Below are 144,179 nucleotides of genomic sequence, written 5' to 3' on the forward strand. Positions count from 1 at the left end.
TACAGACATAAATACATTATTACATACAATAGATACAGACATAAATACATTATTACATAGGTACAGACATTAAGATATTGTTCAATCATCAGCTAGCTTTGAGATTCTTTTTAAATGGAGTTACGGTCGGTATGGCTTTAAGTTGTTGTGGTAGTTTGTTCCGCTCCACAGCTCCATATATAAAAAGGTATTCTTACGTATAGACTCTTACATTTTAAACAATCAATATCAGAGGCTCTGGGTTAAGAACAATTCTTACATGCTTGTTTTGGCTGGTCTGTAGCTTATTCTTTAGATGTTTATGGATGCTGGTGAACCATTATGTGCATGCATAATTAAGGTGACACTGTACATGCCAGAATCACTATAAAGTCCTTTTTAGGTCTGGGCTAGGAATGTACTTTTTGGTTTATCTTTGTTAAAGCTTTCAGTGACATAGTATCACCAGTCAGGTACCTATCCAATTCACACCCATGGTAGCAGACCACGAGTAGCCCCCTTTGACACTTAAACCAGGGAACCTTGAAATCTTTACTCCGATGGATTCTGTTATTCCAAGATGCAGAGAAAGTCTGTTATTTTACAAATGCCTAAATTCTTTAAGAGCTAAACAAGTGCCTAGGGGTAGGGGTGAGTGGTTGTTTCTGGACAGACCACCACAGAAACTATTCTTTCGAGATGCATGCACCAATAAACTATATGAATATCCAGCTACCACTGGAGGGAGGCATGCACCTTAACAATATTCACAAGATGGGAGAACCGCAGCAGAATGCTGGTAAACTGTACCAGAGGTTTACAGGAATAATGCATATCCTGGTATAATAACTGATTTGATAAATCATGTTCAGTCATTTCATTCCATTATTTATGAACATGAAATGCTTTGAAGACTTAAGTTACTGTTTTTGTAACATGAAAAACACGACAGTATTGCATCAGCTAGTGTTTTGTTAAAACCAGTTTGTTTTAGCAGGCCATAGAATGTGACGTGCACTCTCCATTTTAACTGTTTGTGTTCGAGTCAGAAGCCATATGACCATACAGTATGAACAATGTTAATCATTACAACACGTTTATTTTTCCTAAATGGATCTCTTACATGCTGGCAACATACAGTAAGCAGTGACCCTTTCAATAGATTTGGCAATCATACAATCAAATGTTTTATATTTCATGGTACAAGAGCAAATATTTGTTAAAAGGATTATTCTGTTTGTTTATGGTTCGTATGTAACAGCTTGTACTTATTTGTATACAAACTGCTTGTATACCAAAGAGTGATATATTCTGCCACTGGAGTGTGAAGTGATAATGTGCTACTGATGTTTATGACTCATGCCACCATGACAACCTGAAACCGAGCATTAGCAGGAAATCCAGGGTCCCGCGAGGCTCTGAGCAGCGTGGTTTCCATACCACTGCTCCTTGGGAGAAGCTGCTCTAATGCCTCTCCTCCATTTCCTCTGGCCGGGGCCACAGCCAAATGGACTCATTAATAACACTCTCCATGAGGGCGTCAGAGGGAGATAATGCTGCCCAGAGTGCTGATTAGGGCAAGGGGAATCCCAGGGGGCGAGAAGCAGAGGATAGGCATAATGAAAACTTCCTCTCCTTGGTCAAACTTCAACTCAGAGTGAATAAAGGGAACACACATTGTATACACACATACAAGAACTAACACAAGCACACATGTAATTGTTACTTGTTTGAGTTTGACTGAATCAATATTCTGAATGTTTGTATACCGTCTGTTGCGCAATATTCTGTACTTACAATAGATGCTACCATACTGAACAAAAATATAAACGCAACATGTACCTTCCATGTTTCATGAGCTGAAATAAAAGATCCCAGAAATGTTCCATGCGCACAAAAAGCTTTTTTCGCTCAAAGTTTGTGCACACATTTGTTTATATCCCTATTAGTGAGCATTCCTCCTTTGCCAAGATAATCCATCCACCTGACAGGTGTGAAGCTGATTAAACAGCATGATCAGTAGGCCAAAGATGTATCAAGTTTTGAGGGAGCGTGCAATTGGCATGCTGACTGCAAGAATGTCCACCAGAGCTATTCCCAGATAATTTAATGTTCAATTCTCTACCATAAGCCGCCTACAAAGTAGTTTTTGAGAATTTGGCAGAACGTCCAACCGGCCTCACAACCACATGTAACCACTCCAGCCCAGGACCTCCATATCCGGCTTCTCCACCTGTGGGATTGTCTGAGACCAGTCACCCAGACAGTTGATGAAACTGAGGAGTATTTCTGTCTGTAATAAAACTCTTTCTGATTGGCTTGGCTTGGCTCCCCAGTGGGTGGGCCTATGCCCTCCCAGGCCCACCCATGACTGCACCCCTGCCCAGTCATATGAAATTCATAGATTAGGGCCTAATTTATTTATTTCAATTGACTGATTTCCTTATATGAACTGTGACTCAGTAAAATCGTTGAAATGTTCCATGTTGTGTTTATATTTTTGTTCAGTATAATTTTGAGGTAATAAGTTTGACTATAACACTATTTTGTGTTCTCTGTCATGTCACATAAATATAATTTTATGTCACTAAAAACAGTGCACACTAGGGTTGATATGTCAGTCAAACGATTCTGTAGTCTCCCTGCTTTATTCAGCTAGACTTGTCTCTGTCGCCTTCCTTTTAGAAATCCTTAGTCAATGCTGGAGAATGATGTTTACTCTTTTTGTTTGTCTCTTGGTTGGGTGCGTCTACTGTCACATCCTAAAGCAGATCCTACATTGCTAGTTAGACTAGTTTCAGGCAGCCTCACTACTAATACACTCCAGTATGTATTTATTTAGACAGTGAAGCTAAAACTATTCATTTGATTCTATACTCCAACATTTTGGATTAGAGATCAAATGTTTTATATGAGGCGACAGAAAATGTCACCTTTTATCTTATTGTATCTTCATTCATATCTGTTTTACCGATTAGAAATGAAAACACTTTATGTGTCTAGTCCCCTCATTAGGAGTTGTCATTAGTACTTGGACAAATTAATGTATAGCAGGGGTCGGCCAAAACTGGCCCACAAGTGATTTATTTTGCCCCCCCAAAGTTTTTTGTTAAAAAAAAAACGTGTTTAAAGTAGGAAATCTGTTTCCAATTATTCCCTCAAATAAAAAGAGAGACATATGTGATCGTGTCTCAATATAACCAAGGTATGAAATGACTGTATTTGAAAATACAATCTCTTTTTGGTGTTCCTTGTTATCAATTTGAATTTGACAAATTATTATATTTATGTTTGGCCCCCCCCCCCTGACCGACAAAAATTGTCCCACGGCTGAATCTAGTTGTCTACCCCTGACTTATAGTGTTTTACATTTCGAAAAAACTTTAGTATTTGGTCCCATATTTCTAGCACACAATGACTACATTAAGCTTGTGACTCTGCGAACTTGTTGGATGCAAATGCAGGTTGTTTTGGATGTGTTTCAGATAATGTTGTGCCAAATAGAAATTAATGGTAAGTAATGTAATGTATTGTGTCATTTTGGAGTCACTTTTATTGTAAATAAGAATATAATATGTTGTTTAAACAATTTTACATTAATGTGGATTTGTCCAAATAGTTATGAAACCTTCAAATGGGGTAACTAGATACATAAAGTTCCTTCATTTACTAAATGGTCAAACAGATATGCATGAAAATATCCTCAAATAAAAGATGACATCCTATACTGTCTCCTCATATAAAACATTTGATCCAAAAAACTGTAGTATAAAGCCAAACTAAAAGTATTAACTTCAATGAATAAATGTGTAGGAGAGTGTACATTTAGCACTCATTTTCTTCAAATAAATCAAATAAAAATCAAATCAAATGTTATTTGTCACATACACATGGTTAGCAGATGTTAATATGAGTGGAGCGAAATGCTTGTGCTTCTAGTTCCGACAGTGCAGTAATATCTAACAAGTAATCTAACAATTCCCCAACAACTACCTAATACACACAAATCTAAAGGGGTGAATGAGAATATGTACATGTAAGTATATGGATGAGCGATGGCCGAGCGGCATAGGCAAGTAGCAGTAGATGGAATAAAATACAGTATATACATGTGATATGAGTAATGTAAGATATGTAAACATTATTAAAGTGGCATTATGTAGAGTGCATTGTATAAAGTGACTAGTGATCCATTTATTAAAGTGGCCAGTGAGTGAGTCTCAATGTAGGCAGCAGCCTCTCTGAGTTAATGATTGCTGTTTAGCAGTCTGACGGCCTTGAGATAGAAGCTGTTTTTCAGTCTCTCGGTCCCAGCTTTGATGTCCTTGTATTGACCTCGCCTTCTGGATGGTAGTGGTGTGAACAGGCAAGTGGCTCGGGTGGTGGATGTCCTTGATGATCTTTTTGGCCTTCCTGTGACATTGGGTGCTGTAGGTGTCATGGAGGGCAGGTAGTTTACCCCCAGTGATGCATTGTGCAGACCACACCACACTCTGGAGAGCCTTGCGGTTGATGGCAGTGCAGTTGCCGTACCAGGCTGTGATACAGCCCGACAAGATGCTCTCGATTGTTTATCTGTAAAGGTTTGTCAGGTTTTTGGTGTCAAGCCAAATTTCTTCAGCCTCCTGAGGTTGAAGAAGCACTGTTGCGCCTTCTTCACCACACTGTCTGTGAGTGGACCATTTCAGTTTGTCTGTGATGTGTATGCTGAGGAACTTAAAACATTCCACCTTCTCCGCTGCTGTCCCTTCGATGTGGATAGGGGGGTGCTCCCTCTGCTGTTTCCTGAAGTCTACGATCATCTCCTTTGTTTTGTTGACGTTGAGTGAGAGGTTGTTTTCCTGACACCACACTCCGAGTGCCCTCACCTCCTCCCTGTAGGCTGTCTCATCATTGTTGGTAATCAAGCCCACTACTGTTGTGTCATCTGCAAACTTGATGATTGAGTTGGAGGCGTGCATGGCCACGCAGTCGTAGGTGAACAGGAAGTACAGGAGGGGTCTGAGCACGCACCCTTGTGGGACCCCAGTGTTGAGGGTCAGCGAAGTGGAAATGTTGTTTCCTACCTTCACCACCTGGGGGCGGCCGTCAGAAAGTCCAGGACCCAATTGCACAGGGCTGGGTTGAGACCCAGGGCCTCCAGCTTGATGATAAGCTTGGAGGGTACTATGGTGTTGAATGCTAAGCTGTAGTTGAACAGCATTCTTACATAGGTATTCCTCTTGTCCAGATGGGATAGGGCAGTGTGCAGTGTGATGACGATTGCGTCGTCTGTGGACATGTTGGGGCGGTATGCAAACTGAAGTGGGTCTAGGGTGGCCGGTAAGGTGGAGGTGATATGATCCTTGACTAGTCTCTCGAAGCACTTCATGAGTCAATGAGTCATTCAAAATGTTGAGTCGGTCAGATTTTGAAGCTTCTCTTTATGATAATATGTTTGAGGATAAAACATAACAAAATAAACATTTATTTTAACAAATATTATTTTTTTTTTACACATACTATAAAAGGAGTTAAATATATGTGCTGATGCAGTCTTTAAGGATGAACCCAAGTGCTTTAGAGTTCATGTCCCACTTCAACCCAGCACAGATGAAATTCTGGTTGTCTGTACATGACATCTTGTCATTCTACATCATAGGGGTAGAATAAGGAATATGCCATTCTTCACTTCCAACTGGAGTTGTTCCAGGGTCCAACAGGTTCCTGGACAGAGGAAAGTATATCTATTTTTTGAAACAACAGCCATGTCTTCATCATTATTCATCATCATCAGAAACAAACACAGAACGCTTGAACTAAAGCTCAAACCTTCTTTAAAGAAAACCAGGTCCTCCGGTTCACAGTCCAATGAGAAACATGGTCAAACACCCAGAATCCAGAATTCTGTCAACTCCTTAAAGTTGTGAGGGTCAAGCTGTCAGTCCAGGGGACCAGCCATTGGTCAGGTGGGTAACCTTTGACCATGTTTGGGTGTCACTTTGGCAAGATGAGCTCTTCGTAAGGCACTGTGAGACTCCCCAGGTACCAGAATATCCAGAAGACCAGGCTGAGGAAGATGAGCAGGGGCCCCGACAGCACAAAGAAGTCCCAGAAACTCAAAGGAGCAAAGATCCCCAGGAAAAATAGGATCAGACCGACAACGTCAAAGACCAAAGCCAGGATGAGAAAGAAAACACAGCGACCCATAGAAGAGGTATCCATAGCAGGGACATGGACGCAGTCTGGGTTCCTGCCGGCTGAGGACTTTACAAGAATGAGGAGAGGCCTTTCCAGCCACAACCTTTTTAAAACGCAAGTCGCATTCTTCTGATTTTCAGCACGCCTTCAAATTCTTCCATTGTAGGAAACAGCAGCAAAACTGGTATCTAACCACATCAACAGGTTGTACTACTCTGAATGATCCATTAAAACTTAAAGGCCAAATGGTCCAACCTCATTCCTAAGCAATCCCTGACTTGCAGCAATGTAATTACAGTGCTTGAAATGGATCATCTCATTAGATAACTATTTTTATTTTGGATGCTTATCAAGATCATTGGATGTATATTTAAAATAAATCAAATCTAATGCACCATGCCTCTGTGTATAAAATAATAATGCATTTGATATGAAAAATATGGCATCAGCAAATATGTATAACATCTAACATTATGAACAGTGTGGGAAAAGATACTGTATGTTGGGAAGATATATTTCAGTGACTATCAGCAGTTTATATTTAGCCTTCAGTAGGCCTACTGGACGCATTCCACAATTATTTACTATTTCATGCTTCCTACATCATGACAGAAAGGGGAACTGCAGTGAAAAACCTCTCGCTTTAAGTACCTGGTTCGACCAGTCAGACAGTCGCGGGAGTTTGGTTTACCTCTGTGCAACACCTATTCAACCAAGGACCGCAAAGCAGAGTCAACAGGCCAGGATTAGGTAATAGTTAGCATACAGACAGGCAACGCCCTGAGTACAATGACTTGATATGCACACGCTCATTATCAGTCATGTTAGACAAAAAAGCTATATGTTGGTAAGGCAACTGAAATCTAAAGAATATTAAGAAATAAAATATCAAATAAATCACAACATTAAAAAAAATGCAGTCTGGTGGAATATACATTTTAGAAGTTTGCGCACATGATTAAAACTAAATCAGCCTACTCAGTTAAAATAGTATAGCCCAAATGTCCATGTAATGCCAACATGCAGGTGAAACCAAGCTCAGTGCCCCAGGCCACACAACGTTTTGTTGAGGGTTTACAGCCTGCTTTGGCAATGCAATTGTTGTGGCACAGGCAAACCTGCCTGACTACTGTTTTTATGTAGTGTCAACAATTGTAAATGCAGGTGATTGCATTTCTGGGTCTGGCTTGAAGAGAGTCTGTGTTCAATAACCTGCCGTTCAGACAGGGGCCTCTAGGATTTCCGTCTGAGACTAGAGACGGAAACTATTCTAGAAAATGGCTATGATGGACCTTAACATGTCGACATGTTTATATGACAAAACATAGCCTTTCCACATAATATTGATCCTTGAACATAAGAAGTTCACATATCACATAGCGATTATATTAATAATTGATATATAAATAAAAAACTAAAACAATATAATATGCATTCAGAGCAATATCTACAGTAGGTCTATTTCCCTAGGACTATAGATAATTTCACCCCATAAGGATGAAATGGTCTTTGTTGTCAAGAACTGATGTCTAGACCAGTACTGATTAATGTCCTGAATTGTCTGTAGTCCCATTCCGTGAAGCGTACAGTGTTGAAGGTAGTCTGGGGATCAGAAAGTGCTACGGAGAACCTTGAAATTCAAATGAGAAAATAACAAATCAATAGACTGAAAACGTTTCTTCCTGAATACAGATTTATACATTTTCCAGATGATAATTTTACTTTACATTTTACAATTAGGCAATACAGTCCCCTAATTCAGTCGTCGTCGTCGTCGTCCCCCCCCCCCCCCCCCCCCCCCCCCCCCCCTATGGGTGAAGCTAATATTGGTTACCTAGGCCTACTGGTTTTATAATGTTCTTAGAGCAAGATAACTGAATGTGTTTATCAGAGAGGACTTCTTTTTCATTAGTGAAAATTAAATATATTTTTTTCCCCTGAAATTATACACAATTTATTAGAAGCCTACATCTTATCCCAAAACTTACAATCAGAACAGCCTTTCAACATTACCCCTAGCGAGGGTCTGCACATCCAAGTTCTGTATATCTGGTGTCTGTTTTTCCTTCTCCATCGAAAATGAGTCCAAGCTGGAGTCATAGCCGCCATTCTGATAACCGAAAGATTTCCCCCAGGTTATTCGAGAGGCGACGTGAACAGGTGAAGGCGTCACAGCTTTAACCTTGTTTTCCTCGGCATACTTTGTGGTTACATGTTCAGGTTTACATTTTTTGGAAAGCCTCTCTGACAACTTTCTGGCCAACTGTACAAAACTCAGTTTCTTTTTCATTAAGCTTGTTCCAAAGCTGTCTTCTGAGACCTGTATATTTCCCACGTACCACATAATCCACCAAGCCAAACTTATGAAAATTATAATTGAACCACTGTAAATCAAGAAATCGCCATAAAACCTGCCATCGATACGCAAATTGGCAAAAATTCCAATGAACAGGATAATGAAACCAATAACATCAAAACCAATAGCCAGAAAAAATAACGGCATACACCCGCCTATGCATCTAAGGTCCATCATTGTGTCGATACAGCCCTGAAAATAACGGAAGGTGCGTCTATTCTGTTCCTTCTATTCTTCTCGCACCCAGAGAGCTCACCTGCTGTGAGTGCCGCCCCAACGTGACGTGTTCAGAGCGGAAGGTAGGCAGAACACCATTTATTTTCTTCTTCTTTAAAAAAAAGTCCTTTGTCACGACAACAGACTATAATTTAATTGATCAGCAAACACATAAAATAGACAAACAAAAATATCTATACTTTCTTATGGCGCACGTATTTTACAGTAGCCTATTCACCAGAAGTGGTTGTCTTGCATATGGTGTTGTTGCTTGATGCAAATGATGCAGCTTGTGTGCAGGCCAACACAGTTCTTTCGACGTAATGTAATTTGCCAGTCAAATGAGTATTCACCTACAAGTGAAAATACATAAGGGAATGTCGTGGTAATAATAGTCTGCCTACCCTATCAACAAAATCGATCACGTTGATATAATTTGCAACATTTAGACAAACCTAGTCAGTCACATACAGCATTCTGAACAGAAACAGAAACATCATTATTCTAAGAGTATTTGATAGTCACTCTAAAATTGAGGTTGTGTAAAATCAAAGTTTCATTCCAGTCAAGAGAATGACATTCAAATGCTATGAAAAGTGTGATGTATCTTCACTTCCCCTTGGCACTAAACACTTTCCATTTGTTGGGCCAGTCAAGTGTCACACTGCCATCACAGAGATGACATCTAACACACACACATCACTGGAAGTCTGTAATGGTTGTGAATGTGATGAGTATAGCCTGCAGCTGAAAAGAAAATGCATCCATCACCAAATGTTATTTATTTGACCTTTATTTAACTAGGCAAGTCAGTTAAGAACAAATTCTTATTTTCAGTGATGGCCTACCACAAAGGCATGCTGTCGATACTCAATCCTGCTCTCATCAATGTACATGCACACATCTTTCTTCTCAATATGGGTTAACTGCCTTGTTCAGGGGCAGAACAACAGATGTCTACCTTGTCAGCTCATGGATTTGATCTTACAACATTTCGGTTAGTAGTCCAACACTCTAACCACTAGACCACCCCAAATAAGCACTTATGTTGTTTATTGAATTATTCATGAATCAGCCTACCACAAAGGCATGCTGTCAATACTCAATCCCGCTCTCATCAATGTACATGCACACAACTTTCTTCTCAATATGCTTGTCACTCATTCTAATAATTATGCATAAAAGCAGTGGACTACATTTATAATTGTGTTTTTTGGCAGCACGGTCATTTTCTAGTACTTTCAAATGCTTAAGAACAAATACCAAAGAACCACCTGTAACTTGGTTATAATGTATACTTTGTCATGCAGATATTAAAATACTGTATACATACGTAGTGGTGGAAGAAAATAGAACGGTTCATGTCCCCCTACAAATGAATTGTCTTTAGAGCAAACATTCATCATGTGAACGTGTAGCCATGCTCAGCAGGGAAGTATCAAATCCTCCATTGTGCTTTTGGGAAACTTTGAGCATGAGAACTCTCCAGGATCACAGCATACAAGACAGGGATACCCCGCCCGGCCCACCTCATAATTTAAAGACTGGTTGCCTGTAGTAACTGAAGGGCTTCTTCATGGTGGGCTGCTTCCTGTTCTCTTTGGTGATGGGGATCAGCACCACGCCCACCACCAGCACCATCAGGCCTATGGATACCAGGGCCGGGCCCAGGATGTTGGTGGCCTTCCTGCAGTAGCCAGCAAAATACAGGCCACTCAGGATGAAGCCGCAGGCAAAGATGCTGCCCCCGGTGGACATGAGGTGGAATGGGAACCAGTAGATCTCACATGTGCTGCGGGCCGACTCGTTGGTCCAGAGGGACTCGCTGCGGGACAGGCTGAACACGGTGCTTTCTGTCTGGGGAGTGAGCTGCTCCTGGGACTGGGAGTGTAGGGTGCACTCCCCAAGGGGGATGTTCTCTGGTAGTCCAGGCATAGCCTTTAGCCTTACCCTTCCTCACCTGGGAGTCAGTGGAAGAAGGTGAAGGTTCAACAATGACCCATACATCCCTATCTCTTTCTGTCTATTTTCACCTGATGCTGGAATTTAGAGTGGAAATAATTATTACCTAAAGGATAAGGGATCCAGGTTGGAATAGCTTCTACTCTTAACAATAAAATGTATACTGGTGTCATATTTTCGAAGTCTGCATTTCACGTTAAATTCCTTGTTGTTTCAAATAAAAGGAATGTAAAAATAAAAAAAATAAAAATGTGAACGGCACCAGTGCATTAGAATACATCCATTAAGAGGAAATTGCATCTTGTGCTTCTTGGACGCACCCTTATTTTATCTTGAATCTCTCCTCTGTGAGTTCAACATGAAGCCGATATCGTATCACCTCAGTGATACACATCAGTGTATCATATCACTTTCACTTAATACTTCAATGTCATGATAAAGGGGTGATATAATACGATACAACAGATTACAAATTCAAGTTTGCGTCTTACTTTCCAAGCTATAAATCGAGCACAGAGCATATTACCAACTTTTAGAATGTATTTGCTCTTGGCAAGTCTTGAGAAAATACAACTCAAGGCCAAAATCTAAAGAGATCAGATAAAGACCTACCTTTGAGATGCTGAGGAACTTGCAGCTTTGATGTTATACCTGTGGTGGTAACAGTAGCTCAGTGATCTTAGAGACCATTCCAAAAAAGAGAAAAAAAATGAATAAAAAGCTTTGGGTGTGGATGTTTGTGGACCGCAAGCCCAGTGTGGCCAGCTGAATGCACTGCAGATAACCTCCAGAAAACAGCCCCCCCTCCCCTTATGGTCTCTCCACCTCCTCAACAGACCCTTCTGACTCCTATTCATGCTAGCCCTCACAGCATCTGCCATGGCTGGTATTAAATTAGTAGTGATGATGCTTCCTGCCTGGGCTAGGGGCTTGCCTTGCTGTCCCTAGAGAGATTTCATCCAGTCTCCCAAGTATTGAGTTGAACCTTCAGAATTCATGTGAAGATGCATGTCGTGGTTAGAGAAACCTCTTCCCCAGATCCACAGGGTAGTGTTTGTTGATCTGAATGTCTGAAAGCCTTTATAACTGACCCGAAGAGAGAGAGAGAGAGAGAGAAGAAATCAATGTACAGGAAGACTATAAGAGATGAGAGGGGAAAGCAGGGCAGGGCACTGGAAATGGCTGACATCACCCACCACTGTGACTTCTCAATGCTTCTTTATGGAAACAGCTAGTATTTCTTATTTAATTATATTTAACCAGGAAAATACCCTTGAGGTTAGAAACCTCTTTGGCAGGGGGGACCTGGCAAGAGGTCACTAGGAAGTAGTCAGCGTGTACACTCAACACAAGAGCACAATACCAGCGGTAAACTGTGGCTATTGGGCCTTCAGTGGGGAAAAAAATCTTCCAAAACATTTCACCAAACAAAAAAATAAAGAAAAACACATAGACAGCACCCACACTAATGTTACCAGCCACAACTACCACACTGCTTACACAACCTATGGTAGCCTAACGCCATCACTATGACACTATCACCAAAAACGACCACAGTGACACATAAAGGATATGAGTTTGACAGGCTTGTGATGCTGAAAGGACAGCGACTGTGATACCGGCGCACTCCATGTAGAAGAGCTCACTTTTTGTAAAACACATAGGCCAATAGAAAGACAGCAGTCACACACAGCATTATGTTAAAGAATATGCCAGTAAGTCCCAATCGTGAGAATACAAAAACACAAACATTAGGCTAAGCAATTCCAAATCTAAGTGTACAACCATTGCTTCCCATTGCAAACATCGTTATCATGTTCAGCACACAAAGTTACCAGTGATCTAAAGTTTAAATGCAAAAATGTTTCTTTATCAGACCTTTAAACTCAGCAAGAAATACCCTCTTCTGCAATTGTATGGTATTTTGCAGCTCGTTCCAAGGCCAGGGAGCATTGTAGGAAAATGAACATTTTCCACTTTCAGTCCTTGCCTTAGATACTGTGAAAGATAGTATCAGCTGAGAACAGGTTGGACACTATAAATTAGTTGGGAGCACAGATACTGTAAGTAGGCAATAGTCCAAGCATGGCTTTTTACGCAAAGATGCACCAGTGATTCAGACTTTTCATAGGAAGGGAGGGCCACTTCACCATGTCGTATAGTTCACAGTGATGGGTGAGGGGTCATGCATTTGTTATAAATCTAAGCGCCCCGTGATACACAGTGTCCAGTATCTTAAGGGTGCTGGATGAGGCTTACATGTAAACAATATCCATATATTGGAGGATGTAAATACTTTTCAGGGAAAAACGGATCAATTAAATATATTATCAGACTGGAGAAAGTGCCCTAAGACTCAGCAGATGCATCAAAAGGTGCGACAATATCTGCTATCTGTACTAATTTCTGTGTTGTTTTAATTAAAGGTACACTGTAAAGTGGTTTCCATGAATTTGACAGTAACTTACAGGAAGTTCGTGGCAAGTAAAATTCTGTATTTCATATTACCTGCTGTAATATAAATACGGTATCGAAGCAAGTACTGTGTAATGACACTGTACAATACTGTAAAGTGACTCTATTATAATGTAGAAAAGTCAATGCTGGCGTAATCAGAATGAATGAATGGATAACTGGAATTCCTTGAGGGGAAGGGTTTGTATTTCACACATTAACAGCATATCAATTAATATTTGGTGTTTTATATAACTTGCACTTCTAGAGGCCTTATTAAGAAAGGCTTCCAAACTGGTTACTGACTACAGTGCCAAACAGATCAAAATGATATGGCATTTAAGGTTTAAAACTCCAATCTGTCCCCTAAAGATTTTAAGTTCATAGGGCATTATAACCACATTGGTACAGCATTCTCAGTCGTGGGTGCAACAAATATTGCCTCTTACAAGACCCGCCTCATAATATGTTAATGAGCCAGAAACAACAATACCATGCACCCACTAGTGGTCAGAAGTTTTTTTTGCCTCTCTTAAGTACTCTATATTCTGTTGGGTGGAATTACAGTACCTTTCGAAATACAGCAACATTCCCACAATGCACCATCATTTACAGTATGATGCAGTCAAATGTTTCAGTTTTTTTTACTGTCAATAATAACAAAAATTACAGTATAAATTACAGTTTTCTGTTACAGTGTAGGTAATGTTATTTTCAATACTTGATCATTGTCTAAACTCCAACTCTTTGTAATGCACCCATATATAGCTAATAATTGACTTTAGTCAGGTTGTTGAGTCAATATACATTATTTCCTTATTGGTGTTCCATTGAAGTGCCTGTTACAATCTCATGGTTTACAGTTAGTTTAGCTTGACACATTGTATTTTGACTTGGGGAAAAAACTTGGTGACAGTTGGTGACGATTGATCTTTGCCACATAATCCCTTTGTTTAATTCAATCAGGATTCAAGGAGAGCTCTTTGGCAGGGAAAATGGCTCATTCGAATTGGCTAGAATTTGCTATAGAAAAACTAAATTTGCACAAGTGCTCTCTATTGAATTATTCTCATGTTTCTCTGTCATGAGTCGTGACTGCACCATGTGAATGACCCGTGCTCCCTGACTGGGTGTGTTCCTACAATGTTAAGCAAAAATTCCATATTGTGTCGTCAGAAATTGTATTGTGGTGCAGTAGCCAATATTTCCCACTAGAGGGCAATGCTGGTCTTTACTAGGTTTAGCTATGTAGGCTCTGCATTAGAGATTGTGCACTAGGATTCATACTTGCGTCCTCTACCTAACAGAATTACTACTCAGAATGTAACAGTTTTGTGTACCACTATATGTGAGACATGTATTAGCGGTTGTCTCTAATGTGCCAGCTTCTGCTTATGATGTGTTAAATCTATCTTAAATGGTCCATTTACTTTGGTCGTAGACACCTAGAGTAGTCACACACTGATATTAATTTATTATTACCTCATATTCTCTCAATAAACTTAGTTAAAAGAATGAAGAGAAAAAAGACATGACTGCTGACTGGTCAATTGTAGTGTGTATACTATTTGCAGACATGCGCATCAAAGATACATGGTAAGACTCCGTGTTTTTTGCGGAGGGAGGATGAAAGAGAAAAATACATTTGGACGAATAAAGTCACACTGACTCTTGATCCTAAACAGCTCATCATTAAATATCGATGAACCCTCCAGAGTCAGCTACATCCACTCAGCCTCAGACATAAATAGCATTCAGAAGAATCCAATGATCTGTCTCACTATCACTGCAGACACAGGTGACCTTGAGACTAATTATTCTCTATGGCAAGTTTGCATCATTTGCTAGAAAGGCCCACAGGAGGAGCCATGCTCCCTGGTTGATGGCAAACAACAGCCGCATTTTTAATTCAACTTGTCCACTCGACTGCTGAGAGAGGCTGCATGGGATGAGACCCTTCAGGTTTTGAAGATTCATTTGTCTCTTATTCACCAAGTACACCTATACTTGTTTGATCCAAACTTGGCGTTTCCCCTCTGTCTCACCTTCTCCTCAAAGGAAATAGATCATATTACATTTATTTGGTAGGCTGGATTTACTTATACTCTATTGCTCTTCCATATCCTTTGACAAGGCCTCCGTATGTATTTATCGCTACTGAAGAGAAACACGTAGCACACCACTCAACAGTCTTGTTTTATTGTGTATGTAAATCTGGGACACTCCATTTAGTATGATAGGTTACGTTTGGTATGGCTACACAAGACAGATGGTTACTTAAGGCACAAACTTAAGGTGGGTGGTTTGTCAGGGTGGATGGGTAAGTGTATAACACAAACATCTAGCAACCCAAAGGTTGCATGTTGAAATCTCATCATGGACAACTTTAGCATATGGGCTAATTAGCAACTTTTCAACTACTTACTACTTTTTTGCTACTTTGCAACTATTTAGCATGTTAGTTAACCCTTCCCCTAACCTTAACCCTTTTAGCTAATCCTTCCCCTAACCCTAACCCTTCCACCTAACTTCGAAACTTAACCTTAGCCCTAACCCCTAACCCTAGCTAACGTTATCGACCTAGCTAGAATTCATAACATCATAAGTTTAGCAAATTCGTAACATATAATAGAAATTGTAATTTCTAACTTGTCATTGGAAATGGGTGATGGACATCCACAAATTAATAGATACCATACGAAATGTAACATATCATACTAAATGGATTATCACAGGTTTACTTAAGGAATAATGCTAAATGCTCTGAGACCAGGTTGCACTCAAAGGAGAGGCATATGTAGTCTCCTGATGCTTCTTGTTCCTGGCTCCCATGCTATTGTGAAGGTAATGTCTTGCACTGTGCCACCCCAGCTAAGGTGTGTCAGTGAGATAGATAGACAAAGAGAGAGAAAGAAAGAGAGACAGAGGGAGTAACAGAGAGAGAAACAGAGAGGGAGAGAGAGCACTAATGCATGCAGTTGGGAAGGTGTGAATTGTATAAACAGATCAATAGCTCAGGCAGGTCTTATTTCTGACAGATTTGTTTTCCCAGTCTGGTAATTGGCAGGGATGGAGCCCGCCACACTCCCTGGTTGATCTCAAGGTGCTCTGTTTGCCTTCTTTGCTGATGTCTGCCTTGGGTTTTTCATTGAAGGTTGTTGATGGCTTCCGATTGAACTGAGACTGGCCACATGGTTTGGCTCTATATTAAAGTATGGGGGCTCACTGAGGATTAAATTTAAGAAAGCTGTCTTTCATTATATCCTCTTTGAATCTTTAAATCTCTTACGAGCCTGGCCTTATCTATTAGTAATGGTGAAGGATCAGACCCATCTCTACATCTTTGTCAGTGCATTTTTCTCTCTCTCTAGCTGAGTGGTTACTATCATGGGTAAAACCAAACCCTTCAGGTTATGTCTCTTGGATTACATTTTCTGAATGGATCTTCGACAGAGAAGATAAGAATCATTATGCAAATCAAATCTAAATCAAATCAAATGTATTTATATAGCCCTTCGTACATCAGCTGATATCTCAAAGTGCTGTACAGCAACCCAGCCTAAAACCCCAAACAGCAAGCAATGCAGGTGTAGAAGCACGGTGGCTAGGAAAAACTGCCTAGAAAGGCCAAAACCTAGGAAGAAACCTAGAGAGGAACCAGGCTATGTGGGGTGGCCAGTCCTCTTCTGGCTGTGCCGGGTGGAGATTATAACAGAACATGGCCAAGATGTTCAAATGTTCATAAATGACCAGCATGGTCAAATAATAATAAGGCAGAACAGTTGAAACTGGAGCAGCAGCATGGCCAGGTGGACTGGGGACAGCAAGGAGTCATCAGTCCTGGGGCATGGTCCTAGGGCTCAGTTCCTCCGAGAGAGAGAAAGAAAGAGAGAAAGAGAGAATTAGAGAAAGCACACTTAAATCCACACAGGACACCGAATAGGACAGGAGAAGTACTCCAGATATAACAAACTGACCCTAGCCCCCTGACACATAAACTACTGCAGCATAAATACTGGAGGCTGAGACGGGAGGGGTCAGGAGACACTGTGGCCCCATCCGAGGACACCCCCGGACAGGGCCAAACAGGAAGGATATAACCCCACCCACTTTGCCAAAGCACAGCCCCCACACCACTAGAGGGATATCTTCAACCACCAACTTACCATCCTGAGACAAGGCTGAGTATAGCCCACAAAGATCTCCGCCATGGCACAACCCAAGGGGGGGCGCCAACCCAGACAGGATGACCACATCAGTGAATCAACCCACTCAGGTGACGCACCCCTTCCAGGGACGGCATGAGAGAGCCCCAGTAAGCCAGTGACTCAGCCCCTGTAATAGGGTTAGAGGCAGAGAATCCCAGTGGAAAGAGGGGACCGGCCAGGCAGAGACAGCAAGGGCGGTTCGTTGCTCCAGAGCCTTTCCGTTCACCTTCCCACTCCTGGGCCAGACTACACTCAATCATATGACCCACTGAAGAGATGAGTCTTCAGTAAAGACTTAAAGGTTGAGACTGAGTTTGCGTCTCTGACATGGGTAGGCAGACCGTTCCATAAAAATGGAGCTCTATAGGAGAAAGCCCTGCCTCCAGCTGTTTGCTTAGAAATTCTAGGGACAATTAGGAGGCCTGCGTCTTGTGACCGTAGCGTACGTGTAGGTATGTACAACAGGACCATATCAGAGAGATAGGTAGGAGCAAGCCCATATAATGCTTTGTAGGTTAGCAGTAAAACCTTGAAATATGCAAACAGAGTTATGAAAAAGGTTTGATTCCAGGTCATAGTCAGTTTTGAGTTCCAGGGATTCTAAATAGCCTTTTTGAAAGTGAGTTTCTTAGGTAACTTTTTGGGACGTGCCCTGTAGGTGTCATCTCAGTTTAAACTCTGTCACTGCTGTTCTGCATGAGTGCAGTTCTTTCAATGAGAAATACAACCCTTCAGGCAGAACAGAAGACTTTCTTTATGGTAGAGGCTATGCCCGTATGGCACCATCAGAGTCCATGAACTCACTCCGGAAGATTCTAAAGTTGGAAGATTCAAAATATTTTCATTTAATTAGTCGGTGGTGACTCGACATCTTCCATAGTGGTTGAGATGGGCCATGGATATACTCCACTGTCAGTTGGAACACTTGGCCCCAGTGTTGGTGGATATGTGGCGCAAGAGGCTGAGAAGCTCTAGTCATCCCAACCTACACTACTGTCAGCATCCCCTAGATGTCATTTGAGATCAAGACGCTTTCAAGAGTGCCGATGCCGATGTTCTCTGCAGCCTTACGCTTGAAAATGAAAATGAATTTAGCAAAGACAATACGATCTTAGAGGACTGCCGTACACCCAACTCCCGTTCACACAGCCCTCAGTCCACTCTGAGTCCCAAACAAAAATAATGAATGGCCTTTGGCGGTTAACAAACTTTTATTGTCTGCCATACTTTCTGCTCTATATAATCCCCTTAAAAGCAATAAAACCGGTATGGTGTCAGCACCAAAGTGGGGTTGAGAGAGTTTCATTCGGAGGTTGCAAGCTGTCCACGTCGGGTAAAGCAATATACTGCAAGTTATGATTGTGCTTCATGAGAATCTGACCTCTAATTCCAGGTATTAAGAGAAAGGCTAACAGTATCAAAGGGTCAGACCATCCTGAGCCATGGGAAATAAGAGCAATCGATAAGGGGTCAAAGAGATAAACAAGGTGCAGGCAACCCAGAAGTACGCATCTCTGCCTGTAAATATCTCTGTTCTCTGAGCAACAACACTTTATCATGCCAGTGCAGTAGATTTATACTCTTGAAGGATGCCCATGAAGTGAGGAAAGGTCTGCCAGTGACACTAGAGGTCAAAGGGTACAGTATATTACCAACCGTGTGGGGAGGAGGGTTTGTTTGTCTCGACACTGCCAAACTATGGCAGTGTCGAGACAAACAAACCCTCCTCCCCTCTACCATCCCTCCTCATTCTTACAGACCTCGATGACTTGTTTGTACCAAAAGGGGCACGGAGTGCTCAGAGTTTAGTCAGGGCTAACCTTCAATGACAGCTTGATGGCTAAGGTGGTGCAGATGTTGAAGCCTAATAAAGACAAAGGAGGCCTATTTTGCCTCATGCTTAAAATCCAATATGGCAGCTAGACTGTTACCTGTTAGTATTCTCTATGGGATATGTAGCCTTGTAGACGTTAAATTAACAGGGAACTGTTAGAAGAATACCTATGTTAGTATGTAGAAAGTAAGTATAAAGTTTTCACTCTGCTTTTAAAGGGAATTTGCAACATTTTGGTATATATTGAACACTTGGCCTCTGTCACAATGGCTTCTCTAAAATAGATTTGTAAGTGGATGTATTTTTTATCTTCAAATGCTTTTGAATGTCAGTCTGAGGAGAAGGTTCATCCTTGTGTCCAAGTGCAACCTCCTCCATTTTGAAGTGAGAGGCAACATGGCAGTTGGATATTACACTGCCCAGACAGAAACCCTGGAGACTAGCTTTCAATAACAATAAGAGGTGGCTAGGTGATGTGGCTCTCTGTCCCCTCAAACCGATGTGTGTCCTCATGAGGTGAATTCACTACATTGTTTCACATCTTGTTAGATTATGCTGGTCTTCCCATTCAGCAAAGTCTAACTATTGCTGTCAGCATCTATTCATCCTTGAAATGTGTAGGTGGCTGACATTCACAGTTTTTCGCAGATTGTTTTCACAACCATTTACAAAGTGTTTAGATCGCACCAATAGCCTCAATGATTAAAAACCCTGCAAATAGCAACACATGGTTCTAAGACAACAAGTGAATGTTGATCATGTCAAAACAGGTAACTATCAACCTCTTCCAAGATATACTGTATAGCCTAATGGCGGATGTTGTCAGGCAAGTCGGTTATTGGACAACACCATGAAATGTATACACTGAGAATACAAAACATTAAGAACACCTGCTCTTTCCATGAGACTGACAAGGTGAATCAAGGGGAAAGCTATGATCCCTTATTGATGTCACTTGTTAAATCCACTTCAATCAGTGTAGATGAAGGGGAGGAGTCAGGCTAAAGAAGGATTTAAGCCCTGAGACAGTTGAGACATGCGTTGTGTATACAGTATGTTCCATTAGAGGGTAAATGGGAAAGACAAAAGATTTAAGTGCCTTTGAACGGGGTGTCAAGAACTACAACGCTGTGTTTTTTTTTCACGCTCGACAGTGTCCCTTGTGTATCAAGAATGGTCCAATGTTTGATCCACTCATTGAACCTTTTGGGTAATATTTCACATTGATCAATTCCTTTGGCTGTGGAAGACTCATATTTTAGTTTAAAGACTTTGTTGTTCTGTTCAGGCTCCAATTCTGATCTGTCCAGACAAAGGAACACTCATGCCCCAGGATTATGTCGATAATATAGATTTTGTCTCTTATCTTCATCCTTTTTTTGAGAGAAAATAGATTTATTTATTTCCTCACCAAAAAGGGAATGAAAATGTCATCACAGTGACCCCTCAAGTCAAATCTCCTCATGTTATTACATAATATATCTGTCTTAATCTGAATATAACTGATGTATATCATGCAATCAATCTAAGTATCATACTGTAACACATTTCATATTGGGTTAAAATATGATAGTCACAGCTTTTTGATTTATAGCCTTGTCAAAGTACTCTAGGGATTTGTTTTATGAGAAACAGTTTTTGGTGGTACATAATAACATGCTGAACATTGTCAGTATTAACATATTCTAGGAAGCCTTAATTTTTCTGCTCTCACAGTTCATTATAAAGTGGTGTTTACTGAGGGACTAAGATACTGAATAATTCATGAGAGCCTTTTTCTTCTTTGTATCAGTTTTTTGCCTTCTACAAACTGTCTTCCTGTATTTTAATCATTGTTAAGCCTCTTCAGACTTCAGGGACAGCTCAGCCATAATAATAAAAAATAATTTGACCTTAACGCTGTTATCTTTTCATAATGGGAAACGCACATTCATTACTTCTGTGTGGTGTTTATCAAATAACATATTAGTCATAGCTTCAAACCTATTTTAAAGGTCAGTATACCATTTATTCTCAGAAGATCTTAAGTTTTACCCTCTCCTTTTCCCTCCAGAGTTGACGGAGCAGCTTCAGTGTACTTTGACTCAATACTAAAGGGATTCTTCACATTCAATAATTAAGATAAGATGAAAGGTGTGTTCTCCAGTGTGGACTCATAATGGTGAAAGAGTGAGTCTTTTAGAGGTGGTGTTTAGGCTTTTTAATCATCCGCACTCCATGGATTTCACTCCTGCAGAAATCAAGGTCACGGAGTGTCTTCAGAATCTAGGACGCCTCGCCCTGTGAGACCTGCCGTTCATCTCACACCTATTATCATGGTGTGGTGGCAGAACGGTGGGTCCAACACGTGTAGACTGTGTGTACCACAATACTGCTATGTCAGTTGCAATTGGGGAGATAACAGGATGTTCATTGTCTGTGTTAGTCGGATATTAGTCTGATATTTGTTGCACAGGGAATAGTGAAATGGGACATGGGGACTTTGATAGGAGTTTTGGTAGATTGAAGTGGAATTTTGTGCATATATGCCAATCATTCTGGCTGAATTTCATAAACCTGTGTGTGCATTTGTGTGTGCGTGTGTGTGTGTTAAATATAGCTAGTGCTTGGTGAATGGGTCTTAGGCCTCATGTTGCACTCTCCACTCCAGCATTGTTGATCACTGGATTGGATTTGTGAACTTTTGAACTACCGATCTGCTGGAGGCCTTTCAGCGTTGTTTGCTTTAGAGAAACTTAAAAGGGAACAATAGTATTTTTCCTTTTGTGTGCTCCCGCAGTGAATTCCTCTGAGGGATCTCAGCCTAGTTCCCTAGATTAAATTGTTCCGCCGTAGAGGGGAGCTGTTAAACAAGCAGAGAGCTCTTGCAAAAGTAAATTGCCCCCTTTGCAAATATTAAAAAATATGGAGTGAACACACTTCTTAAGACCTTCATGGCCCTTGATGAGAATGTGTTTGTTGCATGCTGTGCACACAAGTGGAACCACAAGAAGTTATGTAATACAGTGAGTCATGAGAGGATTTCTCTCTCTTTCTCTCTTCACGCACACACACCTCTGTTGGTGGTTAGTCCCGCATCTTGTTGACAGAGGAAGGTGCTGTGGACGCTCCATTTACAGCATATTAAACTACATGGAGGCCAACACCTGGACTTTAGTTGTCTCTTTAGACAGAGGAAACAGGTCCCAGCTCCCCTGCTCCTTTGTTACCATCAACAGAGGTGTGTGTAGTTGTAGTTGATTTAAACAATCCTGCTCAGTTAAGGAGAGATGGAAATTTACACAGCAGTTACCCAGAGGAAGATGGGGGAGGGTCATGCTTTTTAAATTTCAGTCAGGTTTAGTATTTTTTTTAAAATTTAGTCCAGGGGAGGATCATATAATTTGTAACTGATTAAACATTTTAAATTTAACTAGGCCAGTCAGTGAAGATCAAATTCTTATTTACAATGACAGCCTACCCCAGACGACACTGTGCCAATTGTGCGCTGCCCTAAGGGACTCGCAATCATGGCCAGATGTGATGCAGCCTGGATTTGAACCACTGCAGTGACATCTCTTGACACTGAGATGCAGTGCCTTAGACCACTGCCCCACTCAGGAACCCACAAAATTGCTCAGGGTTTGAGAATTAGTTGGTTATTGCCCGATGATGCCCCTCATCCCTGATTCTCGACTGGGCGTGCAATATCAACTGAGCGCAGTGTGGTCTCAATCAAATGATCCATAGCTTATTCTATAGGCTATAGGCCTAGGTTATACGAAGAGCATGCTCGGAGAAGCACAGGGCAAAGATATATTTCCTTAGAAATTGTACTTCCTTCTCGAGTTTTTGAGCTGCTAGGATCGTGTATATAAAATAGGCTACACTACGTTACACACTGCAATTCCCAATCATGAGCCTCGGCCTGCCCTTCTCTTGCTTTGTGCTTCCAATCCAATGATTGTGCTGTGTATGGTGGCACTTCAGGAGGCAAGGCAATTTGCACAACAAAAAAGAGACAATATCTGTGCACGCTGACTAGGCCGACTGATGTCCTGTTCAGTTTGAGAGGGAGAGTGTGAAGATGAGAAGGAGGACCGAAGGTAAGCATGCTACAGCTATAATTAATTTAAATAAAAACAATATGTTTCATTGCCCACAATGAAGCTATTTATCAGAGTTATTGACCTCACAATAAGCCATATTCTAGTATTTTACAGAACTTACATTACTATGAAGCGGCAGTCGCTGAGATGACAGCACATGGGTGCTGAAAGCAGGCTAATTCGAGGAGGCCTAATTCATTTCAACAGTCTTCATTTTAATTTGACTAGGCTACCAACAACATGAGGGCTTTGTGAAGGAGTCTGTTTCTTCCTATTCAAGAAAATATTTCACAGACAAAGTTATAGTCTATTATCCATGGATTTTGTCAGCCAACTCCTTCAGTCACCATTAGAGCTTAATATTTTCCTGGTATTTTACAAATGTTCCATCCCGAAAATAAATCACTTTTCTCCCGGTATTTCCCGACAAAACCAGAAGTGTCATTCAAACGCATATAACTACTGTATATTTGGATTTGATTAGAGCTTCGATTGGCATGAAAATTCCAGCCTGCTGCTACCTGAGTCTGATAAAGGGAACCTTGTTGTGCTTGAAAGTGAGATTCCTGTACAAGAAGGGCTAGCTTTGCACTGGTAGCTAAGCTAAAAGAAAGGGAGAGCAGCCATCTTTCCTTTGTTCACACTGAAATCCCCCACCATGTGGAAATCCCTTTGATTTCAGCTTTCAGGGATAAGTGACCACTGGCGGTGAAGGTTCACCAGTCATTTTTGAAAGAAAACATTTCATGTGAGGTCACGCCTTCTCTCCTCTGTTACAACGAGTTACACTGTATGATATCCAACCAATCTCAACTGACTGGATATGTTGTCTCATTCAATTTAACAAGGAAGATAAATTGCCAAACTAACCTTCTTTCAGGTTGATAGTTTGGATAAGGACCAAATTAGTTTGTTCCAACCAATGAGACAATTTAAACGTTCCCACATTAACCTAGATACAGCGACGCTTTCAGGTTAATGAAAGTTGAATTCCCAAATGGCCTATACAGGTATGATTAATCAATAACATTGATTAATCAATTAAAATTGCTTTTGCAAGTTCATTAATAGCCCAACTGCCACATTACTGATCCAGCATTGATGATTCATTGACGTCTATAAACTGATAAAAATGGTTTGTGCAGCTTCCAACAACCCAAACTTTACATACATTTAAATAGCTAATACTCATAATAATGAGCAAGCTGTCAGATGTGTTGCCACCCATTCCCTCACTAATAAGTGAACCCTCACCCACTGAAAGATCGATCGCTGACCTCAGCAGCGATGCAAATCCTAACTATGCCCAAAGGCTGAGAATGTTAGATCAATCAATCAATCAAATGTATTTATAAAGCTCTTCTTACATCAGCTGATGTCACAAAGTTCTGTCCAGAAATCCAGCCCAAAACCACAAACAGCAAGCAATGTACTTGTAGAAGCACGGGGGCTTGTAAAAACTCTCTAGAAAGGCCCGGAACCCTGGAAGAAACATAGAGGGGAACCAGGCTATGAGGGGTGGCCAGTCCTCTTCTGGCTGTGCCGGGTGGAGATTATAACAGAACATGGCCAAGATGTTCAAATGTTCATAGATGACCTGCAGGGTCAGCAGGGTCAGAACACTTGAAACTGGAGCAGCAGCACGGCCAGGTGGACTGGGGACATCAAGGAGTCATCAGGCCAGGTAGTCCTGAGGCATGGTCCTAGGGCTCAGGTCCTCCGAGAGAAAGAGAGAGAGAGACGTTCGAAGCTTAATATGCATAACCCATCATTTATTAGCTAAGTATAATGATAATACTGCATAGAATGTATTACCTGAAATAGGTCATCTAGGACATATATATATATAAATCTTGAAGTGGATTATCTATTTTGGATGCAATTTGAATGGAACTGATGGAGAGAGAAAGACTAAAATCAAATAAAATGTTATTGGTCACAGACACATATTTAGCGGATGTTATTGTGGGTGTAGCGAAATGCTTGTGTTCCTAGCTCCAACAGTGCAGTAGTATCTAACAGTTCACAACAATACACACTAATCTAAAAGTAAAATAATGGAATTAAGAAATATATAAATATTAGATCGATCAATGTTGGAGTGGATTTGACTAAAATACAGTAGAATAGAATGCAGTATATACATATGAGATGAGTAAAACAGTATGTAAACATTATTTAAACATTATTAAAGTGACTAGTGTTCAATTATTAAAGTGTCCAGTGATTCCATGTCTATGTATATAGGGCAGTAGCCTCTAAGGTGCAGGTTTACGTAACCGGGTGGAAGCGACGTGTGATAGGCTGTTTTAAAACTCTGCAGCTGCAATCAAAAAATGTATGCTTACAATAACAAAATAAGGTGACCCTCGAAAGTCAGATGGAGATGTGTAAATTAGACGCACACTCAGTCCTTATATTACTGTAGCATAGGCTAAGCTGCAGCAAATGCAGGCCTACCAGTCACAAGAAAAAAAAAGTTACCATGATGAGATGATAGGTCGAAATGCATTGTGAACTGCGTTCCAGACTGAGATGTGCTTTCTGTGCCCACCCTGGGCGTTGATGAATGATCATGCAGATAGCAGAGAGAAGGCCATAGAGAAGCCAGATTTAGACATTGCATATGATTTAACAGTTCCATTTTACATCATGCTGTTCATATAAATGATGTATTATAATTTACCAGTTTCTCACAGTTATTTATTCCTGGAAAAGGGGGTGGGTTTGGGTGGTAAATCTCAGTAACCCAGTTCCTGCTATTCAACCCTAGTCTCCATGCATTCCTTTAATATCCCAGTGTCAGTGAAGAGCTTGGTGTGTTAAGTTAAAACCAGGGCTGAATTGAGGGTGTATGTGAGGAAATGGCTGATTATATAACGCGATCTGGAACAACACTTTAGTCCGCAATGCTTTAAGTAAGAAACAAGCTGTAAAATGTGTCGAAAGACGTGACAGATGCATATAAGATATCTTTGATTTGTCTCTATGATATTCAGAGGCTGCGGGGGGCACCTTTGATAGGAGATAAAAAATGTACTTTGCTTGGGAAGTGATGTGTGATTCTGTCACTATCAATTGATGTTTGACATTTCAACAGGCTATATAACAACATACGGACTCTAAATCAGTCAGGAGCAAGCCAGGTAGCCTAAGAAGGAACGGAAATAACTAATTATGTTTCTAATATTATTATTTCAAGGCTATAGCCTGCCATTTAAGAAATCAATTGTGAAGCGTTTGTGACGCGCTACAGGCTGGCAGGAGAACTCAGCATTTCAACAACACATCAACAACAGCACTTCAACAACACATCAACAACAGCACTTCAACAACATGCCTATAAATAATTACTCAGAGTTAAGTAATAATGAAACGAGAAATGACTTACTAGGCTATACCCTCAGATTAAAGCTGACTTCACTTTAACCTCATAGTCATTATATCATTACAAATCCAAAGTGCCACCAAAGTGCTATCCAAAGAGTACAGAGACAAAACAACAAAAAATGTGTCACCTGCCCAATAGTTTTGGAGCTCACTTTATAGTATACAAAATGGGTTTTATGTATTTACCTGCCTGGGATTACATAAGAAACTGTAAAAAATACCTACCAGGGAATGACACCTATCAGTTTGTTGTTAACAAAATAGCATGCTAGTGGTTGAACACATTCCTGGTGATGTTCCTGCATCATAAGGTGAGTGGGGCCTTCTCAGTGAATGATTTTTGCTGGCATTTGATCAAATGGAAATATCTGCCAATCACACACCAATGACTTGAGGGATTGCCTCATCTCCAGTCTGAGGTGCATTGATCCGTTTCTTGACCCTGGCCATGTGAAGTCTGGATGGGAGGTGAAGCTCCTGACTTGAAGTTTAGCACGGAAATTCAAAGTGACTTTGCTGTGGTAAAAAAAAAAGATGAAAGGAAAGAAAGAAGTGAGAAGAGAGAAAAATAGAGAGAGCGAGAGAGAGAGGGAGAGGAGGAGGACCAGAAGGAGAGTGAATTGTGGACTGTGTATGTATGTGTGGTGATTAATGGAAGCGGTTGTCAATAAGACAAAGCAGACAGCGTATTCATTAAGGTGGCAGAAACCACTGACAATAATTAAAAACATTTCCTGAGTAGATGGGAAGTCGAGAGTGGAGAAATGTAAGCAGTTGCGAGACTTTTGACTTCAGCAGTACATGCATAATTAATCCATATGACTGCAGTTGTTTTGTCAGGTTCTGAGTCACAACATTACAGAATTCATGACTGACTTTGTTAAACATGAGTTAACCCTTAAGGGGGGGCATTCCGACCTGAGTTAAGTGCATGTAAATGGAACGTAATTCCCTTTTTATGCACTTTTCCAGTAGTCATTTTAGCATGTAAATCTTGGTGGGGCAAACCATTTTTTGGGGGGGGTGGTGCATGCCAGCAAAGCTACTACACAACACAACACTAAACAATACATTAATTGTACTATAACAGTGACAAACTGTGCCCACAAACTGTTAGGGCCTACATAAAACTGTCCCAACAGCAGTCCCTTACCACTGCTAACACCTGGCTATCAGCTGAATCTTGTCTGGCAGCGAAACAGTTCATTCAGCCTCATTAACTGCCTTTAAAAAACATTGCTGATATGGCTGACTTGCTTAAACAAATGTGGTTTCTACGGACAATTGAGATATACAAACTATGGCATAAGGAGACGATAAGCGGATAAGAGGCCATCTGTAATTTCGATTAAGACATTAAATGAGTGATCTAGGACAGACATAGTCAATATAACTATTTGTTCAGCACTTTTGAAATGTACAGCAACAGAGTTCAGAACATGAGCCATTCTTACAGAAAATGTACACCCTGTACACCAAGTCAGAACCGTAGGATAAATAAAGGGGACAATAAATGCTCTTACAATATTCATTTATTTTTTATTTTTATCTAAAACAGGTTATAGGCTACATGTGCACTAACAAGTCAGAACAGCAGGTGAAATTAAGAGGGGAAAAATACCAAATGATTGGGGTGAGTGAGGTATATGGGCTACTAACAGGTTACTACACAACATACACTTAGTATTACTTTCTTAGCTATAGTATACATATCTCCCTGGCATATTACATCATTTATGCAGCAGCATACAATACATTTTTGGACTTTCTGTGCTTACTTGAACAGGAAGATGGTGCGACGGTCCTTTGTGGGTAAATTTGCCATCAAAGCCTGCCATTCTCTGGATTTATGGGGCTTTCAAAACTACTGGGAATTTTGAAAAAAAAACAAGGTAGAATAATCATGATGACGCCAGTGATCTTCAGGTCGTAGCTCTAGAAAGAAGCCCAAGTTCCCGACGTACAATTCCTCTGAGTTGGATGACTGTTCAAAACTTGTTTTGCCAGTCAGAGCTCCCAGAGCTCCCAGAGTTCCCAGTTGTCTTGAACTCACTGAAGTCAGATTTCCCAGTTCCGAGTTAACAGTTGTTTTGAGCACGGCTGAAGTCATGCTGGATTGACAGCATGGTCAATGTTGGATGTTTATCATTTTGGAAAATTATATTTTGGAAAAGAGACCCTAAAACCAGACTTAGGACCACACACCACTCCACTGAATAGCAGGTTAGATTTTTGTGCAATTCTTGCAGCCACTGATCCCATCCAAACCACTCATTGTTGAATTTGCGATTTCAAACTTGTTTTGTAATGTTTATGTACAATGGCCAATGACCACCGATATGTTTTTTCTATAATTTCTCTTCATTATTTCTCTTCATATGACAAGAATTAAAAAGGATTTGCCAGTAGATTGTCGACTTGATTCATGATGATGACTGCTTGCTAAGATTTTGAAAGTACGATGTTGACATGATCAGTCCAATAAAAGCTACTGTTGATATAACATGATTTTACATATTTTTTTCTGTGGACAATGGCCTTCTTGGATGGGCACTTCTAATGTAACTCTATGGCAGCACCCAAAGGGCTTGGATTTTCGACGCAACTAGAGAACATTACCAACCCCTATGCTCCATATTTTCCGCTGGCTGCCCCACCATCACATAAAGCACTGAGCTTAGGCTGAAACACCTGCATTTTACTAAAGAAAGCATAAAATAGACTTATTGTTAATAGTCTTATTAATAGTCTTATTAACTCAATTATTTTTTATATGTATATTTTTTTACATTGTTTGCAAACTGATATGTGACAAAACAGGTAACCCAAAAATGTGGTGCTCAAAACCTGCCCCGAATGACGGCTTTGCCTCACCTGTCCCGAATGACGGCTCTGCCCCACCTGTCCCGAATGACGGCTCTGCCCCACCTGTCCCGAATGACGGCTCTGCCCCACCTGCCCCGAATGACGGCTCTGCCCCACCTGCCCCGAATGACGGCTTTGCCCCACCTGCCCCGAATGACGGCTCTGCCCCACCTTCCCCGAATGACGACTCTGCCCCACCTGCCCCGAATGACGGCTCTGCCCCACCTGCCCCGAATGACGGCTCTGCCCCACCTGCCCTGAATGACGGCTCTGCCCCACCTGCCCTGAATGACGGCTCTGCCCCACCTGCCCAGAATGACGGCTCTGCCCCACCTGCCCCGAATGACGGCTCTGCCCCACCTGCCCAGAATGACGGCTCTGCCCCACCTGCCCCGAATGACGGCTCTGCCCCACCTGCCCCGAATGACGGCTCTGTCCCACCTGCCCCGAATGACGGGTCGCCACTGCACTTTTCTCTCTATGCCTATTCTGACATTGAATTGAAGCATAAGAATAGCATGCTATTCACACACTATTTGGTCAGGGTGGAAATCTAAGAAATGAAGGTGTGGTGGAGGTGTGTCTACAGATACGTCGTATTCTGACCTTGACTTAATTCCCTCATAATTCCACCAACTTTGTGGAAAAAGCTGTGGAAAAAGCATCTACTTTATTTTTTCTGATAGAAATAAAGGACTGTAATTTATAAAATGATAAGAGCTATTGATAAGAGCTAGGTAAATAAGTTATCTGTTTGGAGAAGGGGCTTGTAAATACACATAGCAATTGTTTAGATGATTTTTCCCTAGAGACGAATGTGAAACCAGTCATATGGAAGCTAACTGAAAATCATATTAACCTGACATGTGTGGCGGCCCCATTTCCAAAGTGAAGTAGGCTATAAATAGCTGTGCCATTATTCAGAATTTGTATTGTATGCCCTCATAATTTGCGTGGATGAAATTTGTAGACCCAAGCTAGAGGCTTCTGTAGGGCTGAACCTGCCGAGTTGATGAATGCACTTTAGAGTGTTTAAATTATATGCCCAGACTTTAATTCATTTTACATTGTATATCATATTAAATATTAGCCACTATCAGGAGCCACCGTCAGTAATACCTACAGACATTTGTGACTTTAGTGTTAGTTTTCTTAAATTTGTAGCTTACATTTTGCATCATTCCATTCCATTGACCTTTCTTTCCTCTGTCAACCTGTGTAAATTGTTCCTGAGGATTGCTAGCAATACTGGATCATAATAGGCTAATGTTGTGCAATAATTGGGAACACATTGCTTATTTGAATCATTATGGAACTCTGAACACATGTAGCAGTTTAAACCTGGAGCCTGGTGCACAGTTCACTACTGGACCGTTGACGTCACAATTCCATGATTAGTGAGGATTAAGGTAGATTTATAAAACTATTGTTCAACCTTATTGTACACTTTTTTCCAACTTCCAAATGGATTGAACTTGAATATAACAACTTTCAGCACTGTCAACACTGTATTTCTGATTAATCAGTATATTTTGTGTATAAAGGCTCTCCAAACCTGTTTTTTTTACGATTCATAGATACTTTCCTCACCCCAAAATGTGCCTCAATAATCTACAAAATCAGAGTATTTTAAATCTACCAGTTGGTGCTGAAACAGAGACGAACATGCATATATTTAGATGCATTTCATTTTTTTTCTTTTGGGGGTGGGGGGTTGATTTCAAAACATACAATCTACCTGCAGTGAAGCCACTCAACATTTACATTACATTCAATCATCTAGCAGACACTCTAGCAGCAACCAGGTTCAAGCGCCGTGCCCAAGGGCACATTGACGAAAACCTCCCCCTCCACTGTATTTGATATAGTCATTGTGTCAGAAAGGTGTCAGAAAGGTGCTAATATAACGTAACACCATATGATGTAATATGAGAATATTTAAAAAGGTAAAGCAGACATCCACCTCAAACCGGGCATGAGTGTTCTGACCTAAATGCACGAGGTCCATAGGCTTACTTGCGAACATAAGCAAACATTTATGTACATTTAAACAGGTTCTCTTGCACAAAATGCACAGCAGACTTGATTTACTTGCATGTGACAGAACGCAAAATTGTAGCTGGTCCCATCAGATAACATGACATATGTTAACCCTATACAAATTCTTCATCAGCCTATCAAAGATCTGAGGTTTTATATCGACCAACCAATGGAATTTCTTAAAATAGGCCAACCCTGGCCACTAGAGGAACATTTTAAATATACAAATTCAAGGTTTACTTTTGTTCAATTGGTCTGTAACAAAATGTTGTGGGCCAACATTGCATTGATGCATCTTTGACTTGGCTACTTGCTACTAATAGGAAGTGTTTTCCTACATTAAGACTGTCGATTCAAGTCCTATGGATTTGCGATAAACTTCTTTAAAATAACTGCAATACTGCCATCTGTAGGACGATAATTAGAGTGCAACTATCCTACTTTTCGTACACTTTGAAATGCTCATCCTCCTCGTGCCAAATAAAGCATATGTGACAAAGCAGATGATTCTAAAAATGCAGACAAAACGTTGTAGGCCTACATTTAGGTGTACACGTCTATGTAATATAGCCTATTTAATATGATAACTAGGCAATAGCAGTCTGTTGTGTGCAACGCCAAAGAAATAGGTAGGGGAGAGTGGGGTAGACTAACCATTTTTTACATTCAGCATTACTCCGTCAAGGGAAATATTGTATTCTTTCTAAAATCGATATCTATATATATTGCAGGATGTTGTGTATCGCTGGAAATAATCAGATTTCATGGAAACATTACAGTTTTGAAAACATAGTATATCACCTAAAAGTGATCTATTGGCACAACTTACTCTGGGTACGAGGTAAATTGAGCCTAGGACAGGGTGAGTTGAGTCGCCCTACAAATTTCTGTACTGAATTAAATTTTAAATGAACCTTTTTAAAACCATGTCTATCTTTATTTCCCAAACACAATTCAACATGACCACAATCACTTTTTGGCCTTTTAATAATTTTAAGCATCTTTTAACACAGGATTAACACCTAACAAAGACATTGTACTTTTTAAAAACACTTTTAACATAGGCCAGGCCCAGTTGTTACCTCATATCCCAGCGATAATGCCTTACATTACCCCTGGGAAGAAAACACTTCAATTTGCTCAACTTGCCATTGGCTCAAACATTGGCTCACCTTACACCCTATGGCCATTGGCTCAAACATTGGCTCACCTTACACCCTATGGCCATTGGCTCAACTTACCCCAAGGTAAACATTTTAATATATTAACCAACATAGCTACAAGGATGAAACCCACGTCTGTAATGTTTATGTGATGATGCTTTATTTATTATTATGGTCTATGTAATGTGGTTTCTCCTAAACCCCTCTCTCTTACTGCAGTGCTCCATTGAACAGCTATTCTCATGAGCTGTACAGTAGAAAGGTTTTCCATAATTACTCCCCTGATTGTTGTAATTAGCGTTATTACAGTAATCATCATCATCATTTGCTGGGCAGATGCCCTTTCCCACTTAGTCCTCTCTCACAGTAGGCTCTTAACCTCACACTGTGGCTGAAAGCAGCCAAGGTGATGAGGTCCCAGATCAACGATGTGAGAGAACATGGTTGGCCGCCCGTGGTCTGGTGGCGCTTCGTCAAGCCTCATTATGAAATGACCCTAATAGTATATCCATTATGTATCATTACCTGCATACAGCCACTTCTCATGATCGTCCATTAATTTACCACTCGATGAGGGGAAGTTCTGGCTGGCTAAGCAGCTGAGTGGCCGTTGACTTGAGTTGACTGAAGGTTCATTATTGGTTTAACTGAAAGTCGAACATCATCATAGACGCCTACAGGCTTTTACAACACCAAACCTTACCAACTGTAGTTACACTTGTTCTACCCTCTCCCCTCTCCTTCCTCCACCCAACCACACCATTCCCAAGAGAGAATACCTTGGCCGCCTACGAGCCTGCACGGTATCCAATTGACTGCTCTCATTTAAGTGGTGGCGAGGCAGTGTTGGGGGCGATCAATACTTTCAGGGCTGTGTGGGGCTGTGTGGGGCTGTGTGGGGCTGTGTGGGGCTGTGTGTGGCTGTGTGTGGCTATGTGGGGCTGTGTGGGGCTGTGTGAGGCTGTGTGGGGCTGTGTGGGGCTGTGTGGGGCTGTGTGGGGCTATGTGTGGGGCTGTGTGGGGCTGTGTGGGGCTATGTGGGAGCTTTGGGGATTTAGTGCTGGGAGCAGTCCCGGGCCCCGTTTGGTGCACTCATCATCTGACACACATGGTGGGCTGGTCAGTGCTGAATGTCATGCTGTTAACACTCCTCACACACAGGTCTCCCTTAGCACCGACACTTACTCTCTGCATTTACATGTTGCCCACATTCTTAGCCTAAATTGCACCCATGAGCCCTGGAGCTGCAGTGGTGGCCCATACATTACACACATGCAATCAATGTTGTCCAATCTTTGCTATGTTTCTGAATAGGTTATTAAAGTGTAATTGCTGTGGAGGAAATGGATACTATAACACCTGTCATTTGAGTTTTTACTGTAAGTGACAGGGCAGTGTCTCCATTCCTCATAATATTCCTTCCCTGTACTGTGCTATTCTCCATGGTGTTGTGGATTCTGATCTGATCAGGTACGTAGGTGCTGAGACAGAAGGTCAACCCCAGTTCTCTGAATTCCTTCACCTCACAAGTCAGCTTAACCAACGGGTCCAACTGTAATACAGAGGAATGAAATACAGCGAGAAGTCTGTCATACTCTTAAGTTGTCATGTTGCTCAAATTCTTCCCAGAAGGATAGAAAGGTCACTCCATAAAAAACCTGGCCTCAAAGCAGTAGTCTGGCGAAATGTGCAGTGAATGACAAGTGCCATGGCAGAAACAACATGGTCGTTTTCCTGTTGGCAGTGGCATTTCCTTTGAACTGTTTACCCTGAGGTAAAGGTACAACTTCTCTGATATCAGAGAACTCCCTTGAGTTGTATGGCTTAGAATATACAGATGTTTGACCTATATTGTCAGAGCAAAATAATCTTGCAGCAACAGGAGTTGAACGTTTATTCTATAATGTTGCTTGATTGGTGGTTAGGCTATTAGCTGGTCAAAAGTAGACTACATGAAAATGCAATACTGTTAGTGTGGGTTTTCAGTGAATATATGTCAATCATAAAGCGGCGCAGGACAATTCTCAGCCACAAAAGATTGATCAAATTGATCCTACATATCCTACATAAGTTCATTTTTGTCAGGACTATTCTTTTCATTTTAAAAACTATTAGTGGAAAACAAGTTCTGTTGGTTAATGTACTCTGCCATGGACCAATTTGCGCAGATTCATTTTCCTTTCTGTCTGTTAATGTGTTTGACCACTGCTGTTTCCTTCTTACCTCACAGGTTCCAATAGCCATGACCTTTTCCCATCTAAATGCAAATGGGAGGGTCCTACACAAAGTGAAAAACATAGCTGTTTCCCATTTATCTGTACACAATTGTAACCACAAGGCTTTTGTTTTCATGTTGCGAGGAAATGTTTTCTTCTGACTCTATGAATTTAAAGAGGCTTTGAAATTGCACTGGCTGTTCTGGAAACAGTGGGTATTAATATGTGTGTCATCAGAATAATGACAGTCATAATGTATTCTGTTGTTACTGTGAGTGCCGTTAGGTCAATGACCTCTGTCGATAGTACAATACAGTAGATTCAAACTCTCAGGGGAAGAGGAGGGGGAAAAAAGAGTTGATAATGCTCCCTTATTGATTTTAATCATTAATGTGTAGTTAACTTTACCTACTAATAGAATTATACAAACTGCAGCAGTGGAAGAGCACTGGAAGCTTTATTGAATGACAAAGGACAAAGGGATATACTATATAGCATGTCTTGTCATCAGTCCCCTTAGTGGATAAAAATGTTGTTTCTTTATCTTGTTTCATGTGTATTCCAAATGTGTGGTGTGTAAGACCTTGTGGGTGAGGTTAAAATGTGGGCAACTTCTTGCAAATATCGCAGAGTAGCATTTAGTCTAGTTAAATATAGGTGACAGGATAACAACGATTTGTAACTTAACCTGGGGGTCCATAGTATTATATCTATGGCGTATATGCTAATTTGATGTTGAAATGTTTAGGTTTATACATTTATTAGACTGTCAAACAAGTTGTATAATTCCATATATACAGTAGATGTGGGTTCTTTACAAACAGTTAATATGTTTATAACTCAGCCATAACAAAAACATAATACCAATATTACCAATTCACTCTAATTCATGAATATTGTTTAAATGAACATGTGAAAAAATTCCCCCAGACTCCATATTTACTAAACTGATTATTGTTTTGTACAATACACATGGGATGTGCTTTAATAATTCATTTGTAAACAAAAACATTTGCACAGGAACAGGAACTGCTTGCTTTGAAGCTTTTTAAATGAGTCCTCCATTGTTTGTGCAACAAAGACACAAAGGAATTTTCATTCATACCACATTGACACATAAAAATACAAGCTTATTAAATGGCAAGGAATATTTGCAACAAAAGTAAACAGTGCTTTTACAGCAGATAGATCATGGGACGCAACAACTTAGCAGCACGTTAGTCTCAGAACCTACGGCAAAAACTGAGCTCTAGCCTCATGTGTGTGGGAAAAGCTTCTTGTGGACACTATCATTGACTGACTGGAAAGTAAAACCGGAGCTCTGCGATGGGGTGGATGTATTTGAGCCAGATAGATGGTTGCTTAGAGACGTGTCTGTAAGATTTCGGTGGTGCAACATCAGTACAACACAGTGTTGCAGCTCCACCATGTCAGAGTCAGGGCCATCAAATGTCATTTTTTCATTGCTAAATTTTTGTTGTTGCTCTGACATAGCTACAACAATAAATGACTATAAAACTATCATTGGAGCTTGACAAGGACTATGAAACTCCATATTGACCTATCACGTTTTCTTTTGGTACTCTGGCCTTAACTTGAACCTCAAAATAAATAACATTTTAGTTGCCATCCTCTCAATATCTTAGCTGATACTGGGGCTTGAAACTAGTGTAATAATTGCTCTTAATATTTCAAGTGCATCAATTTCTACTGTGTCTACATTGCATGTGAACATACAGTATAGTATAGCTAGTCATATAATGATATAAGCATATCATTTACCAAGAAAAATGTTAGCCTCTGTTAGCCTCTGTTGTAATGTTAGCCTCTGTTGTAATGTTAGCCTCTGTTGTAATGACAAATGGCAAAATTAAGTCTTAAATATGGACACACTGCACACGTTGTAACAATATTATACAAGCTCCTAACATTTAAGGTAGTACACCAGTGACAATTTTTGAAATTGTCAATGACCAGCAAATGTATATAACAACATCTCTACAGTAAATGTCTATATACCCATTTCCATGACCCAGGATTTTACGATAATATTTGGACTTTCTTGTTAACTGAAGATATAGTTGAAAAGTAAAAACAACGACAAATCATGTACTTGATGGGTCTGTTACTCTATAAGTATAAGAGGACACAGTGGGAGTCCACAAGGAAGTCTGGATGAATTTGAAAATGTGGAAGACATTTTTCTTTCTCATGTGAAATATTTTGTTCAATTCTAGTTTCTTATGTTTTTTGCTTAAAATAATAATTTCCTTTGCTTCTTTTCAAAGAACATTTTGTTAACTTAAGAATTTCATCCTTGTAAAATGTGGGCCCTACAGATTCTGAGGTATAACACCGAAACTGATTCTGTCCTTCTATAGTGCTGGTAAATCATCAATGATAAAAAAAATGACATAAAAAGCTGGTTACGCATCAACATGTTAGACACAAGACATAAAAACACAAGCGTGATTGTACAATTAAGAACATGAGTATGGGCTTCCACACAATAAGGCATTGCTTTAATGAAAACATCTGGACATAAAAATCACAGTTTTAATCCTTGCTTAGCTAGTGATTATATTGATGTCCTCTTTGTCGATTGTGTCAGGTACGTCAACACACCTGCAACAATGTAACAATTGTAAACACATAACAACAACTATTATTCTTCAACTCTGATGAATGGAGTCAAATATACAATATCAGAATGAAAGCAGCTTTTCCGAACTGAAAACAAAATGGATGTCATCCACTTGGATTATATAGCGAGGGAATGAGTGCAGCAAATGAAGCCATTTGAAAGAAGCATTAGTTAACATGGTCACCTGTGGAGTAGTGTGCCTACAGTCTAAAGCTGCCAATTAACAGTGGCATGAGGTTGATTCAACCCTAGCCATACCCAATCATCCTACAAGCACAGTTACAAAAATATGCACACATACGCACACACATTATTGTACATGTTTGTTAGTATCAAGTATTTGTTGAGGGTTTGGACTAATCTGAAATTGTGGTCTTTAATTGTGAAAAGACTGTAGACTCTTGGATAGAAACTCAACAATTCCACTTGTCCAGCTCTTCTCATTTAGTGTATAATTCTGCTAATATAGCCTATTTACAATCATTTATGCAACGGAAATTGCCACTATATCCACTAATAAGCTGATATGTGCTGGCCGTTACCAAAAAACAAGAATAAACCAACAGAGAAAAACCCCCATTAATTGTGCTTTTTAACCCACAAATCCACTTCATCATTGAAATGGGAACAATTTCGAGAGGCACCTCTTGAAGTTCTAACACCAGATAAGTTCAATAAGAATCTCTAAAGCTATAACAAGGACTGAAAATACAAATAGTAAATATATGTATATATTTATAAAGTTGATCCAGTTCCTTTCCAATTCCCCTTTTTAAAAAATATTGTCTTCTTACGGATAACCTCACATAAAGCATTCCTTATGTGTCAACGTGCAAAGCCCTTATGTTGCCTTATAGATAAAGTACAGATGTCTTTGTGGTTGATTCTAGTTGTGATAATCCAAATCTGAATGAAACTGAGAGCTTGAGCTGAAAGCAAGAAGGGTTAGTTGTTGGCTACTTTGAAAAGAAGACCTATGGTGAGGTTGCACACCTCTGGAAGTATCTGCTGTTTTCATCTGTTGACAGTCTGTTGACACAGGAATCCTTGGCCAGCCACCCTCTCGTTAAACAGTTACCTCGTTCTTACTGGCCGTGCGGTACTGGTTGTTGTGCTGGTGGCCTGGGATGTACTGTAGATGGTCCACCGTGTGTGTCCGTCGCGAGGCAAACTGCTGCCTCTTGTTGGTGGTCGGGTGGTTGACGGTGAGCGTGTTGTATGAGTCGTTGATGGTAGTGGGATGGGAGTGCATCTTTTGCATCTTAGCGTAGCGCTCACTGCGGTCCATGACAGGTGTGGTGGGCACAAAGTTGATGTCTACGTGGGACATGGCCCGCGACATGGCCTTCTCCCGGAAGTTGGAGCGCCGCAGCGACAGCATCTTGTCCGGCGAGAGCAGGGGGTCCTGGGACTGGAGGCGGTCTGCGGAGAGCAGCTGCTCCTCTGAGAGAATGCGGCTGCCGTAGGAAGAGACGCCCATGTTGTAGGCTGAGAGGCCGTAGCCATGGCGTGGGGTCCTCTCTGGGGACAGCACATGGTCCTGGGACATGGCCCTCTGGACACGGTGAGGCCGCTGACGGTGCTGCTGGTGGGGCTCTGTGTTCAGCTTCACCATGTGGGGCGGCTGTAGAATCTGCCGACCTGCCAAGTCTTGGTGTCGCTTCCGCATGTAGTACTCATCTATGTCCTTATCACCTGAGTGGGAAAGGAGGGAGGGGGAGGAGAGAGGGAGAAGGACAGGAGAAACATTACACTCTATATAAACAATGATTCTATACCTCCTCCTGGGTGGATCAGCTCAGCAGTTCTACTGTGACAACTCCTACCATTCCCCTTTGATTATGATTGCATTTTCTGTCGTTCTGCTTTCATGGGAGAAGGCAGGGGCTCTCTCGCATCACAATAATTCCACTCCTGTTCTGGCGTGGAAAGGACTACACGCCTGCCGCAAGGCAAAACAATCAAACTGTCAGTGGTGCGAGTGTTGCACTGCAGGGTAGCCAGTGGTTTGACTCTGCCAAAAGCAGAGGGGCTCTACAGCGAGTGCCAACACTCTCCTGATGTTAAAGTCATTACATCTGCATGAGGAAAGCGGCGGGCTCCTCTCAAATGACTTTTAAACAGGCTTTTAGACCGGCTTGGCCTGGCAACATCAGATTGATGGCACCCTGAAACTACTGTGACTAACTGTCATCTCTGGGGGTTAGATACCTCAGCGGAAGCTAATTTCCCAAGGCCTCAGGAACACACAGAGGTGGTCTAAAAATGTCGGGACAAGACCGTGCTTGACTAAGATTTGAATGATAAGGATTTTGTTTTGGTATGGATATGTAAACCCTCCTCCTTAGATAGATGCTACGCCTGGATAGAGAAGATCACCTTTCTTTCTCTCCATAAGGGATTTATTTTCCCCAGCATGCATCACTAATGAAGAAGACCTGGGTTAGGCTTCTGGCAATTGCGTTTTGTCTTTTTCTCAAGGGGTCCTTTTAGGTGTGACATTATGGTAAGAAATGTCAACAACACTGACCCAGAGGCTATAGCTTGCCCACAATAGACAGGACATGTCCCTTAGCTTCATTTAAGTTCCTCTTCGTTGCCAAGAGTTATAAGGATTAGGGTTCAGTTTATCCTAAGCCTATAGATCACAGATTTAGAATTGACATCATTGCATTGAAAATACTATGCCATGTTGAAATAGGGGTTGATTTCATGTTGTACTCAGAGACATTTCCACCAACTCTCCTCGGATGCTTTAGTTTTGACATTTCAAGTTTGGAATCAATTTAAATTTGACATTTTAACTGCTGTTAAAAATGTTAGGCCTTTCGTAAATAATTCACATAGGTCATTAGGCAACATTATTAGTATGAAAGATGCAACTTTGCAACCTCGTGTGTTTTGTGTCCATGCTCATGATGTTACAAAGAACAAATGTATGTCCTTCCTTTTTACTTTTATGTTCAAGAAATAGATGCTGGATTAATTTCCCTGCTGCTTTGAATAAGACGTTGCACTTTAACATGCATTCGATTTTGAGAGGGCACGGGGTCTCGAAGGTGAGGTGAAACCACAAACCTGCTAGCTGTGGCTAACTGACTAGGTATCCCCTTTCCCTTTCCTTACCCTTAATTAAACTGAAGTCTCCCCTCTCCCAGATTAAATTCAATATGGTGAGTATATTCATCTGTGGCAGCTATTGATCCCAATACGCCATCATCCGGCCCAGACGGAGCAGTAATCACATAATGCACATACACTTGTAGAAAAACTTGTGAAACATCAATTATAAAGGGATCTTTAGAGGGGATTAAGACAAGACGTGGTAAGAGAAAGGAGCCCACAATAATATCATTTAGCTTTTTGCTTGGCATGAGGATAAAAGGGACTGTTGTTCTGACGAGTGTTCTAATGCCTTTTAAGTTGATTACAGAAAGAAGGAGAAGACCGAGCCAAATAAGATTGCTGCTGCCTCCTCCCTTCCCCTCCACCCACTAGCTCCTTGGAGGGTCTGAGCAGGTTATTTTAGAGTAGTGTCCTCCATCTCCATCCCCGGCTCCCTCCAGTCCTGTCTAACGGATAGGGGAGAACGAAGGAGGAGGAGGAGGAAGAGGAGGAATCACACACAGACTACAGCATGTGCATTTAGAATCACAAATGAACCATATTAATTAGATTTTCATCATCATCTCTCGAAATGGTTTCATTAAAAAGCATTATATACGTTTTTGGCATTTTTCCAAAGCCTCTCTCCTTGCACAAAGCCACAGCATCTATCAGAGGTATGAGGGACCTCTCCTCTCAGAAGAGCTGTCGCTGTACTGTAGGTAGGTAGAGAACTGAAATATTCACTTCTCTGACAAATACTTTAGGGTTTATGGGTCCCAGCTCAAACTGTTTTTCATTTAATTGGATTCCTCCCTGTGATTTCAGTGTGTTTACAACGCCCTATGATATTAAGTGAAGACCCCTTGGTTTGATAAGGGAGAGACACAATCTACGATCTAAAGGCATGTAAACATACTATGAAGGGAGTTTAAATTGGTGCATAACATTGTCATGGCTGTCCTGACCAGGTCAGGTTACAGGAGACCCCAACCCTACAGATTATCTCTCAAACCCAACAGAGGAGGAGAGATCTAGGGGTCTGAAGATGTGGGGGGTTTTATGACCCCTCACGCCCCTGGTAAATCTCAGGCCACAGACAAATTCCTTTGTCCTGTTACTATGGAGAACCAGCCTCAGAACATTAAACATGAAATAAAGGGACTTTGGAACAATGGTTTCCATCAGCCACAATGGTGATCATGACGATAGATGGAATATGAAAATGTATGTCATTTTTGTTTTGTTATTAAAGGTTCATAGATGACGTTATTACGAAAACGTTGTAATGTGAAGAGTTTTCCTAGTATAAGTTTGATGTTTATACATTGTATGTTGAATGGAAAATATCCAAATCAAAGGGAATGTTTTGGTAAAGATGAAATGTTAAGTTAGTTGTCTAAAATTGGATTTGAATAAAATCTAGACCTTGCCTCATTAACGCCCAGAGAATTGCCTTAAACGCGGTTACGCTCACTTCTGACTAAAGGGTATCAAACCTGTGAGTATAGAACTTACAGGAAGACTACATGATCCAAGCTGCAGCAAGGTCTAAAAAGTAAACGAACCCAGAACGCAACGCAAGTTTGAAGACAAAGAAATCCTTTTCTACCCAAGCTACGGATGAGTAGCTGTGTCTAAGCGGGTGAATTCAAGTCGAACCACCTAGCCTCCATCTCCCATCGAATCGTGGTATCTAAAGGGTTTCATTCCTATGCTGTGAGCTCTGAGCTACAGAGCTGTCTGTCCTCAGAAGACCCCTTCCAGAGCAAAGGGTGCGGGAACAGACTCCTAAGCCAAAAGGACACTGACATCGGGAGGACGATCAGGGAGGTGCGCCGGAGTAGTGCGTCATCGAACATGTGTTTTGTCTATGTGTATCTTTTATCATAATTTTATCTTTTTAGTAAGTAAATATTCAACTAAGATTGGTGTGGTACGAACTCATTGGTGAGACCAGAGTCCGTGCAGATTCACAGGCTAATCGACATTCAGAACGAGATTGGTAGAGGCAACTGGTTAATTAGCGGCTGTTGTAAAATCGATATTCTGATATTCTTTATAATTTGGGAAATAGAAACTCAATAAAAACTAGTTTTTCCATGGTGCCCCAGGTTAATGAGTTAATCATTGCTTGATTCAGTTAATCACGCAATTAGAAACTTTAATCATTCGATGAACAACAGTCGTCACATTAACTAATACAACATGTATGAGATTTTTCATTTTTTCATCAAGGTTATGAAATCCTTGGATTATTTTACGGTCTTATATCTACCCACTGGGCACAGACATCAATTCAATGTCTATTCCCCGTTGGTTCAATGTAATTACATTGAATTGAGGAGGAATCAATGTTGATTCAGCCAGTGTGTGCCTAGTGAGTAATGTTTCTATTGAGCAGTACTAGATGAAGAAGCATCTACTCTACTCAGCATTGCTGAGTATAGACAATTCAGATGTTATCAATGTTGTCCACATCAAAGGTTTCGTCACATTGATTCTCTGTGTCGACACTGAGCACAAGCCTGCACTAGAATACCACACCCTACTTATTTTAATACAGCACTATTGAACATTCGAGCAGGAAGGAACTAATGCTTTTGCATGACACATGACACATGCAACGCAACCAACCATAGGATACTAGAGGAGGAGCATGCTGTAGAGCATGCAGCTGTCATAGGGGATATGGAGAATGGTGAAAGTCAAGACATCATGCAGAGGAAGTATAATGATAATAATCGGGCTGACCCAGATCTCATCTCAGAGATATTAGTCCCATCTTGTTGGCGTCTATACTCATGTGGGTATGGAGAAATGGCTGTTAATATGTCATTACCAGACATTAGCTACATGACACGGGGCACAGATGGAGCCAAATTACACGACAATTAGATGTCAGTCAATGGGTCGGTAGATGGGGACAATGGGGCTGAATCCAGTGACTTTAACATGTGCTTGTGCACTTCAAGAAACCCATCTCCCACACAGAGATGTCTTCCTCTGGATTCAGCTCATAACCCCAATGACTTTGTGCTCATGACTTATGTTTGCATCCCTGTAATAGGCATCCATACAGGGTTACTATTGCATCACAGTACTTGAATGCAATGTGGTCTTCAACACAATGTGTTAAGATCAACCTTTTCTCCCCCCTGTGGACTGGCGGGGTCCAGGCAGGAGATCAAACAAACATGATGGTGTATGTAATGAAAGACCACCTACTTAATTTGTGGAGAGAGGAGTATTTACTTAAGTCAGCTTTGCTCATTGCCGCCAGTTCGTAGTTGGGAGGCAGGTGGGTGAGGTTCTGGAAGGAGCGTGAGAAGGACATGTCCAGGTCGTATGGCTCTGTCTGCGAGGTTAGAATGTTGTTCATGCGCTGGGGCTTCTCTGCAGGGGAGACAGGAGAGATTGACGCAGTGCAATCAGGCTACAATCAGACAGCCGACAGTCTGGAGGATGCCACAGAGAGGGGCGCGTACACAGGGGGTCTTCACTGGAGGAGACAGGGGGATACAGAGTGTGGGTGTGAGGACGGTGTGTGGGTGCGGTAGGGGTATGTGGGTGAGGATAGATGAAGTGGGGACTGTTATGTTCGACTCTTCTAACCGGGATTTAACATGATTTGTTGTGGGGGTTTTTAAATGTTATTTCAGAGTGCAATTCTGGTGTGCTAGGATTAGTTGCGACTGCAAGTGCACTCGCCACGCTAGCTGTCACTAGTATGCGTGGCACCATTGCGGGTGGCTATGCTGCCTGCCTGCTGTGGCCATGGTTATGTGGGACAAGTGGTCGTGGCGCAGGCAGCTGGAGCGTTAGCAGCTTTAGGGTGGGGTGGGTCGTTGCCAGTCCTCTGAGGTGCTGGTCAGCGGTGGCAGGTTTAAAAATAGGGCTGGGTGATTACTGTGATAGAGAGGACAGGGACACACAACACCAAGGACCATGTGGAACAGAAGTGAGGCATTCTGTGAGAGACAGAGACAGAGTGAAAGAGAGTGTGAGTGTGAGCAAGAAAAGATGGAAGGGAGTAGAATGTGTATTTTGTGTAACAAAGGTCCGGTTCTGAAGCGTTACCACAGATCTTAATGATTTTCTACCATTGCAAACACTATGTGGCAGCTAACCCAACAAAGAGAGATACTGGAGAGAGAGAGAAAGAGAGCAGAGCAGAGTGAGAAGGTAAGTGAGAGTTTGGTGTCAACTTTGGTTCATTCAGTCTGAACAAAAAGGAAGAGTGAACCTCCGCCTTGACCCCAGCGATATACAAGACGTCACTGTCACCAACTGTCACAACAAGAGGTCGACTTATACAGTACGTAAAAGAGAAAGGGAATACACATGTACAGCAGGTGTATATGCGTATTACTTACCATGTCTCATTTGTCTGTGGGCTACATAACAAATCCAAGTAAGAGAAAATGGATCAGTACAATAACAAACATTATTCATAGTATGTATTAATAACCAAACCAATGTGTCTGACATTTTCTGTTTCAAATTAGTTGTTGAAAGTCTATGTTATTTATAATAATCGTACTAGTCAAATAAAGTAAATAATAAATCAGATTCCTATGTATTGTGACCATTCTCAAAAGTAGTTATTCATAATCAGCTCTGGTTTGATCCACCTTGAAAGCTATCCTTTGGTGTCTGTGTTGGAGAGATCTATCTACTTATGGGTACTTTCAAAAGTCCCTTTGCCTTTGAAAATGTTGGCCTCAAAACATGCAATTGGAAAACTATCCTGCCATGAGGTTGGAGTCCACAGCTCCACTGATGTTGAAACAGACAGTGTAGCATGGTGTAGCGTTTCAGTGCATTGTGCAATGATGCACAAATATCTTTTCTTTCTGAACTCATGGTGTTTCTCTGCAGTGTTAGAGCTGTGACCACTCAATAATTTCATGCTAAAAAGCATCTCTCTCTTCATAGAAAATCTCATTTAGGAAACTAGATAAGGCACAATATAAGTAATTGAAGTTTTTCAATAACTTGAGTAAGCCGTACAGATGCCATTATAATTCATTTTCCACAAGACCCCGTTTCATTTGCTATCCAAGCTATTCATTTCCCGTGAAAAAAAAAATGTTTTGTCCTCGCTTGAATTCTAAAAAAGCATATTTTGACTTATTTCGAATTTAGTCAAAGTTCATGTGTCGTACTGGAGCTGATAAAACCATGCATTCAGGAAATCAATATGACTTAATCCTCCCTCAACTTTATTGGGGTAAATGAAGACATATTTGTAGCATACCCAAGAGCCACTGTGCGTTGTGTGGCAGTATAATCTCACACTTAAAAGGGCATGGTTAGTATCCATAATGTACTTTCCATCTACCATATATCTCGACAGACGGTTAGTTACTATCTAAATTTTTCTATTACTCATTGGAAAGAGTGAAATGTTACCAACCAACCACAGTCATGTTATATATACTGTACTTATGTGAACATGCAAACCTTAAATATCCTTACCAATTTTAGGTGTGTGGGCCTGGGTAAGATCCAGGTGACTATGTTGATAATCATGTTGGTGGCTGCCTATTGGGAAAACAATGAAAAGGTTAGGTTTGGAAATCAAATTAAACATTACCATAGATTCACATTATGTGCATTTCATGTCAAATAAATGGCTGTTAATACATGACAATATGATCAACTTTTCCCTAATTTTTGTGATCATTGACTCTTGTAATGCAGGCTGACTGGACACCACTGTGAATGATCACATAAACCTATGTCCCATTGACAGACATGTTAGTAAAATGTCTTTGCGTTACTAAATTCAAAGTGGGAGATCTGTCCAGAGATAGCAGTGGTGTGCTTTGATATCTGACTGATGATTAAAGTGGATTTTGTGCATCTTTACTCTACTACACAGTCACATTTTAAGGCAGGCATTTTGTGCTATTCCCTTTTGAGCAACGAAGAATGAGGTAAGACAGATTTCATCAGAATCGTCAACTTCCTGACATCTGTGGGACTGAATGTCATGTGACAGAGTGAATATGTTCCCTTTATTCAATGAGGTCTATTTGGTCAATGTAGAGCACAGTTTCTCCTCTACTACAGCAGCAGATGCAGGACACTGTACCTTATTTGCATTTCAACAAATTCATTGATCATCCCATTAGAACCCTAAACACAAAAGAAACTCAAATAAAATGTGAACTCTTTTGAATGTTTAACGTGAAGTGACAGGAGAGCATCTCCGTGGCGTTAGAAAAACAGGTGCTTTCTTTCCGTCACTGTGACTTGCTAATGGAGAGTTGTGACAGTTACAAAAAAGATGTGTGGCAACACAAGCCTTCATTTCGTCTGCTGGTTTCGGATAAGTAGCTGGAACTGCGCATAACATACATTTTGCAGGGAAAATTGCCTCCTGTTGGAGAGATTTATGTCAAAGCAATCAGCACAGTAGGGTCAAGTACCTTGTTAAACTGGATTTTACCACAGTTCTGAAGGAATAGCTTTTTAGAAACAATACAACGGAGTAGAACAACAACCAATAGACAACATCATCCAATTAAATGGCAATGTACCGGTATTCCAAATCCCAATATCCTTTACGAACATACAACAAGATTTGTGCCCAATCTCCCTTCACACTATAGCTGTATTGCCCTGTTCAATCACCCTGTTTGATCAAGGGACCAATTACACGATCTTCAGATGGCTGAGCTAAACTAACCTGCTTTGAGCTTGCCAGGGAAAACGTTTTACACTGAAAAGAAGAGATTCCCTGCTATCTACAAACTGTCTAACAATCAGGCCGTCCCAAAAAAAAACGTGTTGGAATACTTCAGGTTTCTAAACGTTGTTCAAAAACTGATGGAGTGACTGCCCCTATATCTGCCTTCCTGTTGTATTGGCTTTCTTTTGGCTTTTCATAAACGTTGGTAACATTCCGCTTTTCTCATACAGTATGTGCATCCATTTTGTATTGAATCACCATTGATTATCTTCTCAGAGTGGACCTCCTACAGTTGCACGCCTTAAAAGGTTAAGCAAATGTGAACAACCGCAGATGATGTTGTTTGCTGAAGAACACCCACATCCTGTCTGTTGTGTGTAAGGAGGTGGGAAGATGTCATGCCCCAGGACTCCCATATCCACCCACCACTATGTAAATGCATCAACTCATGAATCAGATGTACAGTAGAAAAGTCACACGACTCTCAGAAATTCAGAGGTGTCCAGTCATTTCATTCCAGTCTGTAACATGTCCAGAAACAGGTACAGGAATGTTTGGATGAACAGCTGTACTGCCTGCAGGGCTCTGGATCATAAAAATAACAATGAATAGAACAGGCTTGGAACCTCTAAATCTGGTATGTTTACTGGTAAACTCCTGGGTACACTCGCAAAGACCTCCATGCCCAACCCATATTGCCGTTGTTGGCTTGAATGGGAAACCCATTCTAGTCATTCTTATTTCTATGCTCTGGAGCCTGTCAGTGGAGGGGCTTTGTGAGAATTTGAAATAATGAATGCCATATAACAGTATTGTTGGAGTTATACACATCTGCACTTCAGGTGTAGTTTATCTACTCTAAAAGAGCTAATTTGGAATGGTTTTGGTGTGAAAGTCTTCATTCAGACGTGACAGATCAATGCTTTACTTGATACCAATAATTATTCGCATTTTACCCATTATGAGTCCACATTGTACTTTGTCAATACCCTCAAACCGATATCTCTGGTTATTATAATGAATACACTTTGTTATTACATAGGAACTACATACATACTACATATCTAATGGTTTAACATCACCTCAACATGTCAAACATGCTTGGTTGAACATAATGCAGGCATTTTGGGCACCACTGAGTGAAACCCGTCTAGGTTCCAGCAGCTGGACAAGACAGGGGGGATCCCACTGTTACCCAGATCCATTCTGAAAGCCTCACTCTGCCTCTGTCAGTGAAACCTGATGGACTGCCTGTAACGATGAGAGCCCACGCTGTGTCATTACCCTGGCCGTGTGTAAAGTGCCATGTGGGCCCTGCAGGGTGTCTGGCTGGGGCTGAGGCTCACCTCAAGTCATCTCTCCTCCTTACACCCTGCGGTGGTAGAGGGAGGGACAGGAGCCTGCTGGGGCAGATGCACTGCAAGAACCTACCATCAACGCAGACAGGTTCTGCATGAATATGGGCTTTGTATCGATATGCGCTGAGACCAGAGGTTCTATTGTGCACAATGCAGGATGTTTTTGGGGTGTGATTATGGTTTGCAGGCGCTGCTTTGTTTCAGTGTACAGCAGTGTAGTTGTTGCTAAAGTTCATAATACGTGAATATACCAGCTCTTCACACATTCAGAAGAAATCCGGGACTTCTAATTGTTAAGTTCAAGATGACTAACTGAATCCCTGTGCTTCAAAGAAAGAATATTAGTCACTCTACAGACAAAACAACAATAAAGCTCGGAAGAGAAGACAAAACAATACTGTGAGAGTAAACCTCACGTCATGTGGCACACGTCACGAGGCACAATGAAAGATGACACTTTGAACAGGTTCCAAGGCATGTCTGGATACATCACTGTTGCTTTAAGAAACACTGAGCCACACGAGCTTGAACTAATGCTGGTCTATAACTGTATCTGCCCTACATTGACAAATCTTTAGGGTGTCGGGACATTTTTCATCAAGCTCATCTGCCAATGCCATCACAACATCTGTTAGTTTTCTGCGTCACATACTGCAAAGAGATCCCAGTGATACAACAATTGCATAGTATAAAAAAGTAACAACCATATTGGGAGAGACATAAAAACCAACAGTTGCATGACATAAACCAAAAACATGTTGCAACTTTACCAAACCTCCTCCGGTGGCCTGAAGTTTGTTGATCTCGTGACTTGCCAACAAGGATAAGCACAGATTTATCTGATGTCTCCTTCAATTCGAAAGAAGTAACATCATTCAAAGCTGCCTTTATCCCTGCCTTAGCATCTTATCATCTTCTTGAAGGATCCACGTTGAATGGAACAGCGACACCTGGAATCATGTAGGAGTCATAGGAGAGAAGCATACAGTATCCACTTGCAAAAACAGCACTCCATAGATTGGATATGTAACTAAAAAAAATATTTTTAAAAACATTTAAAAACTACAATTATAATGGCTATACAGAGTCATATGATATTAATTGATGGGATTGGATCAGTTCTAATGGAAAGGCTATTTTCAAACTCTGAAAAGAAATGCATGAAGCTCAAAGACACAGAATTTGCTATTGAGCTCTACGTATTAAGTGGTAATCCAGAACCGACCAATTGTTTTGCATACAGGAACATTTCTCCCATAACCTTCCCCAGATAAGATTTGAGGATCAGACTAATATCAGCCTTTTGCACACACTCTCTATGGCTGTTTCTATTACTAACAGATGTCTATACTAAAGAGCTGTAAGGGGTGCGAACTGGCGGCAGAGAAGTCAGACGCAGGAGAGAAATAACTGTGTTTCCAACGGTGCAGTTTATTAACAAAACCCACCGGAAAACAGAATAATAAAATAAATGGGTACATAACCCAACGCACACCAGGACAGACGTGCACAATAAACAACCACCGACAAGGACATGAGGGGGAACAGAGGTGTTACACTCGTCGTTTGAATGAGGAGACCAAGGTGCAGCGTGGTAGGCGAACATCTTACTTTTATTAAAATGAACACCGAAAAAACAACAAAATACAAAACGCACGTAAAGTGCTCCAGGCTACACAGCATCTATACAAAATCAAGATCCCACAAACTAAGGTGGGAAAAAGGCTGCCTAAGTATGATCCTCAATCAGAGACAACGATAGACAGCTGCCTCTGATTGGGAACCATACCAGGCCAAACAAAGAAATAGGAAAACTAGATTGCCCACCCTAGTCACACCCTGGCCTAACCAAAATAGAGAATTAAAAGGATCTCTAAGGTCAGGGCGTGACAAGAGGGTTAAATACACAACGTGTAATTGATGGGATTGGAACCAGGTGTGATGGAAGACAGGACAAAACCAAAGGAAAATGAAAAGAGTATCAGCGATGGCTAGAAGGTTGGTGACTTCGAACGCCGCCCGAACAAGGAGAGGGACCAACTTCGGCGGAAGTCGTGACAAGGGCTCTCATATTCATTGAATAAGCCATATTCATGAATGCTCAACAACCGAATTAATTTAATTTTCAGTGACGCTAATTAAAAATAAAAGGAGTCCGTTTTTCATGGAAGAGATGCAAAAATCCTACCGAATGCAAATGATCAATTCATTTCCATTTTAATTTCCCTTTCTTTTTTTTTTTTTTTTAATAATTACTTTCTATGTTTTCCCGCAATTATATTTGTATTTTCAGCATAAGGCAATTGTGACAAGCCGAATTTAGCTCGGATAATTTGTTTTCACCCACATTTTGAAGATACAAAGTCCATTGTGTAGCTAAGGTAGGCCGGTCAACAAACTTGAGCGTGAGTATTGAGATCTCTGAGCACCTCTACTGCAGCTTTGTGCTGTGAGGTCCATCTATTACAATGACAGATCAGTGTGTGGCTCTGAATCTCTCTGTCAATCCTCCCTTCCCTCAGAGAGGCCAATGACAGCGGGTTGAGAGTGCTGGTCTAGCGTTCCACATGACGTCGTCCCATTATGGGCCCCCGGGAATGAGGCTCTTTGATCCATTTCCATCGATTCTGTATCGCCTTCCCTATCACCTCCTGACTGTCTTAGGCTGAGGTGAATCATGCTCTGGTGGCATACTGCTTCCAGTCAACTGGAGGCTAAAGCCTTCCTCTCCCCTTCAGCCTGACCTTGTGATTCATGTACAGGAAATCCCATCTAACACTGAGCCCTGGACTGGAGGGAATCACATCTAACACCGAGCCCTGGACTGGAAGGAATCACATCTAACACTGAGCCCTGGACTGGAGGGAATCACATCTAACACTGAGCCCTGGACTCGAGGGAATCACATCTAACACTGAACCCTGGACTGGAGGGAATCACATCTAACACTGAGCCCTGGACTGGAGGGAATCACATCTAACACCGAACCCTGGACTGGAGGGAATCACATCTAACACCGAGCCCTGGACTGGAGGGAATCACATCTAACACCGAGCCCTGGACTGGAGGGAATCACATCTAACACCGTGCCCTGGACTGGAGGGAATCACATCTAACACCGAGCCCTGGACTGGAGGGAATCACATCTAACACTGAGCCCTGGACTGGAGAGAATCACATCTAACACTGAGCCCTGGACTGGAAGGAATCACATCTAACACCGAGCCCTGGACTGGAGGGAATCACATCTAACACCGAGCCCTGGACTGGAGGGAATCACATCTAACATCGAACCCTGGACTGGAGGGAATCACATCTAACACCGAGCCCTGGACTGGAAGGAATCACATCTAACACTGAGCCCTGGACTGGAGGGAATCACATCTAACACTGAGCCCTGGACTGGAGGAAATCACATCTAACACTGAACCCTGGACTGGAGGGTATCACATCCTTCACTGAGCCCTGGACTGGAGGGAATCACATCTAACACCGAGCCCTGGACTGGAGGGAATCACATCTAACACCAAGCCCTGGACTGGAGGGAATCACATCTAACACCGAGCCCTGGACTGGAAGGAATCACATCTAACACCGAACCCTGGACTGGAGGGAATCACATCTAACGCTGATCACTGGACTGGAGGGAATCACATCTAACACTGAGCCCTGGACTGGAGGGAATCACATCTAACGCTGATCATTGGACTGGAGGGAATCACATCTGACACTGAGCCCTGGACAGATTAGCTTTTAAACTGCACTTTCAGAGCAATGTGGAGGTTTTAGCCCCCTTAGTAAAAATAGTCTTCACTCACCTTGACACGCCACAATAAAGGATGGTGATATGCCATCAATGCCCAACCGTTTGACAATTACTTATAGAAACTCTTAGCAGGAAGCTTTGTGTTATTGTACTACTTTTTCAGGGAGTGAAAGATGACTTGGCTCAGTATCCCTTTGTTTATCAGTCGCTTCATCTCGCTTTTTTTTTTATCCCAGCCTTCCAGATGATGGCTGGCCTCTTTTCCTACCCAACCCAATTTCTTACCCAGCCCTCCTGCGAGTAACCAATCCTGCAACAATCAATCCACAAGATGAGTACACGAGGTGATTGTATCTATTTACATAATGACTGTTGATAGATACTAGTCCTACAGAGTTCAGCTTGTTTATCGTGGCCAAGTATCTGCATGAATTGTTTGCTGTTCATCTTGTTATCCCATCTTCAAAATATTTACCTCGTATCTCCCATCTAAAGTTTGCTAATGAAATAATCGCTCACAGCCCGCAAACATTTGGGGACGCTGATGACGCTAATTAATAGTCGTTGGACACAGTGAGGCGCTATGTGTGACGTGTTGCACTGGATGACATTCGTCTCCTAGCATTTATTAAGACACTTGTGATTAATGGTGTGCTGTCCTCTGATAGAGTGAGAGCCAGAGCTGCAGCCCCAGACTTCGAGTGATGGAGAGAAGGCCACACTTGAGCGCCGCTCGAGAATATATGGACCACATTGATTAGTCGCCTTTCCATGTGCCTTCGCCCATAATGATGAGCGCACTTCTACGTATCTCAGAATACCGGTGTCTGCAATCTGCACTCCAGCGCAGTTCTGCCCATATTAATTACAGATCCTGCACACTGGCAGGATTGGAGAGGCATCTTTGGAAAGTGTTGGGTCTCCCATTAATTAGCATACTAGGGAAATAATTGACGCCATATGCCTGTCCCCCATGCTACCGTAGCGGGTGGTGGCACAATGCGCTGCAGCTCGTCTGGCATTCCACATCCCATGGTGAGGGTTGTGTCACCCTTCTATCCCCATGCTTTCTAAATGTACAACCACAGAAATTTGGCATCAATAAGCACTTATTAGTGTGCACACATCAAGGTGATAACTATCGGCTACTGTCGGCTCGTAGAGGCGGCTCATTAATTGACTTGTTTGGTGGAGGAGTGTTTGTTTGGGTGTTCAGTGTTCTACCCAGTAACCCCTTCTCTGATTCTGTGTTGAGGAGTGACAACTAATTAAATAACAGCGGAGTAGCTCTGAGAAACACAGGCCTGGTAACTGTTCAAATATCTAACCACTCCTCTCCTCATAACAGTTATTTTAATCACCTTTTCCCCTTACCACTGGGGAGGCAGAGAGACAGAAAGGGAGAATCTGTTTCTCAAAATATGGTATTGATGAGATGGAAGTGATTGAACCAGTGGCTGATTATATTTGAGGGAGAAACATTGATAGATGGCACTGGGAGATATTGATCGAACATAGATAAATGCAGTGATGTTTTTAGGGGCTTTCACACCAGACTGGTAGGATACGGGCAGATTCCATCCACATAGTTCCTTATCATGGAACATTGTCCTTTTTGTTTTCATAGTTTAGACATCAGTCTAAAATCTAACTAGTATAACATCAGAGAAGATGGTACGTCAAGAAGCAAGTGAAGTATTAGAAGACATTGAACATGTGATGGAGGTCAGGGAAGAGAGGTGAGGTTCTTAGGTTGAGGCTTATCTAAATGTATGCATGTTGAAGCCGAGATGTTGATGGACAGACAATATTTCCAAGGGAAACAGGAAAAGACAGGTTGAGGGTGAGTCAAGGGAGGGGGAGGTAAAAAATATTAGCTTTCATGAAATGGGAGAGCATATCATGAGAACACTTTTATTCTGAAATGTGAAAGGTTCAATCAGAGAAGCTGAGATGAGAAAAGGGACAAGAGGAAATGAGGGAGATGAGGGATAGGAGAGAGAGAGAGAGGCTAGAGAAATTATGAGAAGGAGGGTAGAGTGCATGAAAGAGACTGATGTGGGTGGACGGCTGTGTATTGCATCAGAGGAGAGTTTGACAGGATCAGAGAGGAGAGAGGTTTATTTTTTTATTTTTTAAAATGTTTATTTCACCTTTATTTAACCAGGTAGGCTAGTTGAGAACAAGTTCTCATTTGCAACTGCGACCTGGCCAAGATAAAGCATAGCAGTGTGAACAGACAACAACACAGAGTTACACATGGAGTAAACAATAAACAAGTCAATAACATAGTAGAAAAAAAATCTATATACATTGTGTGCAAAAGGCATGAGGAGGTAGGCAATAAATAGGCCATAGGAGTGAATAATTACAATTTAGCAGATTAACACTGGAGTGATAAATGATCAGATGAACATGTGCAGGTAGTGGTGTGTGATACTGGTGTGCAAAAGAGCAGAAAAGTAAATAAAATAAAAACAGTATGAGGATGAGGTAGGTAAATTGGGTGGGCTATATACCGATGGACTATGTACAGCTGCAGCGATCGGTTAGCTGCTCAAATAGCAGATGTTTAAAGTTGGTGAGGGAGATAAAAGTCTCCAACTTCAGAGATTTTTGCAATTCGTTCCAGTTGCAGGCAGCAGAGAACTGGAAGGAAAGGCGGCCAAACAAGGTTTTACGTTGCATAGACTTGTAGATGACCTGGAGCCAGTGGGTCTGGCGACGAACGTGTAGCGAGGGCCAGCTGACTAGAGCAAACAGGTCGCAGTGGTGGGTGGTATAAGGTGCTTTAGTAACAAAACAGATGGCACTGTGATAAACTGCATACAGTTTGCTGAGTAGAGTATTGGAAGCTATTTTGTAGATGACATCGCCGAAGTTGAGGATCGGTAGGATAGTCCGTTTTACTAGGGTAGGTTTTGCGGCGTGAGTGAAGGAGGCTTTGTTGCGAAATAGAAAGCCGACTAGATTTGATTTTGGATTGAAGATGTTTGATATGAGTCTGGAAGGAGAGTTTGCAGTCTAGCCAGACACCTAGGTACTTATAGATGTCCACATATTCTAGGTCGGAACCATCCAGGGTGGTGATGCTAGTCGGGCGTGCGGGTGCAGGCAGCGAACGGTTGAAAAGCATGCATTTGGTTTTACTAGCGTTTAAGAGCAGTTGGAGGCCACGGAAGGAGTGTTGTATGGCATTGAAGCTCGTTTGGAGGTTAGATAGCACAGTGTCCAAGGAAGGGCCAGAAGTATACAGAAAGGTGTCGTCTGCGTAGTGGTGGATCAGGGAATCGCCCGCAGCAAGAGCAACATCATTGATATATACAGAGAAGAGAGTCGGCCCGAGAATTGAACCCTGTGGTACCCCCATAGAGACTGCCAGAGGACCGGACAACATGCCCTCCGATTTGACCCACTGAACTCTGTCTGCAAAGTAGTTGTTGAACCAGGCAAGGCAGTCATTAGAAAAACCGAGGCTACTGAGTCTGCCGATAAGAATATGGTGATTGACAGATTCGAAAGCCTTGACCAGGTCGATGAAGACGGCTACACAGTACTGTCTTTTATCGATGGCGGTTATGATATCGTTTAGTACCTTGAGCGTGGCTGAGGTGCACCCGTGACCGGCTCGGAAACCGGATTGCACAGCGGAGAAGGTACGGTGGGATTCGAGATGGTCAGTGATCTGTTTGTTGACTTGGCTTTTGAAGACCTTAGATAGGCAGGGCAGGATGGATATAGGTCTGTAACAGTTTGGGTCCAGGGTGTCTCCCCCTTTGAAGAGGGGGATGACCGCGGCAGCTTTCCAATCCTTGGGGATCTCAGATGATACGAAGAGGTTGAACAGGCTGGTAATAGGGGTTGCGACAATGGCGGCGGACAGTTTGAGAAATAGAGGGTCCAGAATGTCAAGCCCAGCTGATTTGTATGGGTCCAGGTTTTGCAGCTCTTTCAGAACATCTGCTATCTGGATTTGGGTAAAGGAGAAGCTGGGGAGGCGTGGGCGAGTAGCTGCGGGGGGGGGGGGGGGGGGGGGGGCGGAGCTGTTGGCCGAGGTTGGAGTAGCCAGGAGGAAGGCATGGCCAGCCGTTGAGAAATGCTTGTTGAAGTTTTCGATTATCACGGATTTATCGGTGGTGACCGTGTTACCTAGCCTCAGTGCAGTGGGCAGCTGGGAGGAGGTGCTCTTGCTCTCCATGGACTTTACAGTGTTCCATAACTTTTTGGAGTTAGAGCTACAGGATGCAAATTTCTGCTTGAAAAAGCTGGCCTTTGCTTTCCTGACTGACTGCGTGTATTGGTTCCTGACTTCCCTGAACAGTTGCATATCGCGGGGACTATTCGATGCTATTGCAGTCCGCCACAGGATGTTTTTGTGCTGGTCGAGGGCAGTCAGGTCTGGAGTGAACCACGGGCTAAATCTGTTCTTAGTTCTGCATTTTTTGAACGGAGCATGCTTGTCTAAGATGGTGAGGAAGTTACTTTTAAAGAATGACCAGACATCCTCAACTGACGGGATGAGGTCAATATCCTTCCAGGATACCCGGGCCAGGTCGATTAGAAAGGCCTGCTCGCAGAAGTGTTTTAGGGAGCGTTTGACTGGGATGAGGGGTGGTCGTTTGACCGCGGACCCGTAGCGGATACAGACAATGAGGCAGTGATCGCTGAGATCCTGATTGAAGACAGCAGAGGTGTATTTGGACGGCAAGTTGGTCAGGATAATGTCAATTAGGGTGACCATGTTTACGGATTTAGGGTTGTACCTGGTGGGTTCCTTGGTGATTTGTGTGAGATTGAGGGCATCTAGCTTAGATTGTAGGACTGCCGGGGTGTTAAGCATATCCCAGTTTAGGTCACCTAACTGAACAAACTGTGAAGCTAGATGGTGGGGCGATCAATTCACAGATGGTGTCCAGGGCGCAGCTGGGAGCTGAGAAGGGTTGGTAGCAGGCGGCAACAGTGAGAGACTTATTTCTGGAGAGATTCATTTTTTTAATTAGAAGTTCAAACTGTTTGGGCATAGACCTGGAAAGTATGACAGAACTTTGCATGCTCTCTCTGCAGTAGTTGGGTATGGAAATCTCAGAATTTTTGGTGGCCTTTCTAAGCCAGGATTCAGACACGGCAAGGATATCAGGGTTGGCAGAGTGTGCTAAAGCAGTGAGTAAAACAAACTTAGGGAGGAGGCTTCTGACATGCATGAAACCAAGTATTTTTCGATCACAGAAGTCAACAAATGAGGGTGCCTGGGGACATGCAGGGCCTGGGTTTACCTCCAGATCACCCGAGGAACAGAGGAGAAGTAGGATGAGGGTGCGGCTAAAGGCTATCAAAACTGGTCGCCTAGAGCGTTGGGGACAAGGAATAAAAGTAGCAGATTTATGGGCGTGGTAGAATATATTCAGGGCATAATGTGCAGACAGGGGTATGGTGGGGTGCGGGTACAGCGGAGGTAAGCCCAGGCACTGGGTGATGATAAGAGAGGTTGTATCTCTGGACATGCTGGTTAAAATGGGTGAGTTCACCGCATGTGTGGGAGGTGGGACAAAGGAGGTTTCAGAGGTGTGAGGAGTGGAACTAGGGGCTCCATTGTAAACTAAAACAATGATAACTAACCTGAACAACAGTATACAAGGCATATTGATATTTGAGAGAGACATACAGCAAGGCATAAAGTAATCGCAGGTCTTGATTGGGAGAGCTTGCTAAAGCAACAGGTGAGACAACAACAGCTAGTCAGCTAACACAACAACAGCAGGTAAAATGGCGATGGCAGAGAGGGTCGGATTAACTACACACAGATTCTGAGTTTGCGGCTGGGGCCGACAGATAAAACATAAATAAACAGAATGGAGTATTGTGATTAATGGACAGTCCAGCAGGCATCAGCTATGTAGCCAAGTTATCATAGTGTCCAGGGGGCAGCAGTGGATGGAACAGGGAAGCCGCCACTACGCTAGCACGCGGGCGACACAGCGGTTAAAGTTGGTAGCCCGGGGGTGGTAGGGGGATGGAGGCCGGTTGAAGGCACAGCGGATGGAGTATTCGGCAGCAGACCAGTCATGGTGGTGTGGCGGGGGGGCGTGTCGACAGAGAATCCAAGCCAGATGGCGAAAGAGGTATTGTAGAATTTAGTTTTCTAGCAGGGAGATGTGCCTGGCTCACGGCGAACTGGTGCTAGCTTCGTGGCAGTGGCGTTAGCCAAGGTCCACAGTTTACAGCAAGGATCCGGTGGAGTATTGGGCTCTAGCCGTGTATGAGTGGGGTTTGGGTGAACAGCTGAGTAGGCCGGGAGGTGGGGAGGTGGGCCTCAGGGATAGCTTCGGTACTGGGTGCAAGCTAGCTGTGAAGATCAGAAGTAGTGGTCCAGGGATTACGGCAGGAATCCGGCGTTGTTGTGGAGAGACAGTTCGATACTGGTACACTGGCGAGTATTATCCAGGCTAAAAACAGGGCTGGCTGTGCAGAAGGTAAAAGCCGCTAGCAGTGGCTAACAACGACTAAACAGCTTGTAGCTAATTAGCTGGTTAGCTTCTGGAGGTTCTTGAATGTATTCTAAAATTAAAAAGAATAGCGATTCCGTATCACATTGGGTGAGGCAGGTTACCGGAAGGTATAATCAAATTAAAAATCTAAAAGAGATTGAAAATAAATATGGGTCCAGTGAGTGGTTGGGCTGGCTGGGGACATGGCGATTCAGACAGTTAGCAGGCCTGTGCTAACAAGCTAACAGTTAGTAGGCCAGGGATAAACAAGCTAGCAGTTAGCAGACCGGGGCTAAACAAGCTAGCAGTTAGTAGACCGGGGCAGGCTAACAGTTAGCAGGCCGGGTTAGCAAGCAAGCAGATAGCAGGGGCTAGAAAGTTAGCCTTTGGGGGACGTCGCGATGGGGTCGATAGACTAGTCGTGGAATTAGTAGGGTTCCAAGTAGCTCTAGGTAGCTAGCAGGCCTAGCTGGTTAGCATAATGGGCCTTCAGCGGGCGTCGCGCCTGAGGGGCCTGTTGGAGTCCTCGGGCAGATTATGTCAGTATTCCAGTTGTAGGGGATCTGCGGGGTTCCATGCCCGTACCGGCTGTGGAAGGGGCCCGGATATTGTAGCCCAGGAGTATGCTTCGGTGGTAGCACAGGAGCTCTGGCCGGGCTAGCTTCAAGCTAAGTGGATGGAAACGCTAGCCAGGAGTAGTCATCCGGGGTTGCGGTTAGCTAGTTGTGAAGATCCAGATGAAAATGTTCAGTTTGCGGTGGGAATCCGGGGATAAAAATAATAGGTCCGTTATGCTCTGGTTAGAGTCACGTTGTTCGAACTGGTGAGAGCTATTCGAGCTGAAGTTTAGCTGATGACCGCTGGCAATGGTTTGCTGACTGATAGCTGGTAGTTAGCTGGCTAGCTTCAGTTGAGGGATTCCAGATCCGAAGTAAATATAGATACTTTAGAAGAAAAAAAAGCAGATCCACGCTACATTGGGCGAGGCGGGTTGCAGGAGAGTATTTAGATGTTGAGGTTTAGCAAAATATTTTAAAAGATATGCGAAGAAAAATATGTAAAAAAACAATATATTCAAGGGATACGACAGGACAAAGACGTCTGACTGCTACGCCATCTTGTATTTGGTGAAGGGGATGAGGGCAGTCAGAAGGGTGAAATTTACCAAAGACATATGGTGTAGGGAGCAGGAAATGACTAAACAAAGAGAATCAGAAATATTTGTGGGCAGAAAATGGCAGCCAAGTCAATCAGCATTATAAGGGGACATTCATAGAGAAGCTAAAGACAATTTAGGTTGATGGTGAGATGCCAGAAGGGGAATACATTGAGCATATGCTTGCTGTCTGCTAAGGGGGATGAGGATGAAATGTGATCTGATTGTGAAGGAAGCAGAAATACTCATGTCTACATGTCTCTGAATGGAGTAATCACACACACAAAAAAAAGTGAAACCTTGTAATTTACTGATAAGACCACAAACCTCTAGCTATAGTCATGATCTATATTATGCGTATGTCAGTCACAAACAGAAGTTCATGTGATTGACATCAATGACTAGCAGTCAGTCTCCATTATTGCTTAGCTCTGATCTTGATCATATTACTTAAACATTGTCTGAAAAGGATCAACATTTCTAACAAGAAAACCCCAGAGAAGCCACATCTCTTTGTGAGCATCAGTGAATCGAGCATTCTCTGTTATGGTCTCCTCTAGTAATGGCATTTCTCTGATCACCACATCCCCCCTGCAACCTTTTCTTCTTCAGGAGAGCCTGAGTCAGATACCTGATGTGGCGACTCAATGGGAAAATCAAAGAGCAAAGTGGCCCTAAAAGCATTTCTGAGAGGCTTTTTTCACCTCCAGATTGAGCCAGACATCCATCACCAAAAAAATCTGTGTGATGTTCTGTGTGATTGCAGCTATTTAAATAATTTACCTCTATGATGAGCGTAAGTTTAGGCGTTAAATTAAACGTTTAAATGTGGCGGTACACCATTTCCAGCAATGCCTATGAGCTACGACAAACCATGCTTACTCATCGCACATAATTATCTGCATCCCAGTCTATACCTGAAAGGTACACGTTGCTTACACTGGGAGACCCCAAAGTGCTCAGTAGCCCTTTCTACTCACAGCCCTTGTCATCCTTTATACGGGTTGAAAATGACAGATTTTGTCATTAATAGGCGCTTTAATTGGAACGCAGTGGCTGTACAGTAAAATGATATACATGACATCAGAGCTCAGGTTCTCTGCTCATCTGGTTTTGACTGACAGCCATTAGGGAAAGGGAAGGGGGATACCTAGTCAGCATCAGAAAGTTGCAGGGGGCTGCCTGGGATCAGCTGTTGTGGGGGTTGGTCAAGGGCAGAACGGCAGATTTTGCATATTGTCGGCTCAGGGATTTGAACAAGCAACCGGTTACTGTCCCGCCATTCTAATCGCTAGGCTCCTTGCCGTCCCAAGTTATAAACTTGAGCAATGCGCACGACAAGATGAAGCCCCCATCCCTCCCGCCATTGTTGATTTTAGAGTGTAAATCTTGGTGGGGCAAACCCCCCAAACATTATTATTTTGCATGCCAGCAAAGCCACTACACATAACAACACAACACTGATCAATACATTAATTGCACTATAATGGTGACAAACAGTGTCCACAAACTGTTAGGGCCTACATAAAGCTGTCCCAACAGCAGAGTCCCAACAGCAGTCCCAACACCGTACCATTGCTACACCTGCCTATCAGCAGAGCCTTGTCTGGCAGCGAAACAGATCATTCAGCCTCATTTATTCTTTAAAAAAACATAGCTGATATGCTGACTTGCTTAAACAAATGTGGTTTCTACTGACAATTGAGATGTACAAACTATGGCATGAAGGAAGGGATGACGAGCAGATAAGAGGCAATCTGTAATTTCGATTAAGACATTAATGAGCAAGCTAGGACGGACGTAGTCAAATAACTATTTGTTCAGCCATTTTGAAATGTACAGCAACAGAATTCAGAACATGGGCCGTTCTTACAGTATTCTCCCTGTACATCAAGTCAGATCTGTAGGATAAACAAAGGGGGCATATAAGGAGACAATGAAAGCTCTTACAATATTCAATGATTACGTTTCTCCAAAACAGGTTATAGGCTACATGTGCACCACCAAGTCAGAACAATAGGCAAAATTATTAGGGTGAGGCACATTAACTACTAACAGCTTACTACACAACATACACTTATTATTACTTTCTTTGTTACAGTATACATATCTCCAGGGCATATTACATAATTTATGCAGCAGCATACAATACATTTTTGGACTCACCTTGTTGTGCTGTGCTCACTTGAACAGGAAGGTGGAGCGGCGGTCCTTCGTGGTCAAATTTTGTAATCAAAATGTGTCATCAAAGTTTGGCACTCTCTGCATTTATGGTGCTTACAAGACAACTAGGAAGTAAAAAAAAACAAGCTTGAATCATGATTATGCCAGTGATCTTCAGGTCGTAACTCTAGAAAGAGGCCTGAGTTCCCGACTTACAATTCCGAGTTGGATGCCGTTCAAAGCGTATTTTCTCTGCCAGAGCTCGTTTTTTTTCTTCAGATTTCCCAGTTGTCTTAACCTCACTGAAGTCAGATTTCCCAGTTCCTAGTTTCCAGTTGTTTTGAGCACGTCAGAAGTCATGCTGGATTGACAGCATGACCAATGTTGAATGTTTATCATTTTAAGCTTGGAAAAGACACCCTTAAAACCAGACTTGGGTCCCACACAAACACTCCACTAAATACCAGGCTAGTGATTGTTTTGCAATTCTTGCAGTTAGCCACTGATTCCTTCCAAACCACTCATCGTTGAATTTGCGGTTTCAAACTGGTTGTGTAATGTTTATGTTCAATGGCCGATGAGCACCGATACGTTTTGTCTATAATTTCTCTCCATTATTTATCTTCATATGACAAGGATTTGCCAGTAGATTGTCGACTTGATTCATGATGATGACTGCTAGCTAAGATTTTGAAAGTATCAGTCCAGTCAAAGCTACTGTAGAGATAACCTAACTTGACATAATTTTTTTCTACCATCCCCTACACATTTAATTGTTATGACGATGAAACAAAGTTGATTCAACCAGTGTATGTGGGCAGTTACAAGGATGATTGCTTCAGTTCCTCAATGGGAAAGCTAGGAAAGTGCAGAAATGCACCTTACAGTTGAAGGCTCTTTCCTTGTTTTAAAAGTGAGTTAAAATTACTCAGGAAATGTACAGTTTGGAGAGGTGTGTGGGCACATGGACCACCAGTTAGACCTCTCCCTCAAACCCTTGTATTAGTTTTATTCTGATCTTGCACCTAGTCCAAAATGTCAATAAATATTCTTATTATGTTACTGAATGTATCCAGAGAATTTTCAGATTTCGTTATTGACAAATGCTGTGAAAAGTATAGTTAATGTAAAACGCACATGAAATCAACAGTGTAACGTTTGGATTCAGTCTTGTGCCAGGTGAACTGTTGTGTCCTAACCTTTGGTCTGATAATCTCCAAAGTGTTCTCTTTCAATTGCTACCATGGTCGTTTATATGCTTTGTGTAGTTTTTCTGTTCGAAATGTTTTAATTAGTCCCTGTCCACATGGGCCATTTTCCACAAGTGTAAAGGGTTGAGCACACATATAGAAGAAATCAAACAACAATTTGAGGGAACGATTTGTTTTGATCTGTGACGTGTTTAGGAAGGCATCAAACTGCAGGGTAATTGAAGTACTTGCTATCTCTACACTGCTCTTGTTGTCTTCTGTCTGAAGACTTCTGCTGTCAATATGCCTGCACAGGTCAAATGTTGCCCTTCTCTTTTATGTCTCTTTCTTTCTCTCTCTTTCCCTCTCTCTCTTCTCCCAGCCAGAACCTCAGCTCTTTAATTAGACAACAGGAAGAGATCATTTCACTGTGCCTTTTCAAGACTGCTTGTTGCAAGATGTCCCTGAAAAACCCATTTCCACTGAAAAGAGACCATGCTCAGCAAGGTTACAGAAAGTATAGGTCTGTAGCTAATATGTTTTGATCAGAGAGAGATAGAGGGTGCTGTAAATCTATGTTAATAGAAAATGACACCTCATCGAGCTGAGATGACTTTGAACACAGACTGTATGGGCTAAAATGGCTTGAGGGCATGGGGGTTTGGAGGCGAAAGTACCCCTATGACTATGAGTGGGATGATTTTACAGGTATTCCTCAAAGTCTCATATTTCCACCACACTCCTTTTTGCAAATTTTGCGGTATAAGGCACATCTATTTTTTGTGGGTTTTGACTACTCGGAGATGAATAGTCAACAGGCATAAAAGGACTATGATCTATCTGATCATTCAATCTCATAGCTGTGCTGTCTGCTCCTGCCTTAGAACTCAGAACACAATGTACTAAGGGGAACTTGGGGGGAAACAAAGAACTGCCTGTTGAGTCAGTCTTACACACAGCATGTCTCATAGGGTACAGAATACACCACTCTAAACACCAGTGTTGGAAATGACATAGCTGACATTCCACACCTGTCAGGACTTCCAAATAGTCAAAGAAGGCGATGTGAATCCAATTACAAAAGGTCTTCAGAAACATTCTGGAAACGCTGATCATAAGTGTGTTAGAGATAATGGGTCTTTAAGAACTGAACTGGCTGACACCGCCCTCTCTGCTGACGCCATTAAACATCTATTATCAGTCTGTCAGATTAAACAATCAATGGTGGATATGGAAATTCATCATTCACATCCCCGTTTGGGACATTGAATGAAAAAATGGAGGGGAAAAAACAGGGAGCGGCTCATCATTCACAGAGGCAGTCAGAGGAGAGAGCGTTGAGCATGGAAACACAAACAACAGGGCACAATGGGAGAGACCATTTCAAACAACGCCCTGCTAATCAAATCAAATCAAATGTATTTGTCACATACACATGGTTAGCAGATGTTAATTCGAGTGTAGCGAAATGCTTGTGCTTCTAGTTCCAACAATGCAGTAATAACCAACGAGTAATCTAATCTAGCAATTCCAAAACTAGTGTAAAGGGATAAAGAATATGTACATAAAGATATGAATGAGTGATGGTACAGAACGGCATAGGCAATATGTTCAATATGTTCTCATGTAAGTCTGGTAAAGGCTATTCAAAATGACAGCAATATGGACCCGTGCAATATGGACCTGTGGCGTTTTGGAACCGGTGCCCCCACACATTGACTCTGTACTGGTACCCCCTGTATATAGTCTCGCTATTGTTATTTTACTCCTGCTCTATAATGACTTGTTCCTTTTATTTCTTATTCTTATTCTTATTTTTTAAACTGAATTGTTGGTTAGGGGCTTGTAAGTAAGCATTTCACTGTAAGATCTACTATACCTGTTGTATTCGGCTCATGTGACTAATACAATTAGATTTGATTTTGAAATCACATTTGTCTGAAACTCATCAGAAGACAAAATGGTGCTATGTGAAATACTTGAACTGAAAGCCACTGCTGTGTTGGGTCATGACGATCATCAATTCACTTTTTCCTCTTTTTCATCAGGATACTTAATGCAAGGACTTTCACCCCGATGACTCAGTATTCAACAACAAATGTGCACTTTTATCTTCTTATTATAGAAACTACCCTCTAAAAGCATCAAACATGTTTCTTCTGATTCGGGTTCAGTTATTGATGTATCATGCAGTTTTTGCAAGTCATTCAATTACTGTTCATACCATTAATCATACAAGCACTTCAACAATGCAAGACAATGTCGCCTTCCCAATCTCATTCTTGTAATACGCGCTTTATTTGAATTCTTTGTTTAGCAGACAGCAATATTATTGAGTAGAACAGATAATCACTGACAGTGACAGCTCACTGGGCACAGACGTCTAGTCATGTTGGTTCAACGTAATTTCATTCAAATTATGTCGAAACAACGTTGCTTCAACCAGTGTGTGCCCAGTGGGAGACCTTCTGTTTTGGTAGCAGTAATTGTAGCATACAATTCACTGAGAGAAGACAGGTACATGGTGCCACAATATGTACATCGAGGCTGACTTTCTTACGCTGATTCCTTCAATCTGTAGGAGATGGATGATTCAGATGGAAGAACTTAAGAAAGAGACAGACCGCCGTTAGAGGGCAAATAAACCCATCTGGGAAGTCTTAAAATACCCCTTTAACTAGGGCAGCCTGTGCAGCGCGAGGAGGCTTGGGGTCGATTTGCACCAACACTACCCGCATCGACCCGCAGTGCCAACAACCTGTCCACAGACCCAGCAACTTGATCTCACAAACTCATTTTGAGATTTGTCTGGACCCAGGACAGCACTTACATAACACACAACACGTCTCAGGACCTTATGGTCCATAGAAAGTTGCAAGGGGAGGGGTGAGTGCCACGAGTCACTCACAGATGTCATGACTGTGGAACCCAAATACAAGTGAGCTGCCCCCAAAGCGACCAGGTAGAGGCAAAGATAAAGTCTGGCACTTCCATTTTAAAGTTTAGGTTGCCAACTAAGCAAGTTCTGTAATCAGGCCACTAAACCCAGCTGATATAGTAGGGTGTTTAAAGATGCATGGGCTCTGCATTCACAGCCATCCATTTCATTGATGAGGTCTAGCAAGGGATTAAGGATGCCCTGCATATTGTTAAAGTAAATTGGGACCTTTCAATTCGCCAGGCCTGTCCGCCTGGCCTGTCCACAGTGCATAATGAATTCTATTAATGAACGGGCGCTGTACAGGAGAATACAGTATAAATTGTAAAGTGTTGTGCTGTGCAGGACGCATTTGTCACAATTAGCCAATATTTTGTGACTGCCACAAGACAAATGTGTTCCTTTGGGAACAATGAAAGAGGACTGTTCTAATCTAATGTGAGTCATGCTTTCCCCAGCTCCAGGTAATAGCCTGGCATTACACTCCACAAAACTCTGTTGACTTGTCTTCCACACAGTGCCAGCCATGGGCTGGTCCTGGCCTCTGCTACATTACCTAAGATTCACAAAAACACCCACCCAATTCTTACCAGTCCTTTTCATAGATCAACTAGGTCAAAATGATTCAGCTGGTGCTGGTAACACTAAGAAGATAAAGTTTAATATAAATATTAATTTAATGTGTTTACTTGTATAATACGTTTGTAAATATATAATAAAAACATTTGTGTACGTCAGATCGAATTTACAGAGGGACTTATTTTAGGATAATTATTTGACCACATAATAATAAGAACCTTCAAATTTAGAAAATCCGGAGATCTCTCATATTCAACGTTATTGAAACCAACAAGATGGTTGGCTGAATTATCTCTTGTGGCAAGCTATAAAAAGAACTGTTCTCAACCAATTGAAGAGTTTAATGGATTTGTGGTCCCCCAGTAACCAAACCTTGCCATAAATGTACCCCTGTTCAGCCGATGCAACACAGCCAACGTGAATGTCAATTATCATCAGATCACTCTATCTTCCATTAAGCCCTGGTAATGAGAATATGTTTCATGCAATAACCACTCCAGACAGCGTGGTGTGCATTGAAATGTGTTCTGCATTCCCGACATGAAAAGCTAAACCTCTGCCTACTGAGCATCTGTCTTCCCTGGCAGCATGGTGGGAAAACTCGATAATTTCTCCACCTCATTAAGCCTGTGGATCCCCTGGTTTCATTAGAATCCAGCCATTCCACACAGTATGTCAACAGGCTGGCTGCAGCTATGAGAACATGTCTTGGAGCCTCTCGGCACACAACCCAGGCAGGACCAGAGGGATATTACCATGCATATTGAGTGTAAACTTCAGGTCCACACCCAACCCCAAGTACGGTATATCAAACATCAATCTATTGCAAAATAGTATGAAAACACAATTTCCTGGGCCGTGTTTCTATGGCAACCTCATATATGGTGACAGCCTGTGATAGAGGTGTTGAAATAAGAATGGCAGCTGATGTGATAGTCTGCACCCTGAAAAACACACACCCACAGAAATAAATAAAAACATGTCATAAATTGTATGATCTCAATGCACACACCTAAATAAACAAGTTACGTCATTGTTGGTAATTGTTAGGTTGAAAACTTTCCTCAAAAACACATGAATCAGAAAGTTCTGTAGTTCTACTACATATTGGTAGATTCGAGTGGTAAAACAGAACAACTTTGAACACTCTAAAATAATCAAATCGGAGGTCATTTCAAATAAAAATCTCCAATGAGGTGTCCAATCATAACTTCATTCGTTTCAGTGTTGAAACTAGGCCAAGAGCAGCAACAAAGATCATATAATTTTCTCAAATGAACGCAGTCAGTGCAAAGGGCAATAAAGCCGAGACACACCTCTCCGCTCACTCTGAATAATGGGGTCAAGTGCCAGCACTCACTGTAGATTTCATTTCCTTATCTGGCTTGGGCTTCATTGCGTCTTATTGTCAGTCTGCGTTTTTAAGCCTTTTCTTTGGTTCTGGCATTTTAATTGTCTGTCTAGTCACTTCCACTGAGTACTGGCATTGCCAAGGCAAAAAGTCAGACACCTATGCATCCCGATGAAGTCCTTTAAATCGTAATGTGTGTAATGGTATTCTAAATGGCTTTCATTTGCTAAAGACCAACATCGCATTGATGTAACATGCAGTAATCAGTAATTCTATTCAATTTGAGGGAGATTTCTTTCTTGTTGTTGGTCTACTACTCATTTCATATAGAAAATGTCATGCATTTAAAATGCTAGGCAATATTAAAACGTTTTTTTCTGTGAAAAAACATTTACAATTTGGAATTTGTTTCTGCTTTCTTATTATTATTACATTATTTTGGTTATCATAAATAACGTTGACAAACCTCTGTGGGCAGATTTATCAAACCAGGGTGTGTACACATTTAATTAACTGTGCATGCAATGCCGGGCTCAGAGAAGAGATGCCCACACGGCTATACGACTACAGCACAGTGCCTCGATGCATACAATGTCAGAAGACTTGAACAGACAGCAGTAATGAAATTCTGTTCGCTCTGCCTGACTTTTTGGGCTAACAGCAAACTTTGGCCACAGTCTGAGGCCTTTTAATGTTATGATATCAAGTCCAATAGAGAATGGTGATGTCTTCAAAGAGAAGACAATCATGTTAAAACCAGCAGAGCATAACTGGTTTCGTCAGATGGGGTTGAATGTGATGTGTTATGATACACTATTCTACGTAGGCCAGCCTACACTCTCTCATGAGCAACCCTGGCTCTTTGTCAGTGGTTATGATATACAACAATGTTGCTGATCAAACTTTACGTTGTCACCGAGGACATCACTGCAATGGGATGCAGAACAAATGATTATAGGATGAGATGCTCTACTCCATTCAGACAGGATTCATCTTGGATCCCTGCCAACCATTTACGGGCTAATTGCGAGAACTACTATGAAAAGTTCAACAGTCCGGAACAAGTTCTGTAAATTATTTTGAATGCTGCGTACTGTGTGTGTGTGTGTGTGTGTGTGTGTGTGTGTGTGTGTGTGTGCGTGTGTGTGTGTGTGTGTGTGTTTGTGTGTGTGTGTGTGTGTGTGTGTGTGTGTGTGTGTGTGTGCGTGTGTGTGCGTGTGTGTGTGTACGTGCATACACACGAAAACCCGGTGCAATCAAAAACAAAGAAAATTATGATAATGCCATTTTAGTGTAAGAGCTGTTTGAAAAGACCACTTGAAATGTCAGCCTGTTTTGGTGGGATGGAGTTTTGGCCTGCCTGGTGACATCACCAGGTGGTAAATGAGCTAGTTTTCACAGGTTTCCCCTCCCCACTCAGAACACTCCCAGACCACTCTTGGTAAGAAGTTGTTTTTGTTTCTGTTTTTGTTTTTTTGTGACTTTTTGATTGAAAACAATCACAGTAATGGACTTAATTGTTACCCAGAAATTATTTGATATTGAGATAAACACGACTGCATTGGGCATTTAAGCTATAATACTATAAAAGTGTTTGTTTTTTTATGAATGTGAAAGTGATTCATGTTTGAGATCCCATTAGGAGACATGTTAAGGCATGGTCAACTGGATCAGGCCTCAGGTTGACTTTTCATCTGCTGACTGGAGCTAATGGATCAGATGAAATGCCGATTAAGCTTTAGAAGTGGAGTAGGAGTGGGGTGATTGTCTTATATACTGAGATGTTGAGATGACTGAAGAAAGATACTCTTATTCACTTCCCTCCACCACAATGAATAGGCCTTCCCATCATCTGATTATTCTCTGGTGCAAAATAGGGCTTATGATGATCACTTTTTGTCTAGCACGTCTGGCAATTGTCAATCTCCTGCTGTGTATGAAAGACTTTAAAGTGGTCATTGAGCACCACATGCCACGCACCACAAGTAACATGATTTTGAAATGGAATAAGTGGACCATACCTGGTATTCTGTGGAACACTGGGTGAAATAATGTTATGGAGATAGATGTGGTGAAGAGTTGATTGGAGTCAGAGGGCATTGGAGAAGAGGAGAGAGAATTTGTTAGTTTGGCTCATGGAGATCCTTCAGCCTCGAAGTAAAGCAGAAACTTTGATATCTTTTTTTACATATTACATTACCACACTGCACATATGACAAACACACAGACTAGTAAGTGGGAATTGGGCATCATGCACTGTAAGACCAGAGAGCTGTTGAGACGATTATTTCCTTCCCGAATATAACACAGCATTACACTGTATGCAAATTATTTGAAATATTATCTCAGATGATGGAGTGCAGTAATCTGAGTGTTAATGGGAAAACCTCCCTCTGAGGGTGACACATGATGGGGAATACATGAGAACTAAGTCTCTTACAGTACTCTTCTATGTATCAATGTTTAAATGTCACCTGGCTGATCTCAGGTCAGAGAGCATATCTATCCACAAGCTATAGTTACTGTGGTACATTGATATTTGTCGTTGTTAGGCCTTCCGAGTGGCGCAACGGTCTAAGGCACTGCATTGCAGTGCTTGAGGCATCACTACAAACCCGGGTTTGATCCCAGGCTGTGTTGCAGCTGGCCGCGACCAGCAGACCCATGAGGCGGCGCCCAATTGGCCCAGCATCGTCCGGGTTAGGGGATGGTTTAGCCGACCGGGATGTCCTTGACCCATCATGCTCTAGTGACTCCTTGTGACTTCGGTTGTACAGTGTTTCCTCTGACACATTGGTGAGGCTGGCTTCCAGGTTAACTGAGCAGTGTGTCAAGAAGCAGTGCAGTTGGCAGGGTCACATTTCGGAGGACGCATGGCTCCCAACCTTTGTATCTCCCGAGTCCGAACAGGAGTTGCAGCGATGGGACAAGACTGTAACTACCAATTGGATTACAAAAAATAGGTCAAATAATATTTGTTGTTGTTTGAATAATAGTAAGTGTGAATAAGTGTGATGTCAAATCAAATATGCACATGTCAATGAATGGTTTAAATGTTTAAGACCAAAACACAGCTGCAAAACATTTAAAGTTAGAGAAATTAAAGAACTGTGAGAAGTCTAGGGTGAAAGGGGAAATATCTAAGATATTCTCAGTGAACACCACTATTTTCTTCTGATCTATTTGCCTAACTGCTTTTTCGAAATTGGTAACAGTTGATACGTTTTATTTGTAGATGCTGGAGCCCATGTCCTTGACAAAGTGTCTTTTCATGAACCTGGCATTAGACCGCATCACAAATACCGTAGATGGCTGGAACTGCATTCGTGCCCAGAATGGATAAGTCTGGTTTCAATTTTGAACTGACTGGCTGGTTTCTCAAAGAAAGGCCTGACGCTATCTTGTTCCCCTACAATCTGCCTTCCTCCATTTGCTTCTTCATTTTCTTCGGGGTCCTCTGAAGGATAGATTACAAATGATAAAAGTGGGTTTTGCATCCAATCTCCCCAACACAATGCCCAAGCACTCTGCCGTGCCTTCTGTAATGAGGTCATTATTATGCATATCTCAGATATTTGGAGGAATGCGGCTTAAAAGCTTAGAAGTTTTAATTGATTAAGTAAAGCAGCCTCCATTTGCAACACAGATGGTTGTGTTCATGAAGGTCATAATATTTGAACGCCATATTCAAAGCATTCTAATTAAATATCGCTATATTCTGAATGCTATACAGCGCAATCAGAAAGTATTCAGACCCCTTGACTTTTTCCACATTTTGTTACATTACAGCCTTATTCTTAAATGGATTAAATCGTTTTTCTCCCTTCATCAATCTACACACAATACCCCATAATGACAAGCAAAAACAGGTTTTAAGAAATGTTTTCAAAAAATAATTTAAATAAAATGAAATATTACATTCACATAAGAATTCAGACCCTTTACTCAGTACTTTGTTGAAGCACCTTTGGCAGCGATTACAGGGTCGAGTCTTCTTGGGTATGATGCTACAAGCTTGACGCTACAAGCTTGGCACACCTGTATTTGGGGAGTTTCTCCCATTCTTCTCTGCAGATCCTCTCAAGCTCTGTCAGATTGGATGGGGAGCGTTACAGGACACACCTTTTCAGGTCTGTCCAGAGATGTTCAATCAGGTTCAAGTCCGGGCTCTGGCTGGGCCACTCAAGGACATTCAGATACTTCTCCCGAAGCTACTCCTGTGCTGTCTTGGCTGTGTGCTTAGGGTCATTGTCCTGTTGGAAGGTGAACCTTTGCCCCAGTCTGAGGTCCTGAGTGCTCTGGAGCAGGTTTTCATCAAGGATACCTCTGTACTTTGCTTCGTTCATATTTCCCTTAATTTTGACTAGTCTCCCAGTCCCTACCGCTGAAAAACATCCCCATAGCATGATGCTGCCACCACTATGTTTCACCGTAGGGAGGGTATTGGCCAGGTGGTGAGCGGTGCCTGGTTTTCTCCAGACGTGATGCTTAGCATTCAGGCCAAAGAGTTCAATTTTGGTTTCATCAGACCAGAGAATCTTATTTCTCATGGTCTGAAAGTAACCTTTAGATGCCTTTTGGAAAGCACCAAGTGGGCTGTCATGTGCCTTTTACTGAGGAGTGTCTTCCGTCTGGCCACTTTACCATAAAGGCCTGATTGGTGGTGCTGCAGAGATGGTTGTCCTTCTGGAAGGTTCTCACATCTCCACAGAGGAACTCTGGAGCTCTATCAGAGTGACCATCGGGTTTCTGGTCACCTCCCTGACCAAGGCCCTTCTCCCCAGATTGCTCAGTTTGGCTGGGAAGCCAGCTTTAGGAAGAGTCTTGGTGGTTCCAAACATCTTCCATTCAAGAATTATGGAGGCCACTGTTTTCTTGAGGACCTCCAATGCTGCAGACACAGTCCTGTCTCTCAGCTCTACGGACAAGTCCTTCGACATCATGGCTTTGGTTTTTGCTCTGACATGCACTGTCAACTGTGGGAACTTATATAGACAGGTGTGTGCCTTTCTAAATCATGTCCAATCAATTGAATTTACCACAGGTGGACTCCAATCAAATTGTAGAAACATCTCAAGGATGACCAATGAAAACAGGATGAGCCTGAGCTCAATTTTGAGTTTCTGTTTTCGCTTTGTCTTTATGGGGTATTGTGAGTAGATTGATTTAATTTTTTTAATCCATTTTAGAATAAGGCTATAATGTAACAAAATGTGGAAAAAGTCAAGGGGTCTGAATACTTTCCGAATGCACTGTATATAAGTGAATGTCATGCTGCCTTTCCTTAGTCCGGGAAAGCAACACCAAGATGATATTCGACCAGCATCGCCTTAAGACATGAACATCATATGCCTAGTAAAGCAACTTATTCACTACCTTCCTGAAAATTTTCCATAACAATGTATTCTGGAGAGGTATTAATATTTAATGTATGCACAAGCCATTTTTGGAGGTAAAAATCTCTCCTTGACAAATGATCTGTGGTCAGTTTTGAACTGAAATACTGTTCAGATCAGGGAGAAGCACTAAGGTTGTTAATCATGACTTGTAGGCTAGCCTGGAGTACATACTCTTGCAGTAGAGGGGTATTTTACCACTCATTCTCCAGTCTAATGTCACAGCTTTTTTTATCACTCTTGTTACTTTGTCTTAATTACAGTATGTTGCAATTCCACTGTACTTAGAGTTGTTAAAGGCTTGTCTCATTATCTTTTCATTATCCTTTTTATCAGGATGTTCTTACTTGCAAGGTTTGACTGTTTTCAACTAAATGTTACCCTTCATTATGCACTCTTTAAAAAAAAGGGTTTCAAAAGAGTTATTCTCTCCCCATAAGATAACCATTTTTTGTTCCAGGTGGAACACTTTTGGGAAAGGCTTATGTCACTTCTAAACGCGAGGATCACAATGGGTCAGATCAGCTTGGCAATGACTGACAATCACCAGACTCTCTCCCATCCGCAAAGGGGGGAGTAGGGAACGGTGGGGGTTTTGACACCTTCACACCCGGTCGTAAAATTTAACCAGGAGAGAACTCTCTTTCTGTCTCTCTAGTACTGGGATTGAAACGTCCTTCGTCTCCAGAAGACTTTTAACCGCCAAAACCTTTGACGTCCAAAGAGTGGATAATGGAACAATAATTCTATCATAAAGAATGTGGGAAATGGTCAGTGGGGAGATGTAGAAAACTAATGTGATATTGCTTTTCATTTTGTGATGCTATTAAAAACTGTATGGAACAAATACTGTAACTTTGAAGGGATACCCCCTTTATATGTCAAGTTTCCATCCAATACGTTGTGCATAGGATATATCAAATTATAGTTGTGTTATGATAGGAATGGGATTTTAGGAGTCATAAGGGATAACCTCTAAGCATATCCTTTGCAGAGAAACTATCCACACCCCGAGTGAGGTCAGAAAAGCGTGTCAGTGTGATGGAACTGCCCTTTTCGACCAGAGTGCTTAAAAGGACTGGCCAGGAATTATCACATCAGACCAGAAAGACGTGAGACCGTGGTCCACACGTTTTAAATGGTTAGAATTTAACCTCAACACGAGGTGAAGAAGAAACTCACTAGACTAGACTAGGACACCGCCAGTCTGCAGCAGCGCATGTAAAGTGGTTTGGAACCTTGACTATCTACTCGAGTAAGAGGAGAAGAAAACTCTCCTCTCAGACAATCCCTGGTACGGCTAAGTAGCTGTTCTTAGGAAACAGCTCATTGGAGACCAGACAACTAAGAAGAAAGACATTTTGACTTCTGGTGGACAATCAGAGCATGCACAAGTGGTCCACAGGAAAGGCTCAACAAACCAACATTCTCCCGAAGGAGGGCTTGTTCCGACAGACAAACGGCGAATGGTATTCAACACGTAAATACATTCATCACTTCTTATTCCAAATGGCTGGTGGTTCGTGTGCAAGATGTATGATTAATGTGTGGCCAGTCCTAGAATGTATCCACGATAAATGTCCCTTTTTCTCACTCTTTTACCCACCCCCTATCCATATATGTAACAAGCCGTCATATCTTGTCAGTCCACTAGGGACCTTTGTCTCATGGAAGTGTGTATGTGTATTCTGTGTTATTATTTAGTTAGCTATTAAATAAATATTGAAACTAATTTGTGTAGTACTCAAGGCGGAGGTTTTTGCATATCCAAGAAGGTTGCGACCATTCAGAATTATGAGACTGATATGAGGTAATGATTAATAAATGACTGTTATCCATATATAACTTATATATCTTCTGGAGTTTAATTCGGGAGATGGTAACTCGTTTAACAATTTATTCCATGGTGCCCCAAATCCTAATGAGTTAATTGTTACATGATTGATTTAATTGTGTAACAATTAAACATATTTTATGGATTAAATTAATAACAATCATCAGATTAATGAAGGTAACGTCACAACAGGTTCTACATGGAACCCAATAGGTTTTTAGCTGGGACCAAAAGGGTTTTACCTGGAACCAAAACGGGTTCTTCAAAGGGTTCTCCTATGGGAAGAACCCTTCCAGGTTCTAGATAGCTGTTATATTATTGCTCCTCTCACCATGTATCCTTGCATTAAAGTCCTTTACACTGAGCTGAATCAGTGGATGTAAATATATACTTAGTGAAGTCATGCTCTATTGGTTGCAAGTTTAGACACTTTTTTTGCCCGATAGAGCCTTTTGTCACTTCTAAACTCTAAACCACAACCATCCACCTTAAGGTAGAGTCTTTCAGTGCTGCTGCTATGTGACTGCTGCAATTTGACCTCAATGTAGGTTTCAGGGTAGTTGTGTAATGTGGGGCAGCAGAGATTGCATTGTATCCATGGGGCCTGCCAGAGACTGCATTTCTGGGAACCTTTGGAGGCACACAAACTTCTTAAAGCAATGCACTTGTGATGGCCTACTCGCCACACTGCATGCATCAGCAGTCTGTTTCAAGCCTCCATCCATCCCCTCTGTGTCGGGTGGGCAGACAATGAAAATATATTTTACACTCAAATGTAACAGCCCCCTACAAATATTTATCAGTGTGTCCAGAAGCAGGCTGTACTGTAATTGAATTCTTGAGTCCACTGATAAAATTCTATTATATCCCCAAAATGGTGAGCGTGTGTTCAGGCGGTGTTCTTAACCTTCTGGTCCCCTGTGTAATCATTGATTTACTGATTGAAAGTCTATTCCTACAACAATAATGTGGCTCTTTGAAAAATTATCATTGAAAGAATATTAATGATTGAAAAATATCTGACATGTTTAACACTACAGATTTTAACATGACTTTTTCCCCCAAAATGTTATCCCACACAAGAGCCAAATGAAAAAGCTGCAATGTCACCCAAGTCAACTGGAGCAGTAATCCAGCCATGTCCGTAGACATCTTGGTGTGGAAAGAAACTGACCTGGGATGCATTGCCTCTGGGCTCTGTTGTTCCTTTGTCATGGGCTAATGTTTGCGTGGACACACACATGCCTCCTCAGGGTGAATACTAGTCTCTACCCCTCGGATCACAAGTTCAATTCATTTCACAGTTGGCGGCACCCACAGTCCTTTTGCCCAGCCTGTTGTCTGGGGCTGGAGAGAGATAGAAGAATATGATGTGCCTCGAGCTGCAGTTTCTCCCCCCATGAAGACTCAACTCGCCCAGGGACAGATCTGGTCTGATAGAACCGCTGTGCTGCCTGCCTGCTTCACTGCCTGCCTGCCCGCCTGGCTGACAGTCTGCCTGCACTCGCCTGCCTGCCTGGCTGCCTGCGCTCGCCTGCCTGCCTGCGCTCGCCTGCCTGCCTGCTTGCCTATCTGCCACAGATTACAAGTGTCCAGACACAGAGAATAAAAATGTCCAGACACCTGAAATGATAAGGATACAAGAGGAGATGAGAGTGTCCAGAAACAGGGGGAAAAATGTCCAGACACCTGAAATTATAAGGATACAAGAGGAGATGAGTGTCCAGACACCTGGAATGATAAGGATACAAGAGGAGATGAGAGTGTCCAGACACCTGAAATGATAAGGATACAAGAGGAGATGAGAGTGTCCAGACACCTGAAATGATAAGGATACAAGAGGGGATGAGCGTGTCCAGACACCTGAAATGATAAGGATACAAGAGGAGATGAGAGTGTCCAGACACCTGAAATGATAAGGATACAAGAGGAGATGAGAGTGTCCAGATACCTGAAATGATAAGGATACAAGAGGAGATGAGAGTGTTCAGACACCTGAATTGATAAGGATACAAGAGGAGATGAGAGTGTCCAGATACCTGAATTGATAAGGATACAAGAGGAGATGAGAGTGCCCAGACACCTGAAATGATAAGGATACAAGAGGAGATGAGAGTGTCCAGACACCTGAAATGATAAGGATACAAAGGAGATGAGAGTGTCCAGACACCTGAAATGATAAGGATACAAGAGGAGATGAGAGTGTCCAGATACCTGAAATGATAAGGATACAAGAGGAGATGAGAGTGTCCAGACACCTGAAATGATAAGGATACAAAGGAGATGAGAGTGTCCAGACACCTGAAATGATAAGGATACAAGAGGAGATGAGAGTGTCCAGATACCTGAAATGATAAGGATACAAGAGGAGATGAGAGTGCTAAATGCATCATTACTGCTCCATAAAGGCAAATTATTTATTTTCCTTTCCTATAAAAACATCTTAGATATTATTTAGTCTGTTTCTGTATTTTACTCTATATTATTGAACCATATCACACCAAAAATATTCTGATATGTGGTAATCTAAACCCAAACCGATGCTTAAGACTGTAATTTGACTTATAATTATAGTTGAATGGTAACTTTTTTTTTACCAGTAAATCATAGTTTGCCATTGTCAACAACTTGGCAATCATTTTTTTAAATGTTGTAACCAACTTGGCTATATAAAAAAAGAAAGATTCTTAAGATTTTGGTGTTAGAAAATGCCATTACTGATGGGCGGTGTCGACAGTTCCTGAGAACGTGCACCACAATGATTTGTTTGAAGACAAATAGCTGCTATTATAAGATATGGCCTTCAAAGCCACTGTTCTCCATGGCCAGATTAATGGGACCAGCCTCTTGCCGATATCACACTGCAACATGATGAACGGGAAATTAGCATAAAAGACTCCTTGCATTCTCTTAATGAGCTTTAATAAAAAGTGGCCACACAGCACGAGGAAATGGTCCTGATTGATGTCTCACATTATTGGGGATTGCACCCCTCTGAAATCCAAATCCCTTGTCTTCTGCCTGGTTCTCCTGCCCTCTCTCCCTATCTCTATCCCTCTCCTTCTCTCTCCATCTCTCTCTACTTCTCTCTCATTCTCTCTGTCAGTTCTGCCTGCTGCTGAAGCCTGGTTTCTGCTTTTCCAGGACAACACCCAAGGGACGGTCTACTGATAACAGGCCTGTCATACTGGCCCACTCTCGGCTCTCACACCTCTATTTTATTCAATAGCACAGTTCTGAAGTCAACCCACGTTTTCCTTCATGCCACAAATATTAGATTTTTCATTTCCCTAAGCAACAACTCCCTTCATCAGGGTGTCTTCAATGTGAACAACACAGAGCTGTGTTTCTGAATGGGTTATGGATTTGTTTAGGATGTCAATACTATGTTCGTGTTACAGGTCTGAGAGAGAGTTGACACGCTGTGCTTCCCTGAATGAGTGAACACTACAGGATACAGAGGATATACACTGAGTGAACAAAACATCAGGAACTCCTGCTCTTTCCATGACATAGACTGACCAGATGAATCCAGGTGAAAGATATGATCCCTTATTCATGTCACTTTTTAAATCTCGTTCAATCAGTGTAGATGAAGGGGATGGGACAGGTTTTTAAGCCTCAAGACAATTGAGACATCGATTGTGTATGTGTGCCATTCAGAGGGTGAATGGGCAAGACAACAAATTTAAGTGCCTTTGAATGGGGTATGGTATTTGGTGCCAGGCGCACAGGTTTGAGTGTGCCACGAACTGCTGGGTTTTTCACGCTCCAGTTTCTCATGTGTATCAACAATGGTCCACCACCCAAAGGACATTCAGCCAACTTGACACAACTGTAGGAAGTATTAGAGTCGACATGGGCCTGCATCCCTGTGGAACGCTTTCGACACATTCCATGCCCGACGGATTGAGGCTGTTCTGAGAGCAAAAGGGGCTGCAAATCAATATTAGAAAGGTGTTCCTAATGTTTTGTACACTCAGTGTATATACTGTACATATATAAATATACAGGATATATGTGAGGGAAAATGTACTGCTCTAATGTATGGACCTGTCCTTCTTCCTCTTGTCACTCTAAATCTACTCTGAGGCGTTGCCTAATGAAGCAGCCAGCGGAGAGTGTGTGATGACTATGCATCAGCCGCAATTGTGATTTTGGGACGCCATTCCCACCGAGCTGCAATTACCAGCCATTTGTGGCTGGAATGAGAGCTTGTCGCTTGCAGCTCAATGTTCCACCACCACCATTATGCCGAAAAGCTAGAGGATTCGATGTGCATAACAAAACACACATCTCATTGCTCGTTCTCCACCCTACTGGGCACTGATTTGCACTCACTGCAGTTTCCTCTCTCTCTCTGATGAGCTGATTGTGTATATTCCTGTGTGTTTGTGTGTGTGTGTGTTTGCGTGCACCTGTGTCTCTATTTATGAGTAAATACATTCTGAAAAATGTAGACACTCCATTGGCTTTCCACATTAGCTAAGACATTGTACACCACAGCCAACAAACCCCCAAATACACAGCCTGTCCTTGGCTTGTTGCAGCATTTTGGCATTTGGATGTCAGATGGTTTGTATCTCTCAGCCATTTGCTCCATTTGTGTCAGCTTTGGTCCAGGTTTGAATGAGCTATCCCTTCAACGTAATGGCAGAACCTCCCTTTACAGAACAACAGCCTTTCTTCAATAGCAGCACTGAGTGTCTGGGCCACGTACAGCACAGTACTGTAGCTGTCCTACTATGCATGCTAGATCTGCTCTCCCTGATATTAGTATTCAGACAGGTGTGGTACGGTCACTGCTGCTCTTCTGGTGTTGGCTAGCTCGTTGGCGTCATGCTGACAGAAGCAATTCCATGTCCACCACTGCCCTGTGCTGCTCTCTCCTCATAATAGATATTGACAGGTGGAGTGCAGATAACACTAATCTCCATCCTAACATGATTGGATATGTTATAGAGGGCTTTTTCATCATTATAGCATTCAATTCACAACTTTGTCGGCCCCCTAATAGCATTTCATGCTAGCATACGCCGTGCCCTGTAGCTGAATGGCTGTGTAATTGTCACCCTTCCTCTCTTCTCTGGTTCCTCGTGCTCCAGCCCGGCAGGTAATAAGCCCTGCCAGTGGTTTTATACTTCATCTTTACTTCAACCCCCAAGCTGAAGGCTGCGTGGTCCCCTCATCTCTCGCTAGTGTCCAACTGTTTCCCTGTTTACATAAAAAAAATGCTGTTTTATACCTTGCCATCAAAATGCACAGTTGATGAATAATGCATGTCTCTTATTAATGAGCTTTTGGAGCATGCAGCTCTAATGCAGATAGAGACAGCAATATATCCCTGCCCTAATAAAAGGCTGTGTATCTATATACAATATATAGATGTAAAATAATCCTTCAGATAACCCGCCTGACATTGTCTTTAATATGGTGTGATGTTTCCAACTGTATGAGCAAACTAATGAAATAAAAAGCTATGCTGGGAAGACAGGAGGAATGCTTTACATTTTAGCAGATGCTCTTATCCAGAGTGACTTACAGGAGCAATTAGGGTTAAGTGTCTTGCTCAAGGGCACATCGGCAGATTTTTCACCTACTCGGCTCAGAGATTTGACCCAGGGACCTTTCAGTTACTGGCCCAACGCACAGTGTCTCCCAACCCCTCCTGTCTCAGCCTCAAGGAATTTATGCTGCAGTAGTTTATGTGTCAGGGGGCTAGGGTCAGTCTGTTATATCTGGAGTATTTATCCTGTCTTATCTGGTGTCCTGTGTGAATTTAAGTATGCTCTCTCTGATTCTCTCTCTTTTTCTTTCTTTCTTTCTCTCTTTCTTTCTTTCTTTCTTTCTTTCTTTCTTTCTTTCTTTCTTTCTTTCTCTCTCTCGGAGGACCTGAGCCCTAGGACCATGCCTCAGAACTACCTGGCCTGATGACTCCTTGCTGTCCCCAGTCCACCTGGCCGTGCTGCTGCTCCAGTTTCAACTGTTCTGCCTGCGGCTATGGAACCCTCACCTCTTCACCGGACGTGCTACCTGTCCCAGACCTGCTGTTTTCAACTCTCTAGAGACAGCAGGGGGGTAGAGATTCTCTGAATGATCGGCTATGAAAAGCCAACTGACATTTACTCCTGAGGTGCTGACCTGTTGCACCCTCGACAACCACTGTGATTATTATTATTTGACCCTGCTGGTCATCTATGAACATTTGTACATCTTGGCCATGTTCTGTTATAATCTCCACCCGGCATAGCCAGAAGAGAACTGGCCACCCCTCATAGCCTGGTTCCTCTCTAGGTTTTTTCCTAGGTTCTGGCCTTTTTAGGGAGTTTTTCCTAGCCACCGTGCTTCTGCACCTGCATTGTTTGCTGTTTGAGGTTTTAGGTTGGGTTTCTGTACAGAACTTTGTGACATCAGCTGATGTAAGAAGGGCTTTGTAAATACATTTGATTTGATTTTGATTTGATTTGACTTAACCACTAGGCTACCTTCCGCCCCTTCAGGAGCTCATAACATTAAGTCACACAGAGACAATCACATCGTTATAGCGTACAGTGTCCTTGCTTTTCAACATAGTAAGAGATACAGACAGTTATGAATGGAATGCTATGTAAAGGATAGAATGAATAGGAGTCTCTTAAACCTGAGGAGGAAAATAATAAGGCATACTAGCCTCCCAAGGACTTTTTACCTGCATCACACTTGAACATGTGCTTTAATGTGTGAGATCACGAATACAAATTCCCTACAAAAGGCTATACAGTTATGTTTGTATTGCTGTGCAAGTTGGTGTATCATTTTCACAAAGCACATTCACACAACATGATACAAATGTGAAAATCATTTAACTGAATAGTAAACACTGTCGTACCCACTGAATCCTAACTCAAGCTCAACAGGCACATTGGAATTCAAGGAGGCTCTGAGATTCTGAAGTGGTACGTTCTCAAGAATAAATGCACCAACTCCTGATATGGAGATGGGAGAAAGATAATTATATTTCCAATTTGACATAAAGACTCTTTGGAATAAGTAAGCAATGAATTAATGCATATCTATCTGTTTCCATGCCAATTCATAATGCAGAGTACCATCAAAACTCAGATGGCATCAATATGCATATTGCTCTTGCACGCGCACACACACACACACACACCGTACATGCTGATCCATCTCCGGCCCTTCAAATGTGATTTCACTGGACAAACACACACAAAAGCAGTGCATAATGCACGACATGACAATGGATCACTAGAGATGATGTGAGGGTATCAGTGTGTTTATCAGTAAGATAAAGAAATAAGAATTTGTTCTTAACCGCCTAGTTAAATAAATGTGCCACTGTTAAATAAAAGCCACTGTTAAAGGCATGTGGGACTAAGGGAGCACGAGACTCATGAAGCCAACCTAATCACTTCCTTTAGCCTGCTTCTTTAATAGACAGGATGTAAGGATTATAATCAATTCATATTGTGCATTTGGCTGTCCCAGATTCCTACGGCACAGAGCAGAGGCTGTACTCTGCTCAGAGACATGCTCATCAGGAGAGAGAAGGAAAACACAGCTTCTACCAATGTGGCTCTTGCTGAGAACAGAAGGAACAAGGTCAGTGAGAGCAGTGTCGCTCGATAGCCTTTTTGGGTTTGTGAACTATTCACAAGGATCTTTTATACATCTGAATTAATCCATGATTTACCTTCACCATGCTGCATTGATTGAAATAATGTCAAGATTATCTAAACTACCAGTTGCAAACAATTTGTTCACATTTCCATATTTAACGCAACATTTGGCATGCTATGGCACAAACTGTTATGTCACAACAGACATTACCTTAACAATAAGCACTTTAGATATCTTGCAAGAGCCCCAACTCTGAATAGTGCCCTGTTTCTTAAAATAAAAATGGATCGCACCTCTTTCCAAAGACAGGCAACAAAGAGAATATTCTCCCATCAACTACGGTATATCACCATGAATAAATCCTTTAGAATTTCTTCCTGTATTTTTTTAGACAGAAAACTCACAATAATGGGGAGAGAGTCGTATGTGTGTGAAGGTAGAGAGTTCTGTGCCTCCGTCACAATGGCCCACTATTATAAAATTTACAGTCCGTCTTGGTGATCGGGCCTGTCCATTAGGATCTAGCTAGCAGGGCCATGCGTGGCATGCCTCTCCTCCTCCCCTGGCTATCACACAGCCGAAGGGCACAGTGAAGTGGTCACAGTAGACTGGTCAGGAGGGGTGATGGACCGCTGGGCGGCTCACGCTACTGGGAGGTCCCTCAGGGGTCAAGCTTTTAACACCCTCCGAGTCTGGCGTGAACAGTAGAGGTCACAGCTAAGACACCCTGCCCAGCCATTTCCTTTTCCACTTGTCTTGAAACCGCAACATTTCACTACAGGGCGTGGTACCCCTTTACTCCCCTGCACTGGGTCTTTTACTGTCCCTTGTAGTGATGTAGTGGGGCGGCAGGTAGCCTAGTAGTTAGAGAGTTGGGCCAGTAACAGAAAGGTTGCTAGATTGAATCCCTGAGCTGCCAAGGTAAAAATCTGTCGTTCTGCCCCACTGTTCCTAGGCCGTCATTGTAAATAAGAATTGGTTCTTAACTCACTTGCCTAGTTAAATAGAAATATACTGTATACAGTCTCCTCTTCAGTACCTACCTCCTCTTACACCCCTCCTTTCTGGGATATCACTTAGCTGAAATGTCTGCCTTTAGATCTGAGACTTGGAGCGATCTACATAATGGAGGTTGTCATGCAGGTGACACCTGCTTGGTGTACTTGACCTCCCCTACCAATGTGGAGCCTCAGGGATTAGAGAAAAAAGGAGGGATGTGGGAGGGCTGCAGCATTGTCCCTATGAGACAAGGTCACCTTAAATGGATTGGGATGAGAAGAAACCAATTCCCCCTGGGACAAAATCAGGGAGCAACTTGTGAAAAAATAATTACGCAGGATGCACATCAGTGGATGTCACAGCCAGAGGGGTGAGGGTGAGGGGGGGACACAAAAAATCCTTAAGACAAGGGTAATGTTTGTTCACTTGATATCTGAAAGCGTCACAATGGACAAAGGATATATTTTTTGACCTCAAAAACAGTTAGGTTTTTTGAAAGGAGGTACTTTGAAGGAAAAAGGCCTGGGGTTCAGAATGACGAAATTGCATTTGTAACAATATTATGAAATAGTCGACCCACATTAGTCTACGCCCACTGGCAATGACCTCACATTTTTGTCTTAAATCAGTTAGGACAAACAGATTAGCATTTATTACATTTGTGATATAACTTAGCTTTGGTAAGATTTTTATTTTCACAACCAATTACTCATTTGCAAGGTTAATGTCTCATTTGAGGACAAATAATTTCTAACTGTTCCATTCCAACATACCTCTAATCTGTCAAACATCTTGGATAGTTTTATTGTAACAATAAGATTCTCTCTCTCAAATTCTCCAACAAGCACGCAATGACCACCAAACAATGCAGGAAGAACCCCACCCCTCTTCAGAAACTCCCCCAAATGGAAATACTTATATCAGCTGGCAGAGATATCTTCACCAGCTTCAAAAACATATTTGATCAATTCAATGTTTGTCATTTTAAATGAATGAAGTAGAATCTCCTGAAGCATTTCCTGTGTGGCAGCGGCTTGGCCTTTAGCTGTGTCTAATAAATCTGTTGTGGTCCACAGTGGCTAAATGGACACGTCTGCCTGGCCAATACATCATGGAAGAGTGGAGATGGATAGACATTGCCAATTCAAACCACTCACTGATATCATTTATAAATCACACTCACTGCACAAGCCTTCCAACAGACACTTCACTAGCCAGCCACATAAACGATCTACCGTGAGCTATATGAGCTTGCTACTGTGCGTTAGCCTGCAGCCCTATAGTGTCTGTATGAGTAGAGTGTATGCCCCCACAGAGAACTAAAGGATTTTGCTCAATAAAATTTGAGGTCATTCCTATTGTGCTAAGCAGTTGTTTTTCTTGTAACTATCTTGATTGTAGATTCCGTTATATCTCCCTATTAGCATATGGATATTAATACATATTTACAGTTCCACGTGAATGCATGGGGAAAAGATCCAGAATATCATAATACACACTTGAAATGAACTTGAAAGGAATTTAGGGACTGAAGAGAGATGCTAGAGATACAGTTTGGTGTATTGTCGCAGAGTTACAGTATGATGTATTGTAGCAGGGTTACAGTATGGTGTATTGTAGCAGGGTTACAGTATGGTGTATTGTAGCAGGGTTACAGTATGGTGTATTGTCGCAGAGTTACAGTATGGTGTATTGTCGCAGAGTTACAGTATGGTGTATTGTCGCAGAGTTACAGTATGGTGTATTGTAGCAGGGTTACAGTACGGTGTATTGTAGCAGGGTTACAGTATGATGTATTGTAGCAGGGTTACAGTATGGTGTATTGTAGCAGGGTTACAGTATGGTGTATTGTCGCAGAGTTACAGTATGGTGTATTGTAGCAGGGTTACAGTACGGTGTATTGAAGCAGGGTTACATTATGATGTATTGTAGCAGGGTTACAGTATGATGTATTGTAGCAGGGTTACAGTATGGTGTATTGTAGCAGGGTTACAGTATGGTGTATTGTCGCAGAGTTACAGTATGATGTATTGTAGCAGGGTTACAGTATGGTGTATTGTAGCAGGGTTACAGTATGATGTATTGTAGCAGGGTTACAGTATGATGTATTGTCGCAGAGTTACAGTATGGTGTATTGTAGCAGGGTTACAGTATGATGTATTGTAGCAGGGTTACAGTATGATGTATTGTAGCAGGGTTACAGTATGATGTATTGTAGCAGGGTTACAGTACGGTGTATTGTAGCAGGGTTACAGTATGGTGTATTGTAGCAGGGTTACAGTATGGTGTATTGTAGCAGGGTTACAGTATGATGTATTGTAGCAGGGTTACAGTATGATGTATTGTAGCAGGGTTACAGTATGATGTATTGTAGCAGGGTTACAGTATGATGTATTGTAGCAGGGTTACAGTATGGTGTATTGTAGCAGGGTTACAGTATGATGTATTGTAGCAGGGTTACAATATGATGTATTGTAGCAGGGTTACAGTATGATGTATTGTAGCAGGGTTACAGTATGGTGTATTGTAGCAGGGTTACAGTATGGTGTATTGTAGCAGGGTTACAGTATGATGTACTGTAGCAGGGTTAAAGTACGGTGTATTGTAGCAGGGTTACAGTATGGTGTATTGTAGCAGGGTTACAGTATGGTGTATTGTAGCAGGGTTACAGAATGATGTATTGTAACAGGGTTACAGTATGGTGTATTGAAGCAGGGTTACAGTATGATGTATTGTAGCAGGGTTACAATATGATGTATTGTAGCAGGGTTAGAGTATGATGTATTGTAGCAGGGTTACAGTACGGTGTATTGTAGCAGGGTTACAGTATGATGTATTGTAGCAGGGTTATAATGATGTGGTGGGGACACGTAACATGTCTGTCAAGTTAAAATGTAAGCTTTATTGTCACATGTACAAGTACAGTGAAATGCTTTTAAATTCAAATGTTATTTTAAAAACAAATATATACAGTGACCCCCCCTTGGCCTTTTTCCTATTTTGTTGCGGGGGGGGGGGGGGGGGGGGGGTTGTATCATTTACACAACATGCCTACCACTTTGAAGATGCAAAATATGTTTTATTGTAAAACAAACAAGAAATAAGACACAAACAACAGAAAACTTGAGCATTTATAACTATTTACCCAAAGTCAATACTTTGTAGAGCCAACTTTTGCAGCAATTACAACTGCAAGTCTCTTGAGGTATGTCTCTTCAGCTTGGCACATCTAGCCACTGGGATTTTTGCCCATTCTTCAAGGCAAAACTGCTCCAGCTGCTCCAGCTCCTTCAAGTTGGATGGGTTCCGCTAGTGTACAGCAATCTTTAAGTCATACCACAGATTCTCAATTGGACTGAGATCTGGGCTTTGACTAGGCTTCTCCAAGACTTTTAATGTGTCCCCTTAAACCACTCAAGTGTTGCTTTAGGGTCATTGTCCTGCTGGAAGGTGAACCTGTGTCCCAGTCTCAAATCCCCGGAAGACTGAAACAGGTTTCCCTCAATAATTTCCCTGTATTTAGCGCCATCCATCGTTCCTTCAATTCTGACCAGTTTCCCAGTCCCTGCCAATGAAAAACATCCCCACCGTATGATGCTGCCACCACCATGCTTCACTGTGGGGATAGCGCTCTCGGGGTGATGAGAGGTGTTGGGTTTGCACCAGACATAGTGTTTTTCTTGATGGCCAAAAAGCTCAATTTTAGTCTCATCTGACCAGAGTACCTTCATCCATATGTTTGGGGAGTCTCCCACATGCCTTTGGGCGAACATCAAATGTTCTTTCTTATTTTTTTCTTTAAGCAATGGCTTTTTTTCTGGCCACTCTTCCGTAAATCCCAGCTCTGTGCAGTGTACGGCTTAAAGTGGTCCTATGGACAGATACTCCAATTTCCACTGTGGAGCTTTGCAGCTCCTTCAGGGTTATCTTTGGTCTCTTTGTTGCCTCTCTGATTAATGCCCTCCTTGCCTGTTCCGTGAGTTTTGTTAGGCGGCCCTCTCTTGGCAGGTTTGTTGTGGCTCCATGTTCTTTCATTTTTTTAATAATGGATTTAATGGTGCTCCGTGGGATGTTCAAAGTTTAAGATATTTTTTTATAACCCAACCCTGATCTGTACTTCTCCACAACTTTGTCCCTGACCTGTTTGGAGAGCTCCTTGGTCTTCATGGTACCTCTTGCTTGGTAGTGCCCATTGCTGAGTGGTGTTGCAGACTCTGGGGCCTTTCAGAATCATTTGACACTTAGATTGCACACAGGTGGACTTTATTTAACTAATTATGTGACTTCTGAAGATAATTGGTTGCACCAGATCTTATTTAGGGGCTTCAAAGCAAAGGGGGTGAATACATAAGCTCACACCACTTTTACGTTCTTTATTTTAAAAAAAAACATTTTTAAACAAGTTATTTTTTTAAATTTCACTTCACCAATTTGGACTATTTTGTTTATGTCCATTAAATGAAATCCAAATATAAATCTATTTAAATTACAGGTTTGCAACTGCAGATAGCAGTTTGACTGGCATGTCGGATCCCGTGAACACTGGGTACTGGTAATTACAACACAACCAACGAACAGCATAACACATAACACACAGCTGTCTGTGCAGGTCGCTACAATATATATCTAAATATAATAAAGAAAACATAAGAAATAAGAAATAAGAGAGTAAGCTATATACTGGGTCAGTGCCAATACTGGATGTCAAACTGGTGATAGTAACAGGAGGTACAGGGAGCAGACAGAGAGCCTGTTGACAGCCAGCTGTTTGAGGTGGAAAAGCCCTCGGCTTTGTAATGACAGTTACTGTAACACCAGGCAGCAGTGATGTGGCCTAACAGGAAGGCAGAGGATTGCTGTTCAAACCCCAGTTAGACTACCTAATTTTCACATACATTCTTTGTATAAACAACTATATAGATATGCAAGGAAATATTTGAATTTGAATTAGAAGCCAATGTAAAACAGTACTTGTTTTTGTCACTTGGTAAAATACCACTTACCTTGCAGACACCTAAAATTTACAAGAAGTGGTTATAAAACTGCAGACACATTAACAACATCAGAATGTGTCTCGTCACACACACACACACACACACACACACACACACACACACACACACACACACACACTGTTAATCATGACATAGCAACCATTTTAATGCTTGTCACCCTCCTTGTCTATCCTAATCATCTACAGAACCCATGACTGCTTCATACTTTGGAGAACAGACCAGCACAGACATTCAAGCCTGTTTTCCACTCCTCCTTGTGGAGTTGTTTCTCTATGTTCAGCATTAGGGACACCAGACAGCCATGCTTTCTGAAAGCTGTACTGGGCTGGTTAATGATAGTGGCAGGGCGTCTGTTCTGATGCCCTGCGTTATGAGGAGCGCAGGGCATCAGCCGCCAAACCCACTCTATGGGCCCAGGGTCTAGGTGTGTGAAGTGTGTGAGAGTGGTCTTATCTGGCGGGAGCAGAAAGCAGGTGTGTGGCTGTTCTCCGGCAGGAAGCAGGGGTCTCCATAGTGAGAATATGTTACATACTGTAGGAGATATTAGGAACATCCAGATCTCCCTGCCAGGACAGCTGCCCTAAATCGTCTACAGAGTGCTGCGCTGCAAAGACAGAGAACAGCCACTTGTTTACTACTTAGCCTTATGCACCAACTCTAGCTATTATCATCCTATACTTTCAGATTAAGAACATTTCGTTTTCTATGTTGCAATTCAGTCTATTTATATTTCGACTGATAAATTCAATAGGTGTATATCATAATGTAGTTTTCTTGGCATTTGACAGGAAGTCACTTATGTACAACTATCATCAATGATTTTAAGCCTCCTTAGTGGGCGGAGACAAGACTCTGTCAGCTCAACTGACCGCATTGTTCTCGTACAGTAGACAGTTCTGTACACAGTGATCTGGCACGAAGAAGAGTTGGAGAATGTGACAAGTACAGCATGCAGTGCTGGTAATGCTGAGTGTTATTTCATCCACACATGGCCATTGTGTAAATGCCTTTATGAGTCAGTCAAGGGGAAAAACATAACAAAAAGGAGAGAGTACTTTTTACATCTGAACAAAGCAGTAACTCGTTGAGGCTTTTCTCTTTTCAATTAGCTTTGAGAAATGCCGTTATTGTTCTGCCAAAAGCTTCAGTCCCATTTCCCAAGGTGACTGCCAGCTTAGAAGTGAGCAAGTAAAATAATTGGATGGGCTATTGCACTGTTTCCCCCTGATCTACTGAAACAGTGGATCGAAAAATGAAAGAAGACTTTTTGGACAAAGAGTGGAGGAAATGTGTGGAGGTGAGAGGCAAGGTGAAAATGAGAGTGAGATTTGTGTTAGAAGTTTGTACCACAACGCTGTCATTACTCTTGAAGACATAGTAATTGTCATCAGACCAACAGACAATGGAGATGGACAATACCTTTTAGGTGCGGTCGTCCCAGTGTCACGAATCCAGAGGAGATGAAGTTATGATCAAGTTGGCCTTGGCGGAAGTTCTCTTTCCCGTAGTGCCCTGTGAGAGAAATGCAGAGTTAAGATAGCATGAGATGACCAATACCATTTATCTGAACAAGACAATTCACTAAGCATATTCGTTGCTGATTTTCGTTCCAACCCTCACATACGAAATCTGTGTACACATATCAGAGTCTGGGACACTCTTAATCAGAGGTGTGGACTCGAGTCACATGACTTGGACACATGACTTTTCACAAATGTGATGACTTGCAACTCGACTTTGACTTTAATACCAATGACTTGTGACTTGACTTGGACTTGAGCCCTTTGACACGAACTGACTTGATACCCTCCTCAAGCCCAAATATTAAAAATGATGCTATTAAAAAAGTGTGCAGCGCATCAGCTCTTCACTTAACTGATTATTGTTTGAATCGGACAGCAGCCAATCAAATTGTGCCAGCTGAGAAAAAGTTGCGCGTGGCAGTGCAGAGGAACGTCAGCGAGTGAATTCAGATGGAGCCCTTGGAAAGATGATACCCCAAATTATTATTTTTGGATATGAAGACTACGCTGTAGTCAACAAAAAATTGATTGCAACTTGCAAAACATGCGGGACGAAAATTAGACGGAGGCGCAACAACTTCCAACTTTGTTCAACATTTGAAGCTGCATAAAGAACGGTAAGTCGTGGCTAATAAAGCCGACAGCTATATAATTTATAACTCTGCTAGTGTAGCATGTAGGCTAACGTAACGTTAAATCAATGAGCCTCCATACAGTCTGTCAGTGCGGGAACGTGATCATTGCACCCAAGATTGAGCTACAACTGGCTAGGCAGTTTGTAGCCTAAATCCTGCCTGATGTTACTGCTGTTCCTAAATCCATTGACATACGTTAGCCTACTGTAACCACACAGAGAGGGTTTGTGTGTTGTGTGTTAAGGTTGGGCGATTGTGCATAAGCATACATCGCGTGATAGTCGATCGCTATGGGAGGGGTCTTTCTCATGGCTACCCATGTATTTCCATGGAAATATAATGTTTATTTGGGAAGTAATAAATATATATATTTGTTAAAGCATTCATGATTTGCGTAAATGTAGTATACTAACTAACTCTTGTTAAAAATATGAAATGGTATTACATTTGGTGAAGAGTACATTATGACTTGTTTAGGACTCGAAACTCAAAGTTTAGGACTTGAAACTTGACTCGGACTTGCCTGCCTTGACTTGGGACTTGACGTGGGTCTTGAGTGCTAAGACTTGAGACTTACTTGTGACTTGTAAAACAATGACTTGGTCCCACCTCTGCTCTTAATAGATCCAACCACCCTAGTTAATGAATATATTATATGATGCATTAGCCTCATTCTTTAGTTAGCCGAATAGCTGTGTTCACGGGAGTTTGTTTTTTATGGAGTCTTAGTTCAGTTCAGCCAGTACTCTGAAAGAGTAGGCCTCTGTATTTCACTCCCTCTTTGGCTCAGACAACTGGTAAAGGAACAGGGACACAGAGGGAAAGGAAGGTCTCACATTAACAATTTATGCTGTCTGATGTACACTCAGGATCATCACCACCGCAAAAGGTCACACTCCCCAAAGCTGCGAGCTGGGGGAGCTAGTGAAGACCTTCCTTTCTCATATCGTTCACAAATTAAACAAAAATTCCCATTCAGGGTCAAAAGCCCTGCCCTTTTGCCAAAGCAGGTAAAACATTCCAACTGTAATTGGATGGCAAAATGTCTTTCAGGCTTGTGCACTTGACCCTGAAGATCAGTGGAGAGATTCTAAAGAACCCTTCTAACCGAGACACTCTCCTGTGTTTTAAAACTGATTCATTCCATCCTCAACTTATACAGTAGAACACTTTTACCGCACATAGACCTACACTATGGAGGGACCTTATATAATTGATTCATAAACTGTGTAATTGGATCTATCTTCACAGTCATGACAGCTGCATTGTAGTATTGTATCTATGAAATGTCAGTTTATACAAAATGTGCCTTGCAACAAAACATTTCATCCTGAATTTCCTTGGTCTTTAAGATCACTATGTAACATAATTTGTTCCAAGATGATATATTGTGTCTGGCTGGAACAAGTTCTGTAATTGAGAGTGCAGAGTTCCACAATGGACCGTCAAAGTGCCGGCCAGCAGTCTGACAACCTCCATTTGTCCTGCCAATCGAACACCAAAATATTGTGCACAAAAAGATGCAGGTAGGCTGAGAAAGTGAGTGTGTATCAGACAGTGAAAGCTTAAACTGAAAATAGAGGAGAAACAACATGACGGTCTGTCTTACAAAGGCCTATTGAGTTCCCCTCCCCTAGCTCTCTTCCTTCCTGTTAGTGCCAGTCTGCATTAGCTGGCAAATAGTTCAACAGCCTCATCTCAATGGAGCAACTTCAAAGTCAATAGCGTCACTCAGACCTTTGGGCCTGAGAGGCAGAGATCGAACCACATTTCAAATTATCATAATGAGAAGGAACACCTGGGACCATTAGCCCTGGTCCTCATTACACTGACGTTTGACACAGGCCTGAGCTCTCTAAAGCCTGTTTGGTTCTGTTTTCAAGCCCAACGGATACTGTAAACTGATTGCTGAAACATTTTGCCCATCACTGTTACTTTGGGATTTTCATACTAAGAAACTAGTAAATACTTAATGACTCTCAGGATTTAAGAAGTTGACTGAGTCCAATTTATGCTGAATAAAAAGAGGCATTTATGTGCAAGTTTTTTTAATCTATCCGAAATATGCCTTCATGAAGTGTTCTTGGCTCAGAATAATACCAAAGGGAAATCAACTACAACACATACAGTGCATTCGGAAAGTATTCAGACCTCTTCCCTTTTTCCACATTACAGCCTTATTCTAAAATTGATTAATTAATTTACACAGTCTACATAGAGTACCCCATAAAAAAAACAGAAATAGCTTATAATACCTTATAAGTATTCAGACCCTTTGCTATTAGACTTCGAAATTGAGCTCAGGTGCATCCTGTTTCCATTGATCATCCTTGAGATGTTTCTACAACTTGATTGGAGTCCACATGTGGAAAATTCAATTGATTGGACATGATTTGGAAAGGCGTGACACACCTGTCTATTTAAGGTCCCACAGTTGACAGTGCATGTCAGAGAAAACCCAAGCCATGAGGTTGAAGGAATTGTTTGTAGAGCTGCAAGACAGAATTGTATCGAGGTACAGATCTGGGGAAGGGTACCAAAACATTTCTGCATCATCGAAGGTCATCAAAAACACAGTGGCCTCCGTCATTCTTAAATGGAAGTTTAAGTTTGTAATCACCAAGTCACCAATCACCAAATCACCAAGGCTCTTCCTAAATCTGTCCGCTCGGCCAAACTGAGCAATCGGGGGAGAAGGGCCTTGGTCAGGGAGGTGACCAAGAACCTGATGGTCACTCTGAAAGAGCTCCAGAGTTCCTCTGTGGAGATGGGACAACCTTCCAGATGGACAACCATCTCTGAAACCCTCCACCAATCAGGCCTTTATGGTAGAGTGGCCAGACGGAAGCCACTCCTCAGTAAAAGGCACATGACAGCCCGCTTAGAGTTTGCCAAAAGGCACCTAAAGGACTAAGACCACGAGAAAAAATGTGGAACTCTTTGGCCTGAATGCCAAGCGTCACGTCTGGAGGAAACCTAGCAACATCCCTATGGTGAAGCAGGGACTGGGAGACTAGTCAGGATCGAGGGAGAGATGAACAGAGCAAAATACAGAGAAATCCTTGATGAAAACTTGCTCCACAGTACTCAGGACCTCAGAATGGTGCAAAGGTTCACCTTCCAACAGGACAATGACATTAAGCACACAGCCAAGACAATGCAGCAGTGGCTACAGAACAAGTCTCTGAATACCCTTTAGTGGCCCAGCCAGAGGCGGACTAATCAATTTTAGAATAAGGCTGTAATGTAACAAAATGTGGAAAATGTGAAGGGGTCTGAATACTTTCCGAATGCACTGTATCTCCGGCAGTGTTTGACAAGCTGTGATGGGGATAATCAGCTTTCTAACCTTGGTCTACTCTAAGGACAGCGCCTAAGGGCTATATTCAGGTTCTACTGTAGGAGACGTTGACCATGATACATTGTGTTCTTATGCTGAAATACACTGATACATTATCTCGAAAGGGTCATTTAACTGATTTTCCATTAGCAGAAGACTTTAGGGTCCAAGCAGAGACCAACCAACATCAATGAGAAGATTATGTTAGAACGTAATACACTGCTCAAAAAATAAAGGGAACACTTAAACAACACAAAGTAACTCCAAGTGAATCATACTTCTGTGAAATCAAACTGTCCACTTAGGAAGCAACACTGATTGACAATAAATTTCACATGCTGTTGTGCAAATGGAATAGACAACAGGTGGAAATTATAGGCAATTAGCAAGACACCCCCAATAAAGGAGTGGTTCTGCAGGTGGTGACCACAGACCACTTCTCAGTTCCTATGCTTCCTGGCTGATGTTTTGGTCACTTTTGAATGCTGGCGGTGCTTTCACTCTAGTGGTAGCATGAGACGGAGTCTACAACCCACACAAGTGGCTCAGGTAGTGCAGCTCATCCAGGATGGCACATCAATGCGAGCTGTGGCAAGAAGGTTTGCTGTGTCTGTTAGCGTAGTGTCCAGAGCAAGGAGGCGCTACCAGGAGACAGGCCAGTACATCAGGAGACGTGGAGGAGGCCGTAGGAAGGCAACAACCCAGCAGCAGGACCGCTACCTCCACCTTTGTGCAAGGAGGAGCAGGAGGAGCACTGCCAGAGCCCTGCAAAATGACCTCCAGCAGGCCACAAATGTGCATGTGTCTGCTCAAACGGTCAGAAACAGACTCCATGAGGGTGGTATAAGGGCCCGACGTCCACAGGTGGGGGTTGTGCTTACAGCCCAACACTGTGCAGGACGTTTGGCATTTGCTAGAGAACATCAAGATTGGCAAATTCGCCACTGGCGCCCTGTGCTCTTCACAGATGAAAGCAGGTTCACACTGAGTACATGTGCCAGACATGACAGAGTCTGGAGACGCCGTGGAGAACGTTCTGCTGCCTGCAACATCCTCCAGCATGACCGGTTTGGCGGTGGGTCAGTCATGGTGTGGGGTGGCATTTCTTTGTGGGGCCGCACAGCCCTCCATGTGCTCGCCAGAGGTAGCCTGACTGCCATTAGGTACCGAGATGAGATCCTCAGACCCCTTGTGAGACCATATGCTGGTGCGGTTGGTCCTGGGTTCCTCCTAATGCAAGACAATGCTAGACCTCATGTGGCTGGAGTGTGTCAGCAGTTCCTGCAAGAGGAAGGCATTGATGCTATGGACTGGCCCGCCCATTCCCCAGACCTGAATCCAATTGAGCACATCTGGGCTATCATGTCTTGCTCCATCCACCAACGCCACGTTGCACCACAGACTGTCCAGGAGTTGGCGGATGCTTTCGTCCAGGTCTGAGAGGGAGGTCATACAGGCACGGTGAGGCCACACACACTACTGAGCCTCATTTTGACTTGTTTTAAGGACATTACATCAAAGTTTGATCAGCCTGTAGTGTGGTTTTCCACTTTAATTTTGAGTGTGACTCCAAATCCAGACCTCCAAGGGTTGATAAATTTGATTTCCAGTGATCATTTTTGTGTGATTTTGTTGTCAGCACATTCAACTATGTAAAGAAAAAAGTATTTAATAAGAAGATTTCATTCAGATCTAGGATGTGTTATTTTAGTGTTTCCTTTATTTTTTGAGCAGTGTAGATTTCCAAGTGTGAAAATAAAACAACATAGAATACAATTTGAATTGTGAAAAACAGATATATTCATATGCGGATCTCATGTATTACTGCAGATTCCCAGGTATATCCACATATAATCTACATGAGCCACCAAAGACATCAACTAGCATTGTAATACAGTATGTAATGGAATACTGTATGTGTTGAGGCTAGTTCAGTCAAGGCCAGTTTAACCCAGTATAGTACAGCTGATGCCAGACTTGAGGGAGATGCATACAGTATTTCACAACAGAAAGATGAGTCGTGTCAGAAGGAGGCCACAAGGGATGAAGACCAATTACAGGACTGACATGAACCCAAACAAAATAGTCAGCCTCTAGGGAAGTATCCTGCGTAGTCCACAATCTCTTAATGTAAAACACTGGGGAAGTATCCAGCATAGTCCACAATCTCTTAATGTAAAACACTGGGGAAGTATCCAGCGTAGTCCACAATCTCTTAATGTAAAACACTGGGGAAGTATCCAGCATAGTCCACAATCTCTTAATGTAAAACACTGGGGAAGTATCCAGCATAGTCCACAATCTCTTAATGTAAAACACTGGGGAAGTATCCAGCATAGTCCACAATCTCTTAATGTAAAACACTGGGAAAGTATCCAGCATAGTCCACAATCTCTTAATGTAAAACACTGGGGAAGTATCCAGCATAGTCCGCTATCTCTTAATGTAAAACACTGGGGAAGTATCCAGCATAGTCCACAATCTCTTAATGTAAAACACTGGGGAAGTATCCAGCATAGTCCACAATCTCTTAATGTAAAACACTGGGGAAGTATCCAGCATAGTCCACAATCTCTTAATGTAAAACACTGGGGAAGTATCCAGCATAGTCCACAATCTCTTAATGTAAAACACTGGGGAAGTATCCAGCATAGTCCACAATCTCTTAATGTAAAACAGTGGGGAAGTATTGTCAGGTTCTATTTTTCAGAGTAAATGACTCACGGACACTAGAGAAGCTTTCACCAAGTTTAATTATTCCCAAAGGTTCTGTACAGCTGTAATCAGACAGCAAAACATTTTAGACATCACAATTATATACATCCTACTTAAGACACTCCCTCTCTCCATCCTTAGTTTATGCCCAAGAGAAAGTAGGTAACCAGATACTAACCCTGAATAATCCCTGAAGGGAAACTGACCTCACCCCTCAACTCCTGACCTCAACCCCTCCTTCACCTAATCCACATATATCCATCTGTCTTCCCTATATCAACACAACGCTCTCCTCTCCTCCATCAAACATGTTCCAAAGCCTTCTGGGTTGCTACAGAGACTTTCTATTCAAGGCTTCGTCTCTATCATTTATTTAATATCTCAATGTTCAAAGTTGAGCCGATTCCAACAGTATGCAGCACAGTCCATAATCTCTTAATGTAAAACACTGGGGAAGTATGCAGCACAGTCCATAATCTCTTAATGTAAAACACTGGGGAAGTATGCAGCACAGTCCATAATCTCTTAATGTAAAACACTGGGGAAGTATGCAGCACAGTCCATAATCTCTTAATGTAAAACACTGGGGAAGTATGCAGCACAGTCCATAATCTCTTAATGTAAAAGTGTTTCATTAATCCATAATGTTAACCCTGATGTCAACCCTGAAGTGACCTCCAGACTACCATGACACCCCAATGTTTTACATTAAGAGATTATGGACTGTGCTGCATACTTCCCCAGTGTATGCAGCACAGTCCATAATCTCTTAATGTAAAACACTGGGGTGTCATGGTAGTCTGGAGGTCACTTCAGGGTTAACATTATGGATTAATGAAACACAGTGAGAGCTGTTAGAGGGGATGAAAGCCGATAAGGGGTTAGACAATCCTGGTTTTGGGCAAATCAGGCAATTGGGAATTCAGGCAAACATAACTGTAACTACCTCTGTTGGCTAGCCCTTACAGTAGTTTCATTTAATAAACTGCACATACCAGCAGCTGTGGCTTTTGTGGCTCGAGTCAAGTCTGAGAAAAGCGGCTCACATCCCATGGTGTAGCACGTAACAGTTCTCCTCTGACCCAATCCCTGGATGAGGAGGAGTGTCTACTGACACGAGAGTGAAACATAACACTGAATCTGGGACACCATACTAGGGCACTTAGCAAGTGATCCCCGGAGCAGGGATCTGGAGACCGGATAAAAGAAGGAGGAACAACGATGCAAGACAGAATTATCTCAGGACAAAAGCCATGTGTCTCCCGAAGAACATATTAATTTGCATCTCCATTTTGAGCCAATGCTGAGTAGGCTTATGGAACCCCAGCATGAAAATAGACTCAGCCGAGGCCCTTTGTCTAAACTGCTATATCGTTTTCAGTCTTAAAAAAATATACTTAAGTAGCAGGGCCCCATCATCAGTTTGGGGCAGTAGTGAACTACATGTGGTTTAACTTGCAATTTAAATACATTTTTGCAGTAGCTTTGTGGTAGTTGACCTAAATTCAAATATTGGTAGTGTTTTCAGTAGTTCATTACTTTGTTGCCATGTAGTGGTGTAGCTTACTACTGGAACTACACACAACTTTTTTTTTTGCAAAAATAAAATATTGGTGAAGTAGGCAAGAATTGCCTTAATTTTTCAGCATCAAACCTGCCTAATTCTCACTTGAAACACTTTTTGTGTGCCGAGTTCCACATGTTTGAGTTTAATAGGCCAGAATACACATTCTGTTAACATCTGACTCCAGAGTGATATGTTCTTGCAATTTGTAGTCTGTGACATTTCAGATTCAGGTATGATAATTTTTCGCTAAGTAGTTTGGATGCAGTGAACTACTTTTCAAAAGTAACATTAAGGTTAGCTTTAGTGTAGTTTAACTTAGTGTGAAGTAACTGGTAGCTCGTTAATTCTATTTTCAGAGTAGCTTCCCCAACCCTGCCCATCATCTATTTCAGTGCGTGTGTCAAAGACCATTTTAACCATTAATGAAAACAATAAGGTCCCACTTTACCATGCAAAGGTTGCATACCATAGAAATAACATTGTTGTACACATGTCAGCCAAGTATAATGACAGTAGTCATATGTACTGTTACATAGAAGCGTGTACAATGGAGATTACTGTGTAGTCATAAAAAGCTATTGAAAGTCCATAATAGAATGTCTCCTGATTCAGTCATCCCTGCTTGTCTCGTTTCTATGGGATTTCTATAATCTACCTCCACAATTCCTACCAATCTCTACTGTCTATATGAAATTCAGACTGGATCTCCACCACTCAGAGAATGTAACTGAGGGCAAAGACTATGGCTTTAATAACACCTTCTGTATTATGTTCTCATGACATTTACATTGAACCTCGTTTCATTTGATCTAACTATTTAACATAACCTCTGTTTCCATAGTAACTCTTGGGTATCGATTTTATACAGAGAAAGGACTTTGATTCAACTCATAGTGCACCATGCAGCTTACTAGAGGGAAAGACCATTTCGGAACCTATGCTTAGGACAAGTACAGTTTGAATCATTTTTGCAAGATATTCTTGGATATGTGAAGTAAAAACAGTGCAGGTACCCACCGTGGTTTGCTAGCATGGTGTGAACTGGGGTGTAATGGTTCTTGGACGTTCGGAGAGGTGTGTCCATGTCTTTGGGTGAACCCTCCAATGCTGCAATATTTTCATTCTCCTTATTTAGTCCTTGTTGCCTCAAAATGTCTGCAAGGGCTCTGCGAAAGAAATGTAAAAACACAGATGTAATTTAATAGTTGTCAGACTATACAAACAGAAACCGAAATAATTTCCTGTTTTCAATGACCGACAACCATTATTATCAACATCCCCAGAAGGTCTACTTAATTTATTTAGTTACATACAGCTTCAATTGTGTTGGTGGAACTCCAAAACCAGGTACAGTGTGAAGTGTAATTACACCCAACGTGGCGATAGGCCAGGTTTCACTACTGAGCCACACTGAGTACAGATGTGCCTTTCCCTTCAGGCCAAGGAAAGACAGCTAAAGCCATTCATCAATGTTCCTTGAAGAACGTTCTGCTAGAGCTATACGCCCCCACTACTAAGGTTCAAATGGGAATCTAACTCCTACCAAGTTACCAATTTTTCACACAAAGCATCTTGCTATCACCATTTTCAACATTGGTCCCCATTGAAGTATAGTGGTGAGGATGGTGGACATATTGGTTTCTTCAAAGAGCTGAAAGGGTAATGTAACTGTGTCAAAGTCGACCTGAGTCAACTTCTTTCCATAACTCTCTGTGACTTTGGGAGCTATATATTAATAGCCTTTCCCTTCTAGGATGGGCACACTTTAACCATATCCTTTTCACAGACTGAGGCGACCTGGTTTTCATCGCCCCAGTTGACTACTTTGTGTCTTGTATGGCAGGAACACGTTCAACCAGTCCCACACAGTGGAGGAATAGAGGTGCTTTTAAAAAAATATTGTGTTTGAAAACCCCAAAGTCTAGACCTGTCACAGTTTCCTCTCCAACAAAATCTCTTAGGTAAATCATGTTTCAATAGCACCAGTACATTCCTATGTATGGGAAGGGAAAAAACATCTTCAAGAAATGGGAACGTATAAAATAATCTTCAAATGATACACCCATCATCCATCGAGGGAGTGAAGTAAATACTGTAAAGAAGAGAAGTGAAAATAAATTGTAATTCCATTTACACTGCACTTGCAGCACATGACAGAGGATGTGGTTCAGTCTTGTTGGTTATCAGAGGGACTTGCCTCCGCAGTGAAATTAGATTTTTTTCTCTCTTTTTTTCTATTTTAACACATTTCTACATTGTCAAAAGAGATAAGGAAGCCTAGAATGTGTTTACAGATATGGCGACATGTTTGCAATTATTTCAGACTGAGACAGAGATTTAATTATTATGAGCATGTGGTGTAGATGTTCAACAAGTCCATCATCTGCATTCTAAACGGATTAGTTTAGTTTATTAGGATCCCATACTCTTCTTGGGTACACATACAATGTACAAATACATGACAAAGTACAGAACAGTTATAGACAAGAAAAACACAAGATATTACATTAAATTAAAAATTAAAAATGCACATAAAATAAGAGTTATATATTTGAAAGAGACCAAGAGACAACAAAAATAGTATTTACATATTTATATTATTCATAGTATTCATATATATTCATAGTATTCACATGTACACATTCATAGTCTTATATACAATACATTACATCTTTAGAAATAGGAGAGATGATGTGATACAACATACTTTTTTTTCCTTCCGTTTTTTAAAGCTAAACTTACTTTTTTCCTGAGTAACGTCTTGTGGCAGAGCATTCCACAATGACACGGCTCTAAACATACAGTAACTGAGCGATGCATTAAATCTGTCTTTGGTTTGGGTCCTGTGAAGAAACCCATAGTGACGTATCTGGTGGAGTATGTACAGTATGTCTCATTGAAGTGTATGCATATAGATTATACAAGTGGTTAGGCATTTTCAACACACACACATTTCTTAAAAAGACTAGAAGAGAAGTAACACATTTCTCCTCAACCCTCAACCATGACAGACTCATGCATGCTGTTGATGTTAGTTCTGTGTGTACAGTCAAGGGCAAGGCGTGCTGCTTTGTTTTGAGTCAACTGCAGCTTCGCTAGGTCTTTCTTTGCTGCACCGGGCCATTTACCAATTAAAATAGGTTCAAAAGCATTGGGGAGAAAAAAATGGAAACCAATGTGAATTTGTACTCCTCTTGGATCCTGAACTCCACAAAATATTTGTCAAGCCATGATTCATGGCTGAATTAATATGTTATAAAAGTATTGCAGCATTGACCCTGCCTATCAGGTTGTCAGTAATTTCGGTTTAACGCAGAACTAAAAACTCTTGTAATTTGGTCAGATGCTGGAGGACCAGTACCAGTACCAATTAGGTATATGTAGTCTGTCCATGAGAGATTAGGTTGTCAGGAACACCAAAGAAATTAATATTCCCAATGTGAGCAGAGAGAAGGATATCACTGACATGTTAACCACTAATGGAGTAAAAGCAGAGACTGGAGAAGAAATACATCCATGGAGGTGTGCTTTACATGCATTAAAGTTATACAAGAGACATTGCAAAGTCATACTATCTCACCTACCTCACCCAATCTGCTTTCTCTGCCCAATATTATGGTAAAATCACTCAAAAATGACATATTCAATCTCACTGCATGCAGGTCAATTTAGAAATCCCTTTTGAATGTATTGGAACTGACTCTCACCGGCATAACAAAACCTAATACGTACTCAATCTGAGAGTAGATACTTTTTTGCAACAGATCCATCTTAAATTGCATCCAGGTTTGCTTTCGAGAAAGTGATCAATATAGACCACTCAAATCCCTGGCTTTGGCTTTCACTCAACATTTATTGTGCCTCCGTGAAGGTCACAGAAGAAACAACAAAGGTCTGCCAATGCCTTAGCATTCCCCTCACAATCCATCCCCAGTCACTGAGATAAAACTCTGAGTCACTTCACAGGGCTAAATACATTTAAACCATTGCCTAGTATATAGTTAATCCCATGTTCCAATACTACTTTCTAGACAGGGTTATCAGCATGGATGTCTCAAGCCAGCCACAGAAGTCATTTTTTCCCCCCGGCAGAGATCATTGTTACCAAATGTGCCAAATGATTGTTGGAAATAAATCATTAAAAAGCTATTGAATGTCCACTATGCAATGTCACCTCGTTTAGTCATCCCTACTCTGGCTGCATTTACACAGGCAGCCCAATTCTGATTTTACACTAATTGGTCTTTTGTCCAGTCACATGAGATATTTTAACACTATATATTTTTTGAGCTGATCTGATTGGTCAAAAGACCAAAAAGTAAAGAAAAAAATCTGAATTGGGCAGCATCTGTCTCATCTCTCTCACCATCACTCATACTGATGTGGTGGTGGCAGTAAGCATCTCCATTTGAAAGTACGCCCCATGGCTAGGATAGGAGAGCATTAAGGGGCCAGAAATCCTCACAGTCTCCTCAGTTCCGAGTACTGAGATGGGGGTACTGCCACAGCCTCAGAAGTCTAATAGTCTTTAGTGGGATCAAAGTGAGTCGTTTGGTAGGTTGCATGAAATAGCTTTGACTAGAACTGTAGGAATACACTAGAGACAGACAGATATTGGTATCATATTTCTACTTGTACTGTCATCGTTGAAACTGTCAAGGTAATGGCTTGGCTTGCATTTAAGGATTCTATATTTGAATGTCACTCTATGAGCAGAAAAATGTGTCTGAGAGCATTATCTCTTAAACCAAAGACCTGTACTTGACACCATCTTTTGGTGTGACTATTAAATCAATAGCTATTGAGGTTGTAGACATAACCATGAATTTTCGAAAGGAAAAATGAATGGGGGGCACTTATCCAAGCCTTGTTCTCGTGTCTATATTTTGTCAACAGAACCATCCACCAGACGTTTAATAAACTGAGGGGAACAAAAAGGTTTCCTTTCTAATGCTTTGATATGCATTGTTCAGCTCGGAGTCAATGACATTTGACAGGCTGAAGTATGGACTTCTAACAACAGTGTGAGTGGGACTCATCTAACAGCTGAGGTATTGATGCAGAAAACAGGTGCCGAGGTTAATGGATGTTGTGGAAGAGAGACAGATCTATGGTTGTAGATCCCTGTCATGAGAAGATGACAGTGTCATCCTTGGAGCTTACCCCATACTGAACATCTGGCCACCGCTACAGTTCAAGCTGCATTTAACTCCAGACAAAGTTCTTCCAGTCTGCTAGACCAGCCACTATATCCACTAGGCTTGTGGTACAAATTATCTCTAGTGGAGAAACATACATGTTCTATCTAGGGTTGATGCCATGGGAGGTGCTTGCTTAAGAATGGGTACAAATTAATGCTGCATGGAGTCTGAGAACAATCAATCTGAATTCCACTCACTGCCTTGATTTTATGGAGCCAGCAGGTAACGAGGGTACAGAAGCCAGTCCTAGCAAGGCACAATTAGCCTCACATGGGCTTTCATCAAGATCTTAGCTTTGGCTGAACAGGTAGACAACCCCCTTTGCTATGGGCTAATAGACACAAGACCACCATTAGACAACCACAATGATTGGCTAACCACATGTGGTTTCTCCACCCAAACCATCTCTTTCGGTACTGTCTTGTTATAGCTTTTCTTGCAAGGCATAGGTATACTACTCACATACAACACTGTGAGTGAATGAGATAGCTGCTGGCTTAATCTGCTAAATTCATCATGGCGGGTTGATGTCAGAGCACAAAATCCCTAACATACTCCTCCACTTCAGAAGGTTAACTGTCTTTCAATTCAGACTACAGTACATTAGTTACTCTCCTAGCTCTAGGAAGTGCTTAACAATATAGTCAAGGCTTCTAATGTGTCATGGAAAAAATCACCAGCTTCAATAATTGCGGAGGCAATTTGTTATTTTCAGCACCTATCCAAATACTTGGAAATTGTAGGACTGCAGAGTGCACGATTATAAGGATTGTTGGTACAGTATGCATTCATAGGGACATAATATAATGAATACATTGAGACATTGATTATACTTTCCCAACAGCAGTCCATCCATGGGTCATTATCCCGTAAGATACAAAGCCAATCAAAAGAAGGGAGAGTGACATCTGTACAGCATGTCCTCTGGGTTGTTAGCAGTGAAGCAACCCAACCTTGTTCCTAGCCTGAATGTTATACCGTGACCATGAATGTGATGCCTTTTCTTTGACAGAGCCATTCAATTCCACACCTGCATCATGGAGGTTTGTTTGTGCTGCTGATGAAAACGGAACAATACTTTAGTTGACAAGAGGCATTTAATGTTCCAATGTATGGTGGTGGTTGTGGTAGTAGTAGTGGTGGTGGTTGTGGTAGTAGTAGTGGTGGTGGTTGTGGTAGTAGTAGTGGTGGTGGTTGTGGTAGTAGTAGTGGTGGTGGTTGTGGTAGTAGTAGTGGTGGTGGTAGTGGTGAATCGAGTTGACTGTCAGTTGGGGGTTGTGTATATCTGCATAAGAGAGGTACTTGAAAAGGAGTTGATTGTAATCATCAGTTGGCCTTTGCATAATGGCTTGCAGGTGATGTAACACTATTTTCCAGAGAGGAATGAAATTGATCATCATTGTGAATTATGGCTTCGTCCCTATTCAAAAGTTGAGCATATAGCTGCACACCTGTGATGGTCAGATTTCTATGCACCATTGGGATGAAGTGCTCGTGATTTAGTCTATTCACAAATCTAATTTAGCTTTCTATACCCAGTGTACACATTTTTACTGTCATCAGCAGACCTTTCATGTCTGTGAAAAATGAAGCTGGTGTTTCTTAACAGTGATTGCACACACAATCATGTACACACACACACACACACACACACACACACACACACACACACACACACACACACACACACAAACACACACACACACACACTAACACACACACACACACACACACAGGAAAAAAGTGGCCCCCATAATAAATGACTATTTCTTAACCTGAATGTGAGGGTGACTTACCTATGGACATTCATTTCCTGAGGGGGCTTGGTTGCTTTGTCGTAGGCAACTTTTGCAGAAACTCCGATGAGGATGATAAAAGCTATGACACCACAGGTGATGTATACCGTTGTGTTAGTCTGATCCAAGTCAGGGTCGTAAGTGTCACCTGTTGGTGCCGGGGAGGGAGGCTGCGTTTTGATCCAATCTGGGGTGTTATAATTTGTGCAGGTTTTCTGTTCTATGCGTTTCCCTTTTTCTGCACAGCAATAGCGCAGGAAACAACTTCCACAACAGTAGCGGTGCTCGGTATTGTTGCACTCGAACACTTTATCGTACGCTCCGCTCACGTCATAGTAGCCCAGGCAGGTGTCATGGGTAGCGATCGAAGGTGCCTGGACCTGAGTGTTTCGCCGCGGAACCGCAGTAGGCGCCTCCGTGCCGTTCACCTCCTTCATCTTCTGATTCCGCTTTGGAGCGTTTTTCTTCTTGTTGGCTGTAGCCGCGCACAGTACATTCAGCGGGTCCAAGTAAATCAAAAGAAGCAGAAGATGCTGTATCCCCATGATTTGAGGTTGTATGTCTTTGCTGATGCGATCCTTTGCCCCCCACTTTTTTTAGTTGTATGCTTTCTCTCCTCACACGAAGACCTCTGCTTCTTTACCTAGCCGTGCTCCTGCCACTGACCCAGTCTTGTGGCTGTCCACAGGGGTTCATTTCCGAAGCCCTTTTCCAACTGTCCACTGCCGAGAGTGTCATGCTCTGGTTGAGGGAAGGATGCTTCTTGCACCAATCAATTGCAGTCGGACGACCGTGTCACACATTGTGCAGCATCCTCCGACTATAAGTGGAGTTCTGTGGTCATTGGGGGACTTTTGGGTGGAGGAACTGTCATTTGGATTCAGCTTGAGAAATGGGCTGAAGAATCCCCTCCGGCTGTCTTAGACAATGCCATCTACCATAAGTATGTATTTATTAGCAAAGCTCTAAATCTTGCACAGTTGAACGTTGATTGTTTTCTGTAGAGAAAGAAGGAGAGAAAGACAGGATTCAGTAAATTCCAACTGTAAAAAAATACTTTGGTAAAAGAAAAAAAAGGACCAAACATTTTGCATAAATAACATAACCATCTGCACCAAATGAAATCTAATTTTATGAATTGCGTATCAATGCCAACTTAACAGACGCAAATGAACGCGCGTAAAACAATTCTGCTCAGTCAAACAAACGTTCCCTCGCAGACGCACGAACTGTTTCAGCACCATGGACAGCGCAACCCAGCGCGGACGCTATGCGGATATATCCCTGAGTAGTTCTTCGTGCTATGCTTTCTATTTTTGAATGTCCACTTCAAAGTTATAACGCAGACAAGTAAAAAGTCTTAACTCATTTTACAGAGAAATAGCCTAACATATTCAGTGTTGGTAGTTCCCCCCTCTTTTATTGTGTGAGGTTTACTTTCCTCCAGCTTTATTCATGGAGAGAAGAAGACGAATCTAACGAAACTTGTGTACAAACAAGACAACCAAAATCACACAGCAACGAAACAGAAAAACACTTACCCGTTGATGGTGTCAGGAAACTGAGTGTCTCGACTCTGCCACAGACTGAACCAAAGTACCTCAGCTCCGCGTGAGACCCCGTTCTGCTCCGACCCGACTCCCCCCTCCACATGAGCGCGTCTACGTCACCAATACAGGCACCTCAGTTAATTAGAAATCGGCCCCTGACAGCAGTGCTCTCGGTCATGCCTACAGGCTGCACTCAGTAATCTGGACCATTCTAGAACTGCATTAGAGTTTTCCCTTTCAGAGTGCGACGTTGGTGGTGTAAATCTTCGCTTTACTGTACAATGCTGCGTTCACTCATACCATGTAACAGCAGCATGTTGCAATTGTTGGTGCTTCTATATAGTTGGCTTTTATTATGGCCTATTATGCGAGAGATTGGGAATGATCTGCTTTAGGTAATACAATAACATGCCACAATATGATGCTAATACACAGTTTAACATGTCATGATAGCAGAGTTTGTCTCCACGCTATTGGAATGTTCTATTCTGGTGTTCAGAAAAGTGGCTATATTTCCTAAGACATTGATATCTAATCTGGAATGTGGCTCTTTGGAAAGAGAGACCACATACATTACAACGGAAAGCAGTTGGTTAATATTCAGTGAAAAGGCTGCATTAAAGCTAACACACTTACTTATAGGAGGCTCCTGAAACCGCAGTAGCCTAATTTTCAATGAAAGGCACTGCATCATGTTCAACCTCCATGTAATTTTGGATGAGGCAGTGGAGACTGAAAAAGAACAATGGCCTACATAATTGACTTCAGCCCCTAGTTCAGTGGAGGTTCCTGGGAGACCTTGTGCAATCTAAATCTAACAATCCTTATCGTTTCAGACAACTCTACATATTTGATGTACTTCCACCCTCAGTTTTCATTTGACAGGTTTGTGTACTTTCAGTTGTGTTTGCCCCATATTACAGTATGAGTATAAGGCTATGATGAGCTACTGTTACTCTCCAAGCACAGTAAGTTACTTTGTGGCCCATGGTTGAATGAGGTAGCCTTTTTTAACCTTGTCACCACGTTGAGTTGCATGTTGAAAACAGCGAGGCCTTTGAAATGAAATCCATAAACTCCACGCTGCCCTGACAGTGTTCAGAAGCTAATATGACAAGGAGACAAGAAAAGGGCACAGGGCTTTTGATAAATGTGTTTCTTCACTGGATGCTATGGATGGCAGCATTTGCAAATTAGCCTCCCGACTCTCTGTCAGTCAAAATGACACATCAGATGTCATATCGAGCACAAAGGGAAGAAGGATTGTCCATTAATGTTTAACAGCTTAGTGTGGAGAAAGCTAGCCTCAGCAAAAAGCATTGACAGGTAACGACTGGGTCGACATTGGCTCAGGAATAATGAGACTATTCCTCAGAAGAATGAAATCATTAGGGTTCCACCTGGGAATTCTGCTCTTTTGTTTTCTCTCAATTAAGTGGAATGAGCAACATCTTGAAACAACAACTAATTGGAAACAATACTGTCTAATGTTATATTTTCTCCAAACAGAAGACTAAGTGACAATAATGAGGTGTCATTGTTATGACATCATGAATATGCCCCACCTACTGTACAACATCTGTTTGATGTGTGTCTAAAAACCTGCTCTTTCAATCAGGGACTGTATGTGGACCTCTTTTTGGGCTTCAGCTCAGAGCATGACCAAAATGTCTGCTCCAGTTCTTATGCAAAACAGAGTAGTGTGTAATGTTGAAATGTTTGGGTACGTTTGAGTTAATGGAACTGTCAAAAACTGTTTAATCAAAAAAGCAAATACTATTTCAAAAATGAATTGTTTAAGGCATTTGTATAAGATTTTATAAGATTTGAATTCCTAGAAGTACCATCAGCCCACACCCATGTATTCCAAAGTCACAAAATCATTGAGTCTGAAAAGGTTATGCTAAATCTACACGAATGTCCTCTGAGATGTAGAAGTAAACCCACTTCAAACTACCAATACACATTTCAATTTAATGAGAACATATGTAATGGCACCCTATCTCCCTCATTTTGACAGGCCCAAGCGATCTCCTCTCAAGAGCAGATAGGCATGGGGAAATTAGCCGATGTTATCAGCGCTGATGTTATCAAAGTTAGCCATTTGGGGCATACTAGGCAGCTTCTGTGTGGCCTACTACTTATCTCCAATTTCAGAGTGAAGCCAGAAGGGCATAGTTGTTACTGACTTCAAACACTTTTGCCGTATCTATATGGTTGCTTTCATGCCATTTTTCGGGAAATGCACCGACACATAGTAAAGAACCACAACATGGTTCAGTGGGATGTGTCAAAGAAAGTTAAGACCCATGTGGCATGTGGAGAGAAAGTGAGCATGGAGGGATGGAGGGAAAGTGTTCTGGTTAGAGAGAGGAGGAGGAGGAGGAGGAGGCGGTTCTGGCCTGTGTCTGTTCCACCACACCATGCTATCAGAGAGAGACAGAGTAAAGAGGAACAGCAGCCAGTCTGGGGAAAATTAGAGCAAAGCTGTAGCAGCACTGCCTCTCTCTCCCTCTTTCGCTTTATCTGCCCCAGCAAAGCTGCACAGCCAGCACTGACTGAGGCAACTGCTGCTGCTGCTGGCACGCTCAGACCATGAAAGGAGTGGCTGTCTGTGTGGTGTGCTGTTAGCGGTTAACGCCAGCAAAACCTTATCTCCCTCCAACACGTCAGTGCTCTGTGATTCAGAGGAAGGGCATAGTAGAAGGGTCGGTTAAACTTCCATGTGGACTGATTTGTTACTTACTTGACGTGACACTGTGTGATGTAGTTCACTATTTGGGTATTGAACATCACGATAAGTCCAGGACACAGTTAATGGAGACATAACAACATCATTGCACAATCGAGGTGGACATATTGGATGTGGACATGTCGACCTTTGAGGTAAAAAAAAATAAATCTGTAATGGTAAAACACATTATAAGAGTTTATCTGCACACATTGTGGAACCTCAGTGCAGCAAAACATACTGAAAGGAAACAAAATGTGTGAGTGTAAAAAGCACTAGTAAAACAGAAACAACCCCCCAGACAGTAATAGGGGAGGGTGGGGGAACAGAGGACAGGCAGCACTGTGTCACAGTTGCTTTTGGATGAACAAACATGCATTTCTGGGAAGGCATCATGGCAGCTAAGATTGGATGTTGTATGGAGGAAAACACCGTTTTAATAACTCAACCACTGTAGGGAAAGACAATTGTACACTAACCTGGTCCTTCGCTAACTGAGACTGGCAGTCCATTACCTCCAGCACAAGTAGGCTACAGACACACAAACACAGTGAAAATGTCTACAGGACCATTATGAGTGTTCTCTTTTTATCATTCTGAACAACATTAAGAGAACAGATATACAATTTTCTTCTGCCGTGATAACATTATGTTTCCTTAATTGTCGCTTAATGTGGTTTGTGATAAATGAGTAGCTATAAGCACATTGGTATACACAGCTGTTATAGAGAAGTGTAATGAGGACAATAGCACAAAATGACCACTGCTGATGATCGCCAAGGGTCATGTTTAATGCCCGTCATTACTGCATTCGTCTTTACGATATCAGCTTTATAAATGACCATGGTCAATACTGTTGAGAAGTAATTGTGAAGGACTCTTTCAGCATTTTTTGGAATCCTGGGTGGTTTGTACTGAGATTGATGCCAGACTTTCCTTGGGAAAAGCTTGACAGCGTCTGTGGAAGTTGGAGGATTACTATTGCTTGTCTGTCCCTGTTGTGGCGGCTTGGCTTTGCAGTGGTGGAGACTATGCCGCACCAGTAAACACAGCACAGAGCTTGGATAGCATGCACTAGGTTCCTTTTATTCCTGCAGGCCCCAATCAATAGTAGCCTCACTACCAGGGTTGTCTCACTACCAGGGTTGTCTCACTACCAGGGTTGTCTCACTACCAGGGTTGTGCTGGGCCTGGATGTTTGTAGAGTAAGGAAAGCTGCTAAGCAGAACGTGGAGAACAAGAAATCTGTTCCAATCTCCTCTTACACAGTTGCCCGGGCTTGGCTGCCCTCTCTGTGGTGTGGAACGTGGGCAGTCTCAAATTGGCATTCGGTAAACATCCAGTACAACTCATTTCCTGTTTCTCCTTCCCACAGCTTGACACCCCCTGAGATGGGTTGTTAAATTGTAGCTGCATACCAACAGCTTCCTCTGAATCAATTACCATTTGGACGTAAATGTCACAGCTTTGGAATTACATCACAAACTGTCGCTGGACCAGGACTGAGAGGAAACCAATGCCTGGTGGAAAGAGAATCTCTGTGGGAATTTGCACACAGTTTAACATGCATGAAACCGTATACATCTCAAATTACCTTAGCACTTGGAGCGACAGTAACCATGACTAGCCCTGGCAGTTCCTTAGATTTTATGTACACATCAAAACCTTACAAAAGACACTGCATTTGTATATGAATAATTAATGGTGTAGTGATAAGTGACGAGTGAGGCTATAGGCAACCAGGAAGGTAAAGATTTTTTCTCTCCAAATTAACGTTTTTATAAAAAATAGGGCCAAAGGGAATTTCATAAGACACGCGATTTTCAGTGAATTGAAGAAAAGGAAGTTAACTGATTGAAATGCCAATGGTTATTGTAAGGAGGTGTTGAAGTAGGATAGTTTAGAGGGTTGTACAGCTTTAACCAAGCAGCTCCAGTAGTATGACTAGGAATAGGCCTGTTTCCATAGTGGCCATACCCTTTCACATCTTCTCAATAAATTGTTCTTGGGCTCTGGATTTTTAACTGACAGTTTTTTTCCCAATGTCTGCGGCAGTAGCAAAACAGATCTTTGTAACTTCAATGATTCACGTAATGGGCGTCTTGTCATGACGTGGTTCATATGAAAGAGTAGTTATCTGTTAATCCTGAACTACCAGCTATTCTTATACCCCATTCTCTCTCTCTCTTCCTCTCTTTTCCTCCCTCTCCCTCAGATCACAAGGCATTATTAAGTAGCTTTTGCAAAATGCATCTGGCGGAGTTTTCAAAGTGCTACTTAAGACAGACAGTGGATGAGATGAATAGTAGGGAAGGAGAGAGAGAGAGAGCACATCCTCTCTGGTCTAATGTGGCTTTCACACATACCATTTGCTGAGTTTGATTTGATTTGAATTGAAGTCCTGATCAGATCAGAGGTCATTCGCAAGTTATTTTTACCCAACTTGCCTGCATTAGTTCCACACTACAAAATGTGTAAAAACTAGCAGGCACATTTTTCAGGGTAAATCTGATCTGAAATGACCAATTCAACCAGGTGTGAGAGATACCTTAGACCCACAGCCTCAATGTGACTATCTCCACACATGTCAAATCTTCATCCCACCCCAACCTGTCAATGCCAAGTTTCTAACTACCCAATTTCTTTCAGAGACTGCTGTTCCTAAATTATACTGACAGGCTCAGTTTCATCCCTGCCCTTCAAGAGAAACCTGCCCCTTGTGTTTAGTGTGTGTGTGTCTGTGTGTGCCCTGCTGTGTGCTGGCAACGTAGAATGTCCTATCAAGATGGCCAGAAGATCATGCAGGCTCTGGCCTACAGGGACCAGGCGGACCCAGCAGGGGTGCAGGGACACACTGACAAAGTCAGAGTACACAGCACACATACACATACAGTAAGTCATTGGAATAGAGCCAAGTAACAAACTGTTTTTGTGGCATCCAAATTTAATTATGGCACATGCCCTCAGGATCTCATAGAAGCCTTTCCTCTCCTTTTCTTGTTATTGTTTTTAAATTGAATCATACTTTTGTTTCAATATCTTTCAAAGAAAATGGTATGCTATCTGCCAACTACAAGTGCTGTATTGTGCCGTGAAAAACGTTGGTTTAAAGAAGATTATTCTCAAATCATAAGACTTGAGGAAAATACGGCGAATAGTGAAGAGTTGACCAAAACAAGATGTACTAGAGAGCTGTTAGATTATGCATATTATATGAATGATACCTTCTAGCATCAGCTCAGGAATGACATGTGGTTTGTCAGTTCCTAGAAGCTCATAGAGAAACAGATACAGCAGGCTACATACATACTGTACTGTAGATGCAACTTTATATTTGGAGATGGCCCTGGCCTTAGAATTTTGTGTTTTCTTTATTATTTTGGTCAGGCCAGGGTGTGACATGGGTAGTTATGTGGTGTGTTTTGTCTAGGGTTTTTTTGTAGGTTATGGGATTGTGGTTTAGTGAAGTAGTCTAGGTAAGTCTATGGTTGCCTAGAGTGGTTCTCAATCAGAGGCAGGTGTTTATCGTTGTCTCTGATTGGGAACCATATTTAGGCAGCCATATGCTTTGAGTGTTTGGTGGGTGATTGTTCCTGTCTCTGTTGCACCAGATAGGGCTGTTTTGGTTTTTCACGTTTCACTTTCATTAAAGATGTTTATGAATAACCACGCTGCATTTTGGTCCTCCTCTCTTTCGACGGAAGAAAACCGTAACAGAATCACCCACCACAACAGGACCAAGTGGTGTGGTGACAGGCAGAGGCAGCAGGAGCTGTGCAAAGAGGAATGGACATGGGAGGACGAATTGGATGGTAAAGGACCCTGGGCTCAGCCAGGAGAATATCGCCGCCCCAAAGAAGAGCTGGAGGCAGCGAAAGCGGAGAGGCGCTGGTATGAGGAGAGAGCACGGCGGTGCGGATGGAAGGCCGAGAGAGCCCCAAAAATGTATTGGGGGGGCACAGGGAGAGTGTGGCAGAGTCAGGAGTCAGACCTGAGCCAACTCCCCCTGTTTATTGTAAGGAGGAAACCAGAGCCGGTGTTGGAGGTGAGCGAAGCAGAGACTGTGAAGTAGTTAATGAGGAAATTGGAGGAGTGCGTTATGAGGGAGTTGCTGTGTTGGTGCATGAGGCACGGAATTCGCCCGACGGAGCGTGTCAGGGATTTGATGGCACCTGGGTCAGCTCTCCATACTCGTCCTGAGGTGCGTGCTAGTCGGCTGGTGAAGATTGTGCCAGCCTCACGCACCAGGCCTCCTGTGCAACTCTCTAGCCTTGCACGTCCTGTTTCAGCTCAGTGCTACAGTGCGCCTAGCAGTGCTAACCGTGGCGGGCGTGGTACTGGTCAGGTACCGTGTTATGCGGTGGAACGCACGGTGTCCCCAGTACGCGTGCTTAGCCCGGTACGCTACATCTCAGCTCCTCACATCTGCCGGGCTAGGGTAAAGATCCAGCCAGGGCGGTTGGTGCCAGCCAGCCAGGATCCGCCAGTCAGCCAGGATCTGCCAGAGCCGCCAGTCAGCCAGGATCTGCCAGAGCCGCCAGTCAGCCAGGATCTGCCAGAGCCATCAACCTGCCCGAGCTACCCCTCAGTCCCGAGCTGTCCCTCAGTCCAGTGGGGCCCTTGGTTAAGGTTAGTAGGCCAAGGTCGGCGGCGAGGGTCGCCAATCTAAGGACGCGGAGTAAGAGGACTAAGACTGTTGGAGTGGGGTCCACGTCCCGCGCCAGAGCCGCCACCGTGGTCAGACGCCCACCCAGACCCTCCCCTATGGGTTTAGGTGTGCGGCCGGGAGGCCGCACCTTGGGGGGGGGGGGGGGGGGTACTGTCACGCCCTAGCCTTAGTATTTTGTGTTTTTATTATTTTGGTCAGGCCAGGGTGTGACATGGGTATTTATGTGGTGTGTTTTGTCTAGGGTTTTTTTGTAGGTTATGGGATTGTGGTTTAGTGAAGTAGTCTAGGTAAGTCTATGGTTGCCTAGAGTGGTTCTCAATCGGAGGCAGGTGTTTATCGTCTTTGATTGGGAACCATATTTAGGCAGCCATATTCTTTGAGTGTTTGGTGGGTGATTGTTCCTGTCTCTGTTTGTTTGCACCAGATAGGACTGTTTCGGTTTTTCACGTTTATTGTTTTTGTATATTGTTCATTTTCATCTTTATTAAAGATGTTTATAAATAACCACGCTGCATTTTGGTCCTCTTTCGACAGAAGAAATCCTTAACAAGATGTAGATGTGACTTTATATATGTAGATGTAACTTTATATTTGGTGAAGTAGATGTGACTTTATATTTGTATATTGTCACGTCCTGACCATAGAAAGCCTTTATTTTCTATTGTGGAGTAGGTCAGGGTGTGACTGGGGGGTGTTCTAGTTTATTTCTGTGTAGTCTAGTTTTTGTATTTCTATGTTGGCCTGGTATGGTTCCTGATCAGAGGCAGCTGTCTATCGTTGTCTCTGATTGGGGATCATATTTAGGTAGCCTTTTCCCACCTGTTTGTGGGATCTTGTTTTTGTATTGTTGCTTTTGAGCCCTACAAGGCTGTTCGTTTGTTTTTATTTTGTTGCTGGTTCACATTTAAATTATGAACCCAAATCACACTGCGCCTTGGTCTACCCATTTCGACGAGCGTTATATATATGTAGATGTGACTTTATATTTGGAGATGTAGATACTGTTGATGTGACTTTATATTTGTACATGTAGATACTGTTGATGTGACTTTATATTTGTAGATACTGTAGAAGTGACTTCATATTTGTAGATACTGTAGATGTACATTTGTAGATGTGACTTCATATTTTTAGATGTAACTGTACATTTGATGGCTACATGTCATGGCAGATTTCCTCCTTCCTCTGAAGAGGTGAAACAAGGATCGGACCAATACGCAGCTTGGTAGGTGTCCATGTTTTAATAGGGAAAAATGAACACAAATACAAAATAACAAAGGGAACTGGCAACGAAACAGTCCCATGTGGCACAAACAGACACAGGAAACAATCACCCACAAAATACCCAAAGAACATGGCTGCCTAAAAATGGTTCCCAACCAGAGACAAGGATAAATACCTGCCTCTAATTGAGAACCAATCTAGGCAACCATAGACTTACATAAACACCTAGACTAGTAAACACCCCATAAATATACAAAACCCCTAGACCAGGCAAAACACATAAATCCCCCATGTCACACCCTGACCTAACCAAAATAATAAAGAAAACAAAGATAACTAAGGCCAGGGCGTGACACTACTGCCCATAATGATTTCATAACGATTGATGTGTTCATTTCTTTTTCTCCCTGTGATGGAGGAAAATGTGAACTCCCCTTCATTCTGTCCATCTAATAGGCCTGGCCCGCCTGACAGGCAGGCTTTATCACCCCCATCACTCCACTTAATCAAAAGTGCCAGCTTAGGAGTTCCTTTAATCAGCCCAATTAGGCACTAAGACCATGCCATTCTAGGGGAAGGTTTTTCAGCCCAGGAAACTTTCAAGCTTTCTCTTGAAGTATGTGGTTCATTGACAGGCTCACTGAAGCCTGTCTTGGCTTGTCCACTTCAGTCTTTTCTTTGCTCCCATGTCACTGTTTCTACATTTATCTGCACTAGTAATTGAAGCTCTGACAGCCTTCAATCACACAGCCTGTTTGAAACCTGTGAGTCCTTTCGAGAGCTAGATATTTTCTGATTGCAAAACTTGAACTGCGTGACAAACTGTGTTTTCACATGACAGTAATTTTCATGTAGTTGCAATGTGTTTACAAACGATATGTTGTTGGATAGGTTTTGCTGGCTATGCTATATGGAAGTTGTTGGAAGGCTGTCACCTACAGGCAAGACAAAATAGAAGAAAATGGTGTCTGGGTAAAGAGGAAATATCCTGAGAGTAAACCTCACATTCTTCAAATGTTTACTTTCAAATAAATGACTGATCAAGGAACCATAGCAACAGGTCTTTCTTTCACTTCTTTTACTTTTTAATCGTTTTTGACTTTTTAAATATCTGAAACATGTTTAATCTCAATATAATTATCATAAATACAGGAGCATTATCCATCATTGTCAGTTGTAATAACCTCCTTATAAATCAATGTCATATGAAAAAGATCATCAAGGGGGAGTCCTGTGTTGTATGGAATGAAAAAATGACATCAAAACACAAAGGTCCATCAGCCAGACGCAGTGATTGTACATGAGTCTTAATAAGGGCATGTATCTCCACTCAGACAGCTCCAGGCACAGGACACAGAACTGACAGGTGCATCAACAACTCTGTCCCCATGGATGACTGAGCTCTACACACAAGCTGTTCCTATATCCAATGCACTGTTGAATCTGTTGAATGGTGTGGTCATAGTTCATATAGAGATGAGGGAGATCACTGTATTGCTACTGTAGGAAAGGATTTTTTAAAGAAGCTAAAAATAGATCTAGGAATTAATTTGGCATGTAGAGAGCACTGTATTGCACCATTGGTTAAACCATAAAATGCTGAGAGGTTTTGGCTCCAACACGGTTGTGACTGAAGTCCATCCACACAAGTGTAATAGTGTATTGACACAGAATCAACCTGTGCCAGAGTCAGTAAAGTTATCCCCCAGTTTAAATGCAGAAGGCCCATAGTAAACCAACCCCATGGCCAGCTGTTTCTAAGGCTCTAATAATGGAGACTCTAAACTACTGATGAAAGATACGATGTTCCCACAATGAATGAAAGATAATTAGCCAGAAAAGTAAAAAGGAAGAGAGGGGGGTTCATTTGAAACTAATTGAATTTGGATCTAATCACACTAAAGGATTAGAATGGATGGTTATCAGATGCTGGTAAGGACATCATTTTCAATATTTCACTAGCAACTATTATTCAGAATAGTTTAAGTTGAGGACAGGATGAGACAAGATAGAACAGAGTGAATGGTCAAGACTGCATTCAACTTCAAGATCTCAAACTTTCAAAGGGAAAATATGGACTTAATTGTTATCATTTTAACAAGGTAGATATGAGTTCACAGACATGGCAGCAAGGTGCTATGTTGCCCTGTTCATCTCTCTTACTGTTATAATCTATTTAAAACTTTTGAAAGTATTTTTTATATTTAATAAGCTCATTTTATTTGATGTTCCTTTCAAAATGTGAAATTGGGTTGCCCTAGTCCCTTAAACTTGGTATGAAATCAATATGCAGTATTTTAAGTGCTAAATCTTGTCAGCTAGTGAGAATCCCAATGGGGTGTTCGGTTTCATAAGGTGCAGTCGCTTCCTTTCTCCGACTTGGAGTACCTGGGCACAGATACCATGAATACAGTCTTTCTCTAAAATGCAGTGTTCTTCTGCCAGGTTGTAGGTCCTCTGCTAAAATGGATGCCATGACTAGTCTTATACAGAATTAACTGCTGTTACATACAGCAAGTCTCTTGACAAGCTAAGAAATAAAAAATAACTAAGTTCACAATTTTTTTCATAAGATATGATGGCCACATCAGAAGTCAACAAATGCCGTTTTTGCCTTCGTCTGTCATTATAAGGTTGGCGCTATAGAAAGCTGTGGCAGTGCCCGTGTAGGGGGATGGTGTGTATGCCCCAGCAAATCAAATGTGTGTGCCCACTCTGGATCTGGTGTCCTCCTCACTGGCACTGTGCTGGTGAGAGTCTATGAACTGGGTCACAGCTGCACAGAGTGGCACCATGGCACATTTCTCATTGCTCTAAATGGGGACTATCTGAGGGCTGGGTGAAAACAAGTGTGCTTGTTAAACTCTCTCCCCCCCCCCCCCCTTACAAGTGAGATGAGAAGAGCAAGAAGGCTGTGCAATAAATCATTAATCCACCGCAGGGGAGGCATCTCACTCTCTTTTCATGTAAAGTACACAATGAAGCTGATGGCACTGAAGCTGCTCTCCCAGGCACCTCGACATGGCACACGAAGAAGAGGGAGGGACAAAAAAGAATGTAGACAAAAAAGTATATATAAATAAATCACACAAAATCTGGGTTTCTTCACGAGGCTCCTCCGCTGTTCTGGGAATTGGCCAAGGATAAGGGCTGCATCGTGGGTAAGTTCCCCAGGAACATCTCCAGGAATCATCAGAGACAGGAATCTTGTGGATCCTATTGAAGAAAGTCACTCACACCCCTGCCTCTGTCACTGAGAAGCCCCAGATGGATGGCTCTCACTGATGATTTGCATTTAGAGTAAAGACACTGTGGGTTTCTTCAACTTACTACAACTACAATATTTACTGAGAATACAATCCAGATAAAGAAACAGGTCTATACAGCTGCGAAAACAACCACCCACAAACAAGAGTGGGAAAACAGGCTACCTAAGTATGGTTCTCAATCAGAGACAACAATTGACAGCTGCCTCTGATTGGGAACCATACCGGGCCAAACACATAGAAATACCAAACATAGAACAAAAACATTGAATGCCCACCCCAACTCACGCCCTGACCAACCTAAAATAGAAACATACAAAAGGAACTAAGGTCAGGACGTGACAACTGGTTTTCTCATAAATCACATCAAATATTTTAACATCAGATCTTTTTCCGAGCTGACCGGATTGGTCAAAAGACCAATTAGTGAAAAAAATTGCTAAATTGCCTGTCTAAACGCAGCCTACATGACTCAATCAATCAGACCATGTAACATCAAAGGGCTTGTACATTCTGAGAAAAAAATATGCTATCTAGAGCCTAAAATGACTCTGCGGCTGTCCCCGTAGAAGAATCCTTTGAGGAACCATTTTGGGTTCCATGTAGGACCCTTTCCACAGAGGGTTCTAAATGGAACCCAAAAGGGTTTATGTGTAACCAGAAAGGGTTCTCCATGGAACCAAAAAGGGTTCTCCTAAGGGGACAGCCAAAGAACCCTTTTGGAACCCTTTTCTCTAAGAGTGTACCTTTCAGGATACATTAAGAACAGAATGGCGTGGGGCAGCCGTGAGGGGAAAGATGTAACAAAGCAGTTAAATGAATAATGAGTTACCTTACACAGTACATACACTTATATTTGTGTGCTTGTGTTAGTGAATGTTTGATACCCATAAAAGATTAAGCCTATATAGCATGATTTATAATACAATATTGAGGTATCACCAGTCACTGTGAAATTGGAAAATAGATTAAGAGAAAGTTCAGGTAGAGGTGGTCATTTTCTAGTCGATGGAAAGAGTTAAACTTCTTTAACAAGAAAAAATGCATTTACAGAGAGACCACGGATTATCATCAAGACAAAATCTCATGTACTTCTAATATCTAAATGACTTAATCAAACCATGACTTAATGGTTTGAGGGCTTTATATGATAGCTTCAAGAAGAGTATTAATTTGGACTCTTTGCATTCAGCTCAAGATTATCTTTGAAGCTAAGTTAGTTGTTGGAGATAAAACAGGAAGACTTGAATTCCCTGGTCCCTTCAGTACAATTATGTTGGTACATCAGAGCCCTGGTCCCTTCTCTACAGTACTGTTGGTACATCAGAGCCCTGGTCCCTTCTCTACAGTACTGTTGGTACATCAGAGCCCTGGTCCCTCCAATGCAGTAATGTTGGTACATCAGAGCCCTGGTCTCTTCTCTACAGTACTGTTGGTACATCAGAGCCCTGGTCCCTTCTCTACAGTACTGTTGGTACATAAGAGCCCTGGTCCCTTCTCTACAGTACTGTTGGTACATCAGAGCCCTGGTCCCTCCACTACAGTACTGTTGGTACATCAGAGCCCTGGTCCCTTCTTTACAGTACTGTTGGTACATCAGAGCCCTGGTCCCTCCTCTACAGTACTGTTGGTACATCAGAGCCCTGGTCCCTTCTCTACAGTACTGTTGGTACATCGGAGCCCTGGTCCCTCCACTACAGTACTGTTGGTACATCAGAGCCCTGGTCCCTTCTTTACAGTACTGTTGGTACATCAGAGCCCTGGTCCCTCCTCTACAGTACTGTTGGTACATCAGAGCCCTGGTCCCTTCACTACAGTACTGTTGGTACATCGGAGCCCTGGTCCCTGATCTACAGTACTGTTGGTACATCGGAGCCCTGGTCCATTCTCTACAGTACTGTTGGTACATCAGAGCCCTGGTCCATTCTCTACAGTACTGTTGGTACATCGGAGCCTGGTCCCTTCTCTACAGTACTGTTGGTACATCGGAGCCCTGGTCCCTTCTCTACAGTACTGTTGGTACATCGGAGCCCTGGTCCCTTCTCTACAGTACTGTTGGTACATCGGAGCCCTGGTCCCTTCTCTACAGTACTGTTGGTACATCAGAGCCCTGGTCCCTTCTCTACAGTACTGTTGGTACATAGGAGCCCTGGTCCCTTCTCTATACAGTACTGTTGGTACATCAGAGCCCTGGTCCCTCCACTACAGTTATGTTGGTACATCAGAGCCCTGGTCCCTCCACTACAGTACTGTTGGTACATCAGAGCCCTGGTCCCTTCTCTACAGTACTGTTGGTACATCAGAGCCCTGGTTCCTCCACTACAGTACTGTTGGTACATCAGAGCTCTGGTCCCTTCTCTACAGTACTGTTGGTACATCAGAGCCCTGGTCCCTCCACTACAGTACTGTTGGTACATCAGAGCCCTGGTCCATTCTCTACAGTACTGTTGGTACATCAGAGCCCTGGTCTCTTCTCTACAGTACTGTTGGTACATCAGAGCCCTGGTCCCTTCTCTACAGTTATATTGGTACATCAGAGCCCTGGTCCCTTCTCTACAGTACTGTTGGTACATCGGAGCCCTGGTCCCTGATCTACAGTACTGTTGGTACATCGGAGCCCTGGTTCCTCCACTACAGTACTGTTGGTACATCAGAGCCCTGGTCCCTTCTCTACAGTACTGTTGGTATATCAGAGCCCTGGTCCCTTCTCTACAGTACTGTTGGTACATCAGAGCCCTGGTTCCTCCACTACAGTACTGTTGGTACATCATAGCCCTGGTCCCTTCTCTACAGTACTGTTGGTATATCAGAGCCCTGGTCCCTTCTCTACATTACTGTTGGTACATAAGAGCCCTGATCCCTCCACTACAGTACTGTTGGTACATCAGAGCCCTGGTCCCTTCTCGACAGTACTGTTGGTAAATTGGAGCCCTGGTCCATTCACTACAGTACTGTTGGTACATTGGAGCCCTGGTCCCTTCACTACAGTTATGTTGGTACATCAGAGCCCTGGTCCCTTCACTACAGTACTCTTGGTACATCAGAGCCCTGGTCCCTCTACTACAGTTATGTTGGTACATCAGAGCCCTGGTCCCTCCACTATAGTTAAGTTGGTACATCAGAGCTCTGGTCCCTCCACTACAGTACTGTTGGTACATCAGAGCCCCGGTCCCTTCAATACAGTACTGTTGGTACATCAGAGCCCTGGTCCTTTCGCTACAGTACTGTTGGTACATCACAGCCCTGGTCCCTCCACTACAGTACTATTGGTACATCAGAGCCCTGGTTCCTTCTCTACAGTACTGTTGGTACATCAGAGCCCTGATCCCGCCACTACAGTACTGTTGGTACATCAGAGCCCTGGTCACTTCTCTACAGTACTGTTGGTACATCAGAGCCCTGGTCCCTCCACTACAGTACTGTTGGTACATCAGAGCCCTGGTCCCTACATTACAGTACTGTTGGTACATCAGAGCCCTGGTCCCTCCACTACAGTACTGTTGGTACATCAGAGCCCTGGTCACTTCTCTACAGTACTGTTGGTACATTGGGGCCCTGGTCCCTTCACTACAGTTATGTTGGTACATCAGAGCCCTGGTCCCTTCTCTACAATACTGTTGGTACATCAGAGCCCTGGTCCCTCTACTACAGTTATGTTGGTACATCAGAGCCCTGGTCCCTCCTCTACAGTACTGTTGGTACATCAGAGCCCTGGTCCCTCTACTACAGTTATGTTGGTACATCAGAGCCCTGGTACCTTTACTACAGTACTGTTGGTACATCAGAGCCCTGGTCCCTCCACTACAGTACTGTTGGTACATCAGAGCCCTGGTCCCTTCTCTACAGTACTGTTGGTACATCAGAGCCCTGGTCTCTCCACTACAGTACTGTTGGTACATCAGAGCTCTGGTCCCTCCACTACAGTTATGTTGGTACATAAGAGCCCTAGTCCCTCCACTACAGTTATGTTGGTACATCAGAGTCTGGTTCATCCTTGGGAAAAATTTCCAAACGCCTGAAGGTACCACGTTAATCTGTACAAACAATAGTATGCAAGTATAAACTCCATGGGACCACACAGCCGTCATACTGCTCAGGAGGGAGACGCGTTATGTCTCCTAGAGAATAACGTACTTTGGTGCGAAAAGTGCAAATCAATCCCTGAACAACAGCAAAGGACCTTGTGAGGATGCTGGAGGAAACAGGTACAAAAGTATCTATATCCACAGTAACATAACATAACCTGAAAGGCTGCTCAGCAAGGAAGATGCCACTGCTCCAAAACCGCCATAAAAAAGGCCAGACTACGGTTTGCAACTGCACATGGGGACAAAGATTGTACTTTTTAGAGAAATGTCCTCTGGTCTGATGAAACAAAAATAGAACTGTTTGGCCATAATGACCATCGTTATGTTTGGAGGAAAAAAGGGTAGGCTTGCAAGCCGAAGACACCATCCCAACCGTGAAGCACTGTTGTGGGGGTGCTTTGCTGCAGAAGGGACTGGTGCACTCCACAAAATAGACGGCATCATGAGAGAGGAAAATTATGTGGATATATTGAAGCAACATCAGTCAGGAAGTTAAAGCTTGGTCGCAAATGGGTCTTCCAAATGGACAATGACCCCAAGTATACTTCCAAAGTTGTGGCAAAATGGCTTAAGGACAACAAAGTCAAGGTATTGGAGTGGCCATCACAAAGCCCTGACCTCAATCCTATGGAAAATTTGTGGGCAGAAATGAAAAAGCTTGTGCGAGTAAGGAGGCCTACTAACCTGACTCAGTTACACCAGCTCTGTCAGGAGGAATGGGCCAAAATTCACCCAACTTATTGTGGGATGCTTGAGGAAGGCTACCCAAAACGTTTGACCCAAGTTTAACAATTTAAAGGCAATGCTACCAAATACTAATTGAGTGTATGAAAACTTCTGACCCACTGGGAATGCGATGACAGAAATAAAAGCTGAAATAAATCATTCTCTCTACTATTATTCTGAGATTTCACATTTTTAAAATAAATTGTTGATCCTAACTTACGTAAGTTAAAAAATTCTACACATCAGAGTTATCGGATTCACATGGAATTGTTGTTCAATTTAAATGTTTAAATATGAAATGATTCGTGATGGGATGAAATGTGATTTTAGCTTCTAAAATGTGAGATTAGGGTTTTCATAAGGGCTCTGCTCGATCAGTGGCCCACCCCTGTGAAGGGACATGGGCTATAAAACATTTCAAACACGCCCTCCTCTCCCTTCCTATATAAAGCCTTGATGACAATATAACCTCCTGTTCCGAGGATGTGAGGACGACGGTCCGATGTCAGAATGGTTCAGATAATAACTACAGAATGAAGCCAACATCAGCGTGAGCTTTGGTTGCGAATGGTATGAACTTTGAACTCTTATTCACTACAGAAGTGATACCTCCTAGCCGTTGAGTTTGCAACAGCAACGGCAAACGAGGGTTAGGAAGGAACAGACAGTGTATCCCGTCTATCACACAACGACGTTACTACATCGTATCCAATTGACCACCAGAGACATTCTTCAAAGGACAAAGGACTCGGTTTGGCAACACGGTCTTCCATCTACCACCAACCTACCAAAGCACAGCTCAGAGTTTTCCTTTTCCAAATGGCCGGTAATTTAGAATGCATAAGATACTGTATTTACGATAGCACAGCTTCGGCCTTTGTCCCTCAGTCTTCCCGCTCTTTCACTCAAACCCAGCCAACTTTTTGTTTGTGTAACCAGCAGTCAAATCTGTTCCGCCCGCAAGGGACGTTTTCCTTTATGACGTAATATGTAATCAAGTTGATTAATTATGTGTATGTGTAATTCTGTGTGATTAGTTAGGTATTTAGTAAATAAATAATTAAACCCAATTTTGTATTGCTGATTCAACTTGTTAGCCAGGGTTTGTGCAGATAACCAAGAATTGACGACTTTCAGATGAATTAAGATGACGATTAATATTGACTGCTATTGATGTAAAATATTACTAGGAGTTTATTCGGAAGATAACAGCTCTATAAATATTATTTTGTGGGGCCCCGACTCTCTAGTTAATTACATTTACATGATTAGCTCAATCAGGTAATATTAATTACGGAGAAATTATTTCATAGAATAGCATGTCATATCACTTAATCCGGCATAGCCAAAGACACGACAATACATATACATACATATATATTTTAAACAGCTTGCACATGTTTCTAAAAGGCAGAAATTGCAATGTTTCATGGTTACAGTTGAGTGGTGACAGCTCGATGGCAGAGAACATGTTATGTTCAGAGGCATAGAGAAGGAGAGAGGGGGTAGAATGGAGAGTAGTGAACATGAATGACCCATATGGATGACAGAGTCATGACGATCCATTGGAGGTCAACAGCATACTATTATCAAGGAATGTTTTTTCAGTTCTAAATGATTACTGCCAATTCATAGCTGTTTTGTGAAAGAGATCTGCAAATGTCCCTTTGAACTGTGAAGGAATATACATTTTGTCCATGTTATGACGTTTGGGAACGTTTTAGTAGTAAAAATAAAGGGAAACATTTTAAGTAACATCCCATTAAGTGGAACGCTACAGTAGATCGTCCACAGAGAAAACCAGCCATGTCTCAGCTGTCTCTTGCAATCACAAGCTAATTGCCGTGCAACACCACAGCTAATAGCCTTCAGCTTGCGGCCAGCCTAGCCATTAGCTGATTGCCGCACGCCCACTTTCTCTTTAATATAAATCCCTGGGAGGGAAAAAATTATGGGTGAAATACAATATTTATTTTCTGGGCTATTCGGAAGCACATAGACTCAGTAGGGTCCCAACTATAGAACTCTTTAATGAATCTTAACCAACCGCCAAAGACACTTATAATTCCGTCCTGCTGACTGCCCCAATCACATATATTTGCAGAAGAGGCACTTGGAGAGGTAAATATACTGCATTTTAATGTACTGTTTGGGAACAGCCATAATCCATCAAACTTTGTATCTGCGGCAAATATAATTGATCCCCCATACTTATCATGTCTGTATGACTTATTATATGATCCTCTTTCCTTGGTCGACTCTATTGTTTTAAATGAATCAGTGGCTTTGTCACATCTCTCATGCTCTGCATGGCCAAGGCTGTGCTGTTCTTCAAGTAACCCCATTTAGCAAAACCTATGCCAATTAATAACAGGCCGACTGCAGTCATACTCAAAATACAAGTCTGGTATTTATCATCTGTAAACAGACACAGTCACAAATCTGGCAATATGAAAACATCCATTGTACAATGAGGTTCCTGTTTTTGCATTTGTTTTTAGGGATACACAGTTCTCTGAATTCCAAGTTCACATTTGTGCGGAATTTAAGTCTCTACATTTGGGTCATTGTCATGATGGACTGTCTGTTTCCCTTGTTCTGATTTAGCATTAGAAACCATGACAAAAATTCTGCTAGGGCCCCTTCATGCATGCCATTATTACAACAGCGACAACTCCATTCCTTCTGTCCCCAGTTCTTCCCTATTGTGGATACTGTAGGTACTCCAGCTGTCACGCCCGGATTTGTTTCACCTGTCTTTGTACTCATCTCTGCCCCCCTCCAGGTGTCGCCCATCTTCCCCATTATCTCCTGTCTATTTATACCTGTGTTCTCTGTTTGTCTGTTGCCAATTCGTTTTGTTTTGTAGAACCTACCAGCGTTCTGTTTCCCTGCTCCCGCCTGTTCCTTGCACCTGTTTTCTAGTTTCCCGGTTCTGACTGTTCTGCCTGCCCTGACCCTGCCTGTCGTCCTGTACCTTTGCCCCACTACTCTGGATTACTGACCTCTGCCTGACCTGACCCTGAGCCCGCCTACTGTTCCGGTGCTTTACACCTTCTCTGGATTATTGACCCCTGCCTGCCTTGACTTGTCGTTTTCCTGCCCCTGTTTAAAGAATAAGCTTTTGTTTCTTCAACACTGTCTGCACCTGGGTCATACCTCAGAACGTGATACTAGCACCTTGCTCTCCATTGCCCCCAGAATTGACTGTGAATAGTGGAACAGACCATGTGCAGTAGGAGCCCACAGACAGACAGCCTAGCTCCTATTAGATCCAGGGGAGATGCCTGCTGTCACTTCGGCTCTCTGGCTACAGCCGATTTACAGACCTAATCTCCTCTCGTGCTGCTCTGTCACCTGTCCCAATATGTCCTCATTTAAGAAATCACCCAAGCTGATAAATGGCCATACTCTCTCTCACCATAACTAACGGGCCACCAGCAGCCTGTAGGCTCAACAGACAGGTGCTCATTCTACCGTGACAAAATTACATCTCATTGGCCATTGGGACGCTACCAGGAGCCTTTAGATGGGCGAGGAAATCATAGCTCCACAATAATATAATTCCTCTCTATTGCTTTCTAACTATGTTATCTGGCTGTCTCACCTCTCTCACAATATTATCTGCTTCCTTCAACACACTCCCAGCTAGACGAGAACTAACTGGAGAGATCTCCAAAGTCTGGGCCCTTGAATCGATTCTAAATCAATGCAGTCCGCTTCTTTGTGTCTTTGTGTGAAAGGAAGCTGTCTACATCAGAGAAGCCTGAGTCTTATCTCCCCAGAACAATCAGGCCCATCACTCTGCAGCCAGGCTCTGGGTAGGTTTGGTGCTGCAGTGTGTTTACACTGTAAATGGAATCCTATTGGTCACTCTGGAGCCAGTTTCCCTAAAGGGAGATTCTGGGTAGGTTTGGTGCTGCAATGTGTTTACACTGTAAATGGTATCCTATTGGTGCATCAGATCCTCTTCTTCTATACACTTGTTTACAGATTATGTATTTTGACCATGACAATGTAGCCTCTATTATTTCGATATGACAAGCAGCAATGCAAAGTAGCCTAGATTGTGTAATCAATCCAACCACAAGAGGGAGAAGTGCAGGGGGAGACATATGGAGGGAGAGGGAGAGTGCAAGGGGAGACATATGGAGGGAGAGGGAGAAGTGCAGGGGGAGACATATGGAGGGAGAGGGAGAAGTGCAAGGGGATACATATGGAGGGAGAGGGAGAAGTGCAGGGGGAGACACATGGAGGGAGAGGGAGAAGTGCAGGGGGAGGCATATGGAGGGAGAGGGAGAAGTGCAGGGGGAGACATATGGAGGGAGAGGGAGAAGTGCAGGGGGATACATATGGAGGGAGAGGGAGAAGTGCAGGGGGAGGCATATGGAGGGAGAGGGAGAAGTGCAGGGGGAGACATATGGAGGGAGAGGGAGAAGTGCAGGGGGAGACATATGGAGGGAGAGGGAGAAGTGCAGGGGGAGACACATGGAGGGAGAGGGAGAAGTGCAGGGGGAGGCATATGGAGGGAGAGGGAGAAGTGCAGGGGGAGACATATGGAGGGACAGGGAGAAGTGCAAGGGGATACATATGGAGGGAGAGGGAGAAGTGCAGGGGGAGACATATGGAGGGAGAGGGAAAAGTGCAGGGGGGGGGGCATATGGAGGGAGAGGGAGAAGTGGGCCAGGGTATTCCTGGGGAGGCGGAAGCAACCTTTCAGTAGCGGCTAAATATGGTGAAGTGTTCATTTTTGACTCAACCCTTGTCTGCTGGACAGGGTTGATTAATGTAGCTGTTCGTCACTGTTAGGCTGGCATAACCAGGACATCCAGTTCATCCTCCTGTTTTAAATCTCTCCTCCATGGCTGCCAAGTTACAGGTGCTCCTGTTCTGGCCCATTCTGTCTGTTTCAACATCCTGCATCATGAAAAACAACAGAGAAGATCATATTTTACAACTATTTTCCACTTTACTTGTATAATCCTATTTAAGTACTACAATTCCATTCATCCTCACTAAGTATGAGAGTTTAATAGTCACAGTACGTACTAAAAAATGCCCCCAGGCAGCAGTTAGACCTCATAGAACAATGTTAGCGAAAATGCAGAAGGGTAGACAAACAAACAGAGGTCTGTACAAACACCTGTTCATAAAGGTTAATGTGGGTGCGGAGGCTGTTAAAATATGATTATCATTCAGCCCTGTTCACTTAGCTGGGGGATACTAGGTCAGGCCAGATGTTCAGTGTCGGTGGACAAGGACAGCAGCTTATCAATAGGTCTGTCTCTTCATGATTACAAGAGTGAATACTCACACACACTCACAGACACACAAACACCACACAAACACCACACAAACACCATACACACACACCACACACACACACCACACACACCACACACACACACACACACACACACACACACACACACACACACACACACACACACACACACACACACACACACACACACACACACACACACACACTCCCTGCCTCCTGTCTTCCTCTTCCTGCTCGACAGCCTCGTCCTGATCTGTGATTTGACGGCGTCTGATCCCACAAGGCAACCACCTCCTTATCTCTGCAACAAGAAGCACTGCTGTGACGGTGTGGAGGAGAAGTGCAACAGGCCCACTGTCTTTATCAACTGCATACATTCTCAGTTTTACCCCAGGAGAACTTTGAAGGGCAGCTTCCCATAGACTGAACACATAAATGGTGGAATAGAGCTAAGGGAGCATTCAATACATTTGTATTGAATACATTTTGCAATCCAAGATGATGTAGCAGTCAGACGTCTTTGTCCTGTCGTGTCCCTTGTATATATCGTTTTACATCTTTTTCGTCCGATATCCTTAAAAATATTTAGCTTAACCTCAACATCTAAATACTCTCCTGCAACCCGCCTCACCCAATGTGGCGTGGATCTGCTTTTTTTTTCCTAAAGTATTCATATTTACTTTGGATCTGGAATACCCTCAACTGAAGCTAGCCAGCTAACTACCAGCTATCAGTCAGCAAACCATTGCCAGCGGTCATCAGCTAACCTTCAGCTCGGAAAGCTCTCGTCAGTTCGAACAACGTGACTCTAACCAGAGCATAACGGACCTGTTATTTTTATCCCCGGATTCCTACCGTAAACTGAACATTTTCATCTGGATCTTCACAACTAGCTAACCGCAATCCCGGATGACTACTCCTGGCTAGCGTTTCCATCCCAGAGCAAGCACAAATTAGCTTGAAGCTAGCCAGGGATCTTGTGCTACCACCGAAGTATACTCCTGGGCTACCACCGAAGTATACTCCTGGGCTACAATATCCGGACCCCTTCTACAGCCGGTACTGGGCATGGAACCCCGCAGATCCCCCACGACTGGAACACCTACATAATCTGCCCGAGGACTCCCAACAGGCCCCTCAGGCGCGACGCCCGCTGAAGGTCCATTATGCTCACCAGCTAGGCCTGCTAGCTACCTAGATCTACTTGGAACCCTACTAATTCCATGACTAGTCTATCGACGTCACCGCACGAAGAGGCAAAAATAGACTTACCCCCATCGCGACGTCCCCCAAAGGCTAACTTTCTATCCCCTGCTAACGGCTTGCTTGCTAACCCGGTCTGCTAACTGCTAGCCCCTGCTAACTGCTTGCTAACCTGGCCTGCTAACTGCTAGCTTGCCCCGGTCTACTAAGTGCTAGTTTCCGGCCCCGGCCTGCTAACTGCTAGCTTACCTGCCCGGTCTGTAACTGCTAGCCCATGCTAACTGCTTGCTTGCTAACCCGGCCTGCTAACTGCTAGCTTGCCCCGGTCTACTCGCTGCTAGCTTGTTTAGCCCTGGCCTACAAACAGTTAGCTTGTTAGCATCGGCCTGCTAACTGTCTGAATCGCTGTGTCCCCAGCCAGCCCAACCACTCACTGGACCCAGATGTTCACTTGGCTACGCATGCCTCTCTCTAATATCAATATGCCTTGTCCAGTACTGTCCTGGTTAGTGATTACTGTCTTATTTCACTGTAGAGCCTCTAGCCCTGCTCAATATGCCTTAACCAATCATGTTGTTCCACCTCCTACATATGCAATGATATCAAATCAAATCAAATTTATTGATATAGCCCTTCGTACATCAGCTGATATCTCAAAGTGCTGTACAGAAACCCAGCCTAAAACCCCAAACAGCAAGCAATGCAGGTGTAGAAGCACGGTGGCTAGGAAAAACTTCCTAGAAAGGCCAAAACCTAGGAAGAAACCTAGAGAGAAACCAGGCCAGTCCTCTTCTGGCTGTGCCGGGTGGAGATTATAACCGAACATGGTCAAGATGTTCAAATGTTCATAAATGACCAGCATGGTCAAATAATAATAATCACAGGCAGAACACTTGAAACTGGATCAGCAGCACGGCCAGGTGGACTGGGGACAGCAAGGAGTCATCATGCCCGGTAGTCCTGAGACATGGTCCTAGGGCTCAGGTCCTCCGAGAGAGAGAAAGAAAGAGAGAAAGAGAGAATTAGAGAGAGCATACTTAAATTCACACAGGACACCGGATAGGACAGGAGAAGTACTCCAGATATAACAAACTGACCCTAGCCCCCCGACACATAAACTACTGCAGCATAAATACTGGAGGCTGAGACAGGAGAGGTCAGGAGACACTGTGGCCCCATCCGATGACACTCCCGTACAGGGCCAAACAGGAAGGATATAACCCCACCCACTTTGCCAAAGCACAGCCCCCACACCACTAGAGGGATATCTTCAACCACCAACTTATCATCCTGAGACAAGGCCGAGTATAGCCCACAAAGATCTCTGCCACGGCACAACCCAAGCGGGGGCGCCAACCCAGACAGGAAGATCACATCAGTGACTCAACCCACTCAAGTGACGCACCCCTCCTAGGGACGGTATGAAAGAGCCCTAGTAAGCCAGTGACTCAGCCCCTGTAATAGGGTTAGAGTCAGAGAATCCAAGTGGAAAGATGGGAACTGGCCAGGCAGAGACAGAAAGGGCGGTTCGTTGCTCCAGAGCCTTTCCGTTCAACTTCACACTCCTGGGCCAGACTACACTCAATCATATGACCCACTGAAGAGATGAGTCTTCAGTAAAGACTTAAAGGTTGAGACCGAGTTTGCGTCTCTCACATGGGTAGGCAGACCATTCCATAAAAATGTAGCTCTATAGGAGAAAGCCCTGCCTCCAGCTGTTTGCTTAGAAAATCTAGGGACAATTAGGAGGCCTGCATCTTGTGACCGTAGCGTACGTGTAGGTATGTACGGCAGGACCAAATCAGAGAGATAGGTAGGAGCAAGCCCATGTAATGCTTTGTAGGTTAGCAGTACAACCTTGAAATCAGCCCTTGCCTTGACAGGAAGCTAGTGTAGGGAGGCTAGCACTGGAGTAATATGATCAAATGTTTTGGTTCTAGTCAGGATTTTAGCAGCCGTATTTAGCACTAACTGAAGTATATTTTGTGATTTATCCGGGTAGCTGGAAAGTAGAGCATTGCAGTAGTCTAACCTACAAGTGACAAAAGCATAGATACATTTTTCTGCATCATTTTTGGACAGAAAGTTTCTGATTTTTGCAATGTTACGTAGATGGAAAAAAGCTGTCCTTGAAACAGTCTTGATATGTTCTTTAAAAGAGAGATCAGGGTCCAGAGTAACTCCGGGGACCTTCACAGTTTTATTTGAGACGACTGTACAACCATTAAGATTAATTGTCAGATTCAACAGAAGATCTCTTTGTTTCTTGGGACCTAGAACAAGCATCTCGGTTTTGTCCGAGAAGCGAGGGCAATTTTTTGGGCTTCACCATGTTTCATTGAAATGTACAGCTGTGTGTCATCCGCATAGCAGTGAAAGTTAACATTGTGTTTTTGAATGACATCCTCAAGGGGTAAAATATATAGTGAAAACAATAGTGGTCCTAAAACGGAACCTTGAGGAACACCGAAATTTACAGTTGATTTGTCAGAGGACAAACCATTCACAGAGACAAACTGATATCTTTCCGACAGATAAGATCTAAACCAGGCCAGAACTTGTCCGTGTAGACCAATTTGGGTTTCCAATCTCTCCAAAAGAATGTGGTGATCAAGGCCTTTCTAATCGACCTGGCCGGGGTATCCTGGAATGACATTGATCTCATCCCGTCAGTAGATGATGCCTGGCTATTCTTTAAAAGTGCCTTCCTCACCATCTTAAATAAGCATGCCCCTCTAAAAAAAATTAGAACTAGGAATAGATATAGTCCTTGGTTCACTCCAGACCTGACTGCCCTTGACAAGCACAAAAACATCCTGTGGCGTTCTGCATTAGCATCGAATAGCCCCCGTGATTTGCAACTTTTCAGGGACGTTAGGAACAAATATACACAGGCAGTTAGAAAAGCTAAGGCAAGCTTTTTCAAACAGAAATGTGCATCCTGTAGTACTAACTCAAAAAAGTTCTGGGACACTGTAAAGTCCATGGAGAATAAGAACACCTCATCCCAGCTGCCCACTGCTCTGAGGCTAGGAAACACTGTCACCACCAATAAATCCACTATAATTGAGAATTTCAATAAGCATTTCTCTATGGCTGGCCATGCTTTCCACTTGGCTACCCCTACCCCGGTCAACTGCCCGGCACCCTCCACAGCAACCCGCCAAAGCCCCCACCATTTCTCCAAATCCAGATAGCTGATGTTCTGAAAGAAAATCTGGACCCCTACAAATCAGCCGGGCTAGACAATCTGGACCCTCTCTTTCTAAAAATATCTGCAGAAATTGTTGCAACCCCTATTACTAGCCTGTTCAACCTCTCTTTCGTATCGTCTGAGATTCCCAAAGATTGGAAAGCTGCCGCGGTCATCCCCCTCTTCAAAGGGGGTGACACTCTAGACCCAAACTGCTACAGACCTATATCTATCCAACCCTGTCTTTCTAAGGTCTTCAAAAGCCAAGTTAGCAAACAGAATACTGACCATTTCGAATCCCACCATACCTTCTCCGCTATGCAATCTGGTTTCAGAGATGGTCATGGGTGCACCTCAGCCACGCTCAAGGTTCTAAACAACATCATAACCTCCATCGATAAGAGACATTACTGTGCAGCCGTATTCATCGACCTGGCCAAGGCTTTCGACTCTGTCAATCACAACATTCTTATTGGCAGACTCGACAGCCTTGGTTTCTCAAATGATTGCCTCGCCTGGTTCACCAACTACTTCTCTGATAGAGTTCAGTGTGTGAAATCGTAGGGACTGTTGTCCGGTCCTCTGACAGTCTCTATGGGTGTGCCACAGGGTTCAATTCTCGGTCCGACTCTCTTTTCTGTATACATCAATGATGTTGCTCTTGCTGCTGGTGATTCTCTGATCCACCTCTACGCAGACAACACCATTCTGTATACTTCTGGCCCCTCCTTGGACACTGTGTTAACTTACCTCCAGACGAGCTTCAATGCCATACAACTGCTCTTAAACGCAAATAAAACTAAATGCATGCTATTCAATCGATCACTGCCCGCACCTGCCCGCCCGTCCAGCATCACTACTCTGGACGGCTCTGATTTAGAATACGTGGACAACTATAAATACCTGAGTGTCTGGTTAGACTGTAAACTCTCCTTCCAGACTCACATTAATCATCTCCAATCCAAAATTAAACCTATAATCGGCTTCCTATATCGCAACAAAGCATCCTTCACTCATGCTGCCAAACATACCCTCGTAAAACTGACCATCCTACCGATCCTCGACTTCCGTGATGTCATCTATAAAATAGCCTCCAACTCTCTACTCAACAAACTGGATGCAGTCTATCACAGTGCCCTCCGTTTTGTCACCAAAGCCCCATACACTACCCACCATTGCGACCTGTACACTCTCATTGGTTGGCCCTCGCTTCATACTCGTCGCCAAATCCACTGGCTACAGGTTATCTACCAGTCTCTGCTAGGTAAATCCCCGCCTTATCTCAGCTCCCTGGTCACCATAGCAGCACCCACTCGTAGCATCTCACTGGTCACCCCCAAAACCAATTCATCCTTTGGTCGTCTTTCCTTCCAGTTCTCTGCTGCCCATGACTGGAATGAATTGCAAAAATCTCTGAGGCTGGAGACTCACATCTCCCTCACTATCTTTAAGCACAAGCTGTCAGAGCAGCTCACAGATCACTGCACCTGTACATAGCCCATCTGTAAACAGCCCATCTATCTACCTACCTCATCACTATGCTGGTATTTATTTATTTTGCTCCTTTGCACCCCAGTATCTCTACCTGCATATTCATCTTCTGCCAATCTACCATTCCAGTGTTTAATTGCTACAGTGGGGCAAACAAGTATTTAGTCGGCCACCAAGTTGTCCCACTTAAAAAGATGAGACTTAACAAAATGAGAAAATAAATCCAGATAATCACATTGTAGGATTTTTAATGAATTTATTTGCAAATTATGGTGGAAAATAAGTATTTGGTCAATAACAAAAGTTTATCTCAATACTTTGTTATATACCCTTTGTTGGCAATGACAGAGGTCAAACGTTTTCTGTAAGTCTTCACAAGGTTTTCACATACTGTTGCTGGTATTTTGGCCCATTCCTCCATGCAGATCTCCTCTAGAGCAGTGATGTTTTGGGGCTGTTGCTGGGCAACACGGACTTTCAACTCCCTCCAACGATTTTCTATGGGGTTGAGATCTTGAGACTGGCTAGACCACTCCAGGACCTAGAAATGCTTCTTACGAAGCCACTCCTTCATTGCCCGGGCGGTGTGTTTGGGATCATTGTCATGCTGAAAGACCCAGCCACGTTTCATCTTCAATGTCCTTACTGATGGAAGGAGGTTTTCACTCAAAATCTCATGATACATGGCCCCATTCATTTACACGGATCAGTCGTCCTGGTCCCTTTGCAGAAAAACAGCCCCAAAGCATGATGTTTCCACCCCCATGCTTCACAGTAGGTATGGTGTTCTTTGGATGCAACTCAGCATTCTTTGTCCTCCAAACACGACGAGTTGAGTTTTTACCAAAAAGTTATATTTTAGTTTCATCTGACCATATGACATTCTCCAATCTTCTTCTGGATCATCCAAATGCTCTCTAGCAAACTTCACACGGGCCTGGCCATGTACTGGCTTAAGCAGGGGGACACGTCTGGCACTGCAGGATTTGAGTCCCTGGTGGCGTAGTGTGTTACTGATAGTTACTGGTTACTGGTAGGCTTTGTTACTTTGGTCCCAGCTCTCCGCAGGTCATTCACTAGGTCCCCCCGTGTGGTTCTGGAATTTTTGCTCACCATTCTTGTGATAATTTTGGCCCCACGGGGTGAGATCTTGTGTGGAGCCCCAGATCGAGGGAGATTATCAGTGGTCTTGTATGTCTTCCATTTCCTAATAATTGCTCCCACAGTTGATTTCTTCAAACCAAGCTGCTTACCTATTGCAGATTCAGTCTTCCCAGCCTGGTGCAGGTCTACTGTTTTGTTTCTGGTGTCCTTTGACAGCTCTTTGGTCTTGGCCATAGTGGAGTTAGGAGTGTGACTGTTTGAGGTTGTGGACAGGTGTCGTTTATACTTATAACAAGTTCAAACAGGTGCCATTAATACAGGTAACGAGTGGAGGACAGAGGAGCCTCTTAAAGAAGAAGTTACAGGTCTGTGAGATCTAGAAGTCTTGCTTGTTTGTAGGTGACCAAATACTTATTTTCCACCATAATTTGCAAATAAATTCATTAAAAATCATTTTGTCTGTCATAGTTGAAGTGTACCTATGATGAAAATTACAGGCCTCTCTCATCTTTTTAAGTGGGAGAACTTGCAAAATTGGTGGCTGAATTAAATACTTTTTTGCCCCACTGTATTGTAATTACTTTGCCACCATGGCCTATTTATTTCCTTAACTTACCTCATTTGCACTCACTGTATATAGACTTTTTGTTTTCTTTTGTTCTAATGTATTATTGACTGTATGTTTTGTTTATTCCATGTGTAAGTCTGTGTTGTTGTATGTGTCGAATTGCTACGCTTTATCTTGGCCAGGTCGCAGTTGCAAATGAGAACTTGTTCTCAACTAGCCTACCTGGTTAAATAAAGGTGAAAAAAAGTGAGATACTGTATATATCTATAAGGAATATAACACTGTATGCACGTACTCTACATCAACCAACTGTAGACAAGGATGAAATAGTGGCTAAAAATAATTGCAATACATTTACACTGAAGGACACGTGTAAACATAATGAATGGATTTAATAAAGGTATCACTAGTCACTTTAAATAATGCCACTTTAATAATGTTTACATATCCTATATTACTCATCTCATATGTGTATATATATTGTATTTTATACGGTCTATTGCATCTTGCCTATGCCGCACGGCCATCGCTCATACATACAGTGCCTTGCGAAAGTATTCGGCCCCCTTGAACTTTGCGACCTTTTGCCACATTTCAGGCTTCAAACATAAAGATATAAAACAGTATTTTTTTGTGAAGAATCAACAACAAGTGGGAAACAATCATGAAGTGGAACGACATTTATTGGATATTTCAAACTTTTTTAACAAATCAAAAACTGAAAAATTGGGCGTGCAAAATTATTCAGCCCCTTTACTTTCAGTGCAGCAAACTCTCTCCAGAAGTTCAGTGAGGATCTCTGAATGATCCAATGTTGACCTAAATGACTAACAAACAGAGTTTCTTTAATGATGAACACACGTGGGCTCAGATGGACAGGTAGATTCCGACAGGACAGGACAAGGTTGCAGCAAACACGATGATAGTCTGGTTCAGGCATGAGACACACAAACAAGAATCCGACAAAGACAGGAGCAGAAACAGAGAGAGATATAGGGACCTAATCAGAGGGAAAAAGGGAACAGGTGGGAAAAGGGGTGAATGAGGTAGTCAGAGAAGACAAGGAACAGCTGGGGGAAAGAGGGACAGAAACGGTAACCTAGTACGACCAGCAGAGGGAGACAGGGTGAAAGGAAAAGACAGAAAGACACAACATGACAATACATGACAGTACCCCCCCACTCACCGAGCGCCTCCTGGCGCACTCGAGGAGGAAACCTGGCGGCAACGGAGGAAATCCTCGATCAGCGCACGGTCCAGCACGTCCCGAGAGGGAACCCAACTCCTCTCCTCAGGACCGTACCCCTCCCAATCTACGAGGTACTGGTGACCACGGCCCCGAGGACGCATGTCCAAAATCCTACGGACCCTGTAGATGGGTGCGCCCTCGACAAGGATGGGGGGGGGGGGGAAGACGAGCGGGGGCGCGAAGAACGGGCTTGATACAGGAGACATGGAAGACCGGGTGGACGCGACGAAGGTATCGCGGAAGAAGAAGTCGAACTGCGACAGGATTAATGACCCGAGAAATACGGAACGGACCAATGAACCGCGGGGTCAACTTGCGAGAAGCCGTCTTAAGGGGAAGGTTCTGAGTGGAGAGCCAAACTCTCTGACCGCGACAATATCTAGGACTCTTAGTTCTACGCTTATTAGCAGCCCTCACAGTCTGCGTCCTATAACGGCAAAGTGCAGACCTGACCCTCTTCCTGGTGCGCTCGCAACGTTGGACAAAAGCCTGAGCGGAGGGGACGCTGGACTCGGCGAACTGAGATGAGAACAGCGGAGGCTGGTACCCGAGGCTACTCTGAAAAGGAGATAGCCCGGTCGCAGACGAAGGAAGCGAGTTGTGGGCGTATTCTTCCCAGGGGAGCTGTTCTGACCAAGACGCAGGGTTGCGAAAAGAAAGACTGCGTAAGATGCGACCAATAGTCTGATTGGCCCGTTCTGCTTGACCGTTAGACTGGGGGTGAAAGCCGGAAGAGAGACTGACGGAAGCCCCAATCAAACGGCAAAACTCCCTCCAAAATTGAGACGTGAATTGCGGACCTCTGTCCGAAACGACGTCTGACGGAAGGCCATGAATTCTGAAAACATTCTCGATGATGATTTGTGCCGTCTCTTTAGCAGAAGGAAGCTTAGCAAGGGGAATGAAATGAGCCGCCTTAGAGAACCTATCGACAACCGTAAGAATAACAGTCTTCCCCGCTGATGAAGGCAGTCCGGTGACAAAATCTAAGGCGATGTGAGACCACGGTCGAGAGGGAATGGGAAGCGGCCTGAGACGGCCGGCAGGAGGGGAGTTACCGGACTTAGTCTGCGCGCAGACCGAACAAGCAGCCACGAAACGACGCGTGTCATGCTCCCGGGTGGGCCACCAAAAACGCTGGCAAATGGAAGCAAGCGTACCCCGAACGCCAGGGTGGCCGGCTAACTTGGCAGAGTGAGCCCACTGAAGAACGGCCAGACGAGTAGGAACGGGAACGAAAAGAAGGTTCCTAGGACAAGCGCGCGGTGACGGAGTGTGAGTGAGCGCTTGCTTTACCTGCCTCTCAATTCCCCAGACAGTCAACCCGACAACACGCCCCTCAGGGAGAATCCCCTCGGGGTCAGTGGAGGCTACTGAAGAACTGAAGAGACGAGATAAAGCATCAGGCTTGGTGTTCTTAGAGCCCGGACGATAAGAAATCACAAACTCGAAACGAGCGAAAAACAGCGCCCAACGCGCCTGACGCGCATTAAGTCGTTTGGCAGAACGGATGTACTCAAGGTTCCTATGGTCAGTCCAAACGACAAAAGGAACGGTCGCCCCCTCCAACCACTGTCGCCATTCGCCTAGGGCTAACCGGATGGCGAGCAGTTCGCGGTTTCCCACATCATAGTTACGTTCCGACGGCGACAGGCGATGAGAAAAATACGCGCATGGGTGGACCTTGTCGTCAGAGAGGGAGCGCTGAGAAAGAATGGCTCCCACGCCCACCTCTGACGCGTCAACCTCGACAACGAACTGTCTAGAGACGTCAGGTGTAACAAGGATAGGAGCGGATGTAAAACGATTCTTGAGGAGATCAAAAGCTCCCTGGGCGGAAACGGACCACTTAAAGCACGTCTTGACAGAAGTAAGGGCTGTGAGAGGAGCTGCCACCTGACCGAAATTACGGATGAAACGACGATAGAAGTTCGCGAAGCCGAGAAAGCGCTGCAGCTCGACGCGTGACTTAGGGGCGGGCCAATCAATGACAGCTTGGACCTTAGCGGGATCATCTTAATGCCTTCAGCGGAAATAACAGAACCGAGAAATGTGACGGAGGAGGCATGAAAAGTGCACTTCTCAGCCTTCACAAAAAGACAATTCTCTAAAAGGCGCTGGAGGACACGTCGAACGTGCTGAACATGAATCTGGAGTGACGGTGAAAAAATCAGGATATCGTCAAGGTAAACGAAAACAAAGATGTTCAGCATGTCTCTCAGGACATCATTGACTAATGCCTGAAAGACAGCTGGAGCATTAGCGAGGCCGAAAGGAAGAACCCGGTATTCAAAGTGCCCTAACGGAGTGTTAAACGCCGTCTTCCACTCGTCCCCCTCCCTGATGCGCACGAGATGGTAAGCGTTACGAAGGTCCAACTTAGTGAAAAACCTGGCTCCCTGCAGGATCTCGAAGGCTGAAGACATAAGAGGAAGCGGATAACGATTCTTCACTGTTATGTCATTCAGCCCTCGATAATCTATGCAGGGGCGCAGAGACCCGTCCTTCTTCTTGACAAAAAAAAACCCCGCTCCGGCGGGAGAGGAGGAGGGGACTATGGTACCGGCATCAAGAGCTACAGACAAATAATCCTCGAGAGCCTTACGTTCGGGAGCCGACAGAGAGTATAGTATAGTCGGGGGGGAGTGGTTCCCGGAAGGAGATCAATACTACAATCATACGACCGGTGTGGAGGAAGAGAGGTGGCCCTGGACCGACTGAACACCGTGCGCAGATCGTGATATTCCTCCGGCACCCCTGTCAAATCACCAGGCTCCTCCTGTGAAGAAGAGACAGAGGAAACAGGAGGGATAGCAGACATTAAACATTTCACATGACAAGAGACGTTCCAGGAGAGGATAGAATTACTAGACCAATTAATGGAAGGATTATGACAAACTAGCCAGGGATGGCCCAAAACAACAGGTGTAAAAGGTGAACGAAAAATTAAAAAAGAAATGGTTTCGCTATGATTACCAGAAACAGTGAGGGTTAAAGGTAGCGTCTCACGCTGAATCCTGGGGAGAGGACTACCATCCAGGGCGAACAAGGCCGTGGACTCCCTTAACTGTCTGAGAGGAATGTCATGTTCCCGAGCCCAGGTCTCGTCCATAAAACAGCCCTCCGCCCCAGAGTCTATTAAGGCACTGCAGGAAGCTGACGAACCGGTCCAGCGTAGATGGACCGACAAGGTAGTGCAGGATCTTGAAGGAGAGACAGGAGTAGTAGCGCTCACCAGTAGCCCTCCGCTTACTGATGAGCTCTGGCTTTTACTGGACATGAAGTGACAAAATGACCAGCAGAACCGCAATAGAGACAGAGGCGGTTGGTGATTCTCCGTTCCCTCTCCTTAGTCGAGATGCGGATACCTCCCAGCTGCATAGGCTCAGCTCCCGAGCCGGCAGAGGAAGATGGTAGTGATGCGGAGAGGGGGGCAACGGAGAACGCGAGCTCCTTTCCACGAGCTCGGTGACGAAGATCAACCCGTCGCTCAATGCGAATAGCGAGTTCAATCAAGGAATCCACGCTGGAAGGAACCTCCCGGGAGAGAATCTCATCCTTTACCTCTGCGCGGAGACCCTCCAGAAGACGAGCGAGCAAAGCCGGCTCGTTCCAGCCACTGGAGGCAGCAAGAGTGCGAAACTCAATAGAGTAGTCTGTTATGGATCGATTGCCTTGACATAGGGAAGACAGGGCCCTGGAAGCCTCCTCCCCAAAAACAGATCGATCAAAAACCCGTATCATCTCCTCCTTAAAGTCCTGATACTGGTTAGTACACTCAGCCCTTGCCTCCCAGATTGCCGTGCCCCACTCACGAGCCCGTCCAGTAAGGAGAGATATGACGTAGGCGACACGAGCAGTGCTCCTGGCGTAAGTGTTGGGCTGGAGAGAAAACACAATATCACACTGGGTGAGGAACGAGCGGCATTCAGTGGGCTCCCCAGAGTAACACGGCGGGTTATTGATTCTGGGCTCCGGAGATTCGAAAGCCCTGGAAGTGGCCGGTGGATCGAGGCGGAGATGGTGAACCTGTTCTGTGAGGTTGGAGACTTGGGTGGCCAGGGTCTCAACGGCATGTCGAGCAGCAGACAATTCCTGCTCGTGTCTGCCTAGCATCGCTCCCTGGATCTCGACGGCTGAGTGGAGAGGATCCGAAGTCGCTGGGTCCATTCTTGGTCGGATTCTTCTGTTATGGTGCGTGAATGAGGACCCAAAAGCGAATTAACAAACAGAGTTTCTTTAATGATGAACACACGTGGGCTCAGATGGACAGGTAGATTCCGACAGGACAGGACAAGGTTGCAGCAAACACGATGATAGTCTGGTTCAGGCATGAGACACACAAACAAGAATCCGACAAAGACAGGAGCAGAAACAGAGAGAGATATAGGGACCTAATCAGAGGGAAAAAGGGAACAGGTGGGAAAAGGGGTGAATGAGGTAGTCAGAGAAGACAAGGAACAGCTGGGGGAAAGAGGGACAGAAACGGTAACCTAGTACGACCAGCAGAGGGAGACAGGGTGAAAGGAAAAGACAGAAAGACACAACATGACAATACATGACAAATACAATCCACCTGTGTGTAATCAAGTCTCCGTATAAATGCACCTGCACTGTGATAGTCTCAGAGGTCCGTTAAAAGCGCAGAGAGCATCATGAAGAACAAGGAACACACCAGGCAGGTCCGAGATACTGTTGTGAATAAGTTTAAATCCGGATTTGGATACAAAAAGATTTCCCAAGCTTTAAACATCCCAAGGAGCACTGTGCAAGCGATAATATTGAAATGGAAGGAGTATCAGACCACTGCAAATCTACCAAGACCTGGCCGTCCCTCTAAACTTTCAGCTCATACAAGGAGAAGACTGATCAGAGATGCAGCCAAGAGGCCCATGATCACTCTGGATGAACTGCAGAGATCTACAGCTGAGGTGGGAGACTCTGTCCATAGGACAACAATCAGTCGTATATTGCACAAATCTGGCCTTTATGGAAGAGTGGCAAAAAGAAAGCCATTTCTTAAAGATATCCATAAAAAGTGTTGTTTAAAGTTTGCCACAAGCCACCTGGGAGACACACCAAACATGTGGAAGAAGGTGCTCTGGTCAGATGAAACCAAAATTGAACTTTTTGGCAACAATGCAAAACGTTATGTTTGGCGTAAAAGCAACACAGCTGAACACACCATCCCCACTGTCAAACATGGTGGTGGCAGCATCATGGTTTGGGCCTGCTTTTCTTCAGCAGGGACAGGGAAGATGGTTAAAATTGATGGGAAGATGGATGGAGCCAAATACAGGACCATTCTGGAAGAAAACCTGATGGAGTCTGCAAAAGACCTGAGACTGGGACGGAGATTTGTCTTCCAACAAGACAATGATCCAAACATAAAGCAAAATCTACAATGGAATGGTTCAAAAATAAACATATCCAGGTGTTAGAATGGCCAAGTCAAAGTCCAGACCTGAATCCAATCGAGAATCTGTGGAAAGAACTGAAAACTGCTGTTCACAAATGCTCTCCATCCAACCTCACTGCGCTCGAGCTGTTTTGCAAGGAGGAATGGGAAAAAATGTCAGTCTCTTGATGTGCAAAACTGATAGAGACATACCCCAAGCGACTTACAGCTGTAATCGCAGCAAAAGGTGGCGCTACAAAGTATTAACTTAAGGGGGCTGAATAATTTTGCACACCCAATTTTTCAGTTTTTGATTTGTTAAAAAAGTTTGAAATATCCAATAAATGTCGTTCCACTTCATGATTGTGTCCCACTTGTTGTTGATTCTTCACAAAAAAATACTGTTTT

At 42.8% G+C, this 144,179-nt stretch overlaps 2 protein-coding genes and 1 long non-coding RNA gene across 5 annotated transcripts; all 3 read right to left on the reverse strand.

Moving 5' to 3' along the window:
• Positions 1 to 5,385: 5,385 nt before the first annotated feature.
• On the reverse strand, positions 5,386 to 8,845 carry LOC110538569. Its single transcript, XR_002475781.2, has 2 exons — positions 8,148 to 8,845; positions 5,386 to 7,789 (listed from the first exon to the last, which is right to left on the reverse strand). It is a non-coding gene; the product is annotated as an uncharacterized LOC110538569 (long non-coding RNA).
• Positions 8,846 to 9,389: 544 nt separating this feature from the next.
• On the reverse strand, positions 9,390 to 11,731 carry LOC110539175 (phosphoinositide-interacting protein-like). Its single transcript, XM_021626134.2, has 2 exons — positions 11,306 to 11,731; positions 9,390 to 10,691 (listed from the first exon to the last, which is right to left on the reverse strand). The coding sequence occupies exon 2, from the start codon at positions 10,664 to 10,666 to the stop codon at positions 10,262 to 10,264; it is 405 nt and encodes a 134-aa protein (XP_021481809.1). The 5' UTR covers positions 10,667 to 10,691; positions 11,306 to 11,731; the 3' UTR covers positions 9,390 to 10,261.
• Positions 11,732 to 35,694: 23,963 nt separating this feature from the next.
• On the reverse strand, positions 35,695 to 107,735 carry LOC110538570 (protein shisa-6). 3 transcript variants are annotated; one of them, XM_021625464.2, is made up of 9 exons: positions 107,569 to 107,735; positions 106,028 to 107,025; positions 100,048 to 100,196; positions 90,670 to 90,762; positions 89,783 to 89,854; positions 46,182 to 46,247; positions 45,077 to 45,097; positions 43,956 to 44,096; positions 35,695 to 39,290 (listed from the first exon to the last, which is right to left on the reverse strand). In XM_021625464.2, exons 2-9 carry the CDS (start codon positions 106,570 to 106,572, stop codon positions 38,662 to 38,664), a joined length of 1,716 nt encoding a protein of 571 aa, XP_021481139.1. In that variant the 5' UTR covers positions 106,573 to 107,025; positions 107,569 to 107,735; the 3' UTR covers positions 35,695 to 38,661. The 3 variants fall into 3 exon arrangements, with proteins under 3 accessions (XP_021481139.1, XP_021481137.1, XP_021481140.1); XM_021625462.2 differs by having other exon boundaries at positions 43,929 to 44,096; XM_021625465.2 differs by lacking the exon at positions 89,783 to 89,854 and having other exon boundaries at positions 43,929 to 44,096; positions 107,569 to 107,733.
• Between the last annotated feature and the right edge of the window lie 36,444 nt (positions 107,736 to 144,179).

This window comes from Oncorhynchus mykiss, chromosome 12 (genome assembly GCF_013265735.2).
Source record: "Oncorhynchus mykiss isolate Arlee chromosome 12, USDA_OmykA_1.1, whole genome shotgun sequence".
Lineage (NCBI taxonomy): Eukaryota > Metazoa > Chordata > Actinopteri > Salmoniformes > Salmonidae > Oncorhynchus > Oncorhynchus mykiss.

Excerpts from the sequence above, each read along its gene's own strand:
- LOC110539175 (XM_021626134.2), bottom strand. The coding sequence starts at position 10,666 with ATGCCTGGACTACCAGAGAACATCCCCCTTGGGGAGTGCACCCTACAC.
- LOC110538570 (XM_021625462.2), bottom strand. The coding sequence starts at position 106,572 with ATGGGGATACAGCATCTTCTGCTTCTTTTGATTTACTTGGACCCGCTG. Across the intron at positions 100,197-106,027 it reads CAGGAAATGAATGTCCATAG|AGCCCTTGCAGACATTTTGA; the intron begins GTAAGTCACCCT and ends TTTCTTTCGCAG. Across the intron at positions 39,291-43,928 it reads CTCCTCTCTCCACAAATTAA|GTGATAAGGACATAGATGAG; the intron begins GTAGGTGGTCTT and ends TTTCCCACTCAG.